The sequence below is a fragment of the Canis lupus genome, chromosome 13 (genome assembly GCF_011100685.1).
Source record: "Canis lupus familiaris isolate Mischka breed German Shepherd chromosome 13, alternate assembly UU_Cfam_GSD_1.0, whole genome shotgun sequence".
NCBI classification, from domain to species: Eukaryota; Metazoa; Chordata; class Mammalia; order Carnivora; family Canidae; genus Canis; species Canis lupus.
This window is the reverse complement of record NC_049234.1, coordinates 33,700,392-33,822,287: the sequence shown is the minus strand read 5'-3', so window position 1 is coordinate 33,822,287 and position 121,896 is coordinate 33,700,392. Positions and strand designations below refer to the sequence as shown.

The 121,896-nt window shown below is 40.3% G+C and overlaps 2 long non-coding RNA genes and 1 other non-coding gene across 3 annotated transcripts; 1 reads left to right on the top strand and 2 right to left on the bottom strand.

The window, feature by feature from the left end:
• Positions 1–752: 752 nt before the first annotated feature.
• On the bottom strand, positions 753–10,081 carry LOC106559643. Its single transcript, XR_005368325.1, has 3 exons — positions 9,946–10,081; positions 2,382–2,808; positions 753–2,265 (listed from the first exon to the last, which is right to left on the bottom strand). It is a non-coding gene; the product is annotated as an uncharacterized LOC106559643 (long non-coding RNA).
• LOC111098568 lies at positions 6,724–41,448 on the top strand. The gene is made up of 5 exons (XR_005368324.1): positions 6,724–6,854; positions 8,836–8,930; positions 9,426–9,510; positions 22,211–22,334; positions 40,679–41,448. It is a non-coding gene; the product is annotated as an uncharacterized LOC111098568 (long non-coding RNA).
• A 41,533-nt stretch (positions 41,449–82,981) lies between these two features.
• Positions 82,982–83,084, bottom strand: LOC119865531. Its single transcript, XR_005369130.1, has one exon. It is a non-coding gene; the product is annotated as a U6 spliceosomal RNA (small nuclear RNA).
• Positions 83,085–121,896: the final 38,812 nt, after the last annotated feature.

The following is a 121,896-nucleotide window of genomic DNA, read 5'->3' as shown; positions in this document are numbered from 1 at the left end:
CTGTGGGAGCAACAAGGAGCCGGTGGGAGGAGAGCGGGCGCCTGATTGGAAACAGGAAATCGTTGGGGGAGAAGTCGCAATTGTCTATTGATTCTTGATCCTTTGTTTACTTGTTCATTTGTGTGCCCATCTATTAGTGTCACTTCTGATAGGCCCCAGGGACACTGAGACAAAGGGACACATTTTCTGTGCCCTGGAGCTCAAGAGTCTACCCGCCGAAACAGATGGGTGAGCAAATTGTGATGTCTGCTTGATAACCGTCTTGCAAAAGTTAACCTTTCTGCAGAATCTAATTATGTGATCTTGGTGGATTTATTTAACATCTCTGTGTCTCTGTTTGCTTATGCATAAAATGGGGAGAAATCACAGTGGGTGTCTCAGGTCTGTTACGAATATAAGCAAGACAATACAAGGGAAGCCCTGGGCTGGCTTTGTGACATGGAAGTGCTAGCATCGGGAATATTAGCTACGAGAATGGGTACTAAGGTTATTTGTTGACACAAACGTATATGTGGCGAGGTGGAGAATCATAGCAGAAATAACATACTATAGCTTCATCATATAACCTCCAGTGGTAGGGGAAGGGAAGTGGATTTGGGGAATATTATAAAGAAAAACATCTTTTTTTTGAATTTATCAATTTCTATTTATAAAAATTTCTGATGCAAAGGAGACAAAATGTCAACATCCGCTGATTTGACTCGATGGGCCTAAGGGTATATGTTACTATATAGCTTTACTGTTTTGCAGGTTTACTTTTTTTTTTTTTTTTTTGATGTTAAAAAATTCACAAAACAATGAGGATGGGAGATGATGAGATGGGTGATAGGTAGCTAAGTCGGGCTGGGTAAAATGTAGCTAAAACGCAGGGCTTGGGTTTCTGGAAATAGGATGCAGGGATATGCCATAGGATGCCTCCCGGATGTGCACAGAGATACGGGGCATCGGGTCTGGAAGAAGCGTGGAAAGGAGACCACATGTGGAGCACCTACTCCATCCCAAGCACTGTGTGGATTCTCTTTTTCGTTTGAACTGATCTTAATGGGAAATGTAGCAGCCGTGCAGAAATGTGCAGAGCATGACCGTATATACCTAACCGGTTTTTGGAAAGTGAACATCATAGGAAAGTAGCAGTTCTCAACCATGGAGATTTTGCACCTTTGGGGACATTCGGCAAAATCTATAGACATTTTTTCGTTGTCACAACTGAGGGAGAACATGCTCCTGGTATCTAGTGGGTAGAGGCCAGTGATGCTAGTCAACACCCTCCAATGCACAGGATGGCCACCACGACAAAGAATTACCCATCCCAAAAGGAAAATGGTGCAGAGATTGAGAACCCTCATGGAAGCACGAGTCAATCAAGAAGCAAGGGTGTCCTGAGCTCTGTGCAGACGCTCATTGCTCTTCTCCACTATATCCTTCCCTTCCCGTCCTACCCCAACCCCGACCTCTAGGATGACCACACTCCCAGTTTTCCTCAATGCCTGCCCCCCCTCCCCAAGTATGCATCTATGCGTGTCTGAACTTAGTCCAGGTTTTTCCACTAACACACTGTGTGACCTTGGACATGTTCCTTCAGCCCAGTGACCCCGGCGCTGCATCTGTAAAGCGGGATCCTAACGCTACCGTGGCTACAGGCTGTGGCACAGCAGCTGGTGCATGGACAGCCGTTGGAACCATGGCAGGCACACTGGGGGTGTCCTGCGTGCTCCTTGGTTTATTATCTCTACGGCAGAGGATTGCAGGCTCCCGGGTTGGGGGTGGAGGTTGTGGGGATGACCGGTCAAGGTTATAAAGTCAGTGCTGGGGTTTCACAACCCCAGTGGGCGCCCTCAGGGAGGAGGAGGGCCGTGCACGATGCCCAGCATCCTTCCTAGGCCTGCCTGTCCTCCGGGGACCGCTCGGTCCCCCTGCCCAGCATCGTCCTGCCATCAAGTGCTGTGACAGACAGGCCCATTTTGACTCATCGGGATTTTTGGCAGGAAAAGAGCAGATAACAAATTGGGTTCTATCTGGAAACGGCTCCCCATCGGGCGAAGGCTGCTGGCTCGGCGGTGCTGCTTCCGTGGCCCTCCCAGCGCCTCTGCCCACGGCAGCGTGGCGTTTTATTATTCATCTGTCTCTCGGAGGCCACAAAGACACCTGGAGCATAGCAGATCCTCACTACTCCGACTCCGCATCCCTCTCCTCGTGTTGCTGCCCCATCCCTGTTGACTGGAGCACATGGGCTTTTTCTCCAGCCTTCCAAGCCACCAGCTCCACCTGTGTAAAAAATACGCTTGGCTGAAAGGGCATGGGGGAGACAGGGGTCCCACTGCAAAGGACAACTCCCCGTCATGAAGCTCAAGGTGGACAAATGGGGTGACCGGCCTTCTCACCTGTGTCGGTGACCTTTTGAGGCCGTGAAGGATGCTAGGCCACTTGCAGCTCTGCAGCTGATTATCTGCAAGGCACCTAATTTCCAAATGTCGCCTTCCCTGCACATGCCACCGGGAGATGCTAACGCCTCGCCTGCCAGGTGATGTGACTGTTAGATGAGATAGAAGTGAGAAGGAGGGGGCACGTCTGCTACATCAGCGCCAGGGAAGGGCACCCTATTCCGTGTGGCCGCGGAGATGGTGCGAGCGAGCCGGTGAGGCTCGGGCACCGTGGGCCCACTGGCTGCGGCCACAGGCTCTGCTGCAGGGGAGCCTGGTGCTCTTGACCTCGTCTTTCCTCCACGCCGAGCCACCTCCACTGTGCAGTGGAGGTAAGGATAGTGCTCCGAGGATAGAGTTGTCAGGATGACAGTTCACGGAGCTGTTTCTGGCAGGAAAAAAAAAAATTATTTAGCTAATTGCCTAACCAATACTAAGTCCTCTGCGATACTGGCTACAATTAGGAAAATAATTTAAAAAACCACCACACCAGGCAATTCTCAAGTGTCTGACAGATATGTTGTCCCAAAGTTTTTCAGTTGCACTGATGAGATCAAAACCCAGACGGGCTCCCACCAGTCACGATGTTGGTACTGGGGTGCCCGCTTCTGGCAGTGTTCTCCAGCCACGCCTGCTCCCGCAACTGCTCCCCTGGCACCAGCCTGGGGGGCTTTCTGTGACCCCTGTGCTGCCCACATCACGAGCCTTGCCATCCTCACGTTCTCTGGGCTTCTCCCCACTTGGGCCGGGCTCTGTCTTGGTTACTGTTGGATCCTCCATTTGGGGTCCAGTGCCTGGCACAGAGTAAACATTCCACCAAATTGGTTGACTATCTATAAATGTGATGGCTTTACATCCTGTCACCCAAATACAAACCTGATTCATGTCTTGTGTGGACTTTGGGGTTCTCTTCAGAGCGCCCTGTCGTGAGAGTGTTGATCATGGCACTGCCCGCCCTCCTCCCCGGGGTTATTAGTTATTAAGATTTCTCACACAGCTGTCAAGAGGCTGGGCCCTTCCCCCAGCCCCTCCCCCAACTGACACCTGTCACGGAAGTTTGTCCTTTGAACTCAGGAGACAGGCTTTCCCCAGTACTCCATCCAGAAGTGTTTCCATAGCAACCACCGCCACTTCAAAGGTGCCCGAATGTCTCCCTCCTACATCCGACTTCCTCCCTCCCTGTGTGCCATTCAGGTGGCACCAGGCAGTTGGAATGAGCCTCAGGTCACCTTACCAAATGTTTCACAGCTGGCAGGAGCAGGTGCACCTATTAAATAAATTACTCAAGCTACATAGAGCCTGGTGCATCATCTTTGTGCGACTCTAGAGAGAGACCTGCCTTCAAAAGCTCTACTGTCCATGAGGAATCCCTGAGCTTTATCAAAGTCTCATCGTCCTGGGATGTTGTACATAAGTGGTGCTTCATAAAAATGGCCCGATGGAGTGAAAATATATACATACGTACCCACACATATAATTGTCATTTTTTTTTTTACTGGCTGCTTAGCTCTTTATATTCCATACCTGATTCAATGGGTGTATTTTAAATGCAAATTATAACATGAGATGTCACTTTCCTGTATTCAAAAGATTGAGATCTTAAGGTAAAGGTTCTTCTCATCACCATTGGAATTGGAGGGATGATTTGCTAATACCTATTTTAAATATATTTATCCTGAAATTCCACATCTAGGAATATAGTATCCTCTACACTCTACTATAAAGCACCGAAGACCCTCCCCCGCCCAAACCTAAGTGACTTAACTACATAACAGTTTATTACTGCTTGCTTATGCTCCTATGAATTGCCAGGACAGGTCATCCGGTATTGGCTGGTCTCACTCATGCATCTGTGCCTTCTGTGTGTTACATATGCACCTTTGCTAGTCTTCATGGGGCAGCATCATATAATATGGACACGGGCTGGGTAGTGGCCAGGGCCCAAAGGAGAGGAAGTTGATGTGTGCAAATACTTTCTCAAGGTTCTGCTCATTTCAGTAATGCCTCAGGTCTCATGCCAAGTTCAGAGTCATGGGAGAGGCTGTATCTAAGGGCATCAGTGCAGAGGTCAGAGAGTTTGGGGCTACAGGTGTGATCTTTCTGCCATCAGCGTAACTTCACCAAAGTTGGAGAACTTTGTATGATACCAGCTACTTGAAACTGGTTGAATCTTGCTTCGTGGTTGAGAATGTGGTGAGATTTTATTTTTTTAAGATTTTATTTATTTATTCATGAGAGACACAGGGAGAGAGAGAGGCAGAGACACAGGCAGAGGGAGTGAATAATTGAAAGGATATGTGGAAGAAATCCCTGTATGATGGGGATTAATCTTGCCTATTTCTGTTCTCTATATTACACACACACACACACACATACACACATATATATTTTAGGAAAGAAAGAGAAAGAGAATCTTGAGCAGACTCTGTGCTGAGTACAGAGCCTGGTGTAAGCCTCAATCCCACAACCCTGAGATCATGACCTGAGCTGACATCAACAGTCTGACACTTCATTGACTGAGCTATCCAGATACCCCTACACATATTTTTTTGGTAAGAGAACTTCAATGTACTTTCCCCAGATTTATTGAGGTATAATTGATATTAAAAATTATAAGATATTTAAGGTGCACATTGTGGTGATTTGATGATGCACATTGAGATGAAAGGATCCCCACAACTAATTGATTAACACAGTTGTCTGTATTTTGAGGCTTCTTTATCAGAAGCTTAGAGCTATACAATCATATTCAACCATCTATATTCATGACAATTCTTTTGGTCTTAAAGTCTATTTTGTAAGACATTTTAAAGCTAAGCCGGGCTTATTTTGGCTATTCTTTGTGTGGTGTATTTTTTTTCCATATTTTTACATTTGGTGTTTCTGATTTGTATCTCTTGCAAATGGGACGCTGTTGTGATAATTTCATAATCCTATATTAAAATATTTTTGAAAGACTTATTTATTTATGGGAGAGTGAGCAGAGGGAGGCTTAGAAGGGAGGGAGGGAGAACCCCAAGCCGACTCTCAGCTGAGCGTGAAACCTGACTCAAGGCTCAATCCCAGGATCCTGAGTTCATAACCTGAGCCCAAACTAAGAGTCCAATGCCTGACCGAATGAGCCACCCAGGTGCCCCTATCTTATGTTAAAATATTCTAAATAAAGAATTTGGTCTATTGTAGTATTTAGAGCATTTAGACTTACTTTTTCATTTTCAATTTATTTATACTTTTTTGTTATCATTTATACTTACTTTTTCATTTTCAACTCATTTATAATTATTGTTTAACCTTCATCTGCCTCCTCACCCTAAGTGGACTTCTTTTCGACTGATTACTTTCAGCTTATTTGTTTTATCATTTATTTTATTTTATTCCAATATTTTTATTCTACTGGGTTTTTTAAAAAAGTCAAACCCTTATGTTCTTTCAAATGCCATAATTTCATATATAATATATATAAAATATATATAAATAAAATAAGGATTTTCATATAATTAAGATCACTTTTCCCAACAAGAGATTTTGCTATTCACAACATGATTGACAACGACTGTTCAAAATTTTGGTTTGGCCCATTTTATAAACCACAGATGCAGCCACATTACCATTATCACTATTCAGACAGTGTCTACATTTGCTCATGTTTGTCAACCTTTTGTTACTAGGTATCTATTCTTCTTGATTCTAAGAAATACTTTAGAAACCCAGTATTAAGGACAGACTGATTTTTGTTTGCTTTCTTGAAATGCCTCTGTTCTTGAAGTAGAGCTTTATTCAATAACCAATTCTGAGTTGATAATTAATTTCTCTTTGTTCTTAGATGGTATAATTGTCATGTTTTCTAGCTTCTTTTTTTATTGAGAAGTTTTGCTGTTAGTGTAATTATCATTCTCTAATAACTGATCTGTCTTTCTTTCTGGCTGATTATAAGATCATCATTTTGTTTGCTGTATTCTATTTCATGACCGTGTGCCCAGGGTGGGATTTCTTTTCATTTATCCTATTTGGCATTCCTTGTGTTTCTTATACTTGTGGACTCATGTTTTTCAAAGGTCTAAAAAAGTACTAGGAATCAAAATTTGACTTATTTATCCCATTTTAGGAATTCCAACTTTAAATATGACACATTTTCTGTTCTATTGTCTGCTTCTAGGATGCTCACTAGATAAGAACTTCTATTAGACATTCACAGTCTCCCCTCAGTGTCTTTTGATTCTATTGTTTCCACTTCCTCAGATTGTTATTACACATTGTTGAGAACATCAGTAAGTCCATGTTCTGATAGGAATTCTGGCTTCTACCGTGTTCAGTTTGCTCTGAGCCTCCCTCTGCTGGGGCCTCATCATTGGCTTGTTCACCCTATATGCGAATCACCTTCTGTCTGGAAACCCCAAAATAGTAGGAGACTGTATTTTAAAGATTCAATTGAAGGTAGAGTTCTGTGTGTTTCTATGTGAGCTATGAAATGAAGAGGTGAAGCGACGTACTGGTTGTTGCTACTGGCTAGAATCCAGGGCATCTGTTTTTTTTTTCCCCCAAATAATCTGTTTCTGGATTGATTCCCCAAACCATCAGAAGTGATCCACCAACATGGCCCTAATAGCTATTCCAGGAGCAAGATCTCATTCCACTGTCACCCCCCATGCATGTGGGTCATCTTCGGGAAACCAGAGGACAGACAAGCAAACTCCTACCCAAGGCTGATTAAGAAGTAGCTTACACTCTCACCACCATTTCCACTGGTTGTGAGCACTCAGGATGCTGGGAAAGGACAGGACTGTTACCAGTTACACTGCATTCAATCCTTTCTGTACCTACCTACAATGATTTGGTTTCTCTTTCACATACATAGTGCAGATGCATACACTATTAGCTGTGTTTTTAATTTAGACAAATTTATTCCTGTTTCTCAAAGCTCTATTCATTTATTTTATTTTTATTTTTTTAAAGACTTTATTTATTCATGAGACACACAGAGAAAGGCAGAGACATAGAGGGAGAAGCAGCCTCCCTACAGAAAGCCCGATGTGGAACTCGATCCCAAGACCCCGAGATCATACCTTGAGCCAAAGGCAGATGCTCAACCACTGAACCACCCAGGTGTCCCTATTCATTTATTTTAAAATAAATCTTCCTGATTGCTTTGGATTTTGCATAGTTTGCTAGGGCTGCTTATAACAGAATACCATAGACAGGGTGGCTTAAGCAATAGAAATTTATTGCCTCAGAGTCCTGGAGGCTAGGAGTCTGAGATCAGGTATAAGCAGACCTGTGCCCTCCAGGAGCTGTGAGGAAGAATCTATTCATCCTTTATGAATGAATAAAGCCTCTTTCTGTGGCTTTTAGCAGCTTGTAGGCAATCTTTGGTATTCTTGGCCTTGGAAATTCACCACCCTAGTCTCTGCCTTCATGTTCACATGGCATTATCTTGTCTGTGTGTGTCTGTGTGTCAAATTCTCCCTTTAATAAGGACACAAGTCCTGGTGAATTAGACCACCACTTCAGTATGACCCCATCTTTACTTACTGTATCTGAAACAATCCTGTTTCCAAATAAGGTCACATGCTGAGTTATAGGGGGGTTAGAAGCTCAACATAAGAATTTTGGGAGTGACACATTTCAACCCATTACAGATAGTAACTTATCACTTGCTGGTTTTTTTATACCATATTTTATACCATATCATTTGCTGGTTTATTTATACCATACCATTTTTTATACCATATTTTATTTTATACCAGATTTTTATACCATTTTTTTATACCATATGGTTGGTATATATACCATACCATATATATACTAACATCTCATGACAAATTATTTTAGAATATGTATCTGTTATTTACAAATCATTTGGTGGGTGGGGGTTCTTAAATTGTTTTTATTTCTATTGACACTTTGCTTGTATACTTGGCGATTTTTGTTTCTAAAATTCATGCTTTGTTAAACTATGGGAATTTGAGGTCTTATATGTGGAATACTTTCCTCCAGAGAGGATTTGCATTTGCTTCTGCCTGGAACTGCTTCCTGGAACCTTTGTAGGACCTCATTAATGTCATTCTGGGGTCCGTCTACAATAATGCCACAGTCGAGTGACACCAACTCTTCTCTCTTGTTGCAGACTCCAGGCAGAATTTTTCCTTAGTGTGTGTTGGTCCCAGACTCCCAGAGATTGGGCTAGAGTCCCCGATGAATCACTGTTTGCTTTCTCTCCAGGGTTTGATCTTTCTTTAAAACTACAAAAATGACTCTTCACATTAGTGTTTTCATTGCTTTCTTTCCCAGGATCCACATTTACCTTCCAATGTTTTACATCCTTGTTTTAGAAGCTAAATTAGGGGCAAGGCACCAATAAAAAGTTTTGAGGGAACTAATCTTCAAATGGTGTATCTCTCTCTTTTTTTTCCTCCAGGAAATCTCTTGGAACTCCAATCCTTGCTATTCAGAGAAGAGGATGTGAGCTGTGCTCTGAGTCCCCTCACACTCAGCTGAGTGAAGCACGCTTCGGTAAGACAGTCTCCTGTTTACTCACTCATCGCTTGATTCAGCAAATATTGATTGAGTCACATGTTGACGCAAATCCTCTTTCAAAGTGAAGCAAATTATATTTATTTGGAAATCATGCTTGACCTTTAAAGCTTATGATTGACCCTTAAATTATGGCACATGATGCTTTCTTATCTAGTTTTTTTTTGTCCTTTTTATTTTACTGAGTTGGAGAGGGTGTGGTTGGAAACAGGATTGTGCTGTGCTTGTGATATGCTGATGGAAAGCTGTCAGCTGCTGAAATCACCCTAGAGAGAAGCTTGTATTGTAACGGGAAAAATATCAGGGAGAGAGAAATAAAGAAGACAACAGCAACCAGTGGGTAATGAGAAAGGTTTGCCGATCCTTTGGAGAAGTATAAACAGAAAATTCAACTGTTTCACAAAATGTATTTGGATGAATTTTGGGGAAAAGACCTGTTTATGTATAAAGTCCACCTATCTTATCCCTTGCTAGATGCAGAACATCCTCTATAATGCCAACGTGTCGAGCTAGTGAAATAATATACAATGTTTACATCACCTTACTTCCTTATTCCCAGGTAAGAACCGACTGGCCCCTAATATAATTCTACAAGTCAAGTCATTGATGTCAGTAGTGTTAAGACCACGGTGCCTGGTTCTGAGGAACGAGGACTCCTATAGTGGTGGTCATGTGGGTTAAAGAAGGCATTAAGTGTCATATTCTCATAGGTGGCTTCCATTAAAATAGAAAAACTTATTAATATAACAACATATCTTATTTGTTACAAAGCCTGCTTTCAATTCAGATAGTATATATAATGTAGAGAAAGAGTAAACAACATAAATATCTAGAGTTTTCTTTCATTAAAAATTCTAAGTCACCACATAATGAAATACCAGTTTCCCCCCCAAACCCCAGTTAATTCTACCCTGAATCCCTTAACTTGGAGGTAGAGTGTTCCAGCCCATGCAACCTTATAAATTAGGGTATAGAGAAATTAGAGCTACTTTACCAGACTGCTTCTTAAGTATCAAGGACAAGTCTCGATCTAGAAAATAAAGCTGTGCATCCCCGGATCAACTGGATAGGAGGGTGCTTCCTCTTCCTGGCAGTAAACTCATTTCTTCCTGTGGAAATGTGTTAGAAGGATTTGTGAGTTGGATACTGAAAGCTCGGATACAAAACAGCTCTGTTTTATTTGACAACCTTCCAAGCCTCTGCCATAAATCTAGTTCCCCCCACTTCTCTTTCCAGCCCGGATAGACCATTATAGTTTCTCTATTCATATAATTTTCATTTGTTAGAACAAGGTACAGCTGTTTCGGGGGAAAATGTTTTGAGAAAGTAGCTTGCCTATAAATCCATTTGCTTCACAATAATTAATTTGAACAAACTCCAAAAATATGCTTTAATAACTTCTCAGATCCCAATTAGGGCCAAATAAATGGCTTTCATTTATGGCAGAACCGATCTGATTAGGTTTCTTGTTTGGTGCACTACAAGCATGCAAAATATCCACCCTGAGGGACGTCAAGCGAAATCCACATCTTCAGATTTATTTAACCACAAATGCATATTTATAAATTGCAACAGACTTTTCTAATTAATTTTGCATCATGCTAATGATTTTTCTTTGTGACAACTGATTATATCAGGAGGGATCACAGCCAGATCTAGAGCCATTTGCAGTCACTGTTAGTTTGGAGAGAAATGAAAGGAAACAACACAGAAAACAATTTTCAGGGACATGGCTCCTGAGAAGTGATTACTGATTTCACCAAATGTCTACCAAAGCAATCCAATCAATAACCTTCATTTAGTAAGACTCATTATATGGCCCATTTTACAGCTAGGTTTACCTGTAACGGGAATGTTTTCTGATGAAGAAACTTCTTATGGTGAAGTCTGTGGAGGTGTGACATTGTAAAGGCTGACATGGCCTCTGATTTTGAGAAGGAAAAGTTATGAGAAGAGAAAATCAGGCAAATTAAAGGGGCCATACACAGAATGCTGGAGACCTGAGTCTTTGTACCTCTGCTTCTTAATAAGAGGAATTCCAAACTGGCCTACTGGAGGCATTGAAATAAGTCCCAGAAAAAATGGGTTGGGGCTGGCTGGAGAGAATAAAATACACTGAGTGGGAGAAGTGATGTTCTACTCTAGCAAAACAAGAGCAGTGTAGTGAAAGAAAGTTGAGTCAAAATATAATGCTATTAAACTGAGGTCCTACTGGAGATAAGCAGTAGGAATATGACTAGGGAAGGTAGAAACAGCTCACAGTATCTATTAGAGTTGGGTGAAATAGTCATACTTTTGTGTTAGAAAAGGGGCTTTAAGAAACTCATGGAAGGCCTGCAATTTATCCTTTTAATTGAATTTTGAAGGCAAGTAAGTGGTCCTCAAAGCATTTCCGACTGAAAAACTTCCATGCATCTTCAGGTGTCCATAGCTAAGATGATGTAAGAGTCAGGAGCTCATGGAAAGGAAGTTAAATTTCTAGCTCATGAGTCCTCATGGTTGATGGAGGATGTTCTATTAATAACACTTTTGTTGTTCTGTTGTTCTACAAAAAGTTATGGATCTCCAAATAGAAAAACACCCTGGCTGGTCAGTGAAAATTAAACATTTTAGGCTCAAATTATATTTTCAAAAGCTCTTCTAACCAAATGGGAAGCAGCTGGGAAATGAGAAAGTTCATGACTGTTTCTGGAGAGGGTGTTGCAGAGCAGAATTTGACTGAGATTTTAGATTCAATAAATCAAACTGGAAAATGGATAGAAGTGGGATATATTCCCCAAACCATCTGTTTATCTGGACACAGTCTGATCAAGAGGGCTTTAAGCTGATTCTGAGGGGGAAGCAGAGAGCTGGGAAAGACATACAGATTTTAAGTTGGTTGACTACTCGGGTGCATGCTTTAGTAACCTCCTTAGGTTTGTTGAATAAAACAAGGGGATTCCTTCCATGGCTAAGGGGAATGCTTCATAGTCCCCAAGGGCAGGGCTGCAGGCTGGTCTTGGACAGGGCCTGAAGAAGAGAACCTGAGCATTTTAGGTCTTGAGGAGTCTTTCTTTCAGATCAGCACATCCATGGCTACTGTTTTCCATTAAACATGGTAGGAAGTAGCTGCCAGTCAGTCATCAATTGTCAGATCCACTCCACAGAGCAGCCCGGTTGGGCCCCTTTTGGTCCCCATTTCTGGTTGGCTGGTTTAGGAGTCCATTACTAGGTCATCAGCTGTGGGGTGTGCAGAGGAGGCTGGGCCATTATATGTTTTTCCTGTGGCCTTTTCCACTGCAACTGGGTGGACTAGGGACCTGTGGGAGAGTGAGTGCTTACCGAGGAGGTCAGGACTATTCAACAGGTACAAGGGGTCTTGGCTATATATTGAGCCAACAACACTGGAATGGGTGCTTAGTAAACAGAAAAATGGACAGCCAGACACAGTCATAACTAATACTATTGGAGAGATGAGCAATCTAACACATAAACCTGAGTCTCCTGCAGGGCCCCTGGGTAGCTCATTTGGTTATATGGCCAACCCTTGATTTTGGCTCAGGTCATGGTCTCAGGTTTGTGAGACTGAGCCCCACATCAGACTCCAAGCTCAATGTGGGATCTTCTTGAGATTCTCATTCCCTCTCTCTGTCCATCCCACTGGTTCTCTCTCTCTCTCTCTCTCTCTAAAATAAGTAAATAAATCTTAAAAACAAAACAACAAGAAACCTTGAGACCGCTGCAGTGGTGAACAGTGGGCTCTGAGCCTTAGCATCTGGGCATTGCTGCCTCTTCAACATTTAACAAAGTCCCCGTTGGGACTCTGAGCTGAAAATATATGGAATGAATACATGAATTATTAGAAAGTGGCGATACCCAGAGATGGCTTTTAAAAGGAAGAACTTTACAAAGGAGGGTAGTTAGCTGATTTGTGGAGAAGTGTTTCAGTGGGGCTGAACATGGGGCCACCATTGGTAACACTCTACCTTGACCGGACATGAAGCAGGACAGTTGCTCTATTGAAGCACTAGAGGATCACTAAAGCTCAAATCAGCACATAAGTGCACTCCAGGTGAAGAAGTTGGATCTTTAATAGTCAAATTAACAGACCCATCTGGTAACAGGGTTCATGTCCTTCTCTGAGATGCATCCTTATTATTAAATTCCTTCTTTAGCTAAACATATTTCTCCTGAATCCAGTTTTGCTTGGTCAGATCAGTGTATATCACGTCACATCAATTTTGTGCAGTTAGCATTTGATGGTTCCTAGAAGTGCTGTGGGTAAACTGCTTGCTTTATTCATTTAAGTTTCTGTTTACTGCTTTGGATGCTGTTACCTTGGTGAGCATTCATGAGTATTGTGTCTTTAGGAGAATTATAGATTGTAACTAGGGACCATTTGGATTGCAAAGCATACCACCAGATATCAAGGGGTCAGGACTAGGGGAAGGAAAACAGGGACAAGGTAGTTTATGTGAGATTCCCTGAGATTCCATTTTTTCCTCTCACAGTCATTTCTTGATACATGGTAGAGATGACATTTCTTTCTTGCAAATGCTTTTAAATTCTAGTTTGCATTTTCAAGTATTCAATAAATGTCCTTTTTGCACACCTAGTAGATACCAGCCGCCATCTATTATCATGTGATATTCACCATGGAGGGTTGGGAAGGCTTATAAATACTATCATCTTCTTTTGGCAGATTAGCAAGTGAAGACTCAGAGAGTTAAATCTATGTAAGACCACCAACCTATTATAAGAAAGTGGTGTTTTCTTAATGACTATCTAGTGTTCTGGACTAATGCTTTAACTGAGTATGAGCCTTCTACCAGGCAAATCCCAGAACCAGTCTCATCTTAGAACTTTCTCTTTGCTGAATGGTTCCATCCCTTTCTTCTTCAGCTCTACCCTGGTTTTCCCCAGAGTTTACTTCTCTGGGGGGCCATGTCCACATGACTTTTCTTCATCCATAAAACAAAACAGAACCAATCAATCAATCAGACAAACAAAAGCCATCGATAATATGGCTATCCATCTCATGAGTTAAAATCCTCTATTTATTGGTGTGAGTTACATGTTTACCAGGGATTATGCAGCATTAGCTGTTATTAGTCCTATTAGAATTATTATCAACTATATATCTTAAAAGTAATGAAACCTGTAAGTCTCATCGTATCAAAAGAGCCATGATCCTTTTTGGAAAATAAACAAAGCAGTTGCTTAAATGTGTATTGTACATTTGGAGTAATTCCTATTCAGGCAAGCTGGTTTTATATTCATGACAAGCATTTTCAATTTTAATATGTTTGCTTACATGAGATGCAGATTGTAATTTAATGGCAGACTGTTTAATTATGCCTTCATTTGTATAAATTGTAATGTTGCTGCTGAATAAATGAAATAAAAATCTCTTTAATTTCCTTCTCAATATTTAATTTAAATCAATGATAAACAGTGCCCGTCTCTTTGAAACAATGTTAATTAATATTCAGAAGACTAAATTTATTTTTGGACGTATGGTATGTGTGGCATGTTGGTTTCATAATTGAACTGGAAATAAGATTGATAGAGTTAAATAACCTCTAAAGAGAGAAAAAAATACTGTACAATTCTATTCAATGCATCTTTGCCAGCAGGAAAATGTACAATATGGGTTTACATTTCAGACTGTTCATATAATTGTCATCCAATATGTAACTTAGAGTTTAGATTTTAAAATATTTTGTAAATATACGACACAATTATACAGATTGTAGAAGCATTATTTTTTTTCTTTCAAGTTAACCTGGCTATTTGCACATCCTATTAAAGAATTAATAAAGTGAGGAGGAGAGTGATGACAATAATTTTGTTTAGACTTCATATTGCAGATGCTACATCCTCTTACTAGATGACTGAAACAAGATGATGGCCTTCAAGGAATTTGTCATTTAATGCAAATGTCCAGAAAAATGGACAGTATTAATACTTATAAAATGATGAGTGCCTTCATGGAGAATAACGTAATACTCATGTTGGGGTGGGGGAGAAATACAGGCACGATCAACATTACCGAAATTAGTATCATCACTCATTACTGATAATCACTGAGTGTTGAGTCTCCACTGTGTGACAATGTACTTTGTGATTTTAGGTTAGCTCTTTTAATCCTTATAATGCTCTTTCATGAAATCTAAGACCGGGATCCCTGGGTGGTGCCTCGGTTTGGCACCTGCCTTTGGCCCAGGGCGTGATCTTGGAGACCCGGGATCGAATCCCATGTCGGGCTCCCAGTGCATGGAGCCTGCTTCTCCCTCTGCCTATGTCTCTGCCCTCCCCCCCCTCTCTCTCTCTGTGACTATCATAAATAAAAAATAAAAAAAAATTTAAAAAAAAAGAAATCTAAGACCAAGAGATGTTTAATAATTCGTCCATGAAGCCAGAACTCATAAGCATAGGAATTGGACCTAGGGTAGTCTTGCCTTAAGGTTCATATGATTACCTTCCCCATTATATGGTACATTTCAAAATATATATGCATGGGGATATTCAGATAGCCAGGACAGGTTAAGCCAATGGGTTTGGAATGGGAAAAGATTTAGGACCCCATCACTGAGGTTCATGCTGGTGTAGGCAACAGGTTAAAATATAATCCAAGGTTATATTTTATATTTTTTTTATTTTTTATATATTTTTTATTTATATATTTATTTATTTTATATATTTTTATTTTTATATTCAGATAGCCAGGAAAGGTTAAGCCAATGGGTTTGGAATGGGCAAAGATTTAGGACCACATCACTGAAGTTCATGTTCGTGTAACCAACAGGTTAAAATATAATCCAAGGGCAGTAACTATCAGCATAGTTTAGAAATTATCTGTGTGTGAAATTTCATTCCATGGGAAACCAAAGAATTAAGATAATTGAGGAAAGAGTCCACTATGAAGTCATAAAATATGAAGACACGAAGGGTCACTAAGACATTGGAAGAATTTTCTTGTTTTTAAGAGTAATCCTCACTGATGCATCAAGAGCAGAGGTATCAGAGACCCACCTAAGGAGGAGGTGGCACATTCCAGTCACTGAGGGAAGTTGAGTCAGCAGGAATGTACTTAGGGAATTGGGTCATGCCCCAGTGGAGGATCCTGGCAAATCCAGTAGGAGACACAGACTGTGCCAGGGTGGGAGGTCGTAGAGGTGTTGGAAGTGAATTCATGCATCATTCTCATGCATGAATCAGGACTGTATCAGCTGAAGAAACCTAAACCTACTGCTTCCTTACTGCTTTTTTTCTCCATCTTGTCTTCTCAGCATCAGAGAATGTGACTGAGCTCAGGTCTGAGAATTTTCCATCCAGACAATCTCAGAGGAAAGGGCGGGCTCTTGTCTGTTACTGAGTGCCCAGCCATGCATCTCTGGTGAATGACTGCAGTGCCAGAGAATGGTATCTCCAGAGTGATGGTCCTGCCATGGCACCCTGGGCAGCCCTGCACACAGCCACATAGGCCCATGCAGAGAAGGGCTTGACCTGCAGCTAATCTGAGTCTTGGATGGACACTTTGTGGTCCTTAGGGGATAGGTGGGGATGGACAACTTAGAAGGGCCTCCTACAAAGCCATCTTCTAAATTCCCAGTCCCCTTGGGAGGCTGTCATGAGACAATTTCTCCTCACCTCCTGGGGTCTCATGGAATATGGAGCTTTTTGCCCCATCGTCTCAAAATAGAGGTTCAAAATATAAAACTTCTCAGCTGCAGCCTGATATTGGCTCTTTAGAAAAATAGTGTATTATTTAATTAGAGCAGCCATAACAAATTGTTAAAACATGGAAATTTGAGACTGTTGTTATTCATTGGTCTGAAAGGCAGAAGTCTGAAATTAAGGTGTTGGTGTGGTGCCACCCCCTCCAAAGACCCTTAAGGAGCATCCTTCCATGCCTCTTCCAGATTCTGGTGACTTCTGGTGTCCCTTGGCTTGTGGCTACATCACTCCACTGTCTGCCTCTGCTTCTCTGTTCCTCTGTCCTCTCCTCTTCTGATAGGAACCCTGACTGTTGGAATTAGGGCCCAGTTTAAATCCACGATGATTTCATCTCTAGATGACTAACTAATTACATCTGCAAAGACTAGTTTCCAGTAAGCTCGTATTCTCAGATTCCGGTTAGACATGCTTTCGGGGACACTATCCAGTACCATCCTGGATGCCCCCAGCTCATGTTGTGCTCATCTACTCTCTTTTATTGCAATGTTGTCTTTTTGGTGTATGAAGCAAGGATCACAGGGAGCTGGTGCCTTTCATTGACCTTCCTTACCACATTCAGGTGGTAAACTGTCTGAATTGAAAAGTGGCTGGCGTGTTTCACTGGTGAATCTTGTCTTGTGTGTGTGCTTGACAGTCACCCATCTGGGAACTGAAGCTCAAACTCAAAGCCAACCAACCTTCTTATATCTTCCTCCGGCACCCTGCTGGACACAGTTGCCCCTTCCTGCCAGTTCTGTAGCTTCTCCACCTGCTGGATTCCTGACCCCTGCTCTTCCCTTGTCCCCCATCATTTCTTGTCTAGATTACTACTACTGCTTCCTCACTGCTTTTTCTCCCTCTTGTCTTACCCCATCTCACTACACCTGGCACACCACTCCTAGGTTGATCACTCCGAATTTTAAAAATCACCATACTCCTGGGTTTAAACCCTGTAATGAATTTCCATCACCTATAGATTAAGACCAGATCTCTTATGGCCCAATTCACAGAACCCACATGAACCAGCACCTGATGCTACATAAGCTGCCGTGTGGCATGTGGAACACAACCATATGGTAGCATCTCCCCTGCTCATATCATAGATCCTCTTTCTGAGGGTCACTTGATCTACAGAAGCAGTCATTTGCTCAATGCAGGCAGCCACCATAGCCCTTTATTTTCTGGCAGTCATATCCTCTTTCACATTTTTGTATTTCCACAGAGTGCAGACAATTATATCCCTTACAGGATTTTCTGAGGATTAAAAGTGATAAAGTGCTTGGCACACAGAAGGTACTCAATAAATTCCATTTTCTTTCTTGTCATTGTATCTGACCCAGCTATGTATCTTGCCCATAGTTGATATTCATTATGTTTGTGGATCAGTTGTTGAAACAATCAAGACCTCTATATCCTTTTGGAAGCAATCACCATAAATTAGCTTTATAATTCTCAAAATAGCTAAATGTCAACAGCAAGTTTATTCTATTTTTTCCTCCTCTAATTACCCTTTAACTTCCTCCTATTTTGAGAGCACCCTTCCTCCATTTTTTCTTCTTGGAATACTAGATAGCTTGCTGAATTTCCCAAAGCTGCCCCCTTGTTCTCCTGTTCTATCCCCATCCTTGAAATCTTATAGGTTGTCAGATACCACTTTGTACCTAGAGCAGGAGTCCCCTCCCTTAAGCACAATGTTGCATCCCTCTGAACACACCATGGTTTCATTTTATAAGTATTGGTGCAGAGGCCAGGGGGCCAGGCCCTGGGTTGAGTGCTCTACATAAACAGATGAGTCATAGGGTTTTCCAAGCCTATATGGTTTGGCTCCAACCTCACTCTTTTCTCCTGACATTTACTCCTTCATGAATGCCTTTGTGAATGACCTTAATAATTCTGGATTCTTTCCTTTTCTCCTTTAAGAATTTACTCTGGGGCACATGGGTGGTACAATCATTTAAGCATCCAATTCTTGGTTTCAGCTCAGGTCATGATCTCAAGTTTCTGGGATCTAGTCCTGTGTCGGGCTCCGTGCTCAGAATGGAGTCTGCCTAATATACCCTTCTCCCTCTGCACCTCCCTGACAACATGCATGTAGTCTCTCTTTCTCTCTCTTAAATAAATAAATAAAATCTTTCAAAAAATGAGTTAATCCTATAAAATTCAATTTTAATTGCCAGTTTTGTCTGATAGCACCCCAGTGGAATAAACCATACCCACTGACCCATGTCCCCACTGCACGTGTTGGACATGCCTGTTTTATAGAACACCCACCAAACTGTAGTCATGCTCACTGTGTATTCACATGCCTAGTGGCCTGTGAGATCCTAATGACACATATTCCACTTTCAGGGATGATCTGTGGTTTTCTTCTGTCATCAGAGCAGCTCACAGAGTGTAACCTTAGACTTTGAGGAACACTTCATTCATCTCTCTGCTGGCCTGACAATGGAAATGAACAGGATTTGCCAAAGGAGCTGCAAGAGCCTCTGGAACTTCTCACATGAGAGATATCTGCCCCCAAAGGGGAACATCCGTCTGCTTTGGAGTACATCACTCAGTCCTTAGACTTGTAATAAAAATGCTGTGATCTGTTCTGGAGGCATGGTGTGATGTCAGTGTCAGGAAGAGGGAACTTGACTTTTCTGGCATTTGGGCTCTCAGGAAGGAGGAAGGACAACACCCCTCATGCAGGCTTTCACAAGGCACACTGGGAAATTTCTGTAGGATTTTAGCTGGTATGACATTGATGTTTATTTCTGTATGTCCTGCCCTGGGTGAATCTATTAAAATTATGTGAGAACTATAACCAGATTCTGATCTGCTTGGGTTGGCAAGAATGGCAGCCATCTCTGGGTAATTTCTGTGCTGACATTCATGGCCAGGAAATTACTGATGGTACAGTTTAAGGAGTATGTTTTCATTTCAAACACGGCCCCTTCCAAAAATTGGGAGAACAGAGAAGAGAGTTCAAATCCTAGAGAAAGGGACAGGAAAGACCCCAGTAGGTGAGGGCTGCCTGGCTTCAGTGCTAACCAGAAGTGCACAGCAAGACCTGGGTCTGATGGTAAGGGCAAGGCTGTTTCTCTGAGAGCCAAAGGCTCCCAGGGCTACCCATCATCAGTCGGCGTATGAAGCTCAGGACAGAAGAAGCCCATGCCCCAGATTCTGAAAAGAACAGAGTTTCTAATACACAGCTGCTGGTTGAGACCTCCTCTCTCCATGTTGTGTTTTGTTATAGAAGGACTTTAGAATCAAATTCCTGCTCATCCTCTGTGCCTTCTGGGAGGAGTGACTTTCTGGATTGTTGTGCTCCAGCAAATAGGCTCAGCTGCTTCCTTTCTCCTCCACTAAGTTCTCTCCTTGCAGAAGCACATGTTCTCCAAAGCTCTGCACCGTGAGTTGTTTGGTTGCAGAACCCACAGGGAGGTTTAGGGTTCCCAGAGCTTTGAGAAGAGGACAGGTAAATTCAGTTCTGGGAGGCACTACTTACATGTTCTTTTGGCTGTAGTCATAGCCACACCCTCTGATAATGTTTTAATAGTGATAAAGGTGATGTTTGAACCCTTCCTGTGTGGCTTTGTCATCTTTCAGTTGGTTCTGAGAAATGAGAGCATTACTTCATAGGTTACTAAAATCATATACCTTACACATTTCACACAATGAAGTTACTAATGCCAACAGTACTCTTACTTCAATTGATTGATTGACTGATCAATTTTAATATTCTGCTCCCTAAGAAACAAGGTTGTCTCAGAGCAAATAGTGCTTGGGAGTTAGAAAGTCTTGAGATAAAGTATCAGCTTGTCATTAACTGAATAACAATAAGAAAGTGACAGTTTATCTGATCCTCACTTTCATAAAATGTTAATGGGGGCAATGATGACCTTACAGATGGTCATGAGGGTTGATGCAGAATTTGGAACCTAGCACAGAGCCTGGCGGATGGTAGACACACAGAGAATGTGAACTTCCTTTCCTCTCATTTTTCCTTTTACTCCTTGACATAGCCATGCTCTAAACAAATATGGGTGCTCAGTAACATAAACCCTAGCACTGACTCCAATGTGATTCTAAAGAAGGGGTTGGCCACCTTTTTTTTTTTTTTTTTTTTTTTTTTAAGGCCATACAGTAATAATTAGGCTCTGTGGCTCACTCATCCCCATCACAATTACTCAACTTTGCTGCTTGGTACACAAGCAGCTATGGACAATATATAAATGAATGTATATGGTTGTGTTCTAATAAAACTTTATTTATAAAAACAGGTGGTAGGCCACAGTTTGCTGACTCCTATTCTAAAGGAGTTGAAATGTTGTTGACTGTTGAAATGTTGTTGACTATTAATTCAAAACCCATGTCTGCCATGGTTCTTGATGTTGTCATTACAGAGGAGAGGGCTAAAAATCAAGAAAGAATCAAGGACATAAGTGTCTAAATAAAATTGACCCCTCCTTCACTGCGGTGTCCATAAAGAAAAATTTTCTCCACTTTCTCTATAGTATCTTTGCTTCTTCCCACCATAGCACTTACACTTGGGTGTGATTATGTTTACTTTCTTTTCTTCTCTGATGGAGCTCTTTATAGGCAAGTATTGTTGATTAATTTTATAACTCTAGAGTACTCAGTGCCTGGAATTTGGCAAACATGCTGTAAATGCTCTTGAGGGAAATAACATAATGAAAGTTTGGGGGCACACTTTTCATTGTTGGAAGATTGGCTTTTCCATTCAATTACCATGAGTGTATGTGATTCCCAGCCAACATCAGTTACTGCAGAATGTGTTGTAATTCCTGGCATCTTTTCTCTGTTCATGGCTAGTATTATATACTTTCTCCCCACCATCTTTTTTACAAGATTATAAAATTCTGATTTCTAAACAGACCTACAGTTCTAGACATCATTATCTCATGGTTGTCTTTCCAGAGTCATATTCTTTGAAAACACATTGACATGATGAAGCTCTTAGGAACTTAACACCATGTGGCTGTTATTTTTGTCATGATTGCTGGCCCCTGGAGAACTCAAGCTAATTTGTGACTTACTCATCCTTGTGTTCCCAGATTCTACCATGGGGTCTGGAAGACAGCAAGCTCTGGGTGAGGGTTTATTGCAATGGGCTTGAGGTAAATGTGGATGAATGCAGTCCTGGACCCTGACTTCCAGGAGATTATAGTTTAGTAGGCATGATAAGTTGTGGCCATAAATCTCTGTGATGCTTGGTAAAAAGAAGTGCTGTAGGAAAATGTAGCTAAGTTCCCCAACTGACAAGACAAGGTTGTAGACTGTCACTCTGATGAGAAAGCACAGGAAGGACACGTGGAACTGGAGACATGGGTTGTGACTTAATGGCTGGGATTCAGATTGATGAAGCTTGTGTGTGTTCCAAGCAGCAGAAACACAAACAACAGAATCATGCCTGGAAGAACAGAGAGACTTGGGACATGAGCTGTCAGTATCATTTATTGAGAGCCTTTGACATGCCAGGGATTTTAAGTTCATTGTCTCATTTAATATCCACAGTAAATTCCCACAATTTGAGTATTATCAACTCGGTTTTACAGGTGATAAAGCCAAAGATCAAAAGAGATTTGATGACTTGCCCAAGGTCACACAGCACACTAGGATCTGTCTGACCCCCAAGATTCAAGAAATAAGGACACCAGCTGGAAGAACCAGACTTCTCAGGTAAGAGGTAGACTTATTTTGGGAATTTCCTTCTGGGTTTTTAATATCTACTGACTTAGTCTGTGATTCTAAGTTCCGGGGTCAGCTCTTGCTTGAACTACAGGCTTGGGACAGAGGAATATTCTCTACATGATTCCAGCTCCTTTTTCTTCCCAGCAAACTTGGACCCCCCAGTACAAGGCCATGGCCCAGGACCAAGGTGTACACGCAGAAACCTAGCATAGTTTGTGAATCCCTTCCTTTGTTCTCACCAAACTCAGCTATTGTCCAAGACACCTGCTCCAGGAAGCCCTTTTTAATCTTTCCAAACTAATGTGTTTACCTCTACTGAAACCATTTGGCACCATTTTTAATCCTGGTGTACTTTTTTATTTGGTTCCCACAGGAATCCCTGTAGCACACTTGTGCAAATCTTGACTATCTGCCAGAGCAACCAGCCTCCTGACTCCCTGAAATGCAAGTCTATTTCTCTAGACTAGGCCCTGAATTCTCCTCACTGCCATCCTTTTTCTGCTTTATACTTCTTCTCCCAGTGGCTTAGACCATCAGACTTAACTTCCAAAGCCTCTTCTGGAGAACTATTTTACACAGATCACTCCTCAGAGGCAGTGTGTGTTTCTCTTAGAAGGAACCACATTGTTGATTCCCACACCTAGCCATTGTCTTTGTGCAGGGAAAGCTTTGTTCCTCTGAATGAAGCTGAATAATTTGTTTTAAATTTGTACCTTATCCACATCCAAAACATTAGAGATAACCTAAACTCAAAAAGACATAGAAGACCCTTACAACAGGAATATAAAATCTAAAGCAAAATCAAGAGACTGGAAATAAACAAACCAAGTCCCCTGGTTACGTAGTTTTATAAAATTTCTATCTTTCAAAGCTTTAAATTTAATTCTGAATTTGCTAAAAGCCAAGGCAGAAAAGAGAAAATAGCATTTCCTGTAACTCACACTACTGGGGGTTATTGTGTTCCTGGCTTTTCTTCCCTTTCCTTATATTCCCCACCAGCATTTGATCATCGTGTTATGATAGTGACCATCACATACCTATTTCTTCCATGTGGCCCCCTTGGGGCCAGGCTATATCTATCCTTACTAGTTCATTTGAGCGTTACAGACATGGTTTTGGCAATCTCCAAGCCAATCTTGATTCTTTTGCATTGCATGTGAGTGAAGTCAAGCAAAACCAGCCACATTCTAAAAAAAAAAAAAAAAAAAAAAAAAAAAAGATCCTTGGACATTTGATTAATAACTTCAAAACCAGTTTTAACTCCACAGAAGTAATTTCTTTTTTTTTAAATTTTTTTTTAAACTTTTATTTATTTATGATAGGCACACAGTGAGAGAGAGAGAGAGAGAGGCAAAGACACAGGCAGAGGGAGAAGCAGGCTCCATGCACCGGGAGCCCGACGTGGGATTCGATCCCGGGTCTCCAGGACCGCACCCTGGGCCAAAGGCAGGCGCCAAACCGCTGAGCCACCCAGGGATCCCCACAGAAGTAATTTCTATAGTTATCCCACTCTGGCTTTTGGGTTGTAAATAACAAAAATCAATTTAGCTAACTTAAACAGCCAAGAAATTTCTGAAAGTATATCACAGAGAAGCAATAGCAAGGCTGGAGACTAAGGTATGGACAATGGACTGAAACGTTAAGTGTGGAGGAAACTGAGAACATACCCAAGGGATAGGTTCAGACTCTCTCATTAGACAATCAGTCACTGGACTTTGCCATTCTGCTTGAGTAATCTCCTATCTCTGTCCTGTTTGTCTAATTTTTCCCAAATTAAATGTGGAGACTAAGGCCATTGACAGAAGCTTAGTCAATCTACCTGAGCTTTAGCTTCCTCCTGCTACCCACTAGAACCCAAGCCCCTAAACAGAAAGGAGTTTCCTTGCTGGGTAAAAAATATCCAGCAGGTGATGTTATTAGCCCTAGTTCTACTTGGTGTATTCACACCCCCTTTGCTTCCAGTCCAAACTTAGAAGATGCAGCATGCCTCTCAACATATTTAAATGGATTGGTACACCCTCTCACTTACTTCAGACGTATGAAGGATTGACAGTGTCAGGGAAATTAGGCTTATTTTTCATGGCCACAGGTGATTGAACTAAAAATAAGGTATATAAATTATTGGGGAACTTTTCTCAATGAAACACATCACTGTCAAATAGCAAGAGTTGTTCAATGATAAAATGCAAGCCTGGCATTAAATCAGTCAAGTTGAAGCCCCATGATGACTCAGCAAGGAACTTCTAGAGCTTCACAGTCCAACGTGGGAGCTGAGACTTAAATTTGAATTAACCCAAATTGCAAAGTCTTATTCCTCAGTCGCACCAGCCACATTTCAATGATTCAGTAGCCACATAAGGTTATATACACTGTATTTGACAGCACAGAGTGAGAACAGTCCCATCATCACAAGAAATTCTGTTGGACAGGACTGTTATAGAGGGTTTCAAAGCATCAATCATGGTTAGACCAGCTGGAATTAAAGCCTTTCAGTCCTGACAGTGTCAGTGAAATTATATACCTCAGGTTAGATATTATTGGCACTTTTCATGTTCAAGAGAGAGCAAAGAAACAGACCAAGCCTCCACACAGGAGATGACAATGAGATTGCAGCCCAAAATATACTAAAGGGACAGATAGCAAATATTCTAGACTTTGCTATCCATGTGATCTGTGTTGTAACTACTCAGCTCTGCTGTGGTAATGCAGAAGTGGTCATAGGCAACACAAAAATAAATGAATGGTACTGTGTTCTGATACGACTTTGTGTATACTGAAATTTGAATTTCAGATAATTTTCATATGGCACAATGTAGTTCCTTTTGATATGTTTTCAATCATAAATGTGATAAACTTAGTTTTCCAGATCCTTCTCTAAAGGATCTCTCAGATTTGGAATGGCTTACCAATCCTTTCCAATTCCTGCAATTACCAGAACATCCAGCCTAAAGCAGTGGCTTCTTGCAGCAATGTTAGTATTGCTGTGATGACTGTCCAGTATCCTGCTCCAGTGTTCCATCCTTGACTGGCCTGAAGACCAACATCATAAAATACTCCTGAGGACAGAGTAAGGAATTAAGCTGACCCACTTATGAAATGTGCTTCATGGCTTACTATGCAATTCTGAATAATTTAGTGACTCATTTTATACTTCTGTTTTGTTGCTGTTGTTATCGATATTTTTAATTATAAAATATGGCAATTTCACATGCTCCCCCTGGGGTTATTTTGAGGATTACATGAGATAAGGTGGGTAAGCCCTTTGGAAAGTATCCACCAATTCAATATTGTAAGTGGAAGCCATTGTTATTCACACTCAGACAGTACTAGAATTGGATGGAAAAATGGTTGAATTGACCTCAAAGTTTGCAAATGTAATAATGTAAGATTGGGAGAGGCTGGTCAGAAAAACGTAAATTCTATCAAAGTCAAGTTAGAATTGTATTCATAACGCAAGGATCCCTTCCCAAAAGGAACAATTTTGAGGGTTATGCCAACTGCTAAATGTCATAGAACACCAGGAAAGCTGACTCATAAGGGAAGGGGAATTATGTATTTGATTGGAACTGCATTTCCTCCAATTTGCAGGAAACTAATCATAGTTTCCTGCAAATGAGGCTTTAATTGGACCCACTTTAAACTGATGAGCAGATCATGGAAATGTATCTCATGTCTCACAGGTGGATGTGGTCACACTTGGGTAAAGAGTGGAGGTTCGTTTATAGCCCAGCTGTACCCTTCAGGCATCTTCCTTACTGAATACAGTTGCAGAGCAGAGGTTTGGAGGAAAGGGTGTTGGATGTTTTCTAATTTAAGGGCATAACCCCCTCGAACCATCCAAATCACAAAAAGCATATCATTAGTTGTTCTTCATTTATTCATCCCTGTAACGATAATATGGGCTAAAAGTATTGGTTCCTGCTTTCCACAAACTTATTTTCTCTTAAGCACGCAGATAATAACAAGACCAAGTCACACTATAGAATTCATCAGAATGACATAACGTGAAATTTACAAGAAACATGTAATTCTGAAGAAAACTGTTCAGTTCAACAAAACTTAATGAGCCTAAATGCCAGGCATTGTGATATGCAGTTGACCCTTGAACAATATGGGGTCCACTTACATATGGATTTTCCCAATAATGACAGTATACTGATGTAGATGTATTTTCTCTTCCTTATTATTTTCCTCAGGACATTTTCTTTCCTCTAGCTGACTTTATTGTAAGACTACGGTATATAGTACATATGATGTACAAAATATGTATAATTGACTTTTATTTTATTTATTTTAATTTCAAAAGAGGGCTATTAATAGCTAAATTTTTCAGTTACAGATTTGTGACTGCATGGGGGGATGGCACCCCTAATGCCAGAGTCATTCAAGAGTAAACTCTATATATGTGATCTTGAGAACAAATAAGATAACCCCATCCTTAAGAAGTTCATAGTCTAGTATAAAGGAATTATATGAACAAAATATCTTTTTTCTAGGAAACACACTTTGATTGTTTAGATATGATTAACATACAGCATTGTATTAATTTCCTGTGTACACTATAATGATTCAACAGTTCTCTACATGACTCAGTGCTCGTCAAGACAAGCGTCCTCTTAATCCCCACCATCTATTTCACTCATCCTCCCACCCACCTCCCCTCTGGTAATGACCAGTTCTCTGTAAGTTAAGAGTCAGTTGTTTTTCTTTTTTCTTTTTTGTTTTTCTTTTGAACAAACTGATTTTTGAAAGTAGAGAGAGCATGGTACCAAGTACAAAGCTTCAGTAGTATCCAAGAAATGTCTGGCCACTTGGAACCATGTACTGGTTGTTTCCTGATTAAGGACATTCAGGACATGGGTGACTGTAGGGTGCCATCCTGTCCCAGCTACAGAGGTCAAGCCATGGGTCCTGGACCAGTTCCACTTCCATCTACCAGCAAGGAGGGGCTTTATCTTATTTTGGAGAAAAGAAGGAAAGAGGAGCAGGAAGAGGAAGAAAGGAGGCAGGCAAAGAAAGAGGCTCAGTAGGCAAGGAGTAGAGGAGAGCGTTGTAAGGACAGGAAGAAAGAAAGAAGAGAGGGAGGATTCTCTCCTAAGTCAGAGATGGAAGGGACATTAGCAATCACTCACTCAGTCCACGACTGGCAGATTTTTTTCTGGAAAGGGCCAGAGAGTAACTATTTTTAATTTTGAAGGCCCCCTGGTCTCGAAAGCAGCCACACAATGCTGCTGTTGTAATGGACATTATCTAAATAAATGGGTATTAACTTCATCCCAATTAAATTTTATTTACAGGGATCCCTGGGTGGCTCTGCAGGTTTAAGCGCCTGCCTTTGGGCCGGGGCATGATCCTGGAGACCTGGGATCGAGGCTCCCTGCATGGAGCCTGCTTCTCCCTCTGCCTGTGTCTCTGCCTCTCTCTCTCTCTATATATATATCTCTGTGTGTGTGTGTGTGTGTCTCATGAATAAATAAATAAAATCTTTAAAAAAATTTATTTACAAAAGCAGGCAGCCGGTGTGCAGGCTGTACTTTGCTGACCCCTGACTTGTAACTCACTTATCAGCCACATAACTGAACATCTTGGCACCTAGTCAGCCAGGATTTTGGTGATTTCATGTGCATCATCTCATTCAATCCCCCCAACCAGCCCTGTGAGGGAGGCCCTATTTTTCTCATTTTACCAGTGAATAAATTGAGATTCAGACACGTGCTTGAACACGCTCCGTCTGTGAAGGTACCGGGGTTTTAGGGATGTGGTTTTCTATTTCCGACTCCAATAATGTTTCTCAGTTCTGGAATACATAACAGGTGCTCAGTTCTGCATGTAGGGAATATGAGTCTTGGGGAAGGTAAATGACTTACTCAGGAGCTGTCAGCAAATTGTGCTGGATGGAGATTAAAACACACATGTCCCAAAACCTACCCCCATTCTCTGTTCTGGCTTATTGAATTTGGCTGCTCCTAGTATTATTTCAAATGTGAAGTTCTAATTCAATTTTTTTCTAACTAAGAAAAACATATTTTCTATGAGCTGTTGAAATGAAATGATTGCCTTGAATATTGTGAGAAGCTGGCTGAATGCCAGCGAGAACAATGTAATTCTAATTTGGTGGGTTTTCATCTCGCATAGATCACAGGGGGCAGGAGGGGGGAGAGAGAGAGATGCTATATTTTTCTTTTCTTTTCAAGCATGAATGACATATTTGCAACCTGAGATGAAGGTTTTATCAATTTGAAGTGAGTCTATCTTCAAATAAACCTAATTTTCAGTAGCATCCAGCAGGCACAATCCATTCGTTGTGACCATTAAAACAAATGCCAAGGAACAATGAGCTTCACAGCTCAGGGATACAGGGAACCCTCGTTATGATCAGAAGGGGGTGCTTTACCCAGCAGCTGATCTCCTTCCTCCGTTTTGGGAGCATCTGGAAATAGGACAAGGGGATCAGAGAGTAAACAAGGATGTGACTAGGAGTCTCGGGTCACACTGAGAAATAGACGTGGCCTTCAAAGCAGCCTTGTTTTCTCCCCCATTCCATCCCATCCTGATCCTCTTCATCCCTTCAGTTAAGTTCAGCCTTGTTCTGGGGTTGACATGGTGGGGAGAAAGAAAGAACACAGTGAAGAAAACATCTGCTTTGATGTCAGACCTGGATCTATCCCCAAGTTTGCCACCTATAAGGTGTACAACTCTAAGGCCGTTACTTGAACGTGAATGTTCTCATCTGTGAAGTGGGAGAAATGATCCTTGAAGTCCTGAAGTAGAATTCAGAGCAGGTGATGGACATATAACATGGCCAACTGACTGCCAGTGTTAGGACATGTTACTCCACCCTTCCCATCACTCTCGAAGAAATACACTATGGGTAAGACACCATCACAGATCTAAATAATGAAAAAAAAAAAAGGCTAGATTAGTGTTCAATCCAAGGAAGGCTGTGGGAGCAGCTCTCACACAGAAAATAGCACCCTAACTGGGAAAAGCAAGGCAGGCACAGGACCCGGATAGTTAAGGAAAATGCAGGCAACATTTGAGGAGGCAGAAAATTCCATGGCAGGATTGCAGCAGCATAAGAGAGATTTGCCCTTTAAAATCCATCTGGTCCCCAACGAAAGATGAATGGATAAAGAAGATGTGGTTTATGTATACAATGGAATATTACTCAGCTATTAGAAATGACAAATACCCACCATTTGCTTCAACGTGGATGGAACTGGAGGGTATTATGCTGAGTGAAGTAAGTCAGTCGGAGAAGGACAAACATTATATGTTCTCATTCATTTGGGGAATATAAATAATAGTGAAAGGGAATATAAGGGAAGGGAGAAGAAATGTGTGGGAAATATCAGAAAGGGAGACAGAACGTAAAGACTGCTAACTCTGGGAAACGAACTAGGGGTGGTAGAAGGGGAGGAGGGCGGGGGGTGGGAGTGAATGGGTGACGGGCACTGGGTGTTATTCTGTATGTTAGTAAATTGAACACCAATAAAAAAAAAAATAAATAAATAAATAAATAAATAAATAAATAAATAAATATAAAAATAAAAAATAAATAAAATAAAATAAAATCCATCTGGTGACATGAGAGACTCCTAACTCTGGGAAACGAACTAGGGGTGGTAGAAAGGGAAGTGGGCGGGGGGTGGGGGTGACTGGGTGACGGGCACTGAGGGGGGCACTCGATAGGATGTGAGCACTGGATGTTATTCTGTATGTTGGCAAATTGAACACCAATAAAAAATAAATTTATTAAATAAATAAATAAATAAATAAATAAATTTAAAAAATAAAATGAAATCCTTCTGGTGTATATGAATTGCATAGCTATGCACTGGTCTGGGTGCTAATGGTGAGCAAAATAGACAAGGCTCCTCCTTCATGGAGTCAAAATCTTGTCAGGGTAATAGAAACAGGTGAACGAATAAAGCACAAAAACGAATGAATGAATTTCAGTTAGCAATAAATGGCAACAGACAATGGATAGCATGGCTATGAGTGAAATTGCAATGGGCTGCTTATTTAGATCGAGGAACCAGGGGGTTCTTATGGGAAGGAACATTTTGAGCTGAGACCCATATGGTACCAAGGAAGCACATGGGGAACTGGGGGTGGAGTGCTTCTAGAAGGTAAAGTGTAAAGGCATTAAGGCTCAGAGAGGCTGTGAGTGATGGAAGAACAGAAAGACACTCCATGTGCTTGGGAGGCTGGGGAATGCGACCTGAGTCAGAGTCATGCGGAAGAGTTGGGTCTCACGGGTCTCTAACTTTTTTATGGATTTTAATTTTAATTTTTTAAAGATTTTATTTAGGGTCACAGCAAGAGGTATGGGTTTCATTGTTAGCATAATGGAGACTTGGAAGGAGGCAAGTGGTATGATCTATGATCTAGAGCAAATAGATTCTAGAAGGGAAGAAGTGATGACAGGGCAGTAAGTCATCAAGGCCAATGAGTCATCCAGTTGCAGGTGATGGTGGCTTGGACTAGGGAGTTGGTAGTGACCATGGAGGGACATGGAATATATTTTTAAACAGAGCTCCTGTTGGTTGGGTTAGGGGTAGAAAAGAGGAATTGAAGATTGCATTAAAAAGGGTGACAAAGGTGAGGGGTCCCAGGATGGATGCTGCCTGAGGATATATAATAATTGAGATGATCACAAATTTACTGACACTACATGACTTTTCACTGCATTCCCCAGCATCTTTATGATACATAAAACATTCCCATACTCATTTTTATTAACTTATTTTATTTAAATTCAATTAATTAGCATATGGTATATTATTAGTTTCAGAGGTAGAGTTTAGTGATTCATCAGTTGCATATAACACCTAGTGCTCATTCCATCAGGCGCCCTACTTAAGGCCCATCATCCAGTTACCCATCCCCACTCTCACACCTCCCCTCTAGCAAACTTCAGTTTGTTTCCCTAGAGTTAAGAGTCTCTCCTTTGCTTACATAAGTCTGTCAACCACCTGTGGGTAAAGATTATGTGCACCCATTTTAGGGATAAGGAAACTGAGTCCCAAGGAGGACAAATAGCCTTGCCTAAGGTCATTCTTAGTAAGTGGAAGAGCTCAGGGCTTAAGGCAAGTCTCCTTATGTTGTGTCTGCTGCACATCTCATCACAACACAGTGTTGATTAATTTACTAGAAACTTAGAAACTGAAATCCATTCCCTACAGTGTATCCATTCCAAAAATAGAGTAGGATGATGCAAAGAACCAGGACTTCAAGTTAGTGAGACTTGAGTTCAAAGCCTCGATCTATCAAATACTGATCCTGTAATCTTAAGCAAATTTTAGTTTCTGCCTCAATTTCATGTGTAAAGTAGAGTTTATGTACTCAAATCAGAAGATGACTGTGATTCAGTGGCTTATATAAACTACCTAGTGTAGTATCTGATACTTATATCGCTTCCCCTTCATTTTCTAGGAACCAATAAAACAAGAAGATTTGTAGCTCAATAGTATTATGCCTTTATATGGCTGATGTCAGCACAGTTAAACTTCTTACCTCTATTAGTATGACTAATGACCCACTATAACAGCAATAATGATCATGTTAATGATAATGCTGATAAAAATCATAATAAAAAGATGTAATCAAAGAAGGCATATTTCCCTACGGAATTACAAATATTTCTATTGGCTATGATTCAACATTTCTTTGCAAGTCAATCTATGGAAAATACTATAATAGTAGTAGCTAATAGTAATTAGGAATGTTTATGTGCCTGGTATTGTGTTCAATTCAGCATATATTCATTTCTCCTTTACCACAAAACCCTGTGTATTAGGTTCTGTTATTTTTCTCATCTTACAGATGATGGAATGGAGACACAGAGAAGGTGGATAGCTAGTCCAAAGTAACAGATATGTTAGTTGTCAAGAGTCAATGTGTGACACGTCTAGTAGCAGACTCCGTTCTCGGGCCTCCACTGTGTTTGTGACAAGAAGGGGATTAGCCCTTGTTTGGTGTCCATGCAGTGTCGTGCCACCACTTGCATTTCTCATGTTCCCAAATAGCTACTCTTTTGGGTTCCTGGACCCAATTCCTCTGTGTGTATGTGTATGTGTATGTGTATGTGTATGTGTATGTGTATAGACTTCCCATACCAACAAGCAATTCCCAGACACTAGCAGGGTGTCCAAGAATTCAGCTCAGTTCTGACACTATCTATCTGGAAATACCATCAGGTCCCACAAGTTAAGGATTCAGTCCTGTAAGGCTACCCTCCAGCCCCTGACAGCACACACACACTTCAGATGCTAGTTCCAAGTACAGATTGTTAATTGTGCTTCTGAGCAACTGGGTATAAGCCCCAGAGGTCTCCATGACCCTGTCCAAGGATTTGATGAATTTGCTGAGTTGCTTGAAGAACTTGGAGAAACCTTTTAATGACTAGATCATGAGTTTACTGTAAAAGGATGTAACTCAGGAATAGCCAGATGGGAGAGACTCAAAGAGCAAGGTGTGGGGAAAGGACTTGGAGCTTCCAAGCCCTCTCCAGTGATCCTCTCCCAGCACCTCCAGGATTTCACCAGCCTGGAAGCTCTCACAACCTTGCCCTTTTGGGATTTCACTCTCTGGGTATGGTTATTAAATCATTGACCATTAGGGATTGATTCCACCTCTAGCTCCTTTCCACTCCCTGAGGTCAAGGGGGGTTGGGGCTGAAAGTTCCAAACTTCTATTCATGTGGTTGGTTCTCCTGGTAACCAGCCCCAACCTTTCAAGAGAATCCAAAAGCCACCTCATTAACATAACAAAAGACACCTTTATCTCTTACACCTTTCAATGGTTTTAGGGCACTGCATGTATTTCTTATTATAAATCAAATATCCAAGTTTTCTTTCCCTAATAGCTTCTTTTTGACAGAGTGATAATAACAGTACTGAACATTTTGTGATGATCTTGTTTAATCTTTGAAATTATCCTCTAAGTAATCTTATTACTGTTTCAATAGCTTAAAACAGTGTACCAGCAAATAAGGAAATGAGGCCCCCAAATATTAGAGAACTTCCCAATGGCCACAAGTCTTGAAGGCTCACAGCTGAAGTTCTGGGAACCTACCTGAGCCTGGCTTTCTTACCAGTAAGCTAGTCTGTGGTTCTTACAGTACAAATGGTCTTAGAATACATGTCCTCAATGTGTAGATAGTAATAGTGTTAATATTTTTTATGGATTTTAGTTTTAATTTTTTAAAGATTTTATTTATTTATTCATGAGAGACACAGAGGGGGGGGGGGGCAGAGACACAGGCAGAAGGAGAAGCAGGCTCCATGCAGGGAGCCCAATGTGGGATATGGTCCCAGGACTCCAGGATCACGCCCTGGACCCAAAGCAGGCACTAAACCACTGAGCCACCCAGGGATCCCTAATTTTAATTTTTAAATTAAAGAAACTACTGTCAATGACTTGCCTGTTTTCTCTAAAGCTGAAAGAGTGCAGAGTTCATGGGCTTCAGAGTTAGAGAGATCTGTGTAGGAAAGCTCATTCCATTTTTTAGGTATATGACTGTAGGCAAGATCCTTAGATATTTAGACTCAGTTTTTAATCTGTAAAACAAAGTTAGTAGTGTCTGCTTGGGGGACTTTAAAGGACGGAATAAGCTAACTTATGTAAAGCTCTCAGCCAGAGGTCAGAGACAAGTTTGTGCAGAGAGGATTGAAGCAACCCAGGCTAGAAGATTCACTAGGCTCTTACCCAGGGGATCTCAAGCTAAATATTGGTTTGGGGGCTATTTGTTACGCAACGAAAGCTCACCGACCAAGCAGAATGCTACATGTTGACATGGAGAACAGCGTGCCTATTGCAGCCTCCAGGGGTGCCTTCAAGGACCAGAAATTCTCCAAGGAGAAGCTATAGGTGGAAGGGTATTTAAACAGAGAGTTCCATGACCACGTTTTCTCTTTTTGGTAAGATCACTCCTTTGCCCGTATGAATACCAGACTGCAAGGAGGCAAGGAGAACAGCCCCAGCAGAGGTCCAGGTGAGCAGGAAAACTTAAGGTAGTTCAGTGCAGTGAGGAAAGGAAAAGCATGCATCTGGGATGCTGGGGATGCAGAATGATCTCTCCTGGGAAATGTCTCCTGTTTTTTTTTTTTTTTCTCCACTTCAAGTTCAAACTGTTTCCTCTAATATTTCTAGAGCATTTTATTCTCTTAGAGCAGGAACTCTTGGTACCTCTATGCAAGCCCATCCCCCTGCCCCCATGGGGAGACCAAGGGCTGCACCTCCACTCAGATCCTGCTACCCCTCACTCAGCTGTTCTGCTCAGGGGCTTCATAAACTTCATACAAATAAGTCAAAATGACTTTAAAGTGAGTTACACTGTCCTCAGTTAATTTTTTCATCTTTTGTCTCTCCTAGAAAATAAAGCATCTTCCAGCATCACCTCAGAGTTTGGGTGCTCCCCACATGTTCTTTGATTTTGGTGCTTCAATGTCTCACAGTTTTGGGGGATAGGTGCCCTGCAGCTGTTTCTTTCTCTTTTTTTCTTCTCATCTTCAAATTTAAGTGTCAGCGTCTGTGCTGTTTGAAGTCATGCAGCTCAGCATCTGAGGGCAGTCAGCTCTAATATATTTGGTCAGGGAGACACAAGTACTTTCAATCCTGAGACTCACCACTCCAGAAAATTAGACATGAACTCAATGCACAGAAATAACTCTGCAAGGAAAATGGTTTTATGACTTCATCTCTGGATGAGCAGGGCCTCCAGCCCGCATGAAGGGTTTTTGATTTTGTTTTTCCTTTGACAGATTGAGTCATTGCAAAGATGGCCACAGTGGTCATCTCTCAACTTTCTACAAGTGCCATTTTCAATCAGGGGTGAGAGCTAGCCATAAAATCAAGAAATGCTAAGGAGGGAAAAGAGCTGGAGGGACGAAGGGGGCAATTTCAGAATTAACTGGCTGGGATGACCTCTCTTGAACCTGACAGTGTGTTGGAATCATTGTCTGAATATGGGCAAGACAGCTCTCTCTGTCCCTTATGAGATGTGTCTGTGAATCGTGTGTCTATGTGTCTGTGGCAGAAGGAAGAGAAGCATGAAGAGCAGGGGAGGAGAAACAGAATTTGGAATAGGGTGTTAGGAGGGTGATTTTCCTATTAGGTAAAGGAGAAGATTCTCCTTGCATTGTGAAGTCTTCTACCTCATAGCATTTCCCAGCTGGGTGACCATATGCCAAGTTGACCTTTCTGGTTTTCAGTGAAATGTTTGCAAAGTGGGGTAATTTCTGCAAGTTCTCCTTGCCCTACTGGGTGATTGATGCCCTTACTCCAAGTGGAATCGCTGGCACTCTGTTTATGTCAGGGATATTTCAGGTTCTTGATGCATTTTTGTTGAATGAAGGATTGAATAAATGTGAAACTCAAAGGCATTGAGCTAGGTTAAAATTCTTTGACTTTTGTTAAAATCACATGCTCAAATATTTAAGTGTTCTTTAATGTTTTGCCCTGTGGAGGGTGAGGGCGGGGCATTGGACTGTGACTCCATTGAAATGTAAACACGTCATTAGTATGCCCTGGCAAGACAGACAATACCCTCTAGAGATAGGTTGTATAGCTTGTGTAATGTTTTGTCAACAAAGCAGGTGACAGTCAACAGCTATTCAAGCACTGTTTATTTTATGAAATCATGTTATATGGTATTGAATATATTGCATACAAAATCATTTTATATGTCACTTACTATGAGTGAATATTTCTGCCCTTGGGTTACTCTATACACAGCATACGCTTTACCTTTTGTTATAAAGAAATCCCAAGTCATGATGGATAGGTTCACTATATGGAGAAAGTCACTCCTCTTTTTTATTTTTTTTCATTTTTTTCCATTAAAATTTACTTTTTCACTATATTGCACACCTGAAACAAAATTACAACCATATGTTGACTAAAATTAAAGTAAAAACTTTAAAAATCTACTTTTTATTAGGTAATATATTTAACTACTTTAAAATATGAAGAAATATCCACAAAGATATGAACACAGAAGTCTAGTTTCCATAATACCCCCTCAACACCTGCCCTATCCCTGTATATATCCCTATCCCCCTATATACAAGCTTTATTGAAGTATAATTGATATATTAGAATTGCACTTATATAATGCATACATTTTGATAAGTTTGTACATATGCAAACACCCAGATGCCATCATCACAGCTAAGGTACTAAGCATACCCATACCACCTCCAAAAATTCCCTTTTGTTCTTTTGTGTTTCTGTATTTGTATGTGTGCTTGTGATAAAGAACGTTTAACATGGGATCTATCTGCTTAACATGTATATTTTCCAAGTTTTTATTTTTTATTTTTTTAGATAATCTCTACACCCAACCTGGGGCTAAAATTCACAACCTTGAGATCAAGAGTTGCATGCTCCCCCGACTGAGCCAGCCAGGCGCCCCACCACTTACGGTATTTTAAAGTGGAGATGTCCTGTTCTTAAGGATAGATACTATGTTGTACCATGGGTCCTTACAACATTTTCATTTTGTTTAACTGAAACTTAATGTCTGCTGGTTTGTAATTCCCCATTTTTGCCTCCTCGTAGCCCCTGGCAACCATCATTCTATTCTCTGCTTCTATGAGTTTGGCTAATTTCGATTCCTCCTGTAAATGGGATCATGTAATGTTTGTCTCCTGTGACTGACTTATTTCACTCCAGCATAATGTCCTCTAGGATCATCCACGTTGCCACAATCAGTAAGATGTGGGTTGTTCCGAGCTTGCTATTGTGAGCGATGCTGCAGCAAACATGGGGTGCAGGTACCTTAGAAACTCAATCCTTTATGGGCTTCTTGTACCCTTCCAGGTACGCCAGGGCTGAGGGCTAGAAATGCTCTTCACTCAGGCCATTTCTCAGTGTTGTTTTTTGTAGCTGGTGACCTTGAGAGATGAGGTAGCACTTCCTCCGGGACAAACAGCAGGCTGGTTTACACCCTGCTATAAAGGTAATAGAATTCCCCAACCAGGTATTCTTTAGATGTGAAGCAAACCAACTGCATGTGCAGCAATGATCTGGGCCATGTCAGGCTTGTCTCCCCATAAGCACCAGAGGCAAGAACAAGGGTAATGTGCTGATGATAATCCATTTGCTTTTCCTCGAGTGATGAAGTCCTTCACCTCCAACTCAGGCATCTTGTGTCATCTGTCAACATTCATGAAATAGTAACAGGCTAACCCCTTGCCTTGGAGAGAGGACAAAATACAATCTCAAAACCAGTATTCTGGGACACCTGGGTAGCTCAGTTGGCTGAGTGTCTGCCTTCTTCTCAGGTTGTGATCCTGGGGTCCCGGAATCGAGTCCCACATCAGGGTCCCTGCAGGGAGCCTGCCTCTCCCTCTGCCTGTGTCTCTGCCTCTCTCTCTGTGTGTCTCTCATGAATCAATAAATAAAATATTAACAAGCAAACACAGTATTCTGTTGATATGAAGTGAGACAAGGGAATTCTCTGCAATCTTTTTCTAAGGGTGTAGTTCACCTCGCCAAGGGCTTGGCACGAACCAGGGCAAGATTAGCAATGTAAACTGGTGGGCGTGGCTCCACTAAAATTCCCACCATGCCATTGTTGTGAAGAAGTGCTGGGAGAACTTGCTAGTAATTGAAGTAACGTGTCTAGTATTTCTTGCCATATAGACCATGATCTTTATTTTTATGCCTCTGTTCTAATTTATTCTATCACTGTTGACAGAAAATAGCAACTATAAGAACTATGTAAACCTTCTAATTTCCTCCAGTTTGCACTATTTTGTTAAGTGCTTTCCTAGTGGGAAGAGTAGTTAAATCTTTTTTTATATTTGGATACTTTGGGAGGGGACCTAAGAAGTGACTGAGGAAAAAAGGAAGGATATCAACAGGGACAACATTCTGGCTTGGGGTGATGGATTCGACCTGGAAGCACTTTTCAGAGTAACCCCCATCCCTCAACAGGACAGACTCACTAGACACAGTATCTGTCTGGAGTGAGGGCTTTAGTGTCTTCTTCTCATATTTTCTCTGCAGGACACACTTTTTTATAGTAAAAGAGGTTAAGGGATCTAGTGAGAGAAATCTTGATTTTGACTTAATCTTGTCATTTCTGGGGATTGACTCTAGGAAAGCCACTTCATGCCCCTGAGACTCTATTTTCTTATCTGTAAATGAGGAAAACCGTACTCCCCCATAGGGTGGCTACAGAGTTTCTAGGTGATGCATGAGAAATCCTAATGCTGATACACTCCCAGAGGTGGGAGATTTGTGTGGCTGTTTTCCCGAACTCACTTTGTCCCAGATGCAATCCCTGTCCTGTTCTTATCTTCCAAGTCCTACCATACCAGGTGCCCTCAGGGACTTCCAAATATCTATCAGTAACTGAATTTTGTGTTTGGGGGACTTCTCCAGAACTTGTGGGGGGTGGCCAAGCCATACGCATGATGGACCCCTAGCTGCTCTCAAGCAAGGGCTGAGAAGAGTCGGTGTATAAAACATCCAGTTGCTTGGCCTCAGGTGGGTTAACTCCCAGGCATTTCCCAGGGATTCCTCAAGGTATTCTCCATGTCCAGTCCTCCACAGTGACTTGAGAACTCATCCTTTACTAGTTGACTCCTCTTGTTCTCACTGCCCTATCCTTGCTTGCCACATCTTCCAAATAAACTACTTGCCCTTGAATCCTTGCCTTGAAGGTTACTCCGGGGAGAGCCCAACCCCTCAATGTGCTCCTTCGGAATTTGCGCCTTATAAACATCTGTTATATTTAAGAGCAAAGTTGGTGGATCCCTGGGTGGCTCAGCAGTTTGGTGCCTGCCTTTGGCCCAGGCTATGACCCTGGGGTCCTGGGATTGAGCCCCGCATGGGGCTTCCTGCATGGAGCCTGCTTCTCTGTCCCTGTCTGCCTCTCTCTCTCAGTCTGTGTCTTTCATGAATAAATAAATAAAATATTAAAAAAAAATAGCAAAGTTGGGGCACCTGGGGGGCTCAGTCGGTTAAGCAGCCAACTCTTGATTTCAGCTCAGGTCATGATCTCAGAGTCCTTGGATGGAGCCCTGCATTGGGCTCTGTGCTCATCAGGGGCTCTGCTTCAGGATTCTCTTTCTCCCTCTACTCTACCCCACCATCAGCCGCTTGCACGCTCTCTCTCATAAATAAATAAATAAATAAATAAATAAATAAATCTTTTTTAAAAAAATAGAGTGAAGTGTATCTCCTAAACATAGAAAGAAAGATCTGGAAGAGAATGTGTGGCTGAAAATTCAAGTATTTAATCTACTTTCCATGGGCTTTTCTTTCCTTTCCTTTCCTTTCTTTTCTTTTTTTCTTTTCTTTTCTTTTCTTTTCTTTTTTTCTTTTCTTTTCTTTTCTTTTCTTTTCTTTTCTTTTCTTTTCTTTTTCTTTTCTTTTCTTTTCTTTCTTTTCTTTTCCTTTCTTCTTTCTTTTCTTCTTTTCTTTCTTTTGAGGAAGGGCTAGAGGGAAAGGGAGAGAGAGAATCCCCAAGCAGCCCCCATGCTCAGCACAGAGCCTGATGTGGAGCTCAGTCTCAGGACCCTGAGATCATGACCTGACCCTAAATCGAGTGTTGGATGCTTAACTGACTGAGCTACTCAGGCACAACCTCCATGGTGTTTCTGAAATCAAGATGTTTGCTTGATGCAAGGAAGGCAGGTTCATTAAGAAAAAGTCTCAATCAGCTGTCTCTGCTCTTCCTGTCATCCCCTTCCTTTAGAGATTTGACAGAAAATGGAAAAATCATGTTCCAAACAAAAGATAGGGTGTAAGTGATCACGCAGAGGCTGAGGATCCTGGTGATTTAGGAGCCCATCAGGCTTAGAGTAGTGGAAATAAGAAGAATTATTTGTGAGTGTGAGATTGGAGAATTATACTTTAAAAATTTAAAACCAGCAGAAGAGGGATCCCTGGGTGGCACAGCGGTTTAGTGCTTGCCTTTGGCCCAGGGTGCGATCTGGGAGACCCAGGATCGAATCTCACGTCGGGCTCCTGGTGCATGGAGCCTGCTTCTCCCTCTGCCTGTGTCTCTGCCAATCTCTCTCTCTGTGTGTGACTATCATAAATAAATTTTAAAAAATTAAAAAAAAATAAAACCAGCAGAAGAAAACCTGTTCCCAATTAGAAATATATTAAATTGTTATTTTGTTACTGGAGCTCAATTTGTATTCTTAGTCTTGCTGATTAACTGTTTAAGTTAGCTATATTATTCAAGTCTATTCTTTTGTTTTTATTTTTATTTTTTTAGAGAGGAAGGCGATGTTATAGATGAAATGCTGATTCAGAAATTAGTTCTATCATGATACTTTCCTAGAACTTTTTTTTTTTTTTTTTTACAGATGCTTCACACCTTGATCAAAACCTGGGAAAAGCAGCTCTTAAGTGACTCCACACCTTTTCTCTTCCCTGGCATACAATCAACTTCTCACAAACTATAGCAAAGGCATTTCAATGAAATAACCAGATTTCTAGTAAAATTTATGATTTTCTGTCCTTTAACTTTTTCTTCTTTTGATTTATCTTTTATATAATCTTTTCCCTTCCTTCTTTTCTTCCTTTCACCCTCCCTTCTCTCTTTCTTCTTGTGTACAAATTAATTCCTTCCTAGTGCTTTTGTATTGTAAGTATTTTGTTTTATTACCTTTCCTTTTCCATTGTTCATGGTGCTAGGTCTCTGTTTATGATTCTGAACTTAGGGTCCTTTATCCTCTTCTCTCTCATCACACTCCTCCACAGAGAATCCCTATGCCCCTGGTCTTGTATGAGGTATAAAGCACTTGTCAATTTGGGCTTAAACAATATCTCACCCATGAGGAAGTTCACCTGTAAGAAGACTCCAGAGGGGTTTCATTCACACACAAACCCTGAATTTTCTCCATCACTGTGCCCAAAAGCTTTTATGCAAGTCAAGTCTCCCCATGGTCGCCATGAAGGGGGCATGCCTCCTTGTTCATGACTAGAGGGAGAAACTGAGTCCACACCTCCATATCCTTCTTCCTTGACTGCTTTTTTAAAATCTTATTTTCAACTTTCTGTTAATTTTGATTTTTCTCACTGTCTTTAATTTATTTACCTTCTATTTCACTTTTCCTAGTTCCATAATATTCCAATAACTGTTTCTTCCATGTCTTTATTTTACTTTCACTTTTATGACTTTTGATCACAGTGTTTTTGTTTCTTTGCTCATTTTTAAAAATATTTTCCTCTTTCTTTTTTTCCTTAACTACATTGTTTTGTTTCATTTCCTCACTGCATTTCTTTTCTATTGATTTTGGGTTCCTCTTTTCACCCACTCTCCTTCACTTCTCCTTCTCCACCCTTCTTCATTTTTCCCTTTACTCACCCACCTGTTCCCTACTTTTCTCTCTCTTTTGCTTCTTCATATTATTTCTGCTAGCTCAAATTTTCTAGTCTTAACTTTCTTCCGACTTTACCTTTCTTTTATTTTCTATTTTGGGCTAGTTCTGTAGGCTCTTCATTCCCTTTAATTATTCTTTATTAGTTCATCATTTTTAATTTTTTAAAAACCTCTGTACTTCTTGTTTATTCATAATCTTTGTTCTGCATTGATGCTTTTTCAACTTTACTTTTTTGACTTAAATATAATCTATATTTCCCTATCTTTGTGCATTCTTAATTTTTTACTATATGTAATATAGTTCTATTATCTTGCACTTATTCTGTATTCTTGTTCCCTATTCTTACCGATTTTGCATTTTTAAAGTGCCCATTGTGAACAACAAGATATCATCTCCAGAGAGACTCAGGCTGCAGACTGCATGGGCCGGAACAGGAGCTTTGCATCAACTTCTCCTGGGAGAGGAACAGGTAGCCACTGGCCATCCTGTCTCCCTAATAAAGATAGGCTAGGACAGAAGGACAGTTCCTCGATCCCCAGGCCTGGGTTCTTCCCATTCATCATGCTGTTTCCTAAGCAAGTGTTTGTAGGAAATTAGGTATTCTGGTTGCCCTAAGTAAACTTATCCAATCTGTTGCTGCTGCCTAAAACAAAACAAAACAAAACAAAACAAAACAAAACAAAACACCTTCCCCCAAAAAAAAACACCAGGAAGAAGAAGAAGAAGAAGAAGAAGAAGAAGAAGAAGAAGAAGAAGAAAAAGAAGAAAGAAGAAGAAGAAGAAGAAGAAGAAGAAGAAGAAGAAGAAGATCCTGTATCAGAACACAGAATGTTTTTCGTCACACTGAACATGAGTTGTATAATGCATCTATCCTTGTGACAGGCATAAATGCACACCAAGGGGTGAATAAGTGATTCTCACGTCAATTTCTGAGAGCTGTGTGTTTGGAAGGAAGGATGGGAGGCTTAAAGGTCTGACATTGGAAAACAGAGAAAATCCTGAGAGAAGCAAAAGGCAGAACACAAGAGTTGAAGCCAATCCACTGCCCTGTCTAGAGATTGTGAGATACAAGCTGATTCGTTTTCAGTCATGGCTGCTTTCACGTAGAGAGAGCTTAAGAGTTTACATAAAACATCAAAACACTTTATATTTCATTTATTAAAATTGCTTACAACCTCAGATACCTCAGTGGCTCAATTGGTTGAGCATCTGACTCTTGTTTTGTGGGTGTGTGTTTGTGTGCATTTTTTAAATTTAAATACAATTAATTAACATATTATATGTTAATTAGCAATTAACATATAATATATTATTGATTTTGTCTCAGGTCATGATCTCAGGGTCGTGAGCTCTCTTGCAGAGAGCTCCATGCTGGATGTGGAGCCAGCTTATGATTCTCTCTCTCCCTCTCCCTCCCCCATCCCCCCATCACTTACACCTGTGTGTGCTCACTCTCTCTCTAAAAAAAAAATGCTTACAACCTCTATCTACTTTAACAAATATTTTTCAAGGACATACTACGTAGAATATAGTATCAATAAAGGGGAACAAAAACAAACACAAAGGCAAGTGCTTGTCTTCATAGAGTTGTATTATAGTTAGTGGATGAGAGAAAATAAACAAATAGCCGTAAGCTATGTTGTCACAGGGTAAACTTAGGTAAAACCGTAATTTTGTAATTGTGTACTGGGGTGTCACAGTGACAATGAGGTGGAGGGAGAATGCAGAGAGTGGCGTGCGGTAGAAGCATGCAGTTTTATGAGCTGGGCAGATGCCCATCTTATAGGATGGCTGGGGAAGCTTTCCGATGAGGTAACATTTGAACAGAGACCTGAAGGGTCTCTCTGAAGGGACAGAGAGAATGATCCGTATGTGTGTCTGAATATGGGGAAGGTGTGGAGTGTGGGGAACTCCAGCGACCAAGGAGCAAAGCTGAACGTCCTGTGGCAGAAACCAAAACAGAAAGGGGTCCGTACCTCTGGAGTGGAGAGTGACAAGAGGCAGGAGGGTGGTGGGAGCTGAGAGGGAGGTTGATACACTGGAGAACAACAGACTGCACGTCTAAAGCATTTGCAATAGAAAGGTCCCCATCAGAAATCAGGTACAGAGTGCCCGGCCAAACAAGAATCAGAAAGATGAGATGGTGAAAGGAATAGTGCACAGCACGGAGGTACAGATAGGCCAGGCAGCAAGAGAGAGGATCAGCGGGAAGGAATGGAAAGCTGCTTTCAGTGGAACAGACTGAGGCTAGGTCTGGCTGTGGAGTGGATTTTATCCGGGACAAAGCTTTTGAAGCCCATCAGAATACTTCTTCTACCCATAGGCATGCACCCTTGGGCTCAGGTAGTCCATGTTTGGTCACCTCCCTAGGGACTGGCAGAAATTGAGACGGTAAGGTGACCTTTGTTGTCTTGGGCTCCCAAGCTCCAAACCAGAACCAATGGTGTTAACAAGATGTAGAGGGAGCAGTATCCAGGGATTCAGTCCCAGTCCTGCCTCCTGGTTGGGAACTCTAAAATTCCTGTCATATTTCTCACAGCTTTGTGCTCCTGTTTTTGTCTGACTTGAATTATAAGGTTGGAAAGAGCCATGGCCCCCATAATTTGAAGGAGAATATATAAGATCTATTTCAAGTGGGATCATTGGAAATATTTTGCTGCTTTTAGTTATTTCATGTTGTTCTTTTGAGCAAGAAGAAGGGAAAGGGATGGTGACAATAACTGAAAACTTAAAACTAGGCAGAAAGAGACTGTTACCCAGAAGATGATGGTTCTGGTTCTGGCCTGGACTCTGATGCGCCCTGTGGTCTTGGGCACACCCTCAAGTCCTTGCTGGATCCAAATATCTGGAACATGAAATGCGGTTCTGGAACAGATGCTCTCCGAGCTCCTTTCTGGCTCTGATATTCTAGGATTCAAAGTAGAAATGCCCAGATGCTACTGAAAAATGTGAACATATGGATGAATTTCTGACCTGCTGGCACATGAGCTGCCTCCTTAGTTACCAGGCAGAATGAGCTCGTTACCCAGGAATGCACAGATGTCTCAGGTCTTCAGTAGGCAAAATGTTTGGATCACAATTTCTTAAAAGCCTTTCAAAATATTTTGCTTTGTCTGTCCTTTGATTCCTGTGCCCTTCAGTTTTCTGTGGTGGAAGGGTACAATGGAGAAGGGAAAAAGAAAGAAATTTATTACCAGTTTTTAAGGAAATAATACTGTCTTTTGTAGAGTTCTCCAGAAAGTCTTGCAAACATATTAACTTCAGATAAAGAAACCTGTAGGATTGTCTGTTAAGTGATCAGCTCCATGCCAAGAGGTGGGGTGACAAAGGTTAGTAACACATGAGTCCCATCCCCTGGGAACTTGTGATTTACTATAGAAGAGGGACTCCGACAGATTATAGCCGGTAACTGTTAAAGGAAAACAAAATTCTGTGGGAACTCCAAATGGCCCTTAACCTAGTTTGGGGATTAAAATGTCTTCTCCCCCCCCCCAAAAAAATAAAAATAAAATAAAATGTCTCCCCCAAGAACCTCCCTTATTTGCTTTGCAGATGTGATAAGTCATATGCACAGAAGTGCTTTGAAAATATGACGAGGAAGTGTTACAACACATATTTTCCAAACTTTCTTGAAATACAAACCAGGTGAAGACCTTGCTAAAACTCTTCCAAAGCCTTATATAAAGTTTAAGCTTTATTAACTTTATAATAACTTACCCAAGATTGGCTACATAATTAAGAGCCTGATGCAAAATGAAAATGTGGGGTCTTGTGTTCTAAAATCATAATTAGAGTGTTGTCAAAATGCTCAATGAGTGAACTCAGACTGTAAGCATCAGAAAAAATACTCCTTGAAGACATTGAGACTATGTCCATAGGTGTTGAAAGATGTTATGAGCTTAAGAATGGACAGTCTCATCTTTTTTAGTGGCTGTCAATCACAAAATTTTCAGGGAAGATTCCAAGGAAGGATCCACTAGCTCTAAAACCAACTCTTGTGTAGGAATAAGAAAGCATATATGGCTGGATAACTTCTGAAATAATTACCTGGGTTTTCTCTGTCACTTGTCTTTGGACCTCTGTCCCCATTCTCTGCCTTTATTTCTCACAGTTATTAAGGTGCCATATTGTATCAGGCACTACTCAAAATTAGGAAAGTGCTCCAAGGAAAATGGGGACCTGAGAGGCACAGAGCATGCTGGGACCCAGTGACAAAGGCCAGGGAACTGCAGTAATCGTAAATCAGGTAGCACTGGGAAATCTAGGAAGAATCCAAGGCCAACAAAATGAAGAGGATGACATGCAGCAGCCAAAGTGAACAAAGTGACCTGGGTCTCATTCTTTACACACATCCTTTTGGCATGTTGAGAAGCAGAGATTAATTTTAAGATTGCCAATCCTGAAATGCCTCCTGAATCTCTCCTGACTGGATTAGAAACTTGGTCAGATAGATGGATGTCAGTCAGTCCAATTTTGGAGAGCTGATATAAGCAAAGCCTGGGGTGATGCAGAACACCAAGAATCAGATAAGAAATCACATATGTCCCTGTGGATGAGCAAGGAGTTCTGCCAATGGGTTCCTCCCTCCTCTTATGAGTTATGTGGTAACACAGATCTCTGTTTGAAGCAGGTTCAGTGAATTTTGTGCTGTGAAATATTTACTAAATATTATCTATATAAGCTTTAACTTCTTTATATGCAAATCTAAGACAACTCTATTGACTTAGCCTGGGTTTCCCAGAAATAGAACCTGAAACAAAGGCTCAAGTATACTTTATTTTGGGAGCAAAGTAAGTACAGGAACAAAGCTCTGAAATAGGAAAAGCTAAAGCAAAGATACATTAGGGAGTTGAATGACTGGTCCCCTGTAACCACCCTAAAAGCCTACGGAAAGAACCTCAGGGCCTCCATTCAAGAGAAGAAATGGGGGGGATCCCTGGGTGGCTCAGTGGTTTGGCGCCTGCCTTTGGCCCAGGGCGCAATCCTGGAGTCCCCCGTCGGGCTCCTGGCATGGAGCCTGTTTCTCCCTCCTCCTGTGTCTCCGCCTCTCTCTCTCTCTCTCTCTCTATGTCTATCATAAGTAAATAAATAAATATTTTTTTTAAGAAAAGAGAAGAAATGGGGAAAACATTTACACATTAATTACTGTATAAGTCTACTCAGGCTGCTATAACAAAATACTGTCAATTGGGTGCCTTAAACAGCAGATATTTACTTCTCAGAGCTCAGGAGGCTGGGGAATTCAGGATCAAGGTTTTGGTTCCTGGAAAAGACCCTCTTCCTGGTTTACCCATAGTTGTCTTGACCAGTTCTCATATGGCATATAGAGAGATAGCTAATTGTCTTCTTTTTTTTTCAGGTGTATAATTTAATGATTCATAACTTACATACAACAACCAGTGCTCATCAGAAGAAGTTCCTTCCTTTATACCCATCACCTATTTAATAAATTAAATATTTAATTTATTTAATTTTTTAATTTTTAATATTTAATTAATTAAATATTTAATTAAATATTTAATATTTAATTTATTCAGCCACATACCTGCCCTTCAGTAACCCTCAATTTGTTCTCTCTTTTTTATACAAATTTATTTTTTATTGGTGTTCAATTTGCCAACATATAGAATAACACCCAGTGCTCATCCTGTCAAGTGCCCACCTCAGCGCCTGTCACCCAGTCACCCCCACACTCCGCCCACCTCCCCTTCCACCACCCCTAGTTCGTTTCCCAGAGTTAGGAGTCTTTCATGTTCTGTCTCCCTTTCTGATATTTCCTACTCATTTTTTCTCCTTTCCCCTTTATTCCCTTTCACTATTTTTTTATATTCCCCAAATGAATGAGACCATATAATGTTTGTCCTTCTCCGATTGACTTATTTTACTCAGCATAATGCCCTTCAGTTCCATCCATGTCGAAGCAAATGGTGGGTATTTGTCATTTCTAATGGCTGAGTAATATTCCATTGTGTACATAGACCACATCTTCTTTATCCATTCATCTTTCGATGGACCCCGAGGCTCCTTCCAGTTTGGCTATTGTGGACATTGTTGCTAGAAACATCAGGGTGCAGGTCTCCCGGCGTTTTCATTGCATCTGCATCTTTGGGGTAAATCCCCAGCAGTGCAATTGCTGGGTCATAGGGCAGGTCTATTTTTAACTCTTTGAGGAACCTCCACACAGTTTTCCAGAGTGGCTGCACCAGTTCACATTCCCACCAACAGTGCAGGAGGGTTCCCCTTTCTCCACATCCTCTCCAACATTTGTGGTTTCCTGCTTTGTTAATTTTCCCCATTCTCATTGGTGTGAGGTGGTATCTCATTGTGGTTTTGATTTGTATTCCCCTGATGGCAAGTGATGCAGAGCATTTTCTCATGTGCGTGTTGGCCATGACTATGTCTTCCTCTGTGAGATTTCTGTTCATATCTTTTGCCCATTTCATGATTGGATTGTTTGTTTCTTTGCTGTTGAGTTTAATAAGTTCTTTGTAGATCTTGGATATTAGCCCTTTATCTGATACGTCATTTGCAAATATCTTCTCCCATTCTGTAGGTTGTCTTTGAGTTTTGTTGACTGTATCCTTTGCTGTGTGAAAGCTTCTTATCTTGATGAAGTTCCAATAGTTCATTTTTGCTTTTGTTTCTCTTGCCTTCATGGATGCATCTTGCAAAAAGTTACTGTGGCAAGTTCAAAAAGGGTGTTGCCTGTGTTCTCCTCTAGGATTTTGATGGAATCTTGTCTCACATTTAGATCTTTCATCCATTTTGAGTTTATCTTTGTGTATGGTGCAAGGGAGTGGTCTAGTTGCATTCTTCTGCATGTGGATGCCCAATTTTTCCAGCACCATTTATTGAAGAGACTTTTTTCCAGTGGATTGTCTTTCCTCCTTTGTCGAATATTAGTTGACCATAAAGTTGAGGGTCCACTTCTGGATTCTCTATTCTGTTCCATTGATCTATGTGTCTGTTTTTGTGCCAGTACCACACTGTCTTGATGACCACAGCTTTGTAGTATAACCTTAAATCTGGCATTGTGATGCCCCCAGCTATGGTTTTCTTTTTTAAAATTCCCCTGTCTATTCGGGGTCTTTTCTGATTCCACACAAATCTTAAAATAATTTGTTCCAATTCTCTGAAGAAAGTCCATGGTATTTTGATAGGGATTGCATTAAATGTGTAAATTGTCCTGGGTAACATTGACATTTTCACAATATTAATTCTTCCAATCCATGAGCATGGAATATTTTTCCATCTCTTTGTGTCTTCCTCAATTTCTTTCAGAAATGTTCTGTAGTTTTTAGGGTATAGATCCTTTACCTCTTTGGTTAGGTTTATTTCTAGGTATCTTATGCTTTTGGGGGTAATTCTCTTCTTTTTTTAAACTCACTAATCATAAGGACTTCACCCTCATGAGCTTGTTCAAATTTAATTACCTCCCAAAACCTGATTCTTAAAAATCACCACTTTGGGGGTTAGGGCTTCAACAAAAAGATATATTCAGTTCATAACAGCTCTCATTCATCCTTACTCAAAGTTTCACTCCTTGGGATATTAACTATCCTGCATTGTTAATTTGCATGTAATAGTCTCCCTGTGGATCTTTTTTTTTTTTAAGATTTTATTTATTTATTTGAGAGAGACAGAGAGCATGAAAGAGGTGAGGTATAGTTCAGCAGGGAGCCCGATTCAGGGCTCAATCCCAAAACTCCAGGATCATGATTGAGCTGAAGGCAGACTCCCAACTGACTGAGGCACACAGGTGCCCCCTCCCTGTGGATTCCTGTGATGTTTCTTGCAGTGAGGTCAACAGAGAAGCCCCAGGGAATAAGTAAGACTGATAAGTATCGGAGGTGGGGCATTGTCAGGGTGCACCTTGCAGCAGCCACTGCAATGGTAGTAGGAATAATGAACAGACAACACTGGGAAGATACAAAATTTTAAGGTGCATTCAAAGCAAGTAATTCTTTGTGGGTATATTCTGAGTATTAATGTTCAAAAACAACCCAGGGTTGTATAAGTGTTAGCTGCCTTCTCTCTTTTCTCTGAAGACATTTCTTATTTCTTATAAATAAGGTCAAACGTCATTAGAAGAGCAGTGCTTAGAGCCAATCTTGAACTATTTAGAGATTAGGGAGCCAAAGAGTTCAATGTAATGGCAAGACCTATGTAGCTCATCTTTCTGTAAAATGTGTTCTTAATAATTGAAACATTTGTTGAGTCTTAATAATTTTCCAATAACTGTCATCCTAGGAGCCAATATTAAAGTCATATCACAGTGGGCTCATCTTCATGAATGCTCTCCATCTCAGTGAGAATGCCTTCAATCCAATTAGTCTGTGCAATTTAATTTGTTCAATGCAAATCACTAGGGCTTAATTGAATTCAATTAGACACAAATCAATAGAAATCAATTCCAAATGACTAGCCTCTACATTCATCAATACAATTAAATTTAAAGGAATCTAGAGAAGATTTACCTAAATGGTTGACATGTTTCTAAAATTTACTGCAAATAACTATGGTATCTGGTTGTTGGTTGGAGTTTGGGAGGTTATGTACTGACTCCTAATGGGCTTATGCCAATATCAGAGCTTTATATTAAAAAATAAACAGAGGATATACTCTGTACTTTTAAAGAATTTCACGAACAGGTGGTTCACCTTGGTGACACCTCAACAAAATAGGTCAGATTAGGTTTATCTTCAAAGGTAACGCTAACTGTTCCATTGGGTGTGACCTTCCTATAGATCCTCAGAGTGTTAGGATATAGATGCCTATCTGATGACTTATGGATGACTCTACTTCCTCTGAACCCTCCTCTTCCTCCTGCATCAATGGAAAACATTTGCATCCAGTCTCTCTGTTTCTGCTTTTGTTCTGCATCTATCTCTTCATGATAGAATGTCCAGAGTGATCTCTTCTATAATGTAATCACAATAGCCAATTTTATGGATTGTACACAGTGTGCCCATGTGATTCAGATGGCTATCGAATCCCATGTCAGGAAATGCTGCTTTGGATCAATCTCCTACTCACTGCGGGAATCCCTTTTACTTCATTTTTGTTGGAATTTAGTAATCTGGCTTCTTCAGTGATGTCAGTTTCACTGTGTTATGCCATTGGCATTTCCAGACTTACATTTTGTGGCATTAACTCTGGGTGAAATTTAAAACTCCACAGCATGCACTTTTAGTCAAGTATCCTACTAACTTGCAGCTGAAAGCATTCCTAACTGATTTATTTCTGAGCTCCACTCACTGGGGACCTAATGGGGGTTTAAAATAGAAAATGGGCATCAGAGGTACAGAGCAATGGATGAAAATGTGGGTCATGAGAAAAGTATTTCATGTAAGGGTTCGGGAATTAGGTGTTTGGGATCATGCTTGTGGAGCAGTCAAATTTCAAGTCAGAAAGCTGTGACTTCTAAAATATCTTCTTCCTTAATTTGTATGTTTATTCATTGGAAGGATCCAGGAGATAATGAAATATTAGACTTGACCTAGACAAAGTAGAGTGGGCTGAAATTAGTTTTCCTCTAACATGTATCTGCTATCCTAATTTAGTTTCTGGAGCTACATAAAATATATAAAATTTTCAAAAATTGTTCAAACTCTTGAAGGCAAATGCCATTTCCTCTCTTATAGGTGAAATATCCCCAGAGATTTTATTAATCTTCATATGACAGTTTCTTTACCCCTTAACAAATTGTCACTCTCCTTAGATTTGCACTTAGCAAGTAGCACCAGACTAAACTCCAAACCCAAGCAGAACGTGAGCAAAGGGCGATTGCAGTCCTTTGCTTGGGACATTGCTTACATTAATCAGATTACCTCCAAACATTAACCAAGGGATTTTAGTTTGGAACAGAGAAGATAGTTAGGATGCTAATTATTTTTAAATATTGGCACTATTGCAATAGTGAAGTAGAGAAAATATTTAACTAGAAGTTAGGGGAAAAATGTATTCAAGTAATAGCTTTGTCTTTATTCTAAAATGTGGCCCTGGGAAAGCCACATAATCATCTAGGTCTCTGTAACATAGGAGATACTAATATATGTCTCTCAGCTTCAGGTGATGATTAGGATAGATATTTTGTGATTTTTAAAGTGAAATGTGCTGGCTGCATGTGAACTGGTTTTTAAAATTATTATTTTCTTGCTTTTGAGGCTCCAGAGTACTACAAAGGAAAATATGATTGGGGAGTAGCTGTGAGGTCAACATAACATTGAACTTTCTACTATCTGTCCCTGCCTACTAACTGGCTAGACTATCTTAATAAGAAATGAATTTCTCACCAGAGCAGAAACAGCCAGGACAAATTTATCTAGAATCACATATTGTAGTTGTCATTTTATATTGGCCAAAGTTTTACAATATATATCAAGTTGGTTTCATACTATGTGATGAATTTAAAAAAACAGACAGGAATTAAGCAGTCAAATTAGAGAATTTGGTTTCCAAAACATCTTAAGTTCAATATGTCAAGAAGGTAATGTAGGGATTTTTAAAATGTATTAAATTCAGAATATTGAATTTAATTTCATAATTTGTTGATATTAACAAAATGTGGTTGATATTCTGTATTCAAAGGGAAGTAGGAGAGCGCTGGGCAGGAGAGGCAAGGATGGCTTTAGTTCAAAGAGATAGGCATCTGGGTTGATTATAATAGGCCAACAGAAGCTGGAATATCCCAGAATTATCTGCACATCAGTAGCAAACATATGAATGCCCAAGTTCTTGTTCTCCATTCCCATATATAGTGTAGATGGACAGTGTTATGGGCATAGGTAATATGCTGGGTAAATGGATATTATAGAATGTGCTTGCTGCTGTGGTTACAGTGGTGTGGTTGGAGAAGAGGTGGTCAGTCAGCCAGAAGGCAGGGGATGGTTTATGGGACCTATGCAGTGTGTAGGAACTAAAAATTTTGGACATCCTGCATTTTACATCATAACCTCTCCTAGTCATACAAGGTCAAGGCAACTGTGGTGGTTCCATACATCTGTCTTGAGAGACGGAGGCAGTTCTAACACATTGTAGTTCACTTTTCAAGTTAATCTTTGTTAATTTTCTGCTGGTGAGACCATGATATGTGGTGTTCGAGGGCGTGGATTTATCTTCTGGTGCCAGTATTTATCAGATGCTCCTTGCAGTGGGAAAGTAACTTGAGTACTCTGAAAACTTCAGTATCCTCATCTATAAAAGTAGAATTCCATTAACACTTACTTGACAAAGATTTTATGTGGTTTAAAGAGTTATAAAGTGTTTCACTCAGTGTTTGGCACATGATAAACACTTGAAAATGTTAGCTGAATAAACAACAATAATGATATCAACAAAAATAACGCAAACACTAATAAACCTGAAACATAGGCAGTGTAATCACCCTCTGGGTTTTATTGGAACAAACACGTTTCTCTCCTATTTCTGTAAATTTGTGCAACAGCAAACAATTATCACACAGATGGCTTTAGAATCTATAGAGATTTTGCATACGGTTTACTTATAATAGCAACTGTGTTAGATGTTATTAATTCCCTCACTTTAGAAATGAATTAACTAAGGTTGAGAGAAAGGAAATGACTTGGACAAGGACACATAGATAACAAGTTACAGTAAGCTAAGAATTCTTATTTAATGTGCCATTTTCCTAAATCAGTAAGGATATTGACATATATGATACAGATACAGATAGAGATATTGACTATTTCTGTTTTCCAATTTGGATATCTTTCCACAGTCAGATGTCCAGTGCCCACATGCTTTCTCCCTGGATTTCAGCCTGAACATACTCAATCATAGAGCATGGAAAGTTAGTTCTACAATGGACTCTAAATAAGATTTAATACAATCCACTTTAATCCACTTAGGCTAAAAAAATTGAAAAACTTTCCAAGGTCACTTACAAAATACTGACTTCCTTTTTAAGAGGCAATTATTTTAAATCATATTTTTGTTACTATCATATGCTTCTTCCATCAGAGTTGATGTGTCCTGATTTTAACTGTATCCTATCCCAGTTCTTAGAGAGTAACCTAAATTTAGAAGTAATATATATTTCTGTATGCCCAATAAGCAAGCATTGACCTGACAAAGACATCCTCATAACCGAGCCACCCTAATATCTAGAATTGAATTCATAAATATTAACCACCATAATGCCATCTCCTGTCTCTGTTCATAAGCTAATGGGAAGAGAAGGCAATTCGAAGCTAGCTTAGCTTAATATTTTATTGTTCTCCCATTTGCTTACTCATTTTATAAACATTTATTGAGTGCCTACTCTATACTCAGGGTCATTCTTAGTGATGTGAATAACAGCTGTAAACAAGTAAGGCAAGATTACTGTTCTCATCAATCTTACATATGGGAGGAAGGGACATTAAATAAGCAGTAATTTCAAAATACACTAAATTTTGAGAAATAAATAGATGTATATGTGTGTGTGTGTGTGTGTGTGTGTGTGTGTGTGTGACTTTCCACAAATAAAGACTCCCTCTACAGGAGAAATTTGGGTTGATATTTGAACAATTGAGGAAGACCCCCATTTGAAGAGCCAGAACAAAAGAACAAAGCTACTAACCGTCATAATGTCTCTAATACAGGAATTACCTTGATGTGTTCAAGGAGCAGAGGGAAGAATGGGTGCCAGGATCTGTATGGGAAAGTGGGAGAATACTTAGAACTGAGGTTGAGAGCATAGATGGTGCTAGATCATGCAAGGCTTTGTAGGCAAGGCAAGGGGTTTGCATTTTACTGTAAGCATGAAAGATAGCCATGGAGGAATTTTAAGCAAAAATAGTACAAAGACACAAAGTTTGTTTACAGATTACTCTAAGGGATAAGGAGCACTCTTGTGGGTGTTAGCGTAGGGAAAGGAAAGGTTGGTTCAGAGATCACTATCTTTCATGTGGAGATGATAATCATTTTGACTAGAGAGGCAGTGATGGTAGAAGGAGAGAACATAGTCGACTTGCAGTTAGATCTACAATCTTTATAGAATATCCCAGTGGAATGTATACTGGGAGAGAGGGAAAGATAGGTGTGGAAAGTGAGAGGAAAGTCTTAAGTTTCTTGTTGAAGCAAATGTCAGAAAAATGGAGCCGTTTATTATGATAAGAAAAGTGTAATGGTAGAGTAAGTGGCAGGATTAAGATGAATGAAAGACTGGGAGAGAGGCCTAGTGGAGTAGAGGAAATTACAGCAGAGTGGCTGTATAGTGCTCAGGTAGGTAGTATCTTGACCATAATCACCATTTCATTGAACTTTGCTATGTTACAGATACTATCCTAGCAGTGAGTTAGAAATTGATAGAGCTGAAGAAAGAGGATGACCACCTGAGGGGAGCTCTCAAGTAGGTAACTGGGGATAGAAACAAGGTGTGCAAATGCAAGTTGGTTGAGTAGCCTTGGTAAAATTCAATACATTTTTCATTTTCCATTTTAATAGTGGGGAACACAGAGCCCAGGGATCCAAGTGCAACAACAACAACAACAAAAGTTTATTGATTTATTAGAGGGAGGATGAGTGAGTTCTTCTCAGTGAGTGTCCTTTTTCAATAATAAGTTGGGGAAAGTTATTGGCTGTTTATATATATATATATATATATATATATATATATATGGAAGGGCAAGGGAACTGAGGATTTTGGAAGCCATTGCTAGAGATAACAGATTTCCATACCTATAGAAGGAGAAAGTACAGACAATAGGAAATGAAAGACAGTGAAAAAGTGCTGGTGTTGGCAAATTGTAGGTCTCAGAAGATAAAAATATTGTTGTCTTTAGCTTCCAAGATGTAGTCATCTTGAGGATTAGGAGACAGGGGTCAGAAAACAGGATATTAAGGAGAAGATTGTCTAGAAGATATTGATGTTGTGATGATGTGATCTAGGGTTGAGTGGATGCAGGAACATTGCAATGCAAGGTATCTAGGAGTAGAGAAGTCAGTTCCTGGGAATACCCTGATCTGTTAAGGGGATGATGACAAGTGTATGGCTTCCCAAATATACCTTCAAATAATGCTTCCAATTCTCTTTTTCCTATCCTTCTGGGATTCTAAATTCATGTATTCTAGGATTCTAAATCTCAGTATGTATCCATCCATCCATCCATCCATCCATCCATGCAAGTGAATTTCAGTTATTGTATTTATTATTTGCATTAACTTGCTTCTTTTTAATAATTTCCATTTGTTTTGAGATTTTTCATTTGTTTATTCATCATAACTATATTTAACTCTATGTCCTTGAACATGTTTCTTTTTTTTTTTTCTTGAACATGTTTCTTATCAGGGTTTTAATATCCTTGTCTGATCACCCCAACATCTGTGGGTTTTTATTGACCAATACTCAGGTTATATAAGTAGTTTCTACATTAATAGGAAAAACAACTTAATAAAATAACTGTAAATGAAAGGAACAGGTAATTTGTAAGAGAATAAATGGCAGACACTTGACATAATGAAACATGCATTAGAAATCAAGGATATACAAATTAAAAAAAACATCAAATACAATTTTCAACATTAGATAGGGGATGTAAAAATACAGGAAGAAATTAAAATGATCACCCTTTGGTAGGGAGGTATATACACTAATGCATGAAGATAGGAATACAAATTTCAGAAATCATTTTGGAAAACAACTCAGCATCATCTTGTGAATTCAAAATATGCTTGCCTTTTGATCTATAAATTACTCTTCATGATAGGTACACTTCTCAAACATGCAGACATTTCTCTCATGCCCTCCACTTCCTTTGCCCTTTCTTTCACTGGAAGAAGAGAGACAAGGAAAAAAAAGATTCAAAATTGTTTCTCATACTTTTTGAAGGAAAAAAAAATACCTGTGAAAATCACTGTTACAATGCACAAATTGTAATCTACACTGAAGACGAAAAGGCCATGAATCAAGGTCTCTTCCAGCCTTTCATGTTTATTTCCATTTGTCTTAGGTGTGCTGAGTAACTGGTAATAGATGGTGCTGGTTGTTTCCCTAAAGAATTTTATATGGCCCACTGCCTTCCTCTGATCTGTCGCTGGCATGCATAATGCTACCTATTAAACTCATTAGTTGTGCTCCTTTGGTATAATTAATAAGCAATAACCATACTGTTGTTTGAGGATGCTAAAATTTTAATGTCCTCTTGTTATCTGCCTCACTTGGATGCTGAGGAACATAATGGCTCCACAGAGTCATAAAGTAGCCAGGACCCTCTTTAGCTTTATTGTTATTGCCAACTCTACCCTATTTTTGTCTGTGGCATTAAACCATTCCAGATAATTGAGATAGTTACAGACAGTGGGTAAGAAATAATTATGACATGAATGTGAATACAAGGTAATTACATTTACTGCTTGTGTCTTCACAATTAGAACGGGAAATTTAGGGTAAGAAATTCTTCTTCATTCAAACTTTTCTGGCTGTTGAAAGCAATTCACTACCCAGAATGCTCCTAAAGTTCTGCATTGATATTTGGTAGTCCACAGATAGGTTTAGGGCACCTGCCAGATAGTTATTTCCCTGTAGCCTGGGATAAAAGAGGTCTAATTCAGTCATTCAGTCTGTACTTTGCGGATACACTGGGTGCGAGGCCTTGACATGAGGACACAGTTTCTATCTTCTTGTGGCTTTGAGAGAGTATCATAGATTCTCAAAGTTGGAGCTAATAGTGAAGGTGTCTAGTTCAAGCAATCATCTGATGTTTGTGTAGCATTGCTAAGAACCTCATTTAATATGGCCTTTCAACCTGGGGTCAGACATCTCAAGTGGGGAACTCATTACTGCTGTGTCAGTCAATGCTATGGTTTGCACAATTTGAATCATTAAAAAATATTTTATGGACTATGTCATGATTTATTTCAGCACACAGTTTTCTTTGGGGCATTGTAAGAAGTTGGCCTGTCTTTCACAGGGAAATGTTTAATCATGCCAACATGATTTTCCACTTGCCTGTCCCTTCTTCTCTTGCTGATATGACATGATTTTGACTTACTTCAAGACTCTTCCTATTTAAGTCTGCATGTTCTCTTGCGGTTCTGATTTCTAGGGTCCAGGGATTAACATGGAATTCAATTGCCCTGGCAGGACCTTACCAATAAAGAGAGGGACTATTGCTTTCTTTGGACTAGATTTTTTAAAATTAATATTAACTAAGTTTACATTAGAACTAAAAGAAAATATATACGCACATGACATGGAAGCTAGTTGTGCAGAGAAACCACCTCAACTCTGCCATGAGGAGGCTCACAAATGGTGTCACTGATGATGACCATGAAGAGGGAGCTTCTCTAGGAGTATCAGGAATGGCTTCCCTGAAGAAGCTGGTTTTGCTGGACCTTGACAACAAGGGTAGGTGGATTGTAAAGAGATATTTTAGTGGGAAAATGTCTGGTACTAAAGATAGTGGTGGAGACACTACTTTTTGGATTTATACAAAAAAGTCAAGTAATCAAAATCAGACTCTAGTAATCCACCCAGGATACTGTTGGTTCAAAAATTGTCCCCCATACATGGAGGGAAGAGAAATATGGACGAAAGAGATGGACCACTTCAGGTGGGTAGGTGGCAGTTTTAAGAGCAAGGGAACACATATATGTTTATTTTTATTTTTTTTAATTTTATTTATTTATGATAGGCACACAGAGAGAGAGAGAGAGAGAGAGAGGCAGAGACATAGGCAGAGGGAGAAGCAGGCTCCATGCACCGGGAGCCTGACGTGGGATTCGATCCCGGGTCTCCAGGATCGTGCCCTGGGCCAAAGGCAGGCGCTAAACCGCTGCGCCACCCAGGGATCCCCGGGAACACATATATGAGTCTTGTCTTGGGCACTAGGTGAGGAGATCTCTGCACCTCCTCAAAAAAAAAAAAAAAAATCTTAAAAATTTTCACCAGAATCTTGAAAGTTTAGAGAGAAATCTCGATGAGTTTCAGTTACATATACCATTCAGATAGTCTTAGCAGCACATTGCTTTCTCAAGGCCGTCTGTGGAAGTGGCTCTCACTGTGGTAAAGAGGGTGGGGACAGAAAGCCTGTTCCAAGGACAGAGGAGATGATGAGGAGTCTCTGATTATGTGGGTCCAGTTTGAGGGTCAGCCAGCAGTCATGCCTTCTCGATGATCTTCTCCGACAGATATAAAAATCCTACTTGTTCCCAGCATAATGGTAGCCCATTGGGATGATGATGTGTAATATTTATTTGAAACAAGGAACTGGAACAGATCATTATCAGGCAGTGCTCTTTCGGCAACAATGAGTTAAGAATAAGTAACTCTCACTAGTGAGAATTGGGAATGGCTTCTCAGGAAAGGAAATCTGCCAATAAAAGAAAACAGATAACATACATAGTGCACTTGTATTTTGCTGGCACTCTGCTAAGAGCAGTGTACTGTGTCTTATTTCTTGCACAGACTCTAGTGGATAGATATTTTTACTATGTCTATCTCACAGATAAGGAGATCAGAGGTTCAGAAGGGCTACACAGCTTGCCAGGGTCCCATAATTAGCAAATGGCACAGCAAGATGAGAACCCAGGTCGTTTGACTCAAGAGCCTCTGTCAATACAAGGTAGCACTAATCCCGTGTTATGCATGACCAATCAATAACCAGTGATTTATGTGATTGCCATTAACATTCACTTTATCTGAAATTAGTTTTGACACTGAATTAAGGCCTTAGGCTTACTGGGAGGTTTCTGTCATCAGACAAGAAAATTCCTTCAGAGGTTGATAAAGTGCTTTCAAGTTGACTGTCTGGATTTGAATGTGTTATAGAGCCTTGTTGCTCAGTGTGGTCTGTGTATCAGAATTGTTAGATGTACAGAGGCTTGGACCACCCCAGGTATGCTGACTCAGAATTTGCACTCTGACAAGATCCCCAGGTATCTGTCTGTACATGAAATGTAAGAAAAGCCACTGTAAGGCACATGTAGGAGGCATAGCCTTTACTGATGCTGCTGATGTAAAAGGGCCAGAAGCACAGAAAAAGCCTGAGCCTGAGGCTCATGTCCTGAGTAATAAGCCTGACACCAACAGATATGGAATTAAAGAGGACAAAGTTGGATTTAGTTTACCAAAAAAGTACAGTCAATTTATGATTCTAAAACTAGTATTTCTTAAAATATTTATTTATTTATTTGAGAGAGACACAGAAACTGAGAGAGAGCGAGAGAGCATGAGCAGGATGAGGGGCAGAGGGAGAAGCAGACTCCTGTTGAGCAGGGAGACTAATGCGGGACTCGATCCTGAAACTCTGGGATCATGACCTGGGCTGTAGGCAGATGCTTAACTGACTGAGCCACCCAGGTGCCCTAAAGCTAGTGTTAACAACTACAATTAGTTTTATTGTCTGAATCTTATGTAACCAACCCTACACAATGTGCTAGGGCTCTTTCTGTCATCTGGGTGTTCAGGGTGGGAGTGGTATCACATAAGATTAGAACTCTTGTTTTACTTTATCTTTCCAAAGATACAGAATGGGTGTGATGGCAACATAGGGAAGGGAGCACCCAATTCTACCCATGGGCACCAGGGATGGTTTCATAGAGGTGTCATTTGAACTTGATGTTGAAGGAAGAAACATTAGTGATGGCTTTTCCTACATGCAAGTGAATTCATAGCCCTCCCTAACATCATGAGCTTGTCCATTTCTTGCCCCCTCCAGTCCCCTCCCCTTCTTCTCACCCACCTTTCCTCCCTCCTTCCTTCCCATCTCCTGTCCTTCCTTCTTCAAATTTTATTAAGACCTACAATGTGCATTCAACAATGATTTAGGCAAGATTCAATTGTAGATACTTGTATCCAGAGGAAGATCAAACCAAAAGGTCTTTGTTTTTAAGCGTCCAACCCAGTAAAGATGGCAGCTAATAAAATACGAACAAAGCAATGAATAGATAATAATACATTGCTTTCAGTGATAGGAAGAAAACTGTGTTCCTGATAGAGAGCATTGTAGAGCACCTATTTTAACAAGATGGCTGGACTTAATGATATTTCAAATGAGAAACGAAAATGAAAGGGGCCAGATACCTACTGTGTGGGGGAAAGAGAACCAGAAGCAGAGAAAGTTAAATTCCAATGCATCACATGGGAAGAGCTCTGCAAATGTAAATAAAGCCCTGGAGGCTGTTATAGGGTAGGAGAGGGACAATATTGGGAAGCTAGACAGGGAGTGCCAGATTTTGAGTATCTCCTAGAGTTTAAAACATGGAAGGACTTTATATTTTACTCTATTTGCAATGAGAAGCCATCAAAGAACTTTAAGAAACAAACAAGTGATATGTCCAATCATTTTATGTTTTAAAATGATTCCAGAAGTTGCAATGTGGTGAATGGATAAAAGTGAGTCAGGAATGAAATCTGGAGTAAGTTCAGTGTGGACAGTGTTAGGTCAAGATGTCTACCTTTACTCCCTTACCAAGAACCTGCGCCCACTTGCTGTGTCAAGTAGTCATCATTGCCCTAGAATGGCACTTTTACTTAGAAATGATTGTCAGCCCCTTGGGGTTTTTTTTATATTTAATTTAAATTCAATTAGTTAACACATAGTTTGTCATTAGTTTCTAATGTAGAGTTCAGTTATTCATCTGTTATCCCTTGGGGTCTTGACGAATAACTCAACAACAGCAAGGTCCCCTGAATCAGGAGGCTAGATCTGGTTTCCCATCTCCAGCATGGAACGGGTCTTCTTGTGCATCCACTGAGAGACCAGAAGATAGTGGAGAGCTACCTCCATCCCCTGGCTGCACACACTGTGTCGAACTCCTCATTGCCACACAGCACCCACCTGCACATACATTGTGGGGACGTAGAATCTTTTTCTCATGACAGCAAAGCCTTCAGTCCCAGGGGCGACTCCCAGAAGGGCCATACAGAATCTTTCCTATGATGAGCCAGACTCTGTGAGCCTGAGGGACGCTGTCAGGAATACATCAGACAAGACTCTTATGTTTAGGAATCTTTGTGTTTTACTACAAGGGGAGATATGACAACACAAGGTAGAGTTCTGGGAAATGTGCTCACAGATACAGACTGGTGCTAGATAATGTCAGGAATTTCTGCTATGACAAGGAGTCTGGATCATGGGGAAGGGGCAGTGGAGTCAAAGTACACTTATTTGATTTCTGAGACAATATTTGTTCTAATTTTGTATTACTAACCTGAGGCTCTGTGAGGCAATAAAATTATAAGGTTCTATAAGCCACTCCATGATCCGTGAGTGATTAAATAATACAAAAATAATCATTCAAACAACATTTTTCAACCACTTACCTTGCTAAGAGTTTTCCCAGGTATCAACTCAGCTGTAGCTCCCGTACCCTGGGATGCCCATATGGTCGGTCTGACTGTACCCATTAGACTGATGAGGCCACTGATGCCAAGGAACACTGTGGAATGTGGGAAGACATAGTAACCGTCTTTTACAGGGATGACAGATAAGTAAATCTGAGGCTGTCACATGCCCCCTCATCACCTCTCCTCCCCATGACCCTAGAAGACATCAGTAATTCATCATGGCTTTTTCTCTGTGGAGCCCAGATGCAGCTACCAAGTTTTATATAGAATCTTTCAGGCAAGATCATGACCAATAAACAAATGGAGTTAGGCAGACAAGTCAATCAATATATCTGCTGTCTAACCTTGGTCTCTGGTTGATATTGCGCTGGATGCTTTGCACATACCATCCTATTTAAACACTTTAATAGTCACATTAAGTGGCAAAGTCACTATTTATACATATCGCTCTCTGAATCTAATGTTCTTTCCTGAGAAGTAGCAAGGATGAGGCCAGAATACAGGTTTCTACTCACCCAGAAACCTGTGTTGTCAATTATCTGATGGAATACACACTTTATTCAACTCTTGTGAAAAGGCCAACTCACTCTTAATTAATAATTCTCACTTAGAATTTGAAAAAAAATAAGAAAATAAACCTAAGTATCTGATGTGCCTCATTTCTGTCTAACTTAATGTGTTTTTTTCTTCTTCTGAATTAGAATGATTCTTAGTAACGACATAGGACACTGTAGATAGGACTTAGGTTCTTCAAGTTTGAGGCACAATGATTCTCCAAGCCAAGGTCTAGTAGGTTGTAGGTGGTGATTAGGAATCCATGACCATGTCCTACCGCCTAAGGAGACATGCTGCCCTGAAATATTCAGATGTGTCATAAAGGGGCCCATGATCTCTAACGTCTCAGGGATGTGCTAGTTGACATCTGCATCCACTTGATAAAGCATAGGCTGCACAGAGATGCAGTACTATACGTGTCTCAGTTTCTAGGGCTGTGGAGGTCAAGCGCGACAACTAACAAGTATTGAGCACTGACTGTATATTGGCTGCCATGTCATTATTTTGATGCAAAGAACAGTTGAGATTTGATCCATCTCTAAGGTTCAACAGAACGCATAGGTAAAAACTCATAAGTCACAGATTTCTTAGGCTTGAGTCTGCAGCCCCGTGCAAGATGTCCTACGCTGAATTACAAAGAGCAGCAGAGACATACTAAGTGACCATCATCGCTAACATGGGAGTCACTTACTGCCTTTCAGGGGAGATAGGATTTTGTTTTCATTTTTGTTTGTTTCAGTTTTTGTGTGTGTCGGGCAGGTGGGTTGTGCAGTAGCATCTTTTCTTTGTACACAGGGTTAGAAAAGCCACTCATAACTTTTACTGTCTTCATTGCATCTCTTTGTGTAAGGAAAACAGAAGCTCACCTCCAGCAGTCCAATATATCCCTGATCTCACTTAATGCCTTTGAAAAGAGCCCTCACATTAGTTTTCAGACCGCTCCCCCACTTCCCATTGCCTGTTCCTTCAGAGCTCACAGGGGTCATGGTCATGTCAGAAAATCCTTCCCTCATTTCTTCTGAAAAATATCCCATTATACATTCCAGTGACATCATGCACACATGCTTATTAACATTCACAACTAATACAACTTTCCATTTACTTTTATGATTATTGATTATCTTATTACCGTCTGCCTTCTCTGCTACTATATAACTTTCATGAGACCAGGGGATATCTATTTTCATTCATATTTTTTCCTTTTGCCTAAATACCTAGTAATCTCAGTTTTAAGAACAAATAATTGACAAAAACAATGTACCATTTTATAGCTAAAGAAATAGGTATGATACAATTATAGAACATGGAAGCAGTCACAGAATTCATGAATGACAGAGAATGACTTAGAACCCCTGGTTTGCATGACTCCAAAAGCCCATATTTTTACCCCCTTCCTTTGTATAATTGTGTGCTCCCTCATTATTAAGAGAATACAATCTCCATCAGAACCTGTGTCCTGGATCAGCGAAGAAAAAGACACATCTGATGTTCTAACAATAGTAACATTAGGAGCTTTTTACTTAGTTTGTCATCTTCAGAGAATATTTCTCTCTGGCAGGCTCGGCTCATGATGCTGATTTGCGTCCAGTGGAATGGAGGTGGAAATAATGTCCTCCTCTTGCAGTCCAGGTGTCTGCAACATCCTTACTAATCTTAGGTTCTCTCTTCCATGTCTATAGTGCTGGAAACACAATAGTCTTAAGATAGCAACATTACTGGATGGTAGGAGATCAGATTTCTTAGTCAACAGCCAGAGTACAACTTCCTTAGAGAGCATCTAAGTTCAAGAGCATAGGAGGATTAAACAATGAAATTAGTGCACTTAGGGGGCACCTGGGTGGTTCAGTTAGTTAAGCATCTGCCTTCGGCTCAGGTCCTGATCTCAGGGTCCTGGGATCGAGTCCCATGTCTGACTCCAGGCTCAGTGGGGAATCTGCTTCTCCCTCTCCCTCTGTCCCTCCCCTGCTCCACTCATGCTGTCTGTCTGTCACTCTCTATCTCTCTCTCAAATAAATAAATAAATTGAATAAAATCTTTGAAAAAATAAATAAATTAGTGCACTTACAGCAGAATCTATGACACAGGAAGTACTTACTAAGCACTAGCAAATGTTAACAAAGCCTTTGCCAGGTCTTAGGTTCCTTATTTGCAAACTGGAGATGCACAGAACTACCTCATCCAGCTGTGATGTTTCATACACGGAGGAGTAAATATAGCAGCCCACCCGGAGCCCTAAACAGAGACTGTCATAAACCAACGAGCCAAAGATTGGTGGCTACTACCTGGATCTTCTTGCAGATTGTGTAAGTGAGCGTGGCATCGAGATACAGCTTTCATTTTCTCCTATGATTCCCTTACTGCGAATATTTAATCAATTAAATTATTTTCCCTGGAGACCATGGGAATAGACTGAATTTCAAGGCCAGCGTGACTTTTCGAATATCTGACAGCAGCAGAACAGTTGTTGTATGTGAAAGGTGGCAAGTGCGAAAATATCAACAATGAGCTCTCTGTGTTCTGTTGGTTATTTCCCAGAAGATGCAGGAGTGAGTAGGCTGGATCCAGTGTTCTGTTTTTAGAAAGTTTCATACTTGATCTCCACTCCTTTTTCCAGGAGTCAGTGATTTGATAAAATGCTAATTAAGTACTTAACATTTCTGGTCATAAAGATGAAAGCAGGAATCACATTTTTAAAGGTTCTTTGAGTGTCTCAAAGGAGCTCTAATAACATTTGTTAAAACTCCCTATCTTTCTATCATAAACCTTCAGTGGTCTTTAGGAAAGGAATATCATTAAGTATTTCTCATTGACACTGAAATACCCGAAGAAATACTTGCAAGCTGCCAGCCACATCTTCTCAGATTTCCTCAACTCACTCTAAGGTTTCTTTATATTTACTCTTCTCTCTGCAGTTCAACCCAACAAGTATTAACTAGATACTCACAACTTAACAGCTTGCAGTGGGAAGAAGATGCATTTTGGGACCTGAAAGACTTGCTATCAAACCTTTCTGTGAGACCTCTGACTCTGTGACTCTTGGTAATCTGGCTCTGGGATCCCCTAAGGGATCATGTTTGAAGCCCATGAGATGTGAAGGACTCCAAAGACAGGATCCAATAGAGGAATTGAAAACAGAGGAACCACTCTGTGTATAAGCACAGTGAGGGGAGTGTGGGGAGGAAGGAGTATGAACACATGCAAGTGTGGAAAGGACAAGTCTAGGATTTCCAGCAGATGTTAGATATTCAGATTTGCTCTAAGAGTAATGGAACCCTTTGGTAGAGGTTTAGAGCCCTCCACCAGGGTGAGACATGTGTGGGTGCTGGAGTAGAAGAAGTTGAGGTGAAGGGGGAGATGGAGGTAGGAGATGGATATGCAGTGGGTCAGGTGAGATATTATCAAAACAAGTTCCTTGGAAACATATAAAACATTTCAGAATTGACAGGACTTGCTTACTGATGTGATAGGAAGGCTCAGGGAATGGATAGAACAAAGAAAGGATAACCTCTGAGTTTTAGGCACAAGAAAACTGCCAAACAGAGGTCCCATCTCCTGAGATAAGTAACATGGGACAGACAAGCATCTGGGGAGAAGCAGGTGGGTGTATTTTATTGTGTGGGGTTCGCAGTATTGAGGTACTGAGGCAGCTCCCTGCTCCTTCTCTTACTGCTGCCAATCAGACAAGGATGGAGCGGATAGAAGAGATCCAGATTTGAAGCCTCCCTTCTCACAGAGCCACTTCCTGCAGGAATTCTGATTTTACCCGCAACAGACATTTTGAGCCTAAGAAATCCACTTTGTCACCCTAGACCATGAGGGTTTGGGGCCGTGTGTTATTGTATAAGGCCTGGCCTCTCCTGACTGTACGACCCATTTGCAACAACTGGAATCGGCCCTGCAGACACCAGGGGCTTCAGAAGTAAGCACTGACCCACCCTGTACTGCTAAGAGAAGGCAATGGCCTCAGTGTCGCTGCTGTTCTTGGTAGAGACCAATGGAAGTGCAGGTGCTTCGCATGCAAGCAGGAGGGAAGAATGCCTGCAGCTGGTGACTTATCTCAGATGACTAAAACCCACGGAGCGCAGAGAAGCACCCCCAGTGGATTCCCAGAGCTTGTCTGCTTTCCACGGAAGGGGTTGCTGTCAAGCAGGATTATGTCTAGAAACGGTTCTTATGCAACCAAATATTTGATGCAGCGGGATCCTTGAGGAGTTGAATCTATTCGCCAGCAGGAGGAAGAGTGACTTTTGAGTGAGAGAGTGCCTTCAGAGGAAAGCTGCTTCTGCGAGAGCACCTGAGGTAGATCATCAGTAGGTGGCTCTATAGAGATTTGAATACAATTAATTAAGGTATGGTTTTAGAGCACATGTTAGCATTTTCAAAATCTCTTTTTAACTTGTCTTTCTTTCACCTACAGTGTACCTGCATCATCACACAACATCCTGGTGATTCAGCCCTGAATTATTTTTTATATTCCTATATTGATGAACTCCCTCATGCAGGATCTATGATGACCTCTGAAGCTTTTCTTCTTTTTTTAAGATTTTATTTTTTTATATGAGAGAGAGAGAGAGAGAGAACGAACAAGCCAGGAGCCGAGGGAGAGGAAGAAGCAAACTCCCCTCTGGGCAAGGAGCCGAATGCTGGGCTCAATCCCAGGATCCAGAGATCATGACCTGAGCCAACTGCAGACACTTAATCAACTAAGCCAACCAGGCACCCCTGAAGCCTTTCTTTTAAGGGCTAAGGAAAACTGAGCCCTGAGCAAATGGTTTTGCCTTCCTTTCCCCCAGATCCCACTCGTTCTTCTCACGGAGTCAACATTATTTGTGGCTGGACTCCGACTGTCAGGGAGTTTTGTCTGCTGGGTTCCCAGGTCAATTACACCTGTAGAGCAAAGGTGCACAGAGCCATTCCAGCCAAGTATCTACATTGTATTCTGGGGAATTAAGTCTTCTTTAAAGTCCAGGTTTCTTTTCTGGCAATTGGAACTATAACAAGAATTTAAATGGCTCCATTAGCCATTGCTCTAGGAGCTTAGGTAAGAATCAGCCTTTGGAGATATTCCCCCTGAAGCACATTTTCAGCTGTAGATGCCTTCCTAGTCAAGGCCATTGTAGTCAAAATGTTACCACTTAACTGTTCCTTCCTTTTTCCTTTCTTCTTTCCCTCCCTCCTTCCTTCCACAAATATGTTTCTCAGTGGCTGTCATGTGCCCGACAGTCTATACCGAGGAGAAGCTGGGCAGTGAGGAAATTGGATTAGTCACCACCGGAGTTCATAGATTCTGGTAAGGAATCCTGAGATAAGTGCATGAAGATATTAAAGCAGAGTGAAGTCAGGTGGTCATGGAAGGTTACTTGTGTGGAGGGACACTGAGGCAGAACCTGCACGTTGTGAAGGAGAGAACCATGCAAAGATGTGAGGAAAATCAGCCTTATCTTCCCTCTACAGGGGAAGTAAGAAACTAGGAAGGTTGAAGAAAGAACACCTTGCTGATTCAGTTTCACCTTCTGGAAAAGATTTCACCTCCTCTAATCAATACCAGCTTTGGAAGTATAGGAACAAGTAAAAAAATACAATAAAATAAATAAGGTTGTGTTCTTAATGAGGCAAAAGGGCTTCTGAGGTTATCCCAGCAAATGAAGATGCTGCATGAGAAGCCAGTGATCCCAGCCATTATTCGTTTGTGGGAAGGCACTTAAGCATCCAGCCACATGCCTACCCCAGGGGCAATGGAGCCAATTTGAATAGCTGTACTTACCTGCAAATTAGCTCTTAAGGGGCAAGACTTGGTTAATTTGATATGATTTCAGTAATGACTAATGTAATTTGCCCCCAAATTTATTAAGTAAAATGATGATCTTTAAAAAAAGTGTAAAATTGATTATTTGGCATTTCCTCCATTCTGTGTTAGTCAATTTTCAAATATTTTTTGCCTTTATGGTAAATGTTTCAGAGCGGCAGGAGTCAATTTATGTAAAATATGCAAAGAAAGTTTGCTAAACAACCACAACAAAACACCCTAACAGACATTCAGTGAGGTTCAAATGTCCTTAAGCAAAGTGTTAAGTGGAAGTTGTAAAAACACCTTAGACCAGAAAGGAATAAATGGGTCCAGGTAACCATGTGTACAGGAAACTGATACATGGATTCACTGAGGGAGCTTAGAGTACTTTATGGAGAACTTTGGATACAGGGAACTTAGGTAAAAATAAGGTAAAAATAAGACATAATCAAAAGGAAGAAAGTAAAAAAAAAAAACAAAAAACAAAAGGAAGAAAATCTTTTTGTTTTTTTGTTTTTTTTAGACCCACTGTTGGGAATAAGCCATAGAGCTAAGAATGACAAATTCCTATTAGAACTACTGATGATGATGATGATGATGATAATAAGTGGCTCATAGGCTCAGAGGTGTATTCACATTTTAATATAATTCAACAAATATTTGATAGGCCAATACTAAGTTCTGGAGTTCTTTTTCCCTCCATTCATCATTATATATATACACACACACATTATATATATATTTAATCTAATATATATTTAATCTAATATATATTTAATTTAATTTATATTTAATTTAATTTAACATATATTTAATTTATATATATTTAACATATATTTTTAATTTATATATATTTAACATATATATTTAATTTATAACTCCTGTAATCTTCATGATGATCCAAAAGGGCTAGCACATTATAACTGCCATTTGAAGATGAGGAAACTGAGTTAGAGGGAAGTTAATTGATTGAACAGAAACAGCCTTACCCCGAGAGCAAGGATCAATAACTCTGAAAGAGAAGAGGCACTAAATGGAAAGTCTCTTATGCAAGCATTATCAGAAGGAAATATAGGATTACCTACAGTAGCACCTGGGTGGCTCAGTGGTTGAGTGTCTGCCTTTGGCTCAGATTATGACCCCTGGGGTCCTAGGATTGAGTCCTGCATCGCGCTCCCCGCAGGGAGCCTGCTTCTCCCTCTGCCTGTGTCTCTGCCTCTCTTTCTGCATCTCTCATGAACAAATAAATAAAATCTTTAAAAAAAAATACATACAATGTATGTGGTCCTAAGAATCCAAAGAAATGGGATACTCACTGTAGTCTAGGAAATTCAGAGAATCTTCATGGAGGAGGAAGAAGGCAGGATTGCTCTCTAAGGGTAGAGTGGGATTTATCAGATGAAGGGGGCCGGGAGGCTGTTGCAACTGCTGTACTCCTAGGTACAGGTGCTCCCAGAACACTCCTAGGCTCATAGTGTACCTCAGGCCCAACAAATGAGAAGAGGTATGCTAGGTCATCAAAGCTCATTGGCTGCTTAGGTCTCAAGCAAACTAGAATTGGGGGTTCAAGTATTTTGAGTATAGCAGGGGGGTAAGCAAAATGGACATCATATCAAATACAAACTGTGTGTGTATGTCTTTTAATATAATTACCCACATATGTAATATATATACACATAAATATTATGTAATTTTATACATATATATATATACCCTTTGTAAGCTGCATGCCACATATGCATATGTATATATCAACACATTATAGAATAAAATATATACAAAACCATACAGGATACATGATTTAAGTATATTTTCTATACGGAACCATTCACACCGAAATCATATGTGTGAGTGTGTGTGTGTATTTCTCTACATGTTGATTTAGATTAAGTCAGAGGCTATGATGTCATCAAGAGAGGGGAAATCATGGGAGAAAAAAGAATTTTGGAGAGAATCTAAGCTTCCCTGAAAGCTGTTATTCAGGAGGATTCTCACTCTACCTACAGGAGGCTGTGTTTGCCCCTTGAGTAAATGAGAGTTTTGTTCTCTTTTTTGCTTGTTGGTGTTCTCTGTCTTTCCACAGTGAAAATCATTATCGGTGAAGTAACAGGGAAATACGAGTCCGTAGGCAGTGTGTGGCACAGTGCCACGCGGCCCCTGAAGCGTGTCAGTGCACAGGCATGTACTTCATATGCGGGACACTCAGGCCACGTGCCTGAGCGAAGGTGACCCCTGGCCATGCTGTGGCCAAGCCCTGGTAGCCACGGAGGGACGTGTGGCAGCCTGAAAGGGTGACCGCCTGGGCCTGCAGAGGGGCCTGGTCCAGCCTCGGTGGGTCCTTCTCAGCGAGGACAGGCTCCGTGCTGCCAGGCAGCCTGTCGGCATGGGCTGGGGTGGGCCTCCCTCCCTGGGGGACGCCAAGCTGCCCTTGCCGGTGACAATCTGATAACCTCCTTCCTCTTCAAGTGCAGAGGAGCGGGGAACGTGCGGGATCAGATAGGACAAAATGGATTCTGACGAGGCATTTTCACGTTTTCAAAAGGCAGGTCTTCATTCGGGCCTGATGTTTCATCTGGATTTATAATCTTCCCATTATGAGAAAATCAAAAGAGGTCATTTGGTGAGGTTTTATCTCCGTCTTCTTGTGAGTAGCCCTTATGAAACATTTATGAGTTTTCTGACAATATCAAACCAGGCTTTCTTTGCCCTTCAGAGGCGCTGGCTCCTGGGGGTTGATGGTGAGTGTGCTCCGAGCCATCTCTTGAGGTTAACTCCTTCATGGTGATGGCTTGTCTTCCTGCAAATCTCCGGACAACCACTTCTTCCCAACCTTCAGAAGCAACGAGTGCTAAATTAGTCAAATGGAGTAGTGCGATCTGGGCTGGTAATTCTCTGGGCAATGGCCTGTTTTGAAAGTACCCTCAAATCTGCAAGAGCAAAGCACACACTGCGACCAGCCTGAGTTGGGAATTGCATTCTGTTTCTTGCTAGTGGCGTGCTCTGGGCCAGGGGTCAGCTTTGTCCGTCTCGGGCTCTTCATGTGTATACTCGAAGTAAAATTAACGCTCCCCGACCTGTGCTGCAATATGGAAATAAAATGTTAGCAAGGATTTTATCCATACCTAACAGCCATTGAATTATGAAAAAAGTTATTGGATTTGGAAGTTAATTTTCCAAACATCAATTCTTTATTGCACAGCGGACCCCTTGCAGCTGCAGTGCCCTGATTGCAAAAATGAATATAGTCACAAACAGCTAAGATCTCAGATAGGAAGTAGAGGAATAATGAGTTAAATATTAACATGAGTCAGAGGTATAAATGTCAATAGGAAACTATCAACAAATTAGTGAAACCAGCAGGATGGGGCGCCTGGGTGACTCGGTTGGTTAGGCATCTGCCTTTGGCTCAAGTCGTGATCCCCAGGGCTCAAATCATGATCCCAGCATCCTGGGATCAAGCCTGGTGTCCGGCTCCCTGTTCAGTGGGACTCTGCTTCTCCTCCTCCCTCTGCCCCTCCACCTCCCGCTCACTCTCACTGTCTCCCTATCTGTCTCTCAAATAAAAAAAGAAAATCTTAAAAAAAAAAAAAAGTAACTGGAAAGAAAGGTAATTCAAAAATGAATTGAGCATCTGCTATGTGCCAAGCAATCTGAATATCAGTTCATTTATTGCATCCAATCCTTCAGTTCAGTAGGCCTAGTTTTTCCATTTAATAGGTGAAAAGGAGCTCATGCTTAGAAAGATTGGATAACTGTCCTGAAATGTCACAACTTGTAGGTGTAGGAAAAGAATTTGAATAAAGTACATCCGAGTCCAAACCTGTTCCTTTCTCACCACACTGTACTTCTTGCCCTTTCTGTCCTCTCTTTACTGGAATAAACACCCGTGGCTCTATTCACCCAGTGAGCTGCAACGGCTGGGGGCCCATCTGCATACAGAGCCTGTACATCCTGGCGGCTCATGGAAAGCTTCAAGCTCCCCACCCACAGCCTACCCGCTGCCCTGGCTCCTCCAGCATGACCCAGCTTCGCCCCCAAGCTTTCACTCTATCCCTTGTATACATCTTCTCTGATGCCTGTCTACTAGATGCGTTTTCCTCCATAAATTATCAGCTTGTTGTAAAAAAAAAAAAGGTCTTTTTTTTCCTTTTCATTTCATCTTCCTATCACAGAGAAGCCACACATTTCTTTTGTTCTTTAGAAACAAAAACAGGGCCAAGCAAAAAAAATGGTATCTTTAACAACATTTTTCCCTACTTATTCAAAAGGTAGAAGACATACAAATTTGCCCAACATTTCACCAACAACCTGGAGAGTTTATGTAATTCTAAGAGTGTTTTACTTTCACAAAGTCAACTTGGCAAATTGTTGTCTTCAGCCTGGTAGGTACAAGCTGGTGCTATTATGTTGTATTCAGTGTGAGAAACAATAGCGACTCGCCTTTCAAGGATACAAAACTTACCGAGGAAAATATGTTGGCTAAATAATATATTAACAATTAGCCTTTAATTAATTTCAAGAACTGTTAGAAGTAACACACGCATCGTCACACACATTTGTTTTAATCCTCACAACAACCATATGGGGTGATGCCGTAGTTTCAGTATTTTACTGATGAGAAAACTGAGTCTCAGTGTCACGAGCAGCTAATAACCTAAAGATTTTAATATTAGAACCCAAGCCGTCTTCAGACTGGAAACAGGAAAATGACATTAGGGAAAAATAAGGAAATCTTAGTAAAATATGGATGTTAGTTAATAACGGTGCACTGATACTGGCTCATTAGCTTGATAAATGTACCCTGTAAGATGTTAAAGACAGGGGACATTGGGGACTCTCTGTTATCTTTAAAACATTTTCTGTAAATCCAAAACTCTTGTTAAATAAAAAGGGGGAATAGAACAATGAAAAGAATAATTTACACAATTTAACTAATACGGCAAATGCTATTTGTGCCTGTAATGTACATACTTTAGAAATGCATGGGAAACAGCCCAGAAGTATTTACACCTCACAGCTTAACAATGTATACACTAAGTACACACACCTAAGACAGTTCAACTCTTAAGGAGGGGAATGTATATATTTCCATAGCGTTCCCATTTTTTTATAACGAGAATATTTTCTTGCGTGTCACTTTTTTTTTAGCTAATGCAAGTAAAATAATAAAAAAGGCCATATTCAGAGATGTGCAGGGAGGTACAGAGAACATTTCAGACAGCCAGAACATTGTAAGCAAAAGGTCAAAGCTTATAATGTGACTTCTCTTGTCTCTCCTCTAGGGAAGCAGTGAGGTGCGATGGAAAATACATAAATGTACAAATTACTCATCTCCTACCAATGAATTCCTGTCCAGCTTCTATCCCCATCAACTTTTACCATAAATCCAAGTTGCCTCACATCCCATCTACTTAAATCAGGGATGCACCTGCTCTGCTGAAATGCTGGCAGGGGGAGGGGAGCGAGGAGGGGGATGAAATCGAGAAGCATCCGTTACCTTGGCCAATGGCAAGCAGTCTTGGATATGGAGCAAATGGAGAAGCCTGTTCCGACAGTTGCCTTTTCCAGAGTCTTCAATTATATCTGAGATGCTGCTGTAAAAACTGGCATTTGAGCAATAACAAGTCGTTGCGATTCTCTCTTTGGGACTGGGGATTCATGAATTATGCATATCTATGCAGATTTTTCACCTGTGACAGGTGTAGTATGGGCAATTTCCCTAACATATTAAGAAAACCAGCTATAATACCAGTAATGGATATAAATGAGATGTTCTCATCAGTTTATTTAACTATTTCACGTCATCATGTGGCGGGAGAATGTGTGGCATGGAATTCAGTTTTTGGTGGGACTCCTATAGGTGGCAGCCCTTCGTGCTGGGTTCTTGGTGAAAAGATGGACAGGTTGTGTCTTGTTTATCGCTTCATTTATTTATTTATTTTTTCTGCTGAACTGTACCACCTGAGTCGTGGCACATCCCATCTGAAAAACCAGCTGGTGAGCTCTGCGGAGCATTTCCCTGAGAGATGAGACAGATGTCAAAAAGGGGAGAAAAAATGATGTGTAACTACCACCCCCTCTGGATGCAGCTGCAAGGTGTTAGAGCTTGAAATGCTCTGGCTTTCAGGCATCTGGGTCTCATAACTCTCCGTTCTGAGGCTCCTCGTTCTCTGTAATCACTCTGACCTGGCAAAGTCCCTTGTACATTATAACCAAGGAAGTCACATACTGCTTATGGTTCCCCAGGTGAACTATGCATGCTAAAGATTAAGAAAACACTTCCATGGTGAATGATCTTTAGCTCGGTGGGCGCTCTGGACTGGGGGACTCTCTGGGTCTTGCCACGACTCTGGTAATTAACCAGTAGTCCTCGTTCTCAGGAAGCAGCTTGACTTTTCTGGGTCCTTCTTGTCTTATCTAAATGTAAAGTCATAGGACTTAAAGGGTCGAAGTTACATTCCAGTCAAATAATACCCCACCCTGAGTCTTTCCTTTGACCAACTACCCTGGAAATGTAGGCTTCCCAGGGGTTTATGTGCTTGCATAAGACTGTGCAGGAATTTGAAATGGAATGTGTGTATGTATGTGTGTGTGTGTGCATGTGTATTTTAGAGAAGGAGAGAGAGAGAGGAAGGGCAGAGTGTGAGGGAGAGAGAAAACCTTAAGCAGGCTCCCTTCTCAGGATGGAGCTCAACACGGACTCCATCTCACAGCCCTGATCATGACCTGAGCCAAAATCAGGAGTCAGACACTTAACTCATTGAGCCAGCCACCCAGGCACCTCTGAAATAGAATGTCTTTATTTATTTATTTATTTATTTTAGATTTTATTTATTTATTCATGAGAGAGAGAGAGAGAGAGAGAGGCAGAGACACAGGCAGAGGGAGAAGCAGGCTCCATGCCAGAAGCCCGACGCGGGACTGGATCCTGGGACTCCAGGATCGTGTCCTGGGCCAAAGGCAGATGCTAAACCTCTGAGCCACCCAGGGATCCCCATGAAATAGAATGTCTTAACATTGGGTACATCCCACTTGGTTGCTGCACTTACTTTCAAACAGCAACACTCTGCAAAATTCACGGGTTCTAACAACATTGATGTGGTCTATGCTGTTTTTGCCAGTTTAGGATTATTCCCCTAGCATTCCATGTGCAAACCTCGGGAAGCAGTCAGGGTCCCCAGCATTTCCACAAACAATCCACACGCAGGAGGGACCACATCATGTGCTACAGATTCTCATTCACACTGCCTCGTCCTCTCTCCTTGCTCTACTTTGTTGTGCCTTTTCTTCATGCTCTCCAAAAACTAAGGGTGTGCCCTTTGACCTCCCAGCTGCACCCCCTGTGGTCTGTGCCTCCCACTGTGGCTCAGAGGGCACCTCCTGTGGGGAGAGAAGCATTGTGCCTTCCTGACTCTTTGTAATGGTGGTTCAAAATATCAACAACAAAACAAACAACAGCAACAACAGAGGTCCTTTGTTTTGGTATAGTGGGTATTATCAGATAAGGATGGCCAGTTATTTCCCTTGCTTACCTTAAAAATCAGAGTGAGTCAGAGTGAATTTTAAACAAATTACCATGTGGAAGTTACCAGAATTGCTTGTAATATTCAGGATAGGAAGAAGAAAGATTCCCACAACATCCTTTTTCTTTTCTTTTCTTTTCTTTTCTTTTCTTTTCTTTTCTTTTCTTTTCTTTTCTTTTCTTCTTTTCTTTTCTTTTCTTTTCTTTTTTTTCTTCTCTTTTCTTTTCTTCTCTTTTCTTTTCTTTCTTTCTTTCTTTCTTCTTTCTTTCTTTCTTTCTTTCTTTCTTTCTTTCTTTCTTTCATTTTTGTTGTTGTTTAAGTATTTATTTATTTATTTTTTTATTTTAGAGAAGGAGAGAGAAAGCATGAACGGGAAGGGCAGAGGGAGAGAGGAACTGTCAAGCAGACTCCTTGATGAGTGCAGAGCTTGATGCTGGGTTTGATCCCATGACTCCAAGAGTATGACCAAGACTTGGTCCTTCAATTGACTGAGTCACCCAGGCTCCCCAAACCCTTATTTTTTCCTGAAACAATCACGAAGGTGTATGGTAGATCATGTTAATAGTTGAGTTGAGCCTTCAAGGGAAAAACAGAACAAGATTCCTAGCTACTATATCAAAGCACATTTCACACAGATTTTTCATTTTTTAATTATCTGTCAGAATCTTCAACTAGTTTTTGTACTTCTGAAGGGTAGAGATCATGCAAGTGTGTACCAAAACTTGTTTGTTTAATGACTGAAAATCTTTGCATGAGATCCACCATATTTTTTTTCAACAGTTACCAGATGTTAGAGCCCCAAAAGCCTCCGGGAGTGGTAGCAGTCACCTCACTTTCATAGTTGAGAAAACTAATGTTTACAGGGGTTGAGTGACTTGTCCGGTGTCATGCAGCTGACACATGGTGGACGTACCTTTCGTTGCTGCCACCTAGACAGCAAACGCTTCTTTCATGGACACACATCAGAGGCCACTTGGTTGCGGTTGCCTATGCAGGACTCTGCAACAGATATTAACCTGGCTGTGGGGAAGGAGTCAAACTGAGAATTGGCAAACTGCATCAAACAATGTGGCTATTGACCATGCGTGAGCTGGTATTTAATAAGATACATACCAGCCATCCTGCCTGTGATGAATTATGGTTTATCTAAATATCCTTGAGACAGTATATTCAGGAGCTCCAAGAGACTTCCCTGCATGGTTAAGAGAATACCAGAGTTTTTCGTAAGAAACCTACAGGAACTTTGGGCATCACCCTTAACTAATCCTGTTAGCTGGGCAAGTCACAGCCCCCCCCCCCCCCCATGACAGGCTCTCCACCTTTGATTTAAAGAAAGAGGTAAGTGGCATTTGATGAGCGGTGAGGTGCAGAGAAGAAGATGCAGAGAAGAGGAGCCTATAGGTCAGCCTCACATGAGATAATGAAACAAAACATATATACGGTGTTTTTTGTGTCAGGTGCCATTTCCAGTGCTTTGTGATGTGAACACAGGTAATCCTCTTAACTCCATAAACATCCAACAGATTCCCCATCTTCCTCCTGTGGAACTTTCCAAATCAAAGAAAAGTGATTGGCTCCCTGTTAAAAGGCTAATAAGTGGCAGAGCCAGGATCTGATCCCACAGCAGACAGAGCTGACTCCAAAGCAAACAGAAAAATACCCTGAGGCTTTAAACTGTGTTCCTACTCTCTGAAATTGGATGGAAGGGACAGACCGGGTCAGAGTATTTTGCTGGATTCTTTCATATTTTGTAAGAGAGCTACTTTGGATGGAGCTAAATGTCTATGAGCTCTGCCGTGAATGACGGGGAGAGGGTGAGCCATGGCATGCTTTGTCACAGCTCAGTGTCTTTCACGTCAGAATTACATTAAGCCTTGTGTCCTTCATTTCCCTGTAAGAACCCGGCCCACACTCGGTAGACGCTCATGCATGGAAAGGCGGTGTGCACAGCAGCTGAAAGCATAGGTTCCAGCTGCATCCAATCCTCATCCTCTCTCTAGCTATATGACCATGCAAACCAACTGACTTCCCTAGAGCTCGGCCTACCCATCTTCAAACGGTAGTGCTAATGTGCCAACCCTTTTAAATCACTGCAAAGATTAAATGACTTATAAAAAGAAAAAATATATATGTGTATGTATATATGTACCCACACAGCATTCCCTCAGATATTTGTCTACAGCTCTGGTGTCTCCCCTGTGCCCTCTCTTCTCCTAGTGACATGTCCCCAGGCCCATCATCTCACACTGTTTCTAGTTTGTTCAACATGCTGGTTGCTCTCCTCTGGACATGGTCCAGATGGCCAATGGCCCAGAGCTGAGCAACTCCTTGAGCAAACCTGTATTCATCCCCCTGGCTCTGCTAGCTTCCCTGTGTGGTAGAGTGATAAAACTTACTCACGGCCCTTACAGGTAAGAATAAAGTTTTGGTGAGTTTGGAGGTGAGGTTTCATGAAATTTCACTTCAGTCCCTGAGAAAGAAAACTTATTGATTTTCTCTCCTTCAATGACTTCCTTCCATGATCAAAAAGTAACAATTCTGGGGTGCCTGGGTGGCTCAGTCAGTTAAGTGTCTGCCTTCAACTCAGGTCATGATCTCAGGGTCCTGGGATCCAGCCTCACATCAGGCTCCTTGCTCGGTGGGGAGGCTGCTCCTTCCTCTGCCTCTGCCCCTCCCTGCCTCATGTGTGCTCTCTCTCTCTCTCTCTCTCTCATAAATAAAAACAAAAATAAATCTTTTTTTGAAAAGTAGAAATTCTGTCTCCCATCAAAATGAAGTGCTTGGATACCCAATTAATCCACATTCAGTGATGGCTGTCAAGAGTAAGAAAAAATATTTTAAGATTGCTTTTTCATATGGCTCTCTTTCATGGTGATTCTCTCTTCTGAATAAATTTGCATTTTCTCAGAGTGTAGGAGCCACAGGTGGACCTAGACTCTCTGGCTTGGAAAGAAACAATGTTGGCCCTATTCCTTAAAGCATCAAGCAGGAAATAGGGTAGATCTAGGTAAAAGAGGCTTGAAAAATGGAGTTTTAGACTTTACACTCAGTGGACCAGCTGTAGGGTGATCTAGTCTAGTTCAAGAGGTAGGAGTGCTTATTGAGGGTGAAGCCAAAACCCTGGTGAATAATCAATGGGTTGTGCTGACTTTACCTTCTGTATGCAAAATCTTGGGGCCTGGGTTGGGTGAACAGCTGGTAAGGAAGGATGATTCCCTTACATGGGAACCCAGACCAAATAAGGCAGGTAACCTCAGCTTCCAGACTGGGAACCTGAGCTGATGGTGAGAAATTGAACAAGTCTAAAGAGGTAGAAAGACTATTTTGGGTGATAAGAAAGAATTTTTGAGGCTGTTGAGTCCAATATTCACACGGTAAGATAAAATACAGGACACCCCATAAAATTTGATGTGAATCAAATTCATCTCAAGATGAACACATATTTGAAGAATATATTTGAATAAGTATTTCTCAAATACATACTGAATGAGAAATACTTCTACCAATAGAAAATAATTGTTTACATGAAATTTAAATTAAACTGGGTGGTATATATTTTTATTTGTCATACCTGGCTATCCTAATTTCAGTGGATATATACAAATGTAGTAGGCATTGTACATCTGGGCTCTCAAGCGTGGTTAAGTGTCAACTGCCTCTTCTATAAAATTGAAAGTTAAAGTGATGGGATAAAATGGACATAAATGAAGATAGTATACCTTAAGGCATGTTAACACTAAAGGGTTTTTTTGTTTTGTTTTCGTTTTTTTAACACTTAAGGTTTTGACCACTTTACAGGTAATCTAGAGAAGAGACTGATAGACAATAGCTGGGTTTTTTGGCTTTGTTTGAATTCTCAAAAGCAATTACTGGAACAAGGATTTGAGATAGGTCATTTATTTGGAAGGTGATTCTAGAAACATTGTTAAGAAAAGAAAGAAGTGATAGGAAGTAGAGGAGAAAGCCAGTGCAGGTGCTAATGAACAGGGGCTCCGTGTGGGTGGCTAAGCCAGTCCTATTGGAATCTGTGGGAGGCAGCATAAAAGATGCTTCAAACCCAGAGTCCATCCGTACGTGAGTAGATAAGGAAGATGTAGTTCATACACACACACACACACACACACACACACACACACAGATATTACTCAGCCATAAAAAAGAATGCAATCTTGTCATTTGCAACAATAATAGATGTACCTAAAGGGTATAACGCAAAGACAAATACCATATGATTTCACTTATACATGGAATTTAAGAAACAAAGAAAATGAACAAATAAAAACAGACAAACAAAAAGATCAGACTCTTAACTATAGAGTACAAACTCACAGTTACCAGAGGGGAGGTGGGTTGTGGCGAGAAATGGAGGAAATGGATAAAGGGGATTAAGACTATACTTATAATGATGAGCACTAAGAAATGTATGAAAGTGTTGAATTATTCTATTGTATACCTGAAACTAATATAACCACTGTATGTAAATTATATTTAATTAAAAAAAAAGTTTAAAGCCTCAAAATCATCCAAAGCCTGGTAGGACTGGCTGAGGGCTGTCCTGGGAGCTGCCCCTCTGGCACCACCAGGTCACTGGTACGCAGTGAGAGAAAGCCCCATGTGGAAGGTGGTAGATGTTTACAATAGGATGCCATCAGAGATCAGGATGGTATTTGTTAAACATACAACAATTGGGTATTCACAGAAGCTGCCACAATAAGTCTGCCAATCAATATATAGAAATTGAGATAGACCCTACCATACATTTTATGTTATATACAGATACATATGCAGACCATATCTGAACAGATTCCAGTTGTTTGTAATCTTGGTTGATCCTTGTACTATTTTGTCTGACGGCACTGACCGCGTATAAAGCCCCACACTAGTAAGTCTCCGTATGTCCCCTGTGGGCTCATGTTCTCCAAATTCTCTCCATGGTTAGTCTTGGGACCAGCAGCCACTATGCAGGGCCTTGCCCTACTGCATCGCTGCACACCAAAGCCAATTCACTCTTTCTCCGGTCTTTGCTTTTCTATTCTACTGTTGTATATCTCATCAAACACCCAGGAGTCTGATCACTTCAGCCCATTAGTTGTTAATGGGTCTTACCCCGATAACTTTACTGTGAGGAAGTCACACTCGGAGAAGAGTGGCTAACATGAGACTATGGGAAAGACCAAAAGGGGGACTAGTTTAAAATTCCAATAAGAAGTCCAAAAAATAGAAATAATAGTGATCCATCAAGAAATGGATGCAATTTAAAGCCCTTGGGTTAATTTCTGCCACCACACATTTTGTGAGTTTAGTAATGACATCCCTATAATTCAGCTCTTAGAGAAAGTCTGTAATAGACTATTTGTGAAAGGGGCCACATCATACCCCAAAGGCAGCTGTGAAACTCCACAATGTCTGTGAAGAATTACTTTTCACGGATGCATGTGGGGCTCCAATGGGTCACAACCTCTATCATTAGAGCTACCAAGATAGTCTTATAGAGGTGATATTTTTAATTTGAAAGAGAAACTTTTACTCCGTGTAAGAAATAGCTAACTGTTCCACACCAAATAAAATGGATTCCTTCTTTTAAACTCTTTTATTCCTTGGCTGCTACCAATGGGGAGGGTTTGGGGGCTCTTTTCTGGGTGGGGAGGGCTTTGTCCACTGACAGTAACTGTTGGTGAAGCAACATGCTCAGAGCAGGATCTGAACAAGGGCAATACTCTCTGAGTGGTTCCTGTGACCTGAACACCTGGATGTGCTTCCATGACCTGCGGGGGCTGGTAAAAGTCAGTGAATGCCTGCTAGGTCTCAGTGCTCAGAACCTTGTGCGACTGTGTGTTGCTAACATGTCTGGCTTTTCTAACCTGAAGAAGGCCTCTCTAAGGACATGATTCAATTTTTGTCCTCTGTATCTTCTAGTTGAGAGTTAGCAGATCCAGCAAATACAATCACAGGACAACTCCCAAATCTGCATTTCAGATGAACAAGAACACATTTACATAATAATATAATACACACAATATGCATGTATATATGCATCTCACATGTATATAAACATACATACCGTGTTTTTATTTGCTTGTGTTTTAGTATAAGTATGCTCCATGAAATATTAGGAACACTAAAAAATGAAAATTATTGTTTACCTGGAATTCAGATTTTCCTGGTGTTTTATATTTCATCTTACAACCATGTTCTTGCACCTGCTTGCCTGGGCTGGGTTTGGATCCTGGGCTCTGGCGCCCTCACCACAGTCTTGGCCTGAACCCAGTCCAGGTGAACACAGAACACTGCTTCATGGTAATGCTGAATGGGCATTGTTGAGGACATTAGTACTTTTGTCCTCCCATGTTCACGGAGGTCAGGACCCCGATCTCACCACTGTGTTGACTTCCTTCCAGAATACTCTGAACCATTAGAAGACCCTGAAGAACAGGGTGGTCCACTAGGCCTCACTTATGCATTATGATCAAAGTGCACAGGGGCTTCAGCTCCCTTCCAGTCTGGCCCTTCACAAATTTGAGGGACATTCCAAGGGCTGAGTACATTTTCTCCAATTCACTTACAGCACAAATATCTTCCACAGCATGGTATTAATACTATTACTTTTTACTCTGTTTCCTTAATATGCCACTCCCACCCCTCTTCTGCTGAGGATGCACTCCGAGCTCCATGTATGCACTCTTTCATTGTCTTCCCTTGTCTTGTGGCCTTTAATAACTCCTATTGGCTCTGAATTTAAGGGGGAGTCTTAATTATTATCATGGTAGTCAGAGTCATTGTCCTTGACAGAAAGAATAAAAATGAATCACTTGTCCACTGCCCCTTTAGATGTCAAGACTTTTTACTGTGAGATATTATCTCAAGTTATTACCAGAATTCTTTGTATGTAAGAGACTTTGCATTTGCAGACTTACATAATTGACAGTCAGTAAATTACCCAGATCAAAGTTGGGAACATAAGAATGGTGGGATTCTGCTCATTTACTGTGTGTTTTGTAGAACGAAATGGAAAGTGTAAACAGAAACTTCTTTTTTTTCTGTTATCCAGGTGATTAGACACATGAATGACTCACCCTTCACCCCCTTTCTAAATTTATTGATTTGTATTATTATTTATTATTTTTAAAAATATGGAACACTTCACAAATTTATGTGTTATCCTAACACAGGAACCATGTTAATATTCTGTGTATCTTTCCAGTTTTAGTATCTGTGCTGCCAAAGCAAGCATTCATTTCCTTTTTTAATTTTTTAATTTTTAAAATTGCTATTTATTCATTTGTCATGGTTCCCTTGTTTCTTTCTTTAAGTAGGTTCCATGCTCAGTATGCACCCCAATGCAAGACTTGAACTCACCACCTTGAGATTAAGACCTGAGCTGATATCAAGTCAGACATTTAACTGAATTAGCCACCCAGGTACCACAGCCCCTTTTTCAAATACATTATTGGAAATATCAAATACTATTTCACTTTATACCATGAATTCACATAGTATTGATTAAATGTAGCTCAGCAGTTGTAGCAAAATTCGAAGTGCAATACAGGGCTTCATATCCCTGAGATTAAGACTCTTTGTCAAAGATGGACAGATGGTCACCAAGTCGTTTCCCTATATCAGAGGCAGAGAACCCAACTATATTTCCCAACATCCCTTGCAGTTAGGCAAGGACACGTGATAAGGTCATGTGATAAGAGTGTTCAGAGGAATGTGGGCAGTAGAGACACATTTCCAGGTCTGCCCCATAAAGCCCTCCTGCATTGACTTCTGCTGTCTTTCCCCATACGTAGCTGCATGGATAGGACTCTAGGAATGTGGAGGTTGTAGGACCCACAAGATAAAGAATACTGAGTCTCTGCTAAAGGAGTCTCCCAGGACAATCTCTTGACCTGGAATACTTACATTGAACTACATCATAAGCATGAAATAAACTTTTATTGAATAAAGGCTTTAATTTTTTAAGAGCAGGCAGCTTTCAAAACTAATGGAAGATACTTATTCATTCATTCAGTGAGCAGTTCCTGAGATATATGCTGAGTGCCCACCACATGGTAGAGACTCTGTAAGTCATACATATTAGTACACGAAACACACATACTTACTGCTACAATGGAGCCTGCAATGTACTGAGGACAAGGGACAGCAAGGGAAAATTAAGTATGAAGGAAACAAGTGGGGGAGATTGTTGCTCTTGCTAAATACCTGCCTGTATATGGTGGTTGTGGCTGAATTCTTGGAGGAAACGATATGTAGGCTGAGACAGGATAGAGAAGAAAGGCTAGCCATACAGAGAGTCAGCGAGGAAGTTATCAGGTATCAGGAAGACCAGCATGCATTGAATTGGTAAAGACATCAGTGGGGAAAGAACCTCCTATTCCTGACTCACAGTGAGAAAGCTAGAGAATAGGGGATTGGAAAAGTTGGCAATGCACGGGGTATGTGGGACATATGAGTGACATAAGGATTTGGAATTCAAGTGCAAACAGGTTTGTGTATACTCAAAGGAATTGAGGCAGAGGATCTAAAAGGAGTGATATTTCAAAAGAATATTTAGGCTGCTGTGCCTAGAATTGACGCAACGGAGTGAAAGCAGGGGGGTAGAGGAAAAAGAGTAGAGTATTTCAGTACCAATGGTAAGACATGATCGTGACTTAGACCGAGTGAGGTGGAAGGAAAGATGGAAGTAAGTGGGCAAATCCAAGACGTGTTTGGGAGGTAGAATCAGCACACTAAAGTAAAGATTGTACATGGGGTATAAAACAGGAGTGTCAAAAATGCTCTCAAGTTTAATAGTTTGATCATATGGGCCAACACAGATAGAAGATAAGAGATCAAGTGAAGACCAGGTTTGAAGATAGAATCGTCTTAAGACATCAGTCTTGGACTTGTTAAGTATAAGAGGAGAGATATATGGAAAAAACAAATGTCCATCAAAGAACAAATCGATTAAAAAATATGGTATATACACACAGTGGAATATTAGTCAACCTTACAGAGAAAGAAATCCAGCCATTTGTGACAACATGGATGAACCCGGGAGACATTACGCTAAGCCAAATTAGCCAAACAGAAAGGCAAATACTACATGATATCATTTATATGAGGAATTTAACATAGCCAAATTCATAGAAGTAGAGAATAGAATGATAGTTGCCAGGAGCTGTGGGAGCTGGAAGGAGAAACAGGGAGATATTGGTCAAAGGGTACAAAGTTGCAGTCAAACAAATGAATAAGTGCTTGAGATCTATCATACAACACACTGCCTATAATTAATGACATCCTATTGTATACTTAAAAATGTACTAAGAGGGTAGATCTCATGTTAAGTGACTTTCTCACATTAAATAATAATAATCAATAAAAAAAAGTGGAAGAACTCTTCTAGAGGGGACAGATAGGTTTATTGTGGTGATGGTTTGGTGGATGTATAGTTATCTCCAAAGCCATCAAGTCATATATATTAAATACATACAGTTTCTTGTGTGTCAATCACACCTCTATAAAATCATTTTGTAATTTTTTATATTTTTTTAAAGATTTTATTTATTTATTCATGAGAGACACAGAGAGAAAGAGAGGCAGAGACACAGGCAGAGGGAGAAGCAGGCTCCATGCAGGGAGCCCGACATGGGACTTGATCCCAGGTCTCCAGGATCAGGCCCCGGGCCAAAGGTAGTGCTAAACCACTGAGCCACCTGGGCTGCCCTCATTTTGTAAATTAAAAAAATTTGTCTTTATCCATCCTGAAAAACAAATGCACCCAAGAAGTTCTGTGGCATAGTGGTGCATTCCAAATTGCTCACTTCTGTTCTCCAGTTTTGGTACATTAAAAATGTTAGTAACATCCATGGGAATACACTTCCTGGGCACTAATTGCGCTGTTAAGGGAAAAGTGAATAGATCTGCTTTAAGGTTGAATTATTGAAATTAAAGAATTCATTAAAATCTCTGCACAAGCCCAACTGGGAGAAGAAACACTCTCTTTGCAGTTAGTTCTGTTCAAATCATTCACTGGAGAGGTAGAGGAGCATTACCTATTTTATGATTCCTGTTGTAAACATCACCCTTGAGTGAAATAAATGGTTTCTTTAGCTTCCCCTGCCCCCTCCTTTTCTTCCTGAATGTATCTCTATTTATCTGTCTCTCCCTCTTCAGAGGCTAGCAACAAACCATAATTTATTTCCTTTGTGGTTAACCTACCAGTACTCTCCATACCAAGCCATGAAACCATAGGTTTGTTTATTTAACACACATCTGATGCACATACCCTGTGTTACCCTACTCTATATATGTTTTTTTTTTTTTTTCTCTATGTGTTTGAAGTGGGAGGCACCTGGAAACCAGGGTCTGGTCATCAAGGGAAAGAACACACATCACAGCAGGGGTGTGAGTGAGAATGCCACTTTAGGATGGAGGGTGTTGGGATCCCTGGGTGGCTCAGTGGTTTAGCTCATGCCTTTGGCCTGGGGCGTGATCCTGGAGACCCAGGATCAAGTCCTGCATCCAGCTCCCTGCATGGAGCCTGCTTCTTCCTCTGCCTGTGTCTCTGCCCACCGCCCCCCTCTCCGTGTCTATCATGAATAAATAAAATATTTTTTTAAAAAAGGATGGAGGGTGTTGAGGAAGGATCTCAGTGGAGCTCAGACATTTTGCTGGAGTGTCTGAGTAAATACTGCTGTTGTGGACAGAGCAGGAAACATGAGGACAGAGTACACTTTGGCAGTTTGGGGCATATTGAATCTGAGTATGCTGAGAAGCACCAAGATGAATGTGTCTGCTAGGCAGTTGTGTTCTTGGGTCTGGAGTCAGATGGAGATACAGTCTTTCACTGTGTATATCCTGGAGGTGACATCGTTTTGTTCTCTATTACTCAGACCTAGAAGAGAAGGAGGGGGCAAAGAGTATCTAATGGTTCTGAGCATCTAATTTGTACCTATCTTGTGGTAACCTTCCCAGAGCTTATGACATACCTGCTATGACCTTTATTCAACAGAAGGAAACAACTTCAGGAAATGAAGTCCTGCCAGGATTCACCCTTCAGTCTGGTGGACTCCAAAGTGCAATTTTTCAACTGCACTCAGCAGAGACCATGGTGTCTTTCCAGTGATGGGTGGGGCCTGATGCTCTGGTCACACTTCCGTCTTCCATTGTGTGGCAAATATCTGAGAGGTGTTTGACTTTGCTTTACATATAAAAGAGGGCCCAAGACTTGCCAAATGGACAGATGAATGAGAAATTAGTAGTAAAAAAAGATTGTTTGATGTAAAATCACCCTGTCTGGTTACAGAGACTTATAAAGTATGGATTTGAGTTTTTTATGCTCTCACTCCAATCGAAAGTCACCTGCAGACCCATATCAAGAATAGGGCATAAATAATTGAAGTGGCCTTCTTCTCAGTCTGGACCAATGTGTCTTTCCATATTTTCTTCCCACAGTTCCTGTTTATTCACTAAGATTCAGCTGTTCTGTACTACCACTATGGCCCTTATAGAGTGAAATTTGTTAATCATTTTCCCTGGAACATTCTTCTCTAATCATTTAAGATCTAACTCCTGTTCCCCTTTCTATACCCAGTATATGACTTCTCAGCCCTCAAGGCTTCCCAAACTGAAGGAATCTTCTAACAATACAAAACAAAACAAAATCCCATGTCACTTCATACAGAAGCACCTGAAAGTACAAGTCGTTTTTCCTATATTCAGGTTAACTAGATTGTTGGTATGGGTATGGGTATGGGTGAGGATATAGATGGAGGTTAAGAAATAGAAAGAGAGGGGGACATAAATTTATGCATACACATTACACATTAAATATCCATAGTTTTTGTCAGGTAGTGGTGGGAAAACAGCACGTGAAGGAGGAGGGACTTAGCAGCAGCTTTCTCACTGGGGAAGCATTTATAAAGTGCTTTTGAATGTGACCCCAAAAACAGCATACTTAGGGGAACTTCAAGGATTTTCCCTAGCGTAAAGTGTCTTCAAACGTGTGTGTGTGTTAACGTGTACTTGAGTATTCTGTGGCACCTGAATCTGTGAGGAACAATGGAAAGAAATAAGGATGAATTATTAGTGTCTGAATCCTAATGGATTTGGGTAACATCCTAAGATGATTAGGTTCTGAAGGAACAGATAAATCAAAGAATTTTAATGCCTGGGGCATATCTTGTGATCTCGTTGGAAAGGCAGTGTTTTATGTGGGTTATATTGATCTAGGTTTGAGTCCATCATTCTCATTTACTAGCCGTGTGACTTTGTATATTTTATTTAATCTATCAGTCTTTATAAAATAAAATAAAAACAACTGTCTACTGGTATTGCTTGGAAGATTCATAATATAATGTACATAAACTTTCTGGAACATAGTATGTTCTTGATTCATTTTGATTTTACATTTAGCACAGTATTTTAGCCACTGTGATGGCTGATTTTAGGTGTCAACTTGACTAGGGCACAAAGTCTCCAGACTTTGATCAGACTTTGTTCAGACTTTATTATGAGAGTGTCTATGATGATGTTTTGACATGAGATTAACATTTGAATCAAGAGAGTGAGTAAAGCAGGAGGTCCTATCTACTGTGGTGGGCATCACCCAATCAGTTGGAGACAAAAAGGCTGAATAAGAAGGCTGAGGGAACTCCTTCTTTGAGTGAGGGGCATCAATCTTCTCCTCCTTTGGACTCAGATTCAGACTTGAGGTTACACCACCGGCTTTCTTGCTTCTTAGGCCTTTAGATTCACGCTGGAACTATAGCATGAACGGGCTCTCTTGCCCATTGGGCTCTCTTGGGTCTCTACTTGTGGACTGCAGATATTGGGACTTCTCAGCTTCCATAAACACATGAGCCTTCTTATGTGTCTCTTGATAGATCGATAAAGAGAGAGAGAGAGAAAGAGAGAGAGAGAGAGAGAGAAGGAGAGAGGTAACACTTTGAGAAGGATTTTCTTATTTAAATATGTCATGAAACAAAATAGCGAGGAGCCTTTCATGGCTATGGAATTTCTCTGGCACTCCTAGAAAATAGAGCAGGTACAGCAAATCCCAGAGATCTGGCTGTTGCTTGAGCCAGAGCTCTAAATTCCAGCAGTGGATGGGTAGTCCTGCATGTAAATTAGAAATTAAATCTAGAATAGTAAAATATCTATAGACATAGAGATATAGATGAATACTCATATATATATACATATTTATCTTTATCTATCTAATCTGTGTTTATCTATCTCTATATTTATCTCTGTATCTCTGAATCTACCTACAGATAATCTACATCTCTGTATGTATCTATCACTCTATCAATCTCTATTCTTTCTATCTATCTTATCTATCTATCTATCTATCTATCTATCTATCTATCTATCTATCATCTATCTATCTATCTATCATCTATCTATCTTGTATTGATTCTGTTTTTCTGGAGAACCCTGACTAATACATCCACTAATTACACAAGAAATAGCCTGTGTCTTAGCTTCTCAGATACAGAGTGTATGCAAACACATGCATACAGCTAGTTTATTTTAGAAAGTAATTTCATGGAATAAAAGTGGGTGATCTGAAAATAATGAAACAATTGCAAGAAAAGTCAAGCCAAGGGTGAAGAATTGAGCTGATTACCAGTGAAGGCTACTCATACTAAATTTTGCTTGGTCTCTGTAAGAAATTGCTTAGAATATGCCTCCAAAGGACCTATATGAGGTGTGGTGGAAGACACGATTGGATCCCATGCTCAACTGGTGAGTGACCCTCCAGGGCTGACAGCCCTTCCTATTTCCTCGTGCTGCACACTGTTAAGTAGTCAGAGCAAAATTGGCAATGGTGTACCTGACATGCTGGTTAATGCCACGCTGAATGGGTCAGAAGGAGGGCCATGACATGGAGACATAGGATATAAAAGGTTCCTACCACTCTGGGATGCCTGGGTAGCTCAGTGGTTGAGCGTCTGCCTTTGGCTCAGGGCATGATCCCCAAGTGCTGGGATCAAGTCCCACATTGGGCTTCTGGCGTGGAGCCTGCTTCTCCCTCTGCCTATGTTTCTGCCTCTCTCTCTCTCTGCGTCTTTCATGAATAAATAATTAAAATCTCAAAAAAAAAAGGTTCCCATCATGCCCCATTAGGGTGACACAAGTTCTGTCCAAAGCAATATGATTTAATTGAATAAGCACCACCTTTTGAATTAAAAGGCTCGCAAATGGATGACAATTTGGGGAAATAACAGAGAAAGCATGAAAAACAGTATTTTTAATTTTTTCTAATTAATGAGGACACAGAGTGACCTGATCTGATATTGTTTTCTGGCCATAGGCTTTGTTATAATTCCCCTTTTGTGTTGGAGGGTCCTGTGCTTTTTCTTTCATCTTCATTCAAGAGGGTGGCTCTCCTGTCATGATGTGTAGTTAGTTGTCGGTGTGCGAGAGGCTGTGTGGGTATATGAAATGGAGAGAACTATCCTCTCCCTGCACCAGTGAGAAGCATCAGGAGTCAGGACACCCAAGAGTTAGGTTTGCTCCACCACTTGCTAGCTCTGTGATCTTGGTCTACCCTTGTCCTCTCTGAGCCTCTTTTGTAAAAGGGAAGACTTTTATGGACTCTGTCCTACTGGAGTAAAAACTAAGTCTTGTAACATGATCACGGAAGTGCAGAGAAGCTGTCTGTATCATCCAATGCCCCCCTTTATGCTTGACGTGAAATTCTATCATTTTATCCAGATCCTAATCCGCCGCACAAATGAGTCTGGCAATATGCCTCCTAACTCCTTAATGCAGCCCCTTTCAAGAGGAAAAACATTTTCATACATTAAAACAGGAAGCACAAATGAGTCATTCTCTCCCTGGTGACCAGACTGTTTATTCAGTAAACATTTTCTCCCTAGAAGCCCTTTTTGGATCCCCTGCTGTGCGTTGTCATTCAACATCTTATTATACAAAGTATGCACAGCCATGACTTTGGACTAATGGGGTTGTAGCCAATCTATTCTGAGGATGGATTCATTAGATGCTAATTGCACAAAGATGTCTAAGTTAATTCCCACCTCTTCCATTTGTATATTCCTGGACCCTAGACAGTAATAGCTAAACCCATCTATCTCCATGGTGACAGAGGAAGCCATAAAGAACCAATAGAGCTTGACCATGCTAGGGGGAGAGGATCCGTAGGTAGGAAGTAACTGCATTTTAAACAGGGTGAGTGCCAGCTTTCAGGAGAGGGTGTCATGCTCAGACATGGAGAAGATCTTCAAGGACAACAACATTCAGCCCAGGATTTGGTTGCTTCTTAAAGGAGCCTTAGGTAGAGGGTTTGGCAGAGAATAGGCCAGGCGGGGGAAGCAAGGGGTAGGGTAGCAATTTACATCAGAAACAGTTGCTGAAATGCAGGGGATTTGAGAAAAGGGAATAAGAAATGGTTGGGGACACATACCCTCATTCAATCAGGAAGTCCTAAGTATCACCTGTTGCTTATGAAGTATAACAGTCTATACAGCCTAGGGATGAAGTCACAAGTATGAGACATTCACATGGCCCCAGTTCTCAGGAAGCATGAATCTTTTCAGAGCATAAAGGCCATGGCCAAACTGTCAAGAAAATACACAAAATGATTATAAGCCTCAGGAAGTGTTGAGAAGCATAGGAAAAGAAAAGAGGGGAGGAAGGCTTCTGGATTTGAACAGTCAGAGAATCCTCCTCTGAGGGAGAACTGACAAGGATGCAACCAATGGTTGGAGAACTTGTTCATCAGAGGCAAGAGCACCGGTGATGGTTTAGGAAGCATTGTTCTCCGCATCTCCTGGATTTACGTCCACCTCTGCCCTGTTTTCCTCCATAAGATGATGCATGTAACCAAGCTTGAGGGCAAATTAAATCATCTCCAAATTGGAAATTATTTTTGTTCACTGCATCTTGCTACGGGAGGTCAGGAAATTTATTTCCTTAGTGGAAAAAGAGGGTGATATCCCATCACACAATCTCCTCGTGATCAGTCATGAGAACTTTCTGTTCACTCAGATTTCCCAGCCTACAGCATGCAGCGGGAAGGGAGCAGAGTCCCCGGGGAATCTCTTTGGAAAGTAACACCTGCTGCAGGCATCCCGGGGTTGGTGGTGCCTGGTACAGGCCACTGCTGTCCTTGCCTCTGCCAGCTGAGATGCCAGGGCTGTGCACTGAAGGTGGAACCCTGGCTTGTCCCGCGGTGAGAGGCTTAACTCTTCTATCACCATTGCTTCCAGGGAGAGCTGACCTGACATTTCAGATTGGAATGCACTGATCAGCTTAGCTTCCCTCCTTGTAGCTGGCAGCAGTTGACAGGAAGAGCAGAAGGGAAGAGGATCAGGAGAATTCATAAAAATATCAGGAGAAGTCACAGAAAGCTGACTCATGAGCTAGGAAGGTGATAGCTTGGAACAGTAGGTTGAACAGGCTAGTGGAAGAGAAACTCTGGAACATTCCTGAGGTGTAGGCTGGTACCTTTGTTGGTCTCCGTGGACTTTCTGGAAAATGTTGTATGTGAAGGCCAGATCTGTTTTAAGGACCATCAAATTCCTGATGGTGGCTGCTAGAAATCCTGACATCCCATTTCTTTCTTCCTGCCTCCTCATTTCTATCCAGCCCTCACTTTGCTGTAGTGTACTGAAAAACTAATTAGGCAAATAAGACATAAGAGTAGTTTTAGGGAAAAAAAAAAAAAAAAAAGCAAAAAATGTCTTTGGTTTCCTCTGCCTGGCAAGCAAATAAAAATCTTTTTTTTAAAGATTTTATTTATTTATCCATGAGAAACACAGAGAGAGGCAGAGACATAGGCAGAGAAAGAAGCAGGCTCCTTGCAAGGAGTCTGATGCAGGACTCGATCCCTGAACCTCAGGATCACCACCTGAGCCAAAGGCAGATGCTCAACCACTGAGCCACCCAGGTGCCCCACAAGCAAATAAAAATCTTAAAAAATAAGCAAACTTTCATCACTTGGGAGACCCAGGAAATGACCATCACATAAAACAAAGCATCCAGAAATAGTGTAGATCTATCCAGGAAGGAAAAAAAGGAGGGAACAGGATACAAAGCTTGAATTGTAATTTTCCTTATGAGGAATATACTAAAATTGATAGAAAGCAAGTGGAAACGATGAAAAATTCTAGAAACATTTCCTAATCTTAGGGTTGAGGCTAAAAGTAGAAGCAGGTACTAAAAGAGAGAAAGCCTTCCACTTGGGAAGCTGTCACCCTGGAATTGTAAATTCTCTGGTCAGGAAAGAATGACTGTATCTTAGGGAGTGTCATGTGGGGAGCCTCATGGAGCAGCAGACAGAGACCCTGCCAGCTACAGAGTGCCAGTCCCAAAAATAACCTCTTTATCTAGGGAACTAATGGTCAGCAGTCAGGACATGCTGTGGAGGCATCAGTCTTCACTCCAGCTGCAATTAGTTTCACTACCTTAAAAAAAAAAAAAAAAAAAGAACAAAACAAAACAAAAAAACATTCCAGCATTTGAAAAGGCCTCTGGCTGGGAAAGTTTTGGATAATCCTCATCCTCTTTCTCTTCCTCCTCTTTTCTAAAACAAAAAAACAAAAACAAATCCAACAAATAGGCAAAGAAACAAAAGGCATATGAGTAGGAGTTCTTTTTCAAATTTGCTTTGTATTTTGTTTTTTAAAGATTTTATTTATTTGAAAGAGGGAGAGAAAGAGAGTGCACAAGCAGGGGGAGCAGCAGAGGAAGACCCAGGCTCTATATGGATGTGGGGCTTGATTTCAGGACCTCAGGATCATGACCTGAGCTGAAGGCAGACACTTAACTGACTGAGCCATCCAGGCACCCCTTCAAATTTGTTTTCAATTTCTCTTTCACTAGTTGATGATTTTTTTTTATGTAATAGAGGGAGAAAAAGGAGAGAGAGGGAGAAAAAGAGAAGGAGAAGAAGGGAGGGAAGGAGAGAGAGAGACAAAGACAGAGAGAGAGAGATTGATTCTTGATGTCAAGGACAATATAATAAGGTGGGCATTGTAGATAGGCACATCTGAATGGCATGAGACTTAGGAATGCTACCTATGAGAAATAGAGAACAGGAGAAGAGCTGGTTTCTTAGTGGAAATTGTTTAATAATTATAGGGAAAAATTTCCTTGAATATGCTATGACCCTAACTTGTTTTTCATCTACCAGAGACCATTGAATAATCGGACTGCTAATACAAATTTGTCACTCAGTCAGAAAGATTAGGAATAAATGGAAAATATTAAGGGAAGCCCAGAAGATCAGTGAAAGAAATCAGGAAAATCTATTGACATTATTTTAGAGCACATCATATTTAACTCATTGCTTTCTCCTATAAGAAAGTTGTGGTTGGGAGGATGAGGCACCTGGGTGGCTCCATGGTTGAGCATCTGCCTTTGGCTCAGGTCCTGATCCCGGAATCCTGAGATCAAGTCCTGCATCAGGCTCCCTGCCTATGTCTCTGCCTCTCTCTCTCTGTGTCTCTTAAGAATAAATAAATAAAAATATTTTCTTAAAAAAAGAAAGTTGTGATAGGGATAGATAGAAAGACAAGAAAAAAGACATAGATCTCAAAATGCTATTCAATGAATGATTTAAGAAAGCAGAAGCTGTGTTATTTATCCCAACCAGGGTAGGATATAATGTGCAGCATGAGGAGTGGATTTAAAGCCCTCCTTGATGCAAGGTGGGGACAGAGGTCAGGGAAGCTGATACCGGGCCATTCAGCTGACAGCATCAAAATAGCTAGTTCTTTTTTTTTTATTTTATTTTTTTTTTTTTTTAAATAGCTAGTTCTTGAGAGCTTTAAGAAACCCCCTGCATTGTTCATCCTCTTGGAAGATTCCATGAGTACACTAGAGGGAAGTGGGTGGTTCTCCAGGATTTGCATGGAAACTGATTCATTCATTTGGGGAATATAAATAATAGTGAAAGGGAATAGAAGGGAAGGGAGAAGAAATGGGTAGGAAATATCAGAAAGGGTGACAGAACATGAAGACTCCTAACTCTGGGAAACGAACTAGGGGTGGTGGAAGGGGAGGAGGGCGGGGGGTGGGGGTGAATGGGTGACGGGCACTGAGGGGGGCACTTGATAGGATGAGCACTGGGTGTTATTCTGTATGTTGGCAAATTGAACACCAATAAAAAATAAATTTATTATTTAAAAAAAAAAGTTCCTAACTGCCTACATCTCTGCCTGAACAACTAAATTCAGAGAACAGCCACTTCCCTCCCTTCAACCTTCCAGACAGCACGGGCCTCTCATGCGCAGATCCCTATGAGGGGTACCAGGGTGGACAGAGGTTTCTGGAAAAACACATGTGGTGTAGACAGACTTTGCAGAGAGCTGTGGTGATGCTGAGCTCACAGAAACGATCACGGTGTTTATCACAGACATTCTGCAAGATGGAAGACTGAAAACCGTCTCAAGTTTTCACAGATGATTAAAAAAAGAAACTTTTAGTGTATAACATATAGTCCTTAAAATGATAACAGAGGTGTAGGGTGTGTGTGTGTGTGCAGTGCCCGAGGTATATTGTCATCCTACCTAAAAGCAGAGCCTTTGACAAGGATTTGGGTGCAAGGGGGTCATTTGTAAAGAAGCTTCAATAGGGGAGCTGAGAAATGAGACAAAGAAGGGAACGAAGGTAATTAAAAATGTGCTAAAAGAGCAGGTTACTACTCCTCTCAAAGCTCCAGAATATCAGAAAGACAGATGAACACTGGATCCATGCTACTTAAGGACACCTTTATTCACCACCAGCTGTGGGCTACTCAGGCGGCAGGGTCAAGCCCCAACACCCTGCTCCACCCCACATAGGTGGGCTGCAAACCTGTGGTTGCTCAGTAAATATTTGTTGTTTGAGGTAACTAAGATGTGTGTAAAAGCAATGTCACAGCAGAACCCTGACTCATACAGCAGGTGGTGGATTCATTTGATACATCAGACTTCAAAAAAAAAAAAAAAAAAAAAAAAAAAAACAGGGCTCTTTCTTTGGCACAGACCACATCAGAATTTGAGCTACTTAAGTGAAGATTATTAGCTTGATAAAGTATTGGCTTACAAAGTCATGTGATAGCTCTTCCAAGAATTTTGCCATTTCTAATTTAGATGTTAATTTCCCTTGACTTTTGTATCTTTTTAGTAAAAAAAAAATAGGTGTTTATCATTTTTTTTTCAAATTATTTTCCGGTTAGAACTGTGCTTGTTGGTAGACTTTAAGTGTATCTACAATCCATTTCTTTGGCAAAAGCATGATTGAGCCACCAACCATTCCCTTAAAAGGCAGGAAACTGCCAGTTTAAGGAGGACATTGAGAAATATTTTCTCAGGGGAAATCCCGAGAGCCTTGAACGATAGGCAGCACAATGCGATATTCTCTGTACAACAATCCAGGAAACCTCTCTTCCTGTCCTGGATTCCCCACCAATTAGGTTTGAGATATTGGGGAATTCCTATTAATTTCCTGGTTTTATTATTTTCTAATTGTGTCATTGAGTGAGTGGAATCGAATGTTAGATTCACCTCTGTGGTTCGTTGGTGACTTGGGCACAGCCAACCCAAGAGATTAGGGAAGAAGATGGATGGATAAAAGCTCTGAAACCCTCACTCTTGATTCGACCAGATCAAAATCCATTTATTTTATTATTTTATTTTATTTTATTTTATTTTATTTTATTTTATTTTATTTTATTTTATTTTATTTTTTTATTTATTTTTTCATCACACACACACACACACACACACAGAGGCAGACACAGGCAGAGGGAGAAGCAGGCTCAATGCCCTGGGCCGAAGACAAGTGCCAGACTGCTGAGCCACCCAGGGATCCCCTCAAAATCCATTCCTAATATACTTTTTTCTGTTGAGACTATAGGTGATTTGTTGATGGCGCTCCATAGCCAAAAACATATCCAAAATCCATTAGTCTAAACAACTTTAAACACCCTTCCTACACTAATATATTCACAAACCCAAAAGGAGATATGGGAAAGATGATGAGTTTGAAGGTAAAAATTACTTGTTTCCTCCTTCATTTTAATTTCAGTTTAAATTTCATTTTGAGTAAATGGGGGATCTTCATCCTTACAGCAGCCTTTCTCTTTCATTCCGTCTTTTGTTTTAAGTTTCTAAAAAATCTTCCTCCAGTTTAATATGTCAACGGATATGATGTAGATGGATAATTGTTTTAGAAAAGTCTGTAGGCAATTACAGTCTACAATTTATGCCATACCTTAAATGGTAGTAACTGTGATTCATTTTAGAAATGGCTGTTATAATCGAACCATTAAAATTCCATAACAAACTACTATTCACTACCATTAAACTGAAACAGTACATGTTTTGAAGTTTTGTTTTTTTTTTTTTTTTTTTAATAATGAGAATAGTTCTGTTAGCTCTTGGCTTTGTTGAAAGAACATTAGGCCTCTTGGTGACAGGCTCCAACAGAGACCAGTTTCTCTAAGGTTGTAGCTTAATCAAACATTTGTTAATGAAAATTAATGACAGGGGTACAACTTTCTTAATTCTAAAATTCTTTTTGAAGACACACAAGATGTGCAAAAATAAATACTATTATTTAAAATAAATTGAAAAAAGATGATTAGGACAAGAAGTTTAATCAACTAATGTGAGGAAGAGTCCAGACTTTCCAATAGAAATAGAAATTACATGTGCCTGGAGCAGATGCAAGACTCAACCAGTAGACCAGATTGGTCTCCTCTACATTAATGATTTTTTGTTTAACCTTGGAGGAGATCTTAATGTTTCTGGGTCCCAGGTCTCTTACTTGGTTAGATACGTGTTCTATGAGATGTTTCTATATCTAAAGGCATAGGAATGTGATGAGATAGCCATGATACTTATTAAAAAATGGTATTTACTTCAGCCTCAACACTGAATCAAATCTTATTGTGTCTGTATTGTATCAAAAATTCCTAAGATGTCTCCTTAACTCTCTGCATAAATATTGAACTTCTTACTTGATATGTGTAACTTCCCTTACAGCTCAGGGGACTTAGGAAAAGGGATCTTTGGGTTTGGATACAGATCTTTTTAAGAGCCACAAGTCCAATAAACAGGTCCCTTATATTCTGTAATCTTCATTTCTATCATCTGAAGAGGTAAAAACCATGCCCTGTTTGAAGACTTTTTGTGAGGAATAAAATAGATAATACAGCATAACTTTCATGGTATAGGTGCTCAATAAATAGCAGCTGTTTATTGTATAATTACAAGGTTAATAGTATTAGAAAATTTATTTCATAATATAAAAACAGTATAGAAATTTCATGTATAATAATTATTATCATTGAAGTTATTTAATGGTTTAGAAATATTATTTAACAAGGCACGTTGTCTGAAGTCAATTAAAAAAAACAAAACTCAAATGTCTTAGATACAATAAAAAATTTGTTAGCTCTTGTAATGGTGAAGGGCAAGAACACAGCAAGAGACGATTTGATCAAGAAGTTCATTGCCACTTGCAATAATTAATCCATGTCTCATCTTTGTATCATTCCTTCCATTGGCTTTGTCTTCTTCTACTGCTTTTGATACTTGGTAGGGACTTGGCCACTTCTATCTTCCAGGCTCAGGTCTTTAAGGTTTATAGCTAGAAAGAAAGAAATGAAGCTTCTTTTCTTTCTTTCTTTTTTTTTTTTTTAAGATTGTATTTATTTGAGAGAGATAGAGAGAGGTGCGCACACAAGCAGGGGAAGGGAGAGAGGGAGAGAATATTCAAGCCAATTCCCTCCTGAGCATGGAGCCCAGCACAGGGCTTGATCCCACAACCCATGAGATCATGATGACCTGAGCTTAAATCAAGAGTTGGATACTTAAACAACTGAGCAAAGAGGAACCCCTGAAATGAAATTTCTTATGCCTAGGTTCAATTGGAACCACTCGGAAGAACTCAGATTAGCCATGCTTGGGTCACGTATCCATCACAAGGACTGTGATGGCCAAGGAGCAGAAACCTTGATTAGCCACCTAGGAGCCACCTGTCCATTTGCCATCTTCAACCTAGTGCTGTAGCCAGAGAAGCAGGGAATTCCTTATGTCTTAGGGATTGAGAATGCTGGTTTATATCTTTATCCTCAAAAGTGAAGTTGGCATGTATCAAGCCATTGAGTGAGTGGCCATGAGCCCACGAGCATTTCTGTGTGTCCACCAAGCTTGTTTAACACTAAACAACCTATGTCAAAGTAACTCCAAACCTGCTCCTCCCAGGTGGTTTTTCACTGCATCATCCCCATCCCTAAGACCCACTGTAACTCAGTCTCAGCAAGACTAGATTGGGATTTTCTTTAGCCCTTTGTAGATGGTACTGATGGTTTTGGAATAGAGGCTGAACATCCCAGTCAAGGGGCATAGCACTCTGGGCGCAATGATTTCAGTCCTAGGCTGGTTCCTCCCTCATCACAGGACTTCAAGGTTATTTCACATTTCTGATTGTTCGTTTATATACCTATGGAAAGAGAAGTCTTCAATATAGGGTCTCTTCAACTCATTTTCTCTGAATTTACCTATATATCTCTTGTATGAATCAAACATACATACTAGCATTTTTCAGTAGGATTTATTTTTCTGACATCTCCTTTTTCTCATTGAGATATCTATTTTTTCTCTCTCTCTTTTAAAAAATAAGTGTATTACCTCTATTTTTGCTTTTTAAATTGTTTTCATGTAAAATCAATTTGCCAACATATAGTGTAACACCCAGTGCTTATCCCAACAAGTGCCTCCTCAGTCCACATCCCCCATTTACCCCATCCCCCTGCCCTCCTCTCCTTCTGCAATGCCTTGTTTTTTCCCAGAGTTAGGAGTCTCTCATGGTTTGTCTCCCTCTCTAATTTTTCCCACTCAGTTCTCCTCCTCTCCCTTATAATTCCTTTCACTATTTCTTTTATTCCCCGTACGAGTGAAACCATATGATGATTGTCCTTCTCTGATTGACTTACTTCACTCAGTGTAATACCCTCCAGTTCCATCCACATCAAAGAAAAGGATGGGTATTCATCCTTTCTGATAGCTAATATTCCATTGTATGTATGTATATATTATATATGTATGTATGTATTATATAATATATAATATATATTATATGAGCATATATATATACATACATATATGCACATCTTCTTTATCCATTAATCTGTTGAAGGACACTGTGGCTTCTCCCACAGTTTGGCTATTGTGGGCATTGCTGCTATGAACATTGGGGTGCAGGTGTCCCAGCTTTTCAGTACATCTGTATCTTGGGGGAAATACCCAGTAGTGCAATTGGGTCAATAGGGTAGCTTTATTTTTAACTTATTGAGGAACCTCACTGTATTTTCTCTTTAAAAAACGTGTATTTCCTCTTTAGAAGATGAGCCCAATATCTGAGCCACTATGAAGCGACCATCAATTACTATTATCTCCTTTGAAAGGCTTTCAGTTTTCTGTCTAAACTTCTGGATCTTATATGGGATAAATCCATACACTTCTTTTTCAGATTTTATTAGTTCACTGTGACCTTGCTTCTTTTCCCCTCTTTGTGTGACCATCTCTCAAAATGGTCTTTAAAATGTCCAGTTTTTCAGTAATGTTCTGGTTTCACTACTCTTAGAACACAGAATTCACAAAACCATGTATATAGGATTGTTAGCTATCTTGTGTTTCTACTCTAGATACCTAGAAATTTAAGCCTAGTAAGTAAATTCTGTATCTATACTTTTATAAGATTTTTGTTAGGGAGATTTCTTTAAAGTATTAGAAATTGGACTATATTCCTTTTTACAGATATTCTAATTCTACATCCTGCCCAGAGAAAACCATTTATGAAATGAGAGAGAGAGGGAGAGAGGGTGAGAAAGAGAGAGATGGATAAATTGTGATTTATCTATCACAGGTAGTGATTCTGTTTATTTTTCTTAACTTCCACCGAATTTTAAACTTTCTGAAAGCAGAGACTGTGCCTAATTTATTCATGATTATTTCTCCATAGGCTAGCAGAGCCAGACGTGTAGGAGATACTCAACAAATAAATATCAGAAGAGAGAAAACATAATGTGACTCCTTTGTAGATGCTGAGGTACAAATATAGTGCTTTCCTATAGTCTAATATTTAATGACTATTACTGTTTTTTTTTTTTCAGTATTGCTCATCACTGTGAAGACAAGAAAAGATAGCCCTTGATTTCTAGGATTTTAAAGATTCACTAGAGAGATTAGAGGTCTTAGTCACAATTCTTTGTAGCTTATTTTACTCTGTGACAAGTGTCCCCCTTTCCTGTCTTGTGCTGGTTTCACAGTCCAGGAGTGAGTGCTTCCCCATCCTCCCCACTTGCTTGGTGACTGGTGGGCTAATAGCTGTCCTGCAGTGTCATGGGGAGCTATCCCAATGGCACGGCCAGACCATGTGCCTGGTGAGAACTGGAAGTGATTGAATGTCATTGGTTTTACTCATGTCATCCTCATCCTCATCATCATTGTTACAACAGCAGTGATAATAATAACTAATATTTTCAAATGTTTACTTTGTGCCAGTTACAGATGGAATAGTTTCATTTGATTCCACACAGCCCTTTGAGGTACTTACTGTTATGTCCTAAATGATAAAAACACACGGAGGAGCATAAAGAGAGATGAAGTACCTTGCTTAAGGTCACATGGCCAAGAGAGAGCCCAACAGGGGCACCTGGGTGGCTCAGTGGTTGAGCGTCTGCCTTCAGCTCAGGTCATGATCCCTGGATCCTGGGATCAAGTCCTACATAGGGGAGCCTGCTTCTCTCTCTGCCTGTGTCTCTGCCTCTCTCTGTGTGTCTCTCATGAATAAATTAATAAAATCTCTAAAAGAAAAACACTTAAAAAAAAAGAGAACCCAAATGAGAACTCACGCACCTGGACTTTAAAATGGTCTTCCGTGCTGCTCTGGAAGTTACAGGTTTACTTACAAACCAGGGGACATGCCCTGAATGCCAAACCCTGCTCTACCTGTAGTCCTATTTAATCCTGGCAAGAATCCCCACAAGACATGTATTTTTTATTACCATTTGCATATGAGTAAACAGAGGCACATGGAAGAGGGTGAACAGTAATCCCACACCCACACAACTGATTAGTGAGAAAAGGGGTGAATGACCTTGGAAAGGTCAACTCTTACACAATCTGCTATGCAGCTTTCTGACCCAAATAAATCACAGTATTTAACAAGCAGTGACTGTCTACTCTATGCCCAGTTTCCATGAGTTTTTCCACTTAATTCTCCTAAGAGCTCTATGTCACAAATGCTACTAAACGTATTTTACACATAAGTGGAGGCATAGAGATAAGAAGCTCCCACGAGGTTGCAGAAATAATAAGTGGCAGAGCTTAGATTTGAACCCAAACCACCTGACTCCAGAGACCAAGCTAATAACTGTTGCGCTAAACCATCTGTTAGATATGGGGACAGGAAGGATAAATGTCAATACTCAGGAAGGAAGGACGGATCCACTAATATAATAAATACCCCTGTGAGGTTGCCACTCAGTGGTCATGTGCTGGCCAGAGTCACCATCTAACACAGCATGTGCACTCAAACCATCCACTTGCAGAGCTTCTTGCAGTGTCCTTCCTGGGGCTGCTACAGGTTGCCCCCATTCCAATAGGGAGACTGTTGGTTCCAGTACCTCTTGTGTCCTTTTCCTTCCCCATGAATTCCTACTTAGACTTTGGTCTTTCCTTGAAGACTTGTCTGACCCCAGCATCACCCCTTGTGGGTCATCTCCTACAGTGACCCATAAGAAGGAGTCTGTCAATAAGCAACCTAAATTTACATGTTTTCCCTTTCTTCCCTCCTTCCCTCTTATCTTTCCTTCCCTTCTTCCTTCTTTCCTTCATTCCTTGTTCTCTTGCTTTCCTTCTTCCTTTCTCTTGATCCTTCAGGAAGAAAAATAAGGTCTTCTTCGAAACAAATCAGTAGACGATGATGTTCCCCCTACAGTTTTCTTCCCTTCCAGTGAGAGACTTGTCTCAATAATTGGAGATGGCTTCTTTCAAGCATCAAGGAATACACACACAGCACACATGTGGACACACATACACACATATTCACACACAGACTGAGCTTTTATTTAGTAATATGTAAAATATTTATATTGCATTAAATAATTTCTCTCTTCCTCAAAGTCTTGAGTGACACCAAAAACAAATATAATATCTTCAGTCCATTCATGGAATCCGAGATTCAGAGTAATTAACAGTAACTCTCTGAGTGATGCAGACAGCAGGTGGCTCATTTGAGATCAGTAACTGGAATTTCCTCTGCCAGGTCCAGTGTCCTTCATGCTGCACCCAGTCACCTTGTGAACCCTTCCGGAAAACACAAAGGCAGGAGGAATACAGTCTGTTGCCAGTGTCCATACAGCCCCTGCCCCCCAATTTTTTACATCTATAATTATTTGCATCTGTGATATCACAATGATTTTTTATTTTTTATTTTTATTTTTTTTTATTTTTTTTATTTTTTATTTTTTATTGGTGTTCAATTTACTAACATACAGAATAACACCCAGTGCCCGTCACCCATTCACTCCCACCCCCCGCCCTCCTCCCCTTCTACCACCCCTAGTTCGTTTCCCAGAGTTAGCAGTCTTTACGTTCTGTCTCCCTTTCTGATATTTCCCACACATTTCTTCTCCCTTCCCTTATTTTCCCTTTCACTATTATTTATATTCCCCAAATGAATGAGAACATATAATGTTTGTCCTTCTCCGACTGACTTACTTCACTCAGCATAATACCCTCCAGTTCCATCCACGTTGAAGCAAATGGTGGGTATTTGTCATTTCTAATAGCTGAGTAATATTCCATTGTATACATAAACCACATCTTCTTTATCCATTCATCTTTCGTTGGACACCGAGGCTCCTTCCACAGTTTGGCTATAGTGGCCATTGCTGCTAGAAACATCGGGGTGCAAGTGTCCCGGCGTTTCATTGCATTTGTATCTTTGGGGTAAATCCCCAACAGTGCAATTGCTGGGTCGTAGGGCAGGTATATTTTTAACTGTTTGAGGAACCTCCACACAGTTTTCCAGAGTGGCTGCACCAGTTCACATTCCCACCAACAGTGTAAGAGGGTTCCCTTTTCTCCGCATCCTCTCCAACATTTGTGGTTTCCTGTCTTGTTAATTTTCCCCATTCTCACTGGTGTGAGGTGGTATCTCATTGTAGTTTTGATTTGTATTTCCCTGATGGCAAGTGATGCAGAGCATTTTCTCATATGCATGTTGGCCATGTCTATGTCTTCCTCTGTGAGATTTCTGTTCATGTCTTTTGCCCATTTCATGATTGGATTGTTTGTTTCTTTGGTGTTGAGTTTAATAAGTTCTTTATAGATCTTGGAAACTAGCCCTTTATCTGATATGTCATTTGCAAATATCTTCTCCCATTCTGTAGGTTGTCTTTGAGTTTTGTTGACTGTATCCTTTGCTGCGCAAAAGCTTCTTATCTTGATGAAGTCCCAATAGTTCATTTTTGCTTTTGTTTCTTTTGCCTTTGTGGATGTATCTTGCAAGAAGTTACTATGGCCGAGTTCAAAAAGGGTGTTGCCTGTGTTCTTCTCTAGGATTTTGATGGAATCTTGTCTCACATTTAGATCTTTCATCCATTTTGAGTTTATCTTTGTGTATGGTGAAAGAGAGTGGTCTAGTTTCATTCTTCTGCATGTGGATGTCCAATTTTCCCAGCACCATTTATTGAAGAGACTGTCTTTCTTCCAATGGATAGTCTTTCCTCCTTTATCGAATATTAGTTGCCCATAAAGTTCAGGGTCCACTTCTGGATTCTCTATTCTGTTCCACTGATCTATGTGTCTGTTTTTGTGCCAGTACCACACTGTCTTGATGACCACAGCTTTGTAGTACAACCTGAAATCTGGCATTGTGATGCCCCCAGATATGGTTTTCTTTTTTAAAATTCCCCTGGCTATTCGGGGTCTTTTCTGATTCCACACAAATCTTAAAATAATTTGTTCTAACTCTCTGAAGAAAGTCCATGGTATTTTGATAGGGATTGCATTAAACGTGTATATTGCCCTGGGTAACATTGACATTTTCACAATATTAATTCTGCCAATCCATGAGCATGGAATATTTTTCCATCTCTTTGTGTCTTCTTCAATTTCTTTCAGAAGTGTTCTATAGTTTTGAGGGTATAGATCCTTTACATCTTTGGTGAGGTTTATTCCTAGGTATCTTATGCTTTTGGGTGCAATTGTAAATGGGATTGACTCCTTAATTTCTCTTTCTTCAGTCTCATTGTTAGTGTATAGAAATGCCACTGACTTCTGGGCATTGATTTTGTATCCTGCCACGCTACCGAATTGCTGTATGAGTTCTAGCAATCTTGGGGTGGAGTCTTTTGGGTTTTCTATGTAGAGTATCATGTCATCGGCGAAGAGAGAGAGTTTGACTTCTTCTTTGCCAATTTGAATGCCTTTAATGTCTTTTTGTTGTCTGATTGCTGAGGCTAGGACTTCCAGTACTATGTTGAATAGCAGTGGTGAGAGTGGACATCCCTGTCTTGTTCCTGATCTTAGGGGAAAGGCTCCCAGTGCTTCCCCATTGAGAATGATATTTGCTGTGGGCTTTTCATAGATGGCTTTTAAGATGTCGAGGAATGTTCCCTCTATCCCTACACTCTGAAGAGTTTTAATCAGGAATGGATGCTGTATTTTGTCAAATGCTTTCTCTGCATCCAATGAGAGGATCATATGGTTCTTGGTTTTTCTCTTGCTGATATGATGAATCACATTGATTGTTTTACGGGTGTTGAACCAGCCTTGTGTCCCAGGGATAAATCCTACTTGGTCATGGTGAATAATTTTCTTAATGTACTGTTGGATCCTATTGGCCAGTATCTTGTTGAGAATTTTTGCATCCATGTTCATCAGGGATATTGGTCTGTAATTCTCCTTTTTGGTGGGGTCTTTGTCTGGCTTTGGAATTAAGGTGATGCTGGCTTCATAGAACGAATTTGGAAGTACTCCATCTCTTTCTATCTTTCCAAACAGCTTTAGGAGAATAGGTATGATTTCTTCTTTAAACGTTTGATAAAATTCTCCTGGGAAGCCATCTGGCCCTGGACTCTTGTGTCTTGGGAGGTTTTTGATGACTGCTTCAATTTCCTCCCTGGTTATTGGCCTGTTCAGGTTTTCTATTTCTTCCTGTTCCAGTTTTGGTAGTTTGTGGCTTTCCAGGAATGCGTCCATTTCTTCTAGATTGCCTAATTTATTGGCGTATAGCTGTTCATAATATGTTTTTAAAATCGTTTGTATTTCCTTGGTGTTGGTAGTGATCTCTCCTTTCTCATTCATGATTTTATTAATTTGAGTCTTCTCTCTCTTCTTTTTAATAAGGCTGGCTAATGGTTTATCTATCTTATTAATTCTTTCAAAGAACCAACTCCTGGTTCTGTTGATCTGTTCCACAGTTCTTCTGGTCTCGATTTCGTTGAGTTCTGCTCGAATCTTTATTAACTCCCTTCTTCTCTTGGGTGTAGGATCTATTTGCTGTTTTTTCTCTAGCTCCTTTATGTGTAAGGTTAGCTTTTGTATTTGAGTTCTTTCCAGTTTTTGAATGGATGCTTGTATTGCGATGTATTTCCCCCTTAGGACTGCTTTTGCTGCATCCCAAAGATTTTGAACGGTTGTATCTTCATTCTCATTAGTTTCCATGAATCTTTTTAATTCTTCCTTAATTTCCTGGTTGACCCTTTTATCTTTTAGCAGGATGGTCCTTAACCTCCATGTGTTTGAGGTCCTTCCAAACTTCTTGTTGTGATTTAGTTCTAATTTCAAGGCATTATGGTCCGAGAATATGCAGGGGACAATCCCAATCTTTTGGTATCGGTTCAGACCCGATTTGTGTCCCAATATGTGGTCTATTCTGGAGAAAGTTCCATGTGCGCTTGAGAAGAATGTGTATTCAGTTGAGTTTGGATGTAAAGTTCTGTAGATATCTGTGAAATCCATCTGGTCCAGTGTATCATTTAAAGCTCTCGTTTCTTTGGAGATGTTTTGCTTAGAAGACCTATCGAGTATAGAAAGAGCTAGATTGAAGTCACCAAGTATAAGTGTATTATTATCTAAGTATTTCTTCACTTTGGTTAATAATTGATTTATATATTTGGCAGCTCCCACATTCGGAGCATATATATTGAGGATTGTTAAGTCCTCTTGTTGAATAGATCCTTTAAGTATGATATAGTGTCCCTCTTCATCTCTCACTACAGTCTTTGGGGTAAATTTTAGTTTATCTGATATAAGGATGGCTACCCCTGCTTTCTTTTGAGGACCATTCGAATGGTAAATGGTTCTCCAACCTTTTATTTTCAGGCTGTAGGTGTCCTTCTGTCTAAAATGAGTCTCTTGTAGACAGCAAATAGATGGGTCCTGCTTTTTTATCCAGTCTGAAACCCTGCGCCTTTTGATGGGGTCATTAAGCCCGTTCACATTCAGAGTTACTATTGAGAGATATGAGTTTAGTGTCATCATGATATCTATTCAGTCTTTGTTTTTGTGGACTGTTCCACTGAACTTCTTCTTAAAGGGGAATTTTAAGAGGCCCCCTTAAAATTTCTTGCAGAGCTGGTTTGGAGGTCACATATTCTTTTAGTTGCTGCCTGTCTTGGAAGCTCTTTATCTCTCCTTCCATTTTGAATGAGAGCCTTGCTGGATAAAGTATTCTTGGTTGCATGTTCTTTTCATTTAGGACCCTGAATATATCTTGCCAGCCCTTTCTGGCCTGCCAGGTCTCTGTGGAGAGGTCTGCTGTTACCCTAATACTCCTCCCCATAAAAGTCAGGGATTTCTTGTCTCTTGCTGCTTTAAGGATCTTCTCTTTATCTTTGGAATTTGCAAGCTTCACAATTAAATGTCGAGGTGTTGAACGGTTTTTATTGATTTTAGGGGGGGATCTCTCTATTTCCTGGATCTGAATGCCTGTTTCCCTTCCCAGATTAGGAAAGTTTTCAGCTAGAATTTGTTCAAATACATATTCTGGCCCTCTGTCCCTTTCGGCGCCCTCGGGAACCCCAATTAAACGTAGGTTTTTCTTCCTCAGGCTGTCGTTTATTTCCCTTAATCTATCTTCTTGGTCTTTTAATTGTTTGTCTCTTTTTTCCTCAGTTTCCCTCTTTGCTATCAACTTGTCTTCTAGGTCACTCACTCGTTCTTCCACCTCGTTAACCCTCGTCGTTAGGACTTCTAGTTTGGATTGCATCTCATTCAATTGATTTTTAATTTCTGCCTGATTAGCTCTAAATTCTGCAGTCATGAAGTCTCTTGAGTCCTTTATACTTTTTTCTAGAGCCACCAGTAGCTGTATAATAGTGCTTCTGAATTGGCTTTCTGACATTGAATTGTAATCCAGATTTTGTAACTCTGTGGGAGAGAGGACTGTTTCTGATTCTTTCTTTTGAGGTGAGGTTTTCCTTCTAGTCATTTTGCTCAGTGCAGAGTGGCCAAAAGCAAGTTGTATTGGGAAAAAGAGAAAAAGAGAGGAGAGAAAGAAGGAAAGAAAAGAGAAAGAGAAAAAAAAAAGGGAAGAAAAAAAAAACGAAAAAAAAAAAAAAAGAAGAAAAAGAGAAAGAAAAAGAAAGGAGAAAAAAAAGGGGGTGGGGGAAGGAAACAAATCAAAAAGCAAAACAAAACAAAAACAAAAACAAAAACAAACAAAAAAAGAACCACCGGGGAGTATCTTCTGATTCTGTGTACTTTAAGTCCCTTGGCTTCTCCTGGAAGTTGTCCGTCTAGCTGGTCTTCTGGGGGAGGGGCCTGTTGTGCTGATTTTCAGGTGTTAGCAGTTGGGGGAGCTGCTGTGCCCCCGCCTGGTGCAGGGCTCGGTGGGGGTTGTTTACCCCGTGAGGCCGCAGGAGGAACAGCCCCAGTGGCGGGGCAGCTCTGGAGCCCTGGATTCAGCTCCGGCAGGAACTCCGTCTGCAGGGCCTGGAGGCTCCGGGGCGGGGCCGCTGATGTGCTCAGCTGGGGCAGGAGCGTCCTTGCTGTCCTGGGCCCTCCCGGCCTCTGCCTGTCCCGGGGGAGGCGGGATCCTGGGCTGAGTCCCGGCGCCCTGTGCTCCGGAGCCTGCGCTGGTGGATTCGCGCTCCCGGGCCGCGCAGCCCCCTCCGCGGAGCCGCCGCCCGAGCCCCTCCGAGCTGCTCCTGCAACCGCGCAGGCCCCTCCGCACGGAGCCTCTTTCTCTGCCCGAGCCCCTCCGAGCTGCTCCCGGGGCCGCGCAGCCCCCTCCGCGGAGCCGCCGCCCGAGCCCCCCGAGCTGCTCCGGGTCCCGCCGGGTCCCGCCGTGCGCGCTGCAGCCCTTAGGGAGCTCGGCGCACTCTCCTGGGCGCGCAGGTGCCTGTTAGTGTCCCCGGGAGCCCGAGGGCATCCCCGCCCTCCTGGGTCCTGCTCCACCTCCCCGCGAGCCCCTTTCCGCCCGGGAAGGTCGGTGCAGCTCCTGCTCCTCCGGGACGGGGCTCTCCTGTCCTGGGGACACTCGCCCCGGCCTCAGCCCGGCTCCTCCTGGGCCCCTCCCCCTTGGAGCCCTTTGTTTCTTTACTTCTTTTTCCCCGTCTTCCTACCTTGATAGAAGCGCGAACTCTTCTCACTGGAGCATTCCAGCTGGTCTCTCTTTAAATCTCAGGCCGAATTCATAGATTTTCAGGATAATTTGAAGGTTTTCTAGGTAGTTTGGTGGAGACAGGTGATTTGGAGACCCTACTCTTCCGCCATCTTGCTCCTCCCCTCCACAATGATTTTTTAAATCAAAGCCTAGAAAATTTCTTTATTTCTCATTGTGGAAACTGCTTTTGTACTTAAAACCTACAAAATTCAAATTGTGACTTTTTTTTTCTTTTTGTATTTCAATCAAAATGATTTAGGATAATAGGCACAAATGTATTCAAATAAAACTATTTCTATTCTCCTTATAAAGTTAGGAAATATTTTAATAAGGCATGAAGGATAAACTAAACCATAATGGAGTGAAAAATTAATTTGCTAGTAACCATGTCAATTTTACTAACATGCGTATTTGAACGAGGATAGGAAATGCCTTTCAGAGAGAGACATGTGTACTGTAAAAACCTCTCATTGAATTACAATTAACACTCTAAAATGTGGCAGGCTGAAAAATTTGGAATAATAAAATATGATAGCAACATCGACATCGATATCACAGACAAGAGTGTGAAGGAGCCAGTGAAAAAGGAAATCCTATTTTATAGGCACTTCTCAAAGGTACCTGTTTTAACTGTATCTTCTATCACATGAGCAAGTCCTGTTTTAGATTACCTGCTGAGCTGCTGTTTTGAATGTCTCCTAAAATGGAAACTTTCAAGGCATAGCATGAAAAAGGACGCTAACATAAAAAAAAAAAAATCAAGAATAAAATGTAGTGCTTCTGATAAATCCCAAGTTTCAACTGCTTATGTGAATTGCCTCTGTACTTTCCTAAAATGATCAGGATTTGCATCAGAAAAGAACAAGGTGACTGGAGGGAGTAACTCTTGACAGAGCTAGGATTTCTGATCCTGATAAACATCTATATTCACCAGAAATATTTTTTGTTTATTGTTTATAAATAATTCATTGTAAATGATGAATATAAGCATTACTATGAGCATGTGCTTCTTCCAATGTGTGTGTATTGTCTTCTTTCATTTCCCCAAATCATGTAAAGTGAACTAAATGCATTCAAGGCTACTTGAATCCATGGCACCTGAATATTTTGATTTGGGACTTAGAATGTCCTGGCTTTTCTTAAAGAGGATCGGGTACTCTATTGAGATCTATCAATATAGTCAGGGTTCATGTGGATGGAAATAACATGTGTGGTTGACTGAGGGTCATGCTGGGGCTGATGATGATGGGGAAGGTCCATCATTTGCCCTTTTAACACCTCTTCCTTATGACCATGATCAGAATGACTCCTTACTTTCCTTTGTAGCGTGAGAGCCATTCATGCATCGGACAAGAGGTTTCATTCTTGAGGTATAAGCACTTCAATGCCATCGAGAATAAACAAAAATGGGGACCATTTGCAACGAGATGACCTCCCTTAATATGTCATGGGCCAGTTCATTTTCTTAAGTACGTAGGACAGTAAACCCTAAATGGGACTGCGTACCTCAGTGAGTGCATGGACTGTTTGGTCATTAACTAGATGATGAAGCAGTATGTGCTCAGAGGGAGGTGGACTCCAGATGGTGTATTGACTCTGGATGCATTTTCTCCTGTGCATCCAATATGAACATGCATGCTTCTCTCATCCTTTCTCCTCCGTTCAATAATTGCTTCCCTTTCTCTATTGATTTTGGAGGAGATTTTAATTAAAAGTGGTAAAAAATTACAAATTCGTAACTTAAACAAAATTATTCTTATCGGACATGATATTTCTCAATCATCAATTATACATCCATCTCCATGAGGCATCCATTATATGTCCATCTCCATCTTCACTTTTTAAATGAATGGATGCCGCTTGTTGCTTTTGGTTTTACAATTTCAAAAGGACATAATACAAAATTAAAGTTTACAGATGCTTTCGTATCTTTCTAAATGTCCCAGATTTTAGCCTTCTTGTCAGTGTCTGTGGCTTTATTGAGCTTGAAATAGATGTAATTGAAAGGGTGTATTGTTATTTGCATTTGCCAAAATATGCCATTCTCTGATTTGGTTCTGTCTCTCTCTTCATCTTACATCTCCTATTTTTCTTCCTCTTTCACCTCTCTCCCTCTCTCTCTTCTTCTCTCCCACGACCTCGACAGTACAATAAGCATCAGTGAAGAAGAGTTTTAGGCTTTTATTTTATCTTTTTTTTAATTTTTTATCATGATACAGATCTATAAAACATTTATTCTCTTGTTTTGTAAAATAAGTGATAATCCAGACCTTACTTTCTTATGTCCAAGGATAAAGAACTGCTTCTTTAAAAAAAAAAAAATTATTTATTTATTTATTTGAGAAAAAGAGAGAGCATAAGTAGGGTGAGGGGCAGAAGGAGAGGGAGAAGCAGACTCCCGGATGAGCAGGAAGCCAATATTGGGCTCTATTTAGGAACCCTGGGATCATGACCTGAGCTGAAGGCAGATGCTTGACTGACTGAGCCAACCAGGTGCCCCAACGAATTTGCGTCTAATTAAAGTAGTCAATTTAATCTTAGGACAGCTCTGAAAATAAATTTTTAAATGTATCATGTGATTTGACCCATCTCAGATCCTAATGTATAGAAGACATAAGGTACAGATTTCCTCCATAGTTTACAGAAATAATAAACATTAAAAAGCAATAATAGAGTTAATTGACAAATCTTTAATCTTTCTAATTAAAAACCAAGAGTCTAACATTTCTTCTTTTACATGTAAGCATTTTTCTTTCCTTAATGGTTAAATAAGTACTAAATTCCATTACTCTGATCAATTACCCAATCTGTTATTTTTTTTGTCCTGCTTATAAAGTAAGAGCAAGCAATGATTATTTCAAATTTGGTTTCTCTTTGCCTGTCTTCTTGACAGCCATAAAAATCTGTCTTTTGAAGTGTGGTGCTAACTGAGTAGGAATGCATAATTTAGGTTGCATAATTTGATAATAAAAATAAAAACTCCATTTGTTGATGACTAATCATTGTTACTGTGATCCATTCTCCAGTAATGACTGGAAGTTTGGGGGCTGAATGATCCACATGTGCTTTTCTCTTATGTAAATCTAGCAAAGAAAAATGTCTTCTAAAATGTAGGGGTGCCTGGGTGATTCAGTTGGTTCAGGGTCCAACTCTTGACTTCAGCTCAGATCATGATCCCAGGGTCCTGGGATGGAGCCGCACATTGGACTCCCTGCTCAGTGGGAAGTCTGCTTCTTCCTCGCCCTCTGCTCCCCCACCCCCATTCATGCTCTCTCTCTCAAATAAATAAATAAATAAAATCTTTAAAAATTTAAAAAATTTAAAATATCTAAAGTCAAAAGTATCTAAAGTATTCAGCATAGTCTTTTAAGTTTCTACATTCTCAGTGCTAAGGGTCTTAATACTAGCAGAATAAATTGTACAATTTTATGTAGTTTTTACTGAACTGTGCAAGCTTTCCCCTTTGCACCAAGCAGAAAGTGGACATATCTTCCTGCAATGCTGCTTGTCACCTTTGCAAACCCTATTTCACTGCCTTCACTGCAGTGATTCACTTGCCAGATTCAGCCTTGCAGAGCTCCTGAGTTAATCTCAGTGAAGTCTGATAGAGTATGGGAATACTCAGAGGCACCCTCACAGTAATGGCTCTAGGATTCCTATATGAATGGGGTTAAAAGCAGCACTTTTCTGCGTGTAACAGAGTTGGCATTAAGGGTATAGAGAGACTCACAGTGAAGCTCTGCTTCAATCACCTGGTGCCTTTCAATAATATTACTAGCTAGAGATATAAAAGTACTAGAGAGTCTAATGATAATTTTGTATTATTTTTATGTTAAAAAAAGAACACATTGATTTTGACTAAGAACACTAAGGGTTGCAGTATCAAGGTGCAGAGAGGGTGATGTAAAGAATCACAAGCTACCATTTGCTGCTTTTGCTGTCAGCAACTGGTCTAGAATGGACTGCGCTCTGTCATCAGGGATCCTGGGTACCTATTAATGATAATGCTTCCTCTGTCACCACATGGCTGTGTCTGTCATGAGAGCATGTCACTTTCTCTATTTAAGAAAAAACTTGCAATTTTTTCTTCCATCCAATATGATATAAAAGGAAATAGGTCTATTAGCCTTGCCAAAAAACAAAAACAAACTACTACAAACTAAGAAAATGAAAATGTATGTAAAACTGTGCCTTTTAAAATATTAGACATTAAAAAAATATAATAAAATATTAGACATTGACAATGAGGGGAAGTAATCCCTTAAGAATGAGAAACAAATGAAGTAAGCCCTATGGTTGCCCCAGCTTACACTGGGGAGTTTTCAGTTCACAAATCAGGTAGGGGAACCCAGAAGGAAGTTGGTGTCTTCATGGTTGAGGAGACAAGGACAGAGAATCAGAGAGGAGAGGGCTAAACAGAGGTGAGGGAGTTCTAGATACCTGGGGAACATCTCTTTAGAATCTTCACCTGAGCATCAGTAATACATGTGTTGAGTAATCTATCAGAGGACAGTGAAAGAACCATTGAAGGGGTTGCAGGGGACAAATCTTAGGCTCAAACCAACCTGGAAAGACTTACTGTTCCCACCATAGATTGGAACAACTCATAATTCATGGGATATTAGGTCGAGGACTTCGAAGAGTTTTGTCTCAGTAATGGCACAGAATTAGCCTTAGCCTCTATGGCATTCTACCAAATGAAGCTTAAAAGCAAATACCAGAAATATTTACAATAAATTAGCTGAAATCTAGAACAAAGTTCAAGAATATTTATTAGCATGCAAACATAGCCAACATACCACAAAGCAAAATTTTCCATGTTTGGCATCCAGTAAAAAAATATCATTTATGAAAAGAAGGAGCAAAATATGAAGCTCAGTGAATGGAGATACCAGTCAATTGAAATCAAACTCAGAAATTACACAGATGACAGAACTGGCAGACCAGGACATTGAGAGTGTCAGTATAGCATGTAGAACATGGTCTAGCATAGTCAGAAAATAGACTCAAAACTATGCATGCCAAGTAGAGACATAAAAATGTATTAAATGCTTAAATTAGACCTACTAGAGATGAAAATGCAGCATCTATGTTGGAAAATACACTGAATGGGTTTAACAGATTAGACATTATACATATATATTGCAGGAGGAATACAGTTATCCAGCAATCACACTCCCACATATTTGCCCAAATGAGTTGAAAGTATGTCACTCACAGAAATCTGCACACAAAATTTATAGCAGCTTTATTTATAGCTGCCAAAAAAGTGGAAGCAACTAAGGCATCCTTCAGTAGGTAAATGAATAAATAAACTGTGGTACACCTATACAATGGAATATTGTTTATTTTGTACTAGAGAGAAGTGTGCTTTCCAGCCATGAAAAGATATCGAGGAACATGAAATGTACAATGTTAAGGGAAGAAAGTCAATCTCAAATTACTGTATGATTCCAACTACATAATTTTTTTTGGAAATGGCAAAAACTATGGAGACAGTACAAAGATCAATGGTTCTAGGAGTTAAGGGGAGTGGTGGGGTGAGTAGATGTAACCATGGTATTTCTAGATCAGTGGGACTATTCTATGATGCTATGATGGTGGATACATGACATTAGCATTTGGGAAACCCATACATGTCTACAACAAAGAGTGTGAACTCTAATGTAAACTATGGATAATAGTTTACATATATCAACTGTTAATTAATTATAACAAATGTATCACATTAAGATAAGATGTTAATAATAGGGGAAATTGCAGGGACAAAGGAGAAGGAGTATTATGGGAACTCTGGACTTTCTTTTTTTTTTTTTTTTAACTCTGGACTTTCTATTCAGTTTTTCTCTAAATCTGGAATTTTTCTAAGAAATAAACTCTATGAATTTTTTTAGCAATCATCAAAAAGTTTTAAAAATATTGTTCACAGTCTTTTCAACTGCCTCTCATAGGAACTGAGTCTCTTGATAAGGATAATGATTTGTCATTAATACATAACTCATCAAAAACAACATTAACAGAAAACAGGAAGGGAGAAGCTATGGGAATCAACTTTCCAGTCTTCTGCTGATCTGACTTGTTTCAGCAGGAAGTATACACACTGGATTGTTTGGAATTATGAATGTGTGCCATAACTCTCAGACATAATAATCCGCATCAATTTATTTCTGCCATCTGAACTTCTGAAACTGTGGGATGGCACACCATAAAGATTTTATCTGAGGTTGAATACTTATTTAGCGTGGTTAACTCACACACTACTCATGTGCCTTAACAGATATCTGAGTTAGGGGAATTATTGATGAGTGCTTGTGGAAATAGAGAGTTCTATCAAAGGTCTTCTTTGAAAGAAAGGACCTTTGAGTAGTCTGAAGTGAAAGCATATCCAAAGGTAGAGTCAAGGTTGAAAATGATGTTGACTGCTCCCTCTCAGACATGATTTATTCTGTTTCACAGATGGAGAAACTGTGGGTCAAAGAGTTGTCATGAACTTTCCCTGGACTCACACAATGGTAGGTAGTGGGACCATAAGTTAAGATCATTGGGCTCCCAAGCCTTAATTTGCACTGTGCACTCCTCTTCCGTTCTCACTGCCATTACTTGGCTGAGCATGGTGAAAAACACACATTCTCTGATTCTCAGTGTAGCATTTGTTTTGTTTTCCATGTTCTGTGTATAGCCGGATTTTAATCTCTTGATCACCAGCTTTCTGCCAAACAGTGGAAGTCTGTGATTTTGCATTGGTTCTTGAGGGTTGGATTGGTGAATTGCCACTATTTTGGACTTTTTTTCTTCCTAAACCCAGACAAAGAGTGTATTAGTTACTGTTACTGAAATGATGATCCTAAGTTACCATCTAGAAGAGCTAATTGTCTTTTACAAATTATTGATTACACCCACCCTGCTCTCCTTTATTCATGGATTATGATCAGAGTAGCAGTATGAACTGATACCATGTTGTCCTTGTAAGATCTTCCTGCAGCTCAGTGGCACCTCTTTGAGCCTGCCCCAGGGTTGAGCTGTTGCTGGGATTTTGTGCTATGTTACATCTTCTGATAGAATTCTGGTATCTTTGGCTTTTTATAAATAGGAAGACAAATAATAGGCACACATTTATTTATTTATTTATTTATTTTTTTGGTTGTAAACATTTCTTGGAAAATATAAAGCAACTTTTTCTCTAAATATAGACTTTTCTACCATATCAAGACATATATCCTATTGTATCCGGTTTATTATAATCCCACGTGATGTACCTGAATGTTTATGATTAATTTTGTGAAACTGATGATCTGAGCCAACTTAGCCAAAACAGTTAAAGAAAAAAAAAGACTCTGAAAGCTAGGAAACATGGTTTCTCAAAGTTTTAGATGACACCACTTAAGACCCATAACCATTGAAAACATCAACTGATGTTGAAAGAAAGTCTCAGCTATTAAATGTAGCTGTGAGGTCATTGGGGTGCACTTTTCCATTAAATATGTTGTAACAGACTCAGAGAGATCAGGTGATTTGCCACTGATCATAGTCATGAAAGTGAGTATTAGAGCCTAAAATTCTTTGATCCTGGCTTCTTACTGGATATTTTAAGCACAGAAAAGCAAGGGGCAGGAGAAGTAAAGTCAACTTAATGGAGAAAGATCATCTTTTCAATAAGTGATACAGGGACAGTTGAATGTCCATATCTTAGAAATGAACTTGGATCCTTACCTCACACAATACAGAAGATTATCTCAAAATAGATTCTAGATGCAAATGTAGTATCCAAAATTATAAATCTCCTGGAATAAATATTGGAGAAAGTATTTGTAATCTTGTCTTAGGCAAAGATTTCTTAAATATGCTCCCAATAGCATGATTCATACATTTTTTTAAAAATGAACCTAATCAAAACGTGGTTTCTGTTTCTCTAAACCACTTTTATAATGAAATAAAAAGGCAGAGACTGGGAGAAAATATTTACAAAGCATATATCTGATAATGGAGTAGTATGCAGAATTTATAATGGATACTAAAATTCAACAATAAACAAAAAACAATCCAAGAAAAAATTTGAAGAGACACTTACTGAAAGAAGATATAGTGATAGCAAATAAACACATGAAAATATCATTAGTCATTGGGGAAATGTGAATTAAATCCACAATCAATACCACTTACACACAGATAAGAATGTGTGAAATTAAAAAGACTAACCCACCCTGTGTTGACAAGTACATGGAACTTTGGGAACTTTCATTTTAGCTGGTAGAAATTTTAAATGTTACAACCATTTTGGAAAAATTAGTTTCTTAAAGTGTTAACCTACATCTATTCTATAAGCCATATTCAACGCCTAGGTATTTATCCAAAGTAAAGTATGTATGCATTAAAATGGACATCTGGACACAAATGTTCACTACATTCTTATTTCTGATAGTCCCAAGTTGGATATAACCCAAAGTTCTTAAATAATCCATAAAAAATTATAGAGTGTCCACACAACAGAATACTGCTTATGGAAAAATAAGGTTGTATCCCAAAATAAAGGTGCTGAGTAAAAGAAGCCAGGCAACAAATCCATAAATATTTGTATAGTGTCATTTATATAAATGCCTAGAAAAAGCAAACCACTCTATAGTGATAGGAACCTGACTGCTGGTTGCATGCAGGTGGGGGTGGCAATGAGAGCAGATGGAGGGATGACAAAGGGCCACAAGGAAGCTTTTGAGTGTGATGGGTGTATTTACTGTCTAACTATGGTGATTGATTTGTGAGTATATACACACGTCAAACATCATATTGTATATTTTAAACACTTGCAATTTATTGTATATTAATATATATCTAAATAAAACTGTTAACCATCTACATAAATTATGCACGAAACAGAAATACTACCTTTTATGGAGTATAGATAAGTGAGTATTAAGGCAAGGATGCATTCTATTTATTTATTTATTTTTAAATTTATTTTACTTATTTGAGAGAGAGAGGGAGAGAGAGAGCACGCGCAAAAGCAGGGTGAGGGGCAGAGGCAGAAGGAGAAAGAGAATTTCAAGCAGACTCTGCACTGAACACAGAGCCAGATGCAGGGCTTGATCACAGGATCCTGAGATCATGATCTGAGGTGAAATCAAGAGTTGCATGCTCAACTGACTCAACCACCCAGGCACCCCAAAAGAATTCATTTTAAAAACATAGGATGCAGCTAAATTGAACATTTGAAGGATGTATGGCACTAAATACTTATGTTAGCAAAGAAGAAAGGCTTATTAATGACTAGCCTTTCAAATTTTCAAAATTAAGAAAGAAATAATCAAAATAAAACATAAAATAGGAAAAGGAAATAATAAAGAACAGAAATTAGTGATATATAAGCCCAAATTGTAAAAGAGAAAAGAGCAAGATCAAAAGTTGTATTTTAAAAAACATTAAAGAAATAGATCTTTCTTAAGACTGATCAGGGAAAAAATGAATAGAAAACAAATAAACAAAAAAAACAAAAACAAACAAAAAAAGAAAACAAATAAACATAATATGAAATTTAAGACCTGGTGTTGGAGCACATCAGCAGAAATTGAAAAGGTAAAGAAATGTTCTGATCAATGTACTGCCAATAACTATGAAAATTTCATTGAACTTGACAATTAGAAATTGTAGCTAATCAAGTAGTGCTGCAACCTTCCAAGAAAAAGTGCAACATATAAATCATGTTATGGTAAAGTAACGATAGCTCTAGGTGAATTATTCACTTGCATAAAATATGCAAACAAAGTCCTAGCACGGCAGATGAGTTTATAGGTGATTTTTGTTAAACATTCTATGACATAAAAATAGCTTGAAAAAAGAAAAAAATAAGGAGACATTCTTCATTTATATTACGAGGCCTATATTACCTTTATGCTGAAAATCGAGAGATATTTTTCTTAAATCTCATTAGCATCTGTCTTTCGTGATCTTTCACTGTGTGTGATTTACTGTCTGGAATCAGGGAAAATATGTTAAATTTTTTTGAAGTTCAGTTCCTTTAAAAATGTAAAGGACATATTTTACCCTAACTTTTCCTTCTCAAAGATAAATAAGACTCTGTTAAAAGTATGTATGTCAAACCAGAAATATTCATTGTAATCTACACATAGGAGCAAACAAGAAATGTGCTCATCTAAAAGAGTCTTTCTCTTAAGAAAGTCCTTAAGAAGTCAAGAACAGGCAGAGATTCAACGGTTCAGTAGAGAATTCTAGCTCATACCAAATATAAGGAAATGACTGTCTCTTTTTCCACCTTTCTTTCTTCTCCAACACAAATTCTTCCCTTAATGCCCTCTTCTCTGCCTCTCAGCTCATCATGTTTGACTTCAAGGATTTTCTGCCTCAACTTACTACTGTCATTATCATGTCTAATTACAATGGATCTCTTGAGCAGGGTTCATGTCCTGGGAAAGAAGAGATGGCATTGAAACAATCGTCTCTTCTCATGGGATTTTTGGCTAATCCATTATCTTAACCCTTCATCTTAGAAACACAATGTCAGGTGTACTTATCAATATACTATATGTGATCATTCGGCATCAATCTGTCTTTATTTTTGGTTCAGTGTCTAGATTTCCCAGAGTGATTATTTTCCTCATAAAGTTCTGCATGTACTCCTCTCCACTATCTCAGGTAGGGAAACAGAGATATCCATGCTAATAAACATTTATCTACTCAGTATATGAGATGATAGCACTACACAGTTTTCAGGAAATTCAAGTTTTCTCTTCTTTAGTAGACTTACAGTTGAAGAAGCAGAATGCATATATGTCAACAATGATGAAGCTTATTTTTGTTTTTTTTTCCCAACGCACCAATAGAAATAGCCGAAGTTAACACATTTCTTAAGATTATCACATATCCCTATGTCTTGTATTCTCATTTTAGCTCTCCTCTCTCTATACTTGTAAACCTCAGAATCCCATAATTAGCTGGATTAGATATGTGTAAGAAATCCACTCATGACTGTAGAAGATGCATGTGTTCATATTAACGAGCATCTATAAATGACTGCATTTCTGCCATTACTGGGTACTATATGCCAAAGAGATTTATTCTCTAGTCCAATACCGTTAGAATTGTCATTTCTACAAACATTTCTGTTCATTAGAGAGTATCTTTCCTAGCTGAATTCCCTCTAGGCAACTCTCTAATGATCAATAGCTTTGTTATCCAACAGATGTAAGAGGTGGTTAATGATTCCCTTGTGCGTGGCATCATGTAGGTCTCATTTATTGCAACGGTGATCCCAAGAATTTCTTATTCCTGCTAGTCCCAAGGGTCTGGAACATCTGCCTCTTGCCATCTCCTGACTTTTAATGTCTTTTTGTTCAATTTATTAAGCTGAGGAGCCTGGTTCCCTGGGAAAGGTAAGTGCAATGTATATACACATACATCCATTAATTAAAATATAATTATCAACCCTAGTGGGTGGTATGATACACTCTCAATCCAAAAAACAGAACATCAGTTATACATTTGCTTTGAGTAATATCCCATTCTATTTTTTTTATTATTTCATTTATGTATTCCAATTATTTTAATTATGCATCTACCCTGAGGCAGGCCCTGTGCTAGCTCTATAAACTGACAATACTCAGACCTGTCCTCATGGAACTCAGCATCTTGAGCTAAGTGTGGGTAATTATCTGCCCTTACAATTGGCACTTTAAGCCCATAGGCTTCTTGAAAAATTTCATTTCCTAGCAAGTTTGCAAGTATTGTTTTTACACATTGCCTGTTGCACTTTATTTATGGGGGTTATTATTATGGAAACCTGCTATGTAGCCCCATTTTACAGCCAATTATCTGCTACCTGTCTGCTTCACATGTCTTAAAGCGGACCTTGAAACAAGGACTTGAGAGCAGGTATTCCCTTTGGGAGATGGAAGTGCAGAAGAAGGAGCAGGAAAGTGAAATAGGGGAAGAGAAAAACCATTGATAGGTTTACTACTCTGCATAGCAAACTCAAACCACAAAGATTTCTCTGAAAAACTTCAGCATTTTCATACCAAGAGCTGGAGAGGCTGAGGTCATTCATCACTAGCTGTTGTCCCACAGTGGTTAAGCATTGATCCTGAATCAGCCTCTGTACTTTTGGGGTGAGCTTGCAGAGCAGAGAAAGCTTGTGTGGCCAGGCCAAGCCCTCAAACAAAGAAGTCAGGAGAGGGAGACAGTCAGCTTGATGGTAACTATCCACCAGAGCTGCAGGTGAGCTCAAAGGTGGCCAAGAGAGTGTGGATTGGAACAGACACTCCTGCTCCATTATCCTTATATTACACGACAATCCGGTTATCTCTGCAGGTAGAAGGTACTGATTGTGCAGGGAGGGAGGTGGGGATGTACTTTATACCAGCTGACACAGAAATTTGTGGGTCATGAGAGACAAGAAATGATTTCAGTCTAA